This window comes from Thamnophis sirtalis, unplaced genomic scaffold (genome assembly GCF_051295495.1).
Source record: "Thamnophis sirtalis isolate CommonGarterSnake01/CBP01778 unplaced genomic scaffold, rThaSir2_p1.2 scaffold_15, whole genome shotgun sequence".
NCBI lineage: Eukaryota > Metazoa > Chordata > Lepidosauria > Squamata > Natricidae > Thamnophis > Thamnophis sirtalis.
The window spans coordinates 3,732,881-3,877,059 of record NW_028261395.1 but is presented as its reverse complement, the minus strand read 5'-3'; the positions used below and the strand labels follow the sequence as shown (position 1 = coordinate 3,877,059).

General features: G+C 42.8%; 1 protein-coding gene across 1 annotated transcript; it reads right to left on the bottom strand.

Annotated features, from left to right (window-relative positions):
* Positions 1 to 52,240: 52,240 nt before the first annotated feature.
* HTR7 (5-hydroxytryptamine receptor 7) lies at positions 52,241 to 125,874 on the bottom strand. The gene is given in 4 exon segments (XM_087702617.1): positions 52,241 to 52,452; positions 59,046 to 59,795; positions 124,340 to 124,769; positions 124,772 to 125,874. Coding segments are annotated over 4 exon segments (1,374 nt in total). The 5' UTR covers positions 124,923 to 125,874; the 3' UTR covers positions 52,241 to 52,409.
* Positions 125,875 to 144,179: the final 18,305 nt, after the last annotated feature.

The window sequence follows — 144,179 nt, the reverse complement described above, 5'->3', positions numbered from 1 at the left end:
ACACCCTAAAACATCAATTAGATCACCAGGGGTGGAGATGTAAAGCTAAGGCTCCTTCACATAGTGACGGTAATAGAGGCAAAGGCTGTATAAGGAGATCATTGGGCATGAACAGATCCCAAGGAGATATTGTGGCCATTAGAATGAATTTTTTGAAATCACTATCGATCTTCTTTCTCTAAACACTGAATACATAATATATAAAATATAAGCCATCAGCTCTATCAATAGCAATAGCAATAGCAGTTAGACTTATATACCGCTTCATAGGGCTTTCAGCCCTCTCTAAGCGGTTTACAGAGTCAGCATATTGCCCCCAACAACAATCCGGGTCCTCATTTCACCCACCTCGGAAGGATGGAAGGCTGAGTCAACCCTGAGCCGGTGAGATTTGAACCGCTGAACTGCAGATAGCAGTCAGCTGAAGTGGCCTGCAGTACAGCACTCTACTCTCTCTCTGATTACTGAAATGCACTCTATATGGGCCTACTTCTGAGATGAGCTTAGAAGAGTTATCTATTTCAAGCAGTTGGACTGCAGCTGCCACACGGAAAAAACCTCTAAGAATGCCTGTTCAATACTGAGTTTCCTAAGACATGAAAAATGTGAATATTTTGAATAATAGCTCCCTTCCCTCCTTCCCCAGGGCATTGGGTTCGGTTACACAGTTCCCAGTGTGAAACATTTTTATAAATGTAACAAGGAACTATTCCAATACTGGAAGAAGGAAGACTTGCCTACAACTCAAGAATGGACATTGAAAGTTACAAATTTAGCCCAGATGGCTAAAATATCGACATATCTTAAAGATCACTCAAGTGAGAGATATAAACGAGACTGGAAAAAAATGGATTGACTATATACAAAATAAATACGGGACCAAGAAATTCCAGTTAGCCTATGCTTAAGATCAGGAATGATTTAAATTGTTTAAAGTTAGCGTAGCAAGAAGAAGCTAAGATCAATGTAGAGATGTTATTAACCCTTTTTTTTAATTTCTTTTTTCTCAATATATTTTAGACTGTGTTTGTTAAAAATCTATACCGTGTACGGGCTCTGGGAAGTTGGGGGGGAGGGAGGGGGGGTGTTGGGGGGGAGGGTGAGGGGAGGGAGGGATATATACTAGGTTAGATACAATGTGTTAGATTTCAATGTAATGCGACTTCACATGTATACGGAAATTGTGAATGTTGTGGTTTTGTTTTTAAAGTGTTGTCTTTGTCTAGTCTTCCCCCTTCCCTTGTCTATTGTGAGCCGCCCGGAGTCCTTCGGGAGTGGGCGACAAATAAATACAAATACAAATACAAATACTGCTTTTCTTTAATTTCTCTGTAAAAATAGGACAAGTTGAGTACATTGACATATAGTGGAAATACACCGAGGGGAGGAGTAGAGGGATAGAAGAAAGAGGGGTAGAGAGGGCGGGAGAGAGGATGGGAGGGAGGGTGAGAAAGAAGGGAGGGAGTGGATCAGGAGAGAGGAGTGGTAGAGGGGTAGGGGAAGTAGGGTAGAGGGGGATGATGGAGGGAAGATAGAAAGTTGGAGGGGGGTGGAAGAAAGAGGTGTATGGAGAGTGGAAGAGGTATATTGGGTTTCTATTTTTTGGAGTATTGTTGACAAGAGGAATTGCTGAGATTATTGTTTAATGTTGTATGGCTCTGGCTATGCACAGTATATATGTGAGTGTATGAAAACGAAAAAATGGAAAATAAAAAACCTTTTTCATGAGGAACTATTCCTTCACACACACAAAATAAAATGTTATGAAAGAAGAACATCTTCCTGCCAGCTTTTAATGCGAAGACATTATTTCAGAATTACAATATAGTTATTACTCATAACGCTGAAAAGCATAATCAAAGCCATGAACTCTCAAATCTCATAGTTGGAAATTATCCAGTTGAATCTGGTGCATTTCTGTTGTTAATTGTGTGTTGTTGTTGTTGTTTTTAAACAACACTGTCACCAAAATACTTTTAGCTGAAGTAATGAATGTGCAAGAGTTGCGTTTAATAGATGCGGGATGGAATAGATTTGGAGAGCTGAAGACTTGTCAATCTGTCAATCATTTAGGTAGGCTGTAATAAATAACTCGAGATGGATTGTGCTTAAGCAGATCACAATTTGTGCTGTCAAATGGTTCCTCTCCTGTCATTGCTATCAATTCTAGTCAGCAATTAAGTATAACTTTTGCAACAACTATCAAAAATATTCAAAAGGAATGTGCTTACCTTTGAAAACCTTTAGAAAGAGGTGATGTGTTTATTTCTTCCTGGGGCAAAGGAAACATTTGCACTGATGCTATTGCAAAAATTCCTGCGAAAGATTTCCAGTTAATTTGGAGCCAGAACATAGCAAAGCAACTGCATTGGGGAGGGAATGGAGATTTTGCAGTATGTTTCAATGGAGATTTTGCAGTATCCTTCCCCTGGAGTGGGGAGGGAATGGAGATTTTACAGTATCCTTCCCCTGGAGTCGGGAGGGAATGGAGATTTTACAGTATCCTTCCCCTGGAGTGGGGAGGGAATGGAGATTTTGCAGTATGCTTCAATGGAGATTTTGCAGTATCCTTCCCCTGGAGTGGGGAGGGAATGGAGATTTTGCAGTATCCTTCCCCTGGAGTGGGGAAGAAATGGGGATTTTGCAGTATCCTTCCCCTGGAGTGGGGAGGGAATGGGGATTTTGCAGTATGCTTCAATGGAGATTTTGCAGTATCCTTCCCCTGGAGTGGGGAGGGAATGGAGATTTTGCAGTATCCTTCCCCTGGAGTGGGGAAGAAATGGGGATTTTGCAGTATCCTTCCCCTGGAGTGGGGAGGGAATGGGGATTTTGCAGTATGCTTCAATGGAGATTTTGCAGTATCCTTCCCCTGGAGTGGGGAGGGAATGGAGATTTTGCAGTATCCTTCCCCTGGAGTGGGGAAGAAATGGGGATTTTGCAGTATCCTTCCCCTGGAGTGGGGAGGAAATGGGGATTTTGCAGTATGCTTCAATGGAGATTTTGCAGTATCCTTCCCCTGGAGTGGGGAAGAAATGGGGATTTTGCAGTATCCTTCCCCTGGAGTCGGGAGGGAATGGGGATTTTGCAGTATGCTTCAATGGAGATTTTGCAGTATCCTTCCCCTGGAGTGGGGAGGGAATGGAGATTTTGCAGTATCCTTCCCCTGGAGTGGGGAAGAAATGGGGATTTTGCAGTATCCTTCCCCTGGAGTGGGGAGGAAATGGGGATTTTGCAGTATGCTTCAATGGAGATTTTGCAGTATCCTTCCCCTGGAGTGGGGAAGAAATGGGGATTTTGCAGTATCCTTCCCCTGGAGTCGGGAGGGAATGGGGATTTTGCAGTATGCTTCAATGGAGATTTTGCAGTATCCTTCCCCTGGAGTGGGGAGGGAATGGAGATTTTGCAGTATCCTTCCCCTGGAGTGGGGAAGAAATGGGGATTTTGCAGTATCCTTCCCCTGGAGTGGGGAGGAAATGGGGATTTTGCAGTATGCTTCAATGGAGATTTTGCAGTATCCTTCCCCTGGAGTGGGGAAGAAATGGGGATTTTGCAGTATCCTTCCCCTGGAGTCGGGAGGGAATGGGGATTTTGCAGTATGCTTCAATGGAGATTTTGCAGTATCCTTCCCCTGGAGTGGGGAGGGAATGGAGATTTTGCAGTATGCTTCAATGGAGATTTTGCTGTATCCTTCCCCTGCCACGCCTACCAAGCCACATCCACAGAACTGGTACTAAAAAAAAATGAATTTCACCACTGGTACACACCACCCAGTAGAGCTAGCAATATATATATTTAAACATGAAGCATGCAAAATAAGAGCATGAGAGAGACAAAAGAAGCATACAAGACATAAAATGTGCAGATAATTTGATATCAATCTACATTATTTATTTCTATATATCAAAAGACACCAATCTTTACAGAGTCACTGAAAACAACAACGTGGGTTTTTGGCATCTGGTAATCCTGCTCAGTTCTTCTGACTCAGGAAGGAAACTATATAATGGATAGGGATGTTGAATCTAAAAGGTACAGGCAGGTCTGGATTTACAATAATTCATTTGGTGACCATTCAAAGTTACAACGGGACTGAAAAAAGTGACTTATGACCAGGGATGGGTTGATGCCGGAGTTACTGCAGGTTCGGTGTGCGCAAAGATTTTGCTCCGTGTGCGTGCGTATTTGGTCTGTGCATGCACAAAATGTTAAAAAATGGGAAAAAAATTGTACAATGAAAATTGCATGCGCGGAACCAAAAATCAAGATGGCAGCAGCATAGGAGAACCAGTTCAGGGGTGTGGCAGGTCTGGATCGCTGCCAGTTCCAGCAACCCAGGCCACCAAACCACTACCGATTTGGCTGAACCAGTCCGAACCGGTAGGAATCCACCTGTCAGGTGTGCTTCCATCAATAACCAAGAAAGAAAACTTGCAACTCCATTTCTTGTGGAATTAAAGATACTTCTACTGGTTGTGAAAGCCCCAACACTGGAAGTCTTTAAGAAGATGTCAGATAGCCATCTGTCTGAAATGGTATAGGGTTTCCTCCTAGGCAGGATGGTTGGACTAGAAGACCCCCAAGTTACCTTCCAACTCTGGTATTGTATTGTATTGTATTGTGTTGTGTTGTGTTGTGTTGTGTTGTGTTGTATTGTATTGTATTGTATTGTATTGTATTTCTTCTTCCTCCTTCCTCCTCCTCCTGCTTTCTTCTTCCTCCTTTCTATACAATCCGTGCCGGCTGGGTTGGATCTTCGGGCCCCGTCCGGTGGCTGGGTTGGCTGAGAGTCCCTTCGTGGTCGCCAATTGTTAAACGGAAAAAGGTTTCCTCCGCGGGTTCAGATTTCCCAGCTGGGAGAGAGTCACCGGCTGAGTGAATGAATTTAGGATCGAAGCAAGCTGCGTTTGAAAGCAAGTTGTCTTTATTATTTCAGGAAAGCCAGACCGACAGGGATGTAGATCAGCGTTCCTGGGTGAGCTGACCCCGACATACAGTAAGTATACATTTTTATACCATTTTCCTCTTTGAAGTCCTTTTGTTTTCTTTGTACTATTGTTTTACCACCTTTTGTGTGTGCCTTTGCTAATGGTTCTAATCCTGTCTCGTGTTTTGTTATTCCTCTGCCCTGAAGTACTTCCCATGGAGCTGGGATGAGCCCAAGTGTCTTCTACTGTATTTCCTATTTTTACATTTTTGCCCTGAGCTAATCAGTCTCATCATTGTTGTGCTCTATTTCTGTAGAGGTGTAGTTATTTCTTATATAGAGTGCAACTCCACCTCCTCCTTCCTTTTTCTTCCTCCTGTTCCCTCCCTTCTTCCTTCTCCTCTTTCTTCCTCCCTCATGCAAACTAAATGTGGGGTGAATCATGCCATTGTTCAGTTGTCTATCAATCATTGTTTACTCCCTCCACCCTAATAATAGTATTGATTGGAGTAAGAAAATAGGATAAGAATTGCATTGAAAAGCAGGAACCAACAATGATGAATAATAGATGAAAACGCATGCATTGCTCTCATTATCCCTCCATATTATTAACAAAAGGGAAGATTGAGCAACATTTATGAGCGGTGGTAAAATTAGCATTAACTAAAACTGGATAAAATTGGCAATGACTACATACCATGAAAAACTTTCTTTTTCAGGAAGACTTTCAGAGATGACGATGTGTCCACTTCTCCTATCCAACTTCTCATCTTCTCCCCTCGCTAGCCAAACATTGATTTTTGCAATTTGATAAACCTGGCTCATTGTCAGTTGCACGCTAAGTAGTATTTAATGTGTCTTTTTACTACTTGGTGGCAAAAAGCAGCAATTTGATATAGTGCTGTAATGAGCGGAGGGATGAATTTTGGGTGGTAGAAAAGGATAGCGATACAGACTTTATTCTGTGGACCTTGTGGCGGCGGGGGGGGGGGGATAATTTGATGCTGTAAATCAACCTTCTCCAATCTGGAATTTTCTGGAAATGTCGGGGGATGCAGTCCCTAGAATTCCTAGCTGAAGAATTCCAGATGTGCAGTTCAGCAGACCTGATAGTGGCTTGTAGTTTGGAAACGGTTGTGTTATACAATTGTTCGTTTAGGGATTTTTATATTAAGGACATGTTAGCAATAGCAACAGCAGTTAGACTTATATACCGCTTCATAGGGCTTTCAGCCCTCTCTAAGCGGTTTACAGAGAGTCAGCATATTGCCCCCAATAACAATCCGGGTCCTCATTTCACCCACCTCGGAAGGATGGAAGGCTGAGTCAACCCTGAGCCGGTGAGATTTGAACAGCCGAACTGCAGAACTGCAGTCAGCTGAAGTAGCCTGCAGTGCTGCATTTAACCACTGCGCCGCCTCGGCTCCCATTTTACCATTATTTGAAAAGATGGAGATGTTTGATCATCATTGGAGATGCGACCTCAGTTTCCATGTGTTCGAACTGGAAAAGGCAGTGGTGCAATTATTACAGCAGGGGTCATCAAGGTAAGTTTAATTACATGGTTAAGTTCAACAGTATAGGGGACACGGTGGCTCAGTGGCTAAGACACTGATCTTATCAATCAGAAAGATCAGCAGTTTGGCAGTTCGAATCCCTAGCACCGCGTAACGGAGTGAGCTCCTGTTACTTGTCCCAGCTTCTGCCAACCTAGCAGTTAGAAAGCATGTAAAAAATGCAAGTAGAACAACAGGGACCACTTTGGTGGGAAGGTAACAGCATTCCGTGCGCCTTTGGCATTTAGTCATGCCGGCCACATGACCACGGAGATGTCTTCGGACAGCGCTGGCTCTTCGGCTTTGATCGGAGATGAGCACCACCCCCTAGAATGACTAGCAGATATGTGCAAGGGGAATCTTTACCATTACGTTAAGTTCAGCAGTACCTCAAAGAGAAGCCTTCCCAATGTAGGGTGTTGATCACATCCCCCACAATTTCTTGCCTGAGCCAGCTGGGAATTATAGGAATTGTTCCCCAGCATGTCTGCTTTAAGAAAGTAATATTTTCCATCCTCATCATCTGGATTGTTATCATGGAATCAGATGCGGCGTTGTAGAACATCAATTCCAATTTCTATTCTCTGGAAGAAATCCAGAGAGAGAATCTTCCCATTAGATGTTCGTCTTCCGTCTGAAGAATCCATCAGAGGAGAGCCCACAAGGCAATAGCAATAGCAGTTAGACTTATATACCGCTTCATAGGGCTTTCAGCCCTCTCTAAGCGGTTTACAGAGTCAGCATATCGCCCCCAACAACAATCCGGGTCCTCATTTTACCCACCTCGGAAGGATGGAAGGCTGAGTCAACCTTGAGCCGGTGAGATTTGAACAGCCGAACTGCAGAACTGCAGTCAGTTGAAGTAGCCTGCAGTGCTGCACTCTAACCACTGCGCCACCTCGGCTCCTAGGCGGTAGTAAATATAACTTTGACTGATCCACATGACAACTCATCAAGGATTGGTGTGATAAAAGTAGCTGAGGAGTCTTCTGCAAACAGTAAATATACTGTTCCTTCCATTTTTTTAAAATCTTTGAATATCTGTTTCCCATCCCGATCATTTCTACTGCCCCTCTTCAATTTGTTTTAGATTATTTGTGTCACTCAGTGAATATAGTGCCAGATATGGAGCACCAGGTGTTCTAGATCAGGGATGGCAAACTTTGCAACGTCACATTTTCGTCACGTGATGCATTGCGGCTTGTTCCCCCTTTCACTAATCGGGGTGGGCGTGGCCAGCTCATGACGCATCTGACCCGCGGACCGTGAGTATGACTATTAAAGGAAGAGCATAACAATAAAAATAATGCCGATGTACCGCATATAAGCAACTCCTGGAGAAACAAGGAAAATAATATTATTATTTTTTTAAATCAATTGCAGCCTAATTGTATGAATTAAGACAATAAAATAATAACTTGCTTTACAGAGTGATGATCTATTTAATAATAATTTCGGTAGCGACCAGAAACAAATTCAATAGTATAAGTCCATAGAATTTTCCGAGTGCCACCAAAAAGGGGACACTTTGTGGACCCCACTCTGCATATAGTTAACCTGTGGTATACAAATCAGTGAATCTCTGAGTCGAGGTGGTGCAGTGGTTAGGGTGCAGTACTGCAGGCCACTTCAGCTGACTGTTATCTGCAGTTCAGCGGTTCTAATCTCACCGGCTCAAGGTTGACTCAGCCTTCCATCCTTCCGAGGTGGGTGAAATGAGGACCCAGACTGTGGGGGCGATATGCTGACTCTGTAAACCGCTTAGAGAGGGCTGAAAGCCCTATGAAGCGGTACATAAGTCTAACTGCTATTGCTATTGCTATTGCTATTAATGGAATAAATATTGTCCATCCCTTGCTTTTTAGAAGTCCTTGGCTCAAAAATCTTCTAAATCATTTGTATTGTTGTCCTGTTTTTGTCTTACTTTTCTGTATTTGTTCCCCTTCCCTTGGTTTTTGTTCAGCCGGCCTGAGTCCCTTTGGGTATTAAATCCAGATATTTTTTTTCTTATATTGTCAATTGATACCAATTACTAATTAACAAAGCTGCTATTTTGATCAAACATTTGCCTGAGTGCTTCATGAAATAAGTCCCTTCCATTCTACTAATGGAAACAATTTCAGTGCTGGCAAGTTCCTTCTCTTCCCTTCCCTTTTAAAATATGATAATGAAGATGATTGATTGATTTAAATTTGTTATGGCAGCCCCACTACAATAGAATCCCAGTAGCTTTTATAGAAACAGTAAAAGCAACCATACATTCAGCAAGTACAAATATTCTCAGTGGGCCCAAGAGTGTATTGAACAACCTGCCATATAAGTGTTAATGGTCAGGTGTGTGTGTGTGTCTGTGTGTGTGTGTGTGTGTGTGTGTGTAGAAAGAGCAACTTTAATGCATTACCACATTCAGATATATTTGTTGGCATATATAAATGGCACTTGAGTTGAATCAGTGCTTTGAATGGCAGGTAGAGGATTAGGATACACATTCTGAGTCTTTGTGATCTTCAAGTGTCTCCTAAAATATGACGAATTGATTTTTAAAATGACATCCATTGTTCAGAATTATTTTTGGAGCTTTTGAGTGCACTCAAGGGAGCCTGGAGCTCTTACTGAATGTGTGGCTAGGAAGCTGTGATGTGGAAAGAATGAAAACTCTCCAGCTACATGACACATTCATTCAACATGCTCCTGGGCCATATACATATGTATATGTCAGAGAAAGAAAGAAAGAAAGAAAGAAAGGAAAGAAAGAAAGAAAGAAAGAAAGAAAGAAGGGAAGGAAAGGAAAGGAAAGGAAAGGAAAGGAAAGAAAGAAAGAAAGAAAGAAAGAAAGAAAGAAAGAAAGAAAGAAAGAAAGAAAGAAAGAAAGAAAGAAAGAAAAGCAATTTAGGGCTAGACGCCTACTCAGAAGTCATCTAGTCCAACTCCCTGCTGCAGCAGGAAACCTTACATTGTCTGAATTATTTCGGTGCCTCTAACAGAGAGGAAAATTGCCAGAAAGGAGAAGGAGTTTACTAGGACAAGGCTGCCATGCAGAGGAAGGCAGAGATAGTCCTTGATTTATGACTACAATTGAGCCCAAAATTTTGGTTGCTAAGCAAGAGCATTGTTAAGTGAGCTTCACCACATTTTACCCAATCCATGACATCTCCTGGTGAGTGACATCAAGTTAGCCGCACCCACCCAGTCATATGACCACCAAGCCACCCCCACAAAATAGGTCGCGCCCACAGAATAGGTAGTAAAAAGTTTTGAAACCCACCCCTGGTACATGTATATGTATACATATATGTTTGCCCTGCTCTTTGTGCTCACACACACCTTCTGTCCATGCGTCTGGCCTTCTATGTATGCACTTTGCTTGTGCATACACCTCCCATGCATGCACCCAGCCTCAAAATGTGACTAAATGGGGAGGGCAGGCGGGCTCACCCACAATTTCCACTACCGGTTTGCTTGAACTGGTCCAAACCGGCTGAATACCACCGACTGGCGACTACCCGGAGGAGAGCCTTCTCTGTGGCTACTCCGACCCTCTGGAACGAGCTCCCCGTGGAGATTCGAACCCTCACCACCCTCCAGGCCTTCCGCAAAGCCCTTAAAACCTGGCTGTTCCGACAGGCCTGGGGCTAAAGAGCTTTTGCCCCCCTCCTCGAATGGTATGGTTGTTGTGTGTTTTTTAAATTGTGTATTTATGTTCGTCTTTTTATCCCCTGTCTGTACCCCTTTCCCTGACCAAATTGTGAGCCGCCCTGAGTCCCCTTCGGGGAAAAGGGCGGCATATAAGTGAAATAAATCCTAATCCTGTAGCAGTGTCCCGGCATCATGTGCCAATTTTGAGTTCAATTGTGGTTGTAAATCGAGGACTACCTGCATGTCATCTTAAAACGCTTTCATTTCCATCACAGTACAGTTATAACAATAGTCATCGTTCCTTAATGGCTTGTGGCCAAAACGATCAGATGTAACTAAGCTGAGGAATGCATTCCTTCAATCTATGGATGCATCAGCTACGACCGCACCGGAAACGAATGAAATTATATTTCAGATCAAAGGATGAGACAATAATGGCCCATGAATATCAGATAATTTTTATTATCTTCATCTCCGTATTCTTGCCTTTTATGTTTTAAAGGAATTGTTTTTTCAGCAAGCACACAAAGCATTCATTAGCAATGTAGACACGTTTATGTTTATGCGAAAAAGAGCAGAAACTTTCCCGGTTCTATTTTGCATCCAGTGCAGGAGTCAAATTACACATTATGCTTCTCCTTGTAATACCTGTTAATGAGAAGAATAATCCACACCACATCCGCGCCTGTCCTCCGCGAGCTGCACTGGCTGCCTGTTGATCTCCGGGTGCGCTTCAAGGTGCTGGTTGTCACCTACAAAGCCCTTCATGGTATTGGATCTGGGTACTTGAGAGACCGCCTGCTGCCAATTACCTCCACTAGACCAATAAGATCGCATAGATTAGGCCTCCTCCGAATTCCATCAGCCAGCCAATGTCGACTGGCAACTACCTGGAGGAGAGCCTTCTCGGTGGCTGCTCCGACCCTCTGGAACGAACTCCCCGTGGAGATCCGGACCCTCACCACCCTCCAGACCTTCCGCGCTGCCCTTAAAATCTGGCTGTCCCAGCAGGCCTGGGGCTAATGACTTTTACCCCACCCGAATGGTATGACTGTTGTGCTTTTTTCTTAACAATGTACTGTCTTCTTGTTGTAATTGTTTGTCTTCCCCTCCCCCTGAAATGTAAGCCGCCCTGAGTCCCCTCAGGGAAAAGGGCGGCATACAAATGAAGTATAAAGTATACTAAAGTAAAGTATACCAGAAGGCCAAGAATGTGACATTTACCTTTGGCATGTATCTTTTCATAATAATTCCTATCATCCTGGCTGGTTGATAGAAATGATGTGTTCAGTACTCAGAAATGGTCAGATGCTGCTTCGCCGAGAAAGAAACCACTCGACTCCATTTTTGCAGAATTAAGGGTACTTTTACTGATTATAAGTGATGAGAAGCTAAGCAAAGCTGGATCTGAGCAAAAGTGCTCGAAAGCATTAGATATCACTACATGATTCATTCCCCTCCTCTTGGTAACCCCAGGCCATAGTCCAATCCCATATCTCCACAACTGTCAGGTGGGAGACATCTTCAAAAATCATCATCAGGTTGGTATGCCGGACAGTTGGCCTTGGCGGGAAACTCCTCTCCTGTCCACATGCGCAGAAGATGGTGAGAACAACTCCCAATTAACAGTCCTCCTGTACAGAATATTTCCCTCACCCAAATACCATGCCCTCCCTCCCCGCTTCAATGGCAGCCGAAAAGCAAGCAGCAAAACAGAGGCTGGCATAAATATGCAAGAGTTTTAAGGGTAACCATCGAAGGAGAATCTTTCCTAGCCCACGAGGATTACACAACTGGATCTTCACACTTATTTGAGTAAGATGCTCAACTGGATGATGGCTTAGCAACTCCCAGTTCCGAGGTGGCGCAGTGGTTAGGGTGCAGTACTGCAGGCCACTTCAGCTGACTGTTATCTGCAGTTCGGCGGTTCTAATCTCACTGGCTCAAGGTTGACTCAGCCTTCCATCCTTCCGAGGTGGGTGAAATGAGGACCCAGACTGTGGGGGGCGATATGCTGACTCTGTAAACCGCTTAGAGGGGGCTGAAAGCCCTATGAAGCGGTATATAAGTCAAATAAATAGATAGATAGATAGATAGATAGATAGATAGATAGATAGATAGATAGATAGATAGATAGATAGATAGATAGATAGATAGATAGATAGATAGATGATAAATAATTCAAGAAAGTGACGTTGGACAATTGCTGGACCTTGAGATTTTTATTGTAAGCATCCATAATGTTTCCCAAACTGCAATGAAATTATCAGCTCTTCATCCTTTTCCGTTCTGTTTCAGTTCCTATTTCTCAATTGCTTGCTTGTTTCAAAATTCTAGGTGACATAAGAGAAAATATATTAAATAAAATATACAACTCACTCTCTATTCTGTACTCTATATTGTGTTCCTTTCCACAGTCCCAGAAATGTTGGACCTGGTGGAAAATCTTCCGTACAATAAAAAGAACGAGGACTCATATAGTGACCAGTTAGTTGCACACAACACCTGTAACGCAGGTATTAATCATTACAAATTGGAAGATTTTGAGGGTGTCTCTATGGTGACCATAATGTGTGCTTTGAGTCACTGTTGGAGCAATACTTTTTGTCAGAATGACAAGTGAGGAAAGATTGCAGGGATCTCTCTGCTTCCCACTGTCTTTTCTGCACAATAACCAACCTTTAAAAGTCATATTTAACAATAATGGATCTCTGAGGCAGGTCAAATAATTTGACCTCTTCTTGGTAATTATATATTATTGTTATGGCAATGGGCCATTGTAATTATATATTATTGTTATGGCAATGGGCCATCGGGTCTATTATCCTGAGAAAAAATACTGTAATCATCCACCTAACTTAAACCTTTATCTGTAGAGCACAAAGTTTGCACTTCAGTAATCATGCAGAGTCCCAAAATCTTAGCAATAGCAATAGCAATAGCAGTAGATTTATATACCGCTTCATAGGGCTTTCAGCCCTCTCTAAGCGGTTTACAGAGAGTCAGCATATTGCCCCCAACAATCTGGGTCCTCATTTTACCCACCTCGGAAGGATGGAAGGCTGAGTCAACCCTGAGCCGGTGAGATTTGAACCGCTGAACTGCTGATCTAGCAGTAGCCTGCAGTGCTGCATTTAACCACTGCGCCACCTTGGCTCTTAGATTCAGTCCCAAGGTCCTTCCAATAATCCTCTGGATTATTATTAATGTAACACACAGGGAAAATTTTGAAATACAGTGATCAGTGGTATACTATTCATATATTTAAGAGATAAAAGTCCTGATTCAGTTTAATTTACGTACAATTTCAGTGTTCTGGTAGAGCCGAGGTGGCGCAGTGGGTAGAGTGCAGTACTGCAGGCCACTTCAGCTGACTGCTAGTTCAGCAGTTCAGCGGTTCAAATCTCACCGGCTCAGGGTTGACTCAGCCTTCCATCCTTCCGAGGTGGGTAAAAATGAGGACCCGGATTGTTGTTGGGGGCAATATGCTGACTCTGTAAACCGCTTAGAGAGGGCTGAAAGCCCTATGAAGCGGTATATAAGTCTAACTATTGCTATTGCTAGATAGATGACAGGTAGAAAAAGAGAGAGAGAGAGAGAGAGAGAGATGTAGGTAGGTAGGTAGAGATACATAGATAGATCATAGATTGATAGATCGATAGATTGATCAATAGATAGGTGATAGATAGATAGATTATAGATAGATTATAGATAGATAGATAGATGATAGATAGATAGATAGATAGATGATAGATAGATAGATAGATGATAAATAGATTATAAATAGATGATAGATAGGTAGATAGATAGATTAGTAGATAGATTGATAGATTGATAGATAGATAGAGAGCTGAGGCGGTGCAGTGGTTAAGGTGCAGCACTGCAGGCCACTTCAGCTGACTGTTATCTGCAGTTCAGCGGTTCAAATCTCACCGGCTCAAGGTTGACTCAGCCTTCCATCCTTCCGAGGTGGGTAAAATGAGGACCCGGATTGTTGTTGGGGGCAATATGCTGACTCTGTAAACCGCTTAGAGAGGGCTGAAAGCCCTATGAAGCGGTATCTAAGTCGAACTGCTATTGCTATTGCTATTTTCCCTTTTTATTCAGTCCTGTCCATTTTTTTTAGAAAATAGTCAATATGTTACTAAAGCACTCAGCTGAAGAAGAAGAAAGATGCTGTATATACACTGAGTTTTAGAAAGGAAAAAAAGAAGAGAGAAAAAATCCTTCGGTCTCCAACATCTCAGATTTTCATTAGTATTACATTTGGTCAAGATAGACCTTAAATTCATGCCCACAAAAGATCAATTTACTCTTTCATTCCTTTCTTATAAATAGAACCGCTTTGTATCAACAGCATCTAATAAAGCAAAATTCTATTTCGTTTTGTGTTCTAAGGATTTCTCTCTACTCCGAAATACGTCTATCCAGATAGGCCCAGCATTGCTAGGAAAGTTATTATCAGTCTGAAGCCCATAAAATATGATTTCCAAGTCGGAATGGAAACTAATTCCAGCCCTTTTCAGTTCTCATCTCAAGGGTACAAAAGAGGCATAACAATAAATCCAGAGAGGTGCTGTCACATTCTCTAACAATGCTAGGGCACTATCAGTCAAGTGCCTAATCTGATTCTGATCTTTGCCTTTCCCTTACATATTTCAAACAGAAAACCTTTTCACATAGATTGGCAAACAACGACATCGTGAATTGCGGGAAATCAGAGAAAATTCTAAAAAACAGATAAGATTTTTTTTTTAAACCCAACTGTTGCAGGAAATGACTTCTCGGGATACAGGAAAAGTTTATTTGGGCAGCCAGGTTCAGAAAGCTAACCCATGGCTTAGCATTGCAAGTTCTGAACAGCCGTCATTATCGAAGCACGCATTCGTATACATTCTCAAAAGCATTGCAACACGGAAATACTTAACACATTTCTTAGTGGTTACCTTGAGGAGAGAAGCCTTATAAGGAGATGGGGGTCTTACTTCTCCTTTAGTTTCAGGTATGGCTTACGTGTCATTAATGAACTTTAATTGAACCTAGGACTTTTAACATAGATTTTGACATCTTGTGGTTAGGCACAGGCTTCCCGTTTCTATTGGAAGTTCAAACTCTGTCTATGTGGCTTTTAATATAGAAGTAGAGGGGTTCTAAGAGGCTGTCCAGCCTGACCCAGTAGGTTTCACACTTAATGTCCAAATCTCACTTTACGTCCGCTTTACAACCTTCCTGCTTGAGAAAAGCAGGACAGTTTGGACTGGAATTGAAGCCACACCAGTTCTTTAGGATCAGCAATCACGTGGATCAGATTGAGGAGTGGAAGAAACCACAGGGATATTAGGAGACAGAATGACAATGCTTCCTTGGTTAAAGGTTTTAGTATTCTGGAGAAACAGATCAAAAACGTGTGGGGAAATGAAAGAGATTAGGATGCCAAGCCAGCTGGAGAAAATATAGCCAGTGGAGGAGACAGAACAAAGAGAAAAAGAAAAGGAAGGAAGGAGTATATGAAAATGAGGTTCCACCACAAAACCGCGGAGGACAAAATCGCGCTCGACGAAAGCACGCATTTGACGTCATCACAGCGCGACGAAAACATCGCGCTGTGATCGAAAAATGTAAAAATAAAGCAAAAACCTTACCCTAACCCCCCCAAACCTAACCCTAAACCTAACCCTAAACCTAACCCTTAACCTAACCCTAAATCTAACCCTAAACCTAACCGTTAACGTAACGCTAAACCTAACGCTAACCCTTAACCTAACGCTAAACGTAACCCTAACGCTCTAAACCTAACCCTAACCCTTAACCTAACCCTTACCTTTATGTGAATCGGCTTGCTTTAATTTTAATTTTATTTCAATTTTTAATTTTTTTCGTCGCGCTGTGATGACGTCACATGCGCGCTTTCGTCGAGCGCGATTTTGTCCTCCGCGGTTTTGACGGGTCACGGAAAATGAATCATTTATTTGCTGAATAAATGAATTATTTGCTTCTGCTTATATTATTGTATACTGTAAGAAATTAGTTTTTTTTCTAGCCTAGCAAATTGTAACCTTAATACTGGACTGCAAATATTATCTCACTGTTGTGTTTCGCTTCTATTCTTGGCTTCAAAGCTTGGCACATTCTTGAAAGCTGGTAGAAGAAATTGTTACATGGGAATATCAAACTGTACAGATAAAGGAACCAAACTAGGGAGTTTTCCTGGCTCATAAATCCTTAAAGCGTTCTGCCGAAAAAACAACTTGTCAAAGGGGGGGCTGCCACCCCCTACACAAGGCTTTAGGAATACTCCACAGATAAAGTAGACAGAGAGATGAGCTTGGACAAAAGAACGCTTTAAAGATGACATTGTTAACGAATCTTTGTCTCTGATTGGATAAACCTTGTTTCCATCTGCCTAAAATGTATATAATACTCCGAGCCACTCCTGCGGGGTGTGGCTATTCCTTACATGCATTTGTCTGTATGTTTTGTCACCCAGCTTTTGCTATGGCCATAAATGATGCTTTTTGCAAGCTTTAAGTCTCGAGTCTCATTCTCTTTGGCATTTCAGTGGCTCGGGGAAACTTACAAAAGAATGGGCACCTTTTAAGGATGTAGATGGATTGGGAAGAAGGACTTCAGAGGAACAATGTAGCATGTCAAGTCCTTGAACCTCCCTCCTACTCCAAAACACATTAAAATGGTAATGTTGACTAAATAAGACAATCAAATGTTGGCTCTGGAGGCCGCACAAAAGCAATTTGGAGCGGCATGCTGGTCTATTATATCTCTGCCGAGTGGGCAGGAGCAAAATTTGTGGCTGTGTAGAGCAGCTAGACAATGGTAGATATTTAGTAAATGATAAATAAAGTCAGACTTTATATATAAAGTCAAATAAATAAATAATAAGTAAGCATCCTAGATCACAAACATCAAATTATGCAGCCACCAAGCTCTAGCTGCAGTTTCCCGTTTCCGTCCGAGTTGTCCTAGTATTTAAAGATTAATATCAGCCAAACAATATAACAATATTTGTATTTCATGGATTAATCCAACTGTGATTAAATTAAAAACGTAACATTTACATTTTGCCCTAGTGCCACTCATTTTTAACAGGGAAGGCCCCACTCAAACCAGACCTGAAAATGTTGCATAGCCCTCTTCCAAGTAAATCATGGTTGCAAACAAACACAAGACGTGAGATTCAGTTGTGAGAGTGGATGTTTGGAAGCTGCAGGACCCAGAGTGATTTTGACCAGATAAAAAGAAAACCAGTATAATTGGCAATGAATATATAGCAATAGCAATAGCAATAGCAGTTAGACTTATATATACCGCTTCATAGGGCTTTCAGCCCTCTCTAAGCGGTTTACAGAGTCAGCATATATTGCCCCCACAGTCTGGGTCCTCATTTCACCCACCTCGGAAGGATGGAAGGCTGAGTCAACCTTGAGCCGGTGAGATTTGAACAGCCGAACTGCAGATAACAGCCAGCTGAAGTGGCCTGCAGTACTGCACCCTAACCACTGCGCCACCTCGGCTCTAGATCTATATCATAGATCAGTATGGCTAACCTTTTTCCCATTGCGTGCCAAAAGCAGGGGGACGCAGGGGGTGTCGTGCATGGGCATGCCCCAGGGGTGGGTTTCAACCGGTTTGCGGAGGTCCCTGCAAACCGGTTGTTCGGCGAACCCGTGCAGCGGACACGTTTTTCACCCTCCCCAGGCTCCAGAGGTTTTCTAGCAATAGCAATAGCAATAGCAATAGCAGTAGACTTATATACCGCTTCATAGGCCTTTCAGGCCTCTCTAAGCGGTTTACAGAGAGTCAGCATATCGCCCCCAACAATCTGGGTCCTCATTTTACCCACCTCGGAAGGATGGAAGGCTGAGTCAACCCTGAGCCGGTGAGATTTGAACCGCTGACCTGCTGATCTAGCAGTAGCCTGCAGTGCTGCATTTAACCACTGCGCCACCTTGGCTCTTCACCTTGGCTCTTCTAAGAGCCTGGGGAGGGCAAAAAAGCCCCCCGACCCCCGGAGGCCCTCTGGAGGCTTCAGGAGGCCATAGGTTCTCCATCAGAAGAAGAGCCGAGGTGGCGCAGTGGTTAAATGCAGCACTGCAGGCTACTTCAGCTGACTGCAGTTCTGCAGTTCGGCGGTTCAAATCTCACCAGCTCAGGGTTGACTCAGCCTTCCATCCTTCCGAGGTGGGTAAAATGAGGACCCGGATTGTTGTTGGGGGCGATATGCTGACTCTGTAAACCGCTTAGAGAGGGCTGAAAGCCCTATGAAGCGGTATATAAGTCTAACTGCTATTGCTATTGCTATTGCTATCACAGTCATAGATGGTGAGGGAAAGGTTAAAAATATTGCATTTCCTCAGAGGAGGCCTGAGGATAAAGTCAACACAGTTTTGAGAAACAGGAATTGATTGTGACTCCGACTAGATTTGTAGTGGAAGTGCAGAAAATAACTCTTTCAATTCGCCAAGGTTGGCATTATAAAACCTTCAGTGCTTTCACAGATTTTGATTGTCACTTAATCGCGTAAAAGCAAGGTGGTTTTTAAAAGAGCTGATGCAATGCCTATCACGTTAATTCGACTGAAAGAAGACCTGATTGAGACTCACATGGTTTTGCATCTTGTATAAAAAATTACTGTCTTCAGGGTTTAATTGCTAGACGCTTTTGATTGCATTAATACACAGCTCATTTATTTAATAAATATGGATATTTAATCAGGAAGCCTTGTGATGAATCAGTATTTAAGCACACAAATGAATCTACCAGGTCCTTTCGGTAATATAAATCTAAAGGCACATTCTTGTTTTTACAGGTAATCTTTCAGATTAGGAACCAGACAAAATAGCCTTTAAAATGTCTACAATTGAATGATCTCAGCAACAATTCCAAATAGATTGTTCTTAGCAACAACCTAAACAGCACAACAGCAATCAATACCAATTTAGTTTGAACAGGATTTTCATTCGTTGTTTAATACACATGCACACACAAATATACGCTGTGTGCTTTTCTGTATTGTTCTGCTCCCATTTTCAAGCAACTAAGGACAGGCTTTTTAATTGGTAGGTTCTATCTTAGAATAGATCTTAACCCCATAAAACAGCCATGAATTGGGTCTTTCCAGTCACAAAAATCGGAAAGGCAGAATCAAACCATTTCTATTGTTCAGTTGTCAATGTCCATGTAATAGGCATATAGTTAAAAAGAATATGGGTATTGTGTAGTGGGTTAAGGAGCCGAGGTGGTGCAGTGGGTAGAGTGCAGCACTGCAGGCCACTTCAGCTGACTGTTATCTGCAGTTCAGCGGTTCAAATCTCACCGGCTGAAGGTTGACTCAGCCCTCCATCCTTCCGAGGTGGGTGAAATGAGGACCCAGACTGTGGGGGCAATATGCTGACTCTGTCAACCGCTTAGAGAGGGCTGAAAGCCCTATGAAGCGGTATATAAGTCTAACTGCTATTGCTATTGCTATCCCCCCTTTTTTAAATGTTGTGCGTATGCGCAGGCCATTTTAAGTGCAAATGCACATGTGCAAGAAGCAAAGTTTTTTGGGCGCTGAACTGGTAGCAATGGCAGCAGGAACCAACCTCTGCATGTAAACACATATACACACACATACACATACACACACACACAGAATGCACTTTTCCCCCCTTGTTTTATTCTTTGCAGAACTCGGATGAACTCATCTAACACAAAAGCTGAAAGAAATCAGTAAGTATCCAACTGTGGAGACTTTTATCTTCTAGTTACCTACTTGACAAGAAAGACTGATGCTGACATTTCCTGAGTGATGAGGCAGGGCAAAATTCTGGCCAGCAGAATTCATGAAGTACTTTGAAATGTAGCAGCGTGTCATGTACAATAAATTGCGATAAGCTATCAACACACAGAGCCTACCTCAAATGTACTTGTCATTTACCAAAATATATTCCGGCATTACGTCACCAAACTGAAGAAGCTCCTTTTTTTTTGTTTATGTTCAGAATTCTTTTGAAAAATGAACAAAACCACCTTATTTAATCTTTGTACCAATGTATATTGTATACCATCTTTCTGGTGAATTGAAAATATATCCCTGTTAGCTTCTACCAGCTTAATAGAAATTTAACCACCATAGGATATCCAAAGATTTGTGTGATATGGTGAGTTAGATGTGGATTCTCATTCTTCGCTAACGGTTTCCCATCGGTGACAAGTCCTGCAAAATGTAAATTAAACGATTGCATAAAAGGAGATCCCAGTGGTGCTTTTTTTCAAGAGGTAACTGGATTTTCTTGTGGGTTTTTTTATCTTCTTCTGAAAGACATTTCACTTCTCATCCAAGAAACTTCTTCAGCTCTGACAGGATCGTGGGGAACGGAAGGATTTATATTTCTTGCATTGTGATAAAAAAAAATTTTTTAAATAAAAAATATATTAAAATGGGCTGTCCCGAACTCCTGACAGAGATATTCATTCTAGTACCAAAAGTGCTGGGCATGTATACTACTAGCTATCTTTTTAGGGGGGGTTAAAGAAGATCATTGTGAAAAACTTCCTCTGAAGACATAACATCTTCAATGTCTCTCCTATTAGGGAAGAAGATTTGATGATGATTGTTGCCAGATTTTTCCTTTTTTTTAATGTTTCAGCTGGTTCAGTTTTATAGATTTTAAAGTGATTTTTATAGGACTTTTAATTTTTATTATTATTATTTTATTATTGAAAATATTGTATGATAGAATCTTCTTTCATATTGAGAACAGAATGTTCATTTAGGGAAAAAAAATCCAGATGAAACAAGGTGATAGGTTTACATCAATGGCAATATATGTAATTGCAGCTTTAAAGCAAAAATGAACCTGGTGTCAGGGTTCCAAATAGCAATAGCAATAGCAATAGCAGTTATATACCGCTTCATAGGGCTTTCAGCCCTCTCTAAGCGGTTTACAGAGTCAGCATATCGCCCCCCACAGTCTGGGTCCTCATTTCACCCACCTCGGAAGGATGGAAGGCTGAGTCAACCTTGAGCCGGTGAGATTTGAACAGCCGAACTGCAGAACTGCAGTCAGCTGAAGTAGCCTGCAGTGCTGCATTTAACCACTGCGCCACCTCCTCTAGCATCCAAAATTAAATCAGAGTCCAAGGCAAAATATTCCTCAAAGTTCCAATTTATTAAGAGAGCCATGTTGGCACATCTGGGAAAACCCGAATCTGAAAGCTTCCCCGGTTTCCCCCACCCAGTTGAAAGTTCAAGATCTTGCCCCCCACACCCACAAGTCCATTACATGGTCCAATCTCCCACCCAGTTCCAGTCAGGTGCAGAGGTGCAGAGACAAAGGATGACCTTGATTTTCTAGAAAGAATTTTGTTATGGCTTCGTAGCATCTAACTCCGTACCATCCCGCCTTCCATTTTCCCACCATAGAAACGGTAAAGTAGAATAATAGAATAATGGAACGTGTGGCAGGCCAAAAATCCAAAAGGGATATGGCAAAATGAAAGTTTCCCCCACCCCTCCCAAAAAATATTTTATACAATGCCATTCTCTCCAAATATATGTTTCTTTTTGCAACTTTCAAATATTTATGTTTAATACAAAGCAAATTGTTATTATATCAAACTATCAGGACTAGCCATAAGATCCGAACATAAATCTTTGCATTTGATGCTTGTCCTTGTTTGACCCATGTATGTGATATCATCTTAGAAATACAAAACCGATCATGACAACTGAGCTGGAGAGAAATAGAAGCCATTTCCATTATGAATCACATGCTGAATTCTTAGTTATCCCCTTACTTGAGTTGTTCTGAGATGGATGGAGACTGTTGTTCTTTTGTACAGATGTTATTGTTGGTTCTTCAGTTGTACCACACCTCTGGAGGCCTTAATTTCTCTTCCTACTTATTTCTTTAATCCCCAGGCCATCTTTTTTTCTAGAGAAATTGAATTCTTAGCATCCCTCAGAGCTATTTAGAATCAAACAAGAAGATAGGCAGATACAGCCTTTGGTAGCAATTGGAAATGAATGCACAATATAACCCTAAAAGAGGCCACTCTGAGTCGCTACAAAAACGGAAAACACACAGGCAGAAACCCATTAGTTTTAGACACAAGGAAGCAAAGCCAACAACACCCTAGATATTGGCTATTGGTAGAAATTCACACGAGCTAGAAATTGCCTATGTCCCAGCTTTATTTAAAAATTTAGAAAGCTGCACTATCTTTAGAGAGTAAATTTACCTGTAGCAAAATCCATGCCATTTTTTTTTAAAGACGTTAATATCAACAGAATTTTTAATTTAGTACAAGGATTGTACCTTGGGTGATTTTAATATTTATTATTTATGTAATATGTTTGTAAAAGCCTTTCAACAAAAGAATTCTTTAAAAAGAATAGAATACATTATTATCTAATTTGGAAGCATTTGCTCTAAGATGCCTTATTTTTGTGTTTGTTTTCCTTTTAAATAGCAAAGTGGCATAGGAAACTGTTGTGACTCAGCAGAAGCTTGCTGTGAGTTGCGTCGGGAGGCAGGACTAATGAGCAGCTGTTGCTCGTTAGGGTCGTCTTCTGCAGATAAAGGACGGATGGTGGCAGAAGTCAATGTTCGTTCGTCGTTCGTCGTTCGTCGTGCGTGGTTCATCGTTTCGAGATTCAAAGAGGCACTTGGATAAGTGATTTGCTTTCTGTAAACCTGATTCAAAGAGGCACTTGGATAAGTGATTTTGCTTTCTGTAAACCTGGTTTGCTGTAAGAGCTTTTTGTTTTTGCTTTTGCTGTGTAACGCTTTGCCAGAGACTTTATCTATGTTTATTTTTGGGCTCACAGCCAGCTTGAGCCAAGACTGATGAAGATATTTCCTTTGAAGTTCTGTCTGGCTGTCATTTGTGAACGAGCGAAGAGGGGGGGGTCAGAACAGGGAACACATCCATACTTCCATAAATTACAAAGGACCGAACATTAAAACTATTAGGACTAATGTAAGTAGAATACAAATCCAAGCACAAAGCATTACTTTCTGAGAATATTTCAAATAAAGTTGTGCAGGGGTAAATTCATTTCAGAAGTTTTAAGATAAAAGGCAATTGAGCCATCATATTTTATTACACGAAAGGCATATTCTGTTCTAGGGTTAAGACCATCTCCAATTTCCACTTTATCTGCAAAAGTAGCTGATGTACAAAATAGCCCGTATCCTTTTTCCGGATGTGATTTTATTCTCTCAACATCATATCTAAAAAGAGACAGATATGCTCTTGCTTTCTGCTGTCCTTATTGTTCACCAGAGATCTACGATAGTTGCCTTTTGTAAGCAACTAAAGAAAATTGTGGCTCCACTGAAGTCTGTAGTGTGGTAATTACCAGTATGTGTCAGTGGTGGGTTCCAGGCAGTTCGGCCTGGTACAGCTGTACCGGAAGAAGCAGTCACCGTACCGGTACAGTGGCTTGTTTGGCCCACCCGCCTGCCCGCATTCTATGGCCGTTTAATACCATAACCGGCCCATTCCGTACGTGTGCACAGCATGCAGTGCCTGCACGACCTTCGCTGGGCAGCTGGATATCGCAGGGTGGTGGCGTGGGCATATGCATGCCTGTCTAGGATGTCCGGATCCATGTGCAGAGTACCAGCTGAATGGGGGGTCCAGAACCCACCACTGGTATGTGTGCTAGGAAATATGGTGAAAAGTCTAAAAGAGATATTTGTGTGACCGGATGGGAGTGGCTTGCCACCCATGTGACCGGATATGAAGATGCCGACGACACTTGTCAGAACCACCTTAAATGTCCTCACACACAGCACTGGCCTGCATAAGAATAGGATGTAAACTTGTTTTTTAAAGGGCATCTTTGGTTTGCGTTAAAACAACTTCAACACACGCAATGTTCTGATTGCACCACAAATGCAGTCGTCATCCTTACCTTTCACAGAGGCACTGAGTTTTATAAATAGGAGCATGATAGTGTAGAATAATCATCTCCAAGGACCAGTGGTGGGTTTCAAAAAATTTCGGAGCCTCTTCTGTAGGTGTGGCCTGCTTTCCGGGTCCACTGGTGGAACCTCTTCTAACCGGTTTGGTAGATTTGACGAACCGGTTCTACCAAATAGGCGCGAACTGGTAGGAACCCACCTCTGAACCTGGGTAATCAAAATCTGTGGTTTTGCTACTTTAAATTTTGATATCACAGTCCAGAGAGGTCTGAAAACAGGGCTTGGAATTTGCCAATGATTGAAGCAGCTCCTTTGACTGTTCCTTCTTTCTGAGTCCCGATTGTGAGGATCTTGAATGGGAAAAAATCATGGAGATAAAAGTAGTAGAATTCATATCATGGATACTTTGAAGCCAAGTATGCCTGATTTGCCTATTCATGAGAGCATTAAACATCACTTGTGAATGGCAGTATACATTCTGATTAAACCACAACAATGGAAAGGAAAAAAATAGGCTTCCCACACTAATTGAAGTGCCAAAACAAGGGGAAATAACAGAATTACTTGGGCTTCCACATTTGCACATCACATGGAGAAAAACTAGCAAACTGCAATTCTGGTACAATCCTATTATGAGAGAATTGACTTTTAGAGCATTCTTGATAATCAAATTAAGAGGGGAAAAAAACCCCAATAAACTTTCATTTTTGAGTGTAATTGAAATTGCAGAGTCTTAAGTGATAAAGCAGTTATCTGAAATTCCCAGAAGAAGAAGAATGGAATGAAATTCTGTTCTGATCCTTAACTTAATTATCCTTGTTTTTTATGGGCTTTTCTCATAAAGTTAGCTCAGTTGTTCCATGATAGCAGGCTTCATAAACAACAACTTCAGTCAGCTGAAGTAGCCTGCAGTGCTGCACTCTAACCACTGCGCCACCTCGGCTCATAATACCAACATATAAAATTTTATTTCTACTGATTGGGTGTGTTCAAATTCTATATTTATCTATGAAGCATACAAGGGATGAGATCAAATAAAAGAGCCATTTTTTCCCCCTGAAATATTGCTGGCAACTGCCTAATGTGGTTTGCTGGACGTTTGCCAATGGATCTCCAGAATTCTGCATAAAAAAATGACAAATTCGTCATGGAATGATTAATAGAGCAAGGAGCCAATTGCAAATTAATTAGTGGTTTTTAAGTCCTTCTTACTTAAAAACCAAATATTGATTGTGCTTTAAAAAAAAATCCTCTCTTCTTCTTTCTTACACACCACAGAGAGAGAGAGAGAGAGAGAGAGAGAGAGAGAGAGAGAGAGACAGACAGACAGACAGACAGACAGACAGAGACACAGAGAGAGACAGAGAGAGATAGAGAGACACAGAGAGAGGGAGAGATACGGTACATCGGTAGGTAGATGTTTCCAGGTGTATTTATCCATGTGCTAGAGAAGGAAATCGCTGATAATCTGCAGCACCTAAGACTTTGTTTCTGTTGACACAGCACTTGAGCAATCTAATTCTCATCAATCAGTTAAAGAGCTTTCCAAAAGGAAAGAAAAAAGTTTTTGCACTCTGGAAACCTCCCCCAAACCTCCCCAAAACAGCCTGTTTTTCACGAGAGAGAGGGGGGGAGAGAGAGAGGGAGAGAGAGAGGGGAGAGAGAGAGGGAGAGAGAGAGAGAGAGAGGGAGAGAGAGAATAACAACAGAATAACAAAGTTGGAAGAACCTTGACGGTCTTCTAATCCAATCCCCTGCTCTGGCGCGAAGCCCTATACCATTTCAGACAAATGGTTGTCAAATCTCTTCTTAAAAACTTCCAGTGTTGGCGAAAGAAAATATTTCTGTTAATTTCATTCCCAAGTAAAGTCTTGCAGAACTTTAAACATTTGGAATAAAAGATCACAAGTACAAGCAGTCCTCAGTTTATGACTGCAATTGACCTAAAATGCCTGCTGTTAAGCAAGACAGTTGTTGAAATAATACTTTGAAATGTGCAATACTGATTTGCAGGATTTATACTGGTCTGCATCAATTGAGTTGATTTTCATATTATCAATGGAATCAAGGCATCTAAAATCTGGACTGTAAATAATTGGACTGTAGATGGGTTACTCTTTTATCTGAACTGGGGCAAGAGAAAGGAAGTTTTGTCTGATGAAATACGTAAGGCACATTATCGCAACTGTACTATTGAGTTGCTAGGAAGATCCATTGGTTCATTAAATATTTTCCTCCCCTCCTCCTAGGATACAGAGGAATTAAACTGATTCCATTTCATTAACTCTTAAGCAATACTTGAGTGGAGTAGGAAGGGAAGGGATTAACAATTATGCTACCCACAAGCATTCAAAAATTGTGAGCCGAGCACTCCAAAATTATAGGATTTTAAAAATTAATACCATTTTATTAGGTTTTAAAGCCTTTAGGTTGATTCTTTTCCTCTCCCAGGCTTATGTAGATTTGGAATTCAGGTTTTGAAAAGAGACTACTCTGAAATGGCCTTCTCAATTTAGGGACTTGCATCCCGAGCAAGTTATTATGCTGGCTTTGTGAGTGAAATGGGTAAAATGTTATTTTTTAATATTGTATTTAATTCGAAACGTGTCTTTCTATAACTTGGCCTTCAGAACTATTTGCCATATAAATTAAAATAGGGAGATGGATCCAGATTTAGTCACAATCCTTGGTCTTTGGTTACAACTTCAGCTGTTGAGCTACCAACCAGCCCCAAAGGCTGTGAATCTCACCAAAGATGATGATGATGATGATGATGATGATGATGATAATTTAACCAAGTATAAGTCAATATGTATCAAATTCAAACCTACTCTGTGGGTGTGGCCTCCTTTGTGGGAGTGGCTTGCCACCCATGTGACCGGATGGGAGTGGCCACCTCAGAAGGATGGAAGGCTGAGTCAACCCTGAGCCGATGAGATTTGAACAGCCGAACTGCAGAAGTGCAGTCAGCTGAAATAGCCTGCAGTGCTGCATTTAACCACTGCGCCACCTTGGCTCTATACCAGGGCGTATCCCCTTAAACCCACCCCTGCTAAGACTCCTTTTGTTGTTGTTTTTATTTCTCAGCATCTAAGAGTAGTTCAATATGGAACAATATTTAGGCAAGTCACCCTATGAAGCCACATCAACCAAATATTTCCAGCTCTTAAGACTTCTTTGAATTTTGGCAAGTGTTTTAAGACAGACCTAATCCCAGAAATTTATTAGAAAATAGTAACATTGATATTTTTTATTTATTTAAAATTATACCAGTGTCTATTTCTTACCTGATAACAACACTTGTATATTTGATTTACTAGAATGCAAATACTTATTAGAGTCATTTTACTTTCAAAATATTTGTGGCATACTTGACTTTTATATATTCATTTTCTTTATATTTATTTGTTAGCTGGAGGTTGCTTGCATTTCAATATAGCCCATGGCCAATATGAAAATACATATTTAGTTGTGTAGCCATCCATATTGCCATAAAAAAGGACATTTTCAATGACATTGGTTGCTTTGAAAGCCCAGTCAATTAAATTAATGTTCTTTATTTTGGACTCTGGTTATGTAGCAATTTAAACAAATAAGCAAACTTTGTCCAGTTCAGAATGACTTGTAGATTTTTCTCATCTGTCTAAATTAAAAATCACCTAAGCCAAAGTCTTTACCTTTCCAAATCCAATGTCAGCTAAAAGAAGTATTAAATGATGGGGCTGCATTTTTAACTCTCAAAAGTAATTTTACCGTCAGCCAATTTTACAAGTTAATGGTCTCCCCATAAATTGAAGTTTGGGGTCAAAAAAAACCCCACAATTTAGGAGCCAAACAATATAGGATTTTTATACCCACTATTGTGGGTAGCCAACTTGCTTTCACAACTTTGTATCCTTTTCGGCACATTTCCTTGTCAGACTGATTAGATTTTCACAACCTTTGATTCCAGATGTTAATAGGAACACATTTTTTTTTAGCCAGGGAAGAGCAGAGATCTCTTTCATGAAAAAGATGTATCTTACAAAGAGTAGGTTAAAAAGTTACAAAAAATATTCTTATGATTAATGTTTAGTTTGAATTTGTACACCTGTCGAATATTTTGTAACTAGTATTTATTTTCTCTGAACATTTTCAGTAATTATGTGTTTTGAAAAATGAACAGGGTGTCACATATTTTTGCCTTACTCTACTCTCAGTGTTGTGTCATCTGCTAAGTATGCCATTTATTCTCAAATATGCTTAACTCCCATCTTATGTAAAAGGTAAAGGTTTCTTGGCCAAGGGAGCCAGCATTGGTCAAAGTCCATTTCCGTAGTCATATGGCCAGCATGGCTGCACACCAAAGGAGCATGGAATGTTGTTAACTTCTCGCCGAAGTGGTACCTATTCATCTACTTGCATTTTTATGCTTTCAGATGGCTAGGTGGGCAGAAGGTGAGGCAGGTAATTGCTGCTCCCAGATCAGGAGGCAGAGAACCATGTGCCTCCTTTGCATAAGGAATTTTTTCGCCTTTTAACCCTTGCTTAACTCTGAGCAAGGGTTAAAAGGCAAAAAATTCCTTATGCAAAGGAGGCCCATAGTTCTCTCGCCTCCCCCTGCAGTTAGCACTAAGCAGACTCAGAGTCATCCACTGAGACTCTGGAGTCTGGCAGCAACTACCTTAGTCTTTTTCCTTTTAATTATCCTTTTTTTTCCTCATGACACTGGTGCGGCCCCTCCTCCCCTGACTGCACGTCCCTGCTCTGTCGTCCCCTTCTTCTTTTGCCCTCCATCGTTCCCAGCATGAGGCTCTTCTCCAGTGAGTCCTTCCTTCTCATTAGGTGTCCAAAGTATTTGAGTTTCACCTTCAGGATCTGGCCTTCTAAAGAGCAGTCAGGGTTGATCTCCTCTAGGACTGACTGGTTGGATTGCCTTGCATCCCGTGGGGTTGATCCAGCCCGCAGGCCTTGAATTTGACACCCTTGCTCTAGAGATTCCCATGCTAGTGTTCTGAATCCTACCAAATGGGAAGGACATTCTGTTTGCTGACAAACACTTGAGATGCTTTCAGCCATTTTCCATGGTTAAAAACAAATCCCAAGGAGACCTGAGGTGGCGCAGTGATTAAATGCAGCACTGCAGTTCTGCAGTTCGGCTGTTCAAATCTCACCGGCTCAAGGTTGACTCAGCCTTCCATCCTTCCGAGGTGGGTGAAATGAGGACCCAGACTGTGGGGGCGATATGCTGACTCTGTAAACCGCTTAGAGAGGGCTGAAAGCCCTATGAAGCGGTATATAAGTCTAACTGCTATTGCTAGAATGAAATTGGTAGTCTTTACAAAGCTATATTGTGTTTATGCCACAACAATTGAACAAATCTACTTTTCTAGAAACTATTTCAAATGAAGAGGCAAGTAGCGAGCATAACTCATTTCCTTGTGTTGCATGCTCTCATGAGTACTCTACTTTTCTCATAGACAAAGCTAATATTTTGCTTTATTTCGGCACAGCAGGATGAATGCCACTTTTGAAGGTATATGAAATCCTAAATTAATTTCTTTCTTTTATTCTCTACTTCCTTTTGTTTTATTTATGTATTGCTTTTAGTCTGTTACTTTAAGTCCCAGAGATTTTCTTGTATTTGATTGGCATCAATAGCAATAGCAATAGCAGTTAGACTTATATATACCGCTTCATAGGGCTTTCAGCCCTCTCTAAGCGGTTTACAGAGTCAGCATATCGCCCCCACAGTCTGGGTCCTCGTTTCACCCACCTCGGAAGGATGGAAGGCTGAGTCAACCCTGAGCCGGTGAGATTAGAACGGCTGAACTGCAGATAACAGTCAGCTGAAGTGGCCTGCAGTACTGCACCCTAACCACTGCGCCACCTCTTTGCAAATCACTTTGTGCTTTATTTGTAAAGACAACTTTGAAATTATCTCTGTCTGTATTTTTCTTCTGTTCTATACAAAAGAAAATGACAATGGCCACATCCACAACGCAAACATCATTGTGTGTTTGGGACTAAGAGTACACTATGCCATAAAGCTTAGACAAGCTCCCAATTTTCGTTCACGATCCCTAAATATTAGACAGACGCCCATTAATGCATCACTTATATTGTAGCTTGAGGCTTGTGAGACGTGATACAGAGAAATAAACTGTTCTTTTTGGAAACGAAAGAGGGAATTATAGAAAAAGGAAGCAAAGGAACAATAAAATAATCTACTTGACTAACCTGATGTGTGAATTGGCCCAATTATGAAAATAGGCTGGCAACAATTCTGCAATCAGCAACATTTGCTCACTGCCATTGTCAAACTGGAATCGTTGCCAGCTTTATCCAGAATTAGATTGTTTGCACAATATAGAAGCATTACCAAGAATGTGAGACTGGTGACTAACAAATGTAATTTTGGCCTCCTTGAGTTATGACCCCAATTGAGGCCAAAATAATGTTACTAAGACATTTGTTAAGGGAATTCGGCCCCATCTTATGACTTTTCTTGCCACAGTTGTTAAGTGAATAATTGCAGTTGTTAAGTTAGTCACACGTTGTTAAGGGAATCTGGCTTCCCCGTTGATTTTGCTTGTCAGAAGGTCGCAAAAGCTGATCACGTGACCTCAGGACACTGCAACCCAGGGGTGAAATTCAACAGGTTCTGACAGGTTCTGGAGAACCGGTAGCGGAAATTTTGAGTGGTTCGGAGAACCGGCAAATGCCACCTCTGGCTGGACCCAGAGCAGTGTGGGAATGGAGATTTTGCAGTATCCTTCCCCTGCCACGCCCACTAAGCCACGCCCACCGAACCGGTAGCAAAAAAATTGAAATTCACCACTGCTGCAACCATCATAAATATGAGCCAGTTGCCAAGCATATGAATGTTGATATTGACCATGGGTATAGTGCAAAAAGTGTGGAAAAGGCATAAGTCACTTTTTAGTGCTGTTGTAACTTTGAACAGTCACTACATGAGCTAATGTTGTAAACTGAGGATTATCTGTAATAATCTAAATCTGCTGAAAGTGAAATGACCTTAGAAGACAGTGAATCCCTTCGGTGTATTTCTACTATCTATTAATATATTCAGCTTGTCCTATTTTTACAGTGAAATTAAAGAGCAACAGTATACGAGTGCAGTCGCGTTACTTTAAAATCTAACACATACTATATATACACCGAAGGGAGGAGTAGAGGGATAGAAGAAAGAGGGATAGAGAGGGTGGGAGAGAGGACTGGAGGGAGGGTGAGAAGGAAGGGAGGGAGTGTATCGAGAGAGAGGAGTGGTAGAAGGGGAGGGGAAGTAGGGTAGAGGGGAATGATGGAGGGAAGATGGAAAGTTGGAGGGGGGCGAAAGAAAGGGTGTATGGAGGGTCAAAGAGGTACATTGGGTCTTTATTTTGGGGGGTTTTGTTGACAAGAGGAATGGCTGTGTTTATTGTTTAATGTTATATGGCCCCAGTTATGCACAGTATATATGTGACTGTGCGAAATGAAAATGGAAAATAAAAACACATTTACAACAAGAAAAAAAAAAGAAGACAGTGAATCAATCTTCTTAAGGCTCTCCTCTAATATGTGTCATCATTTCCTAAGGTCACAATACTGTATCATGTGTTTTCACTGGAGAACAAACAAAGGCAGATAAAAATATTTTTCTTTTTTAAAAAATCCACATTTTTTTTTTAATGTCAGGTGGATTTCCAAAATTTAAAACAGATCATAAAATTTTAATTTGGATTTTTAACATTTAGGTCCGATTTTAAACTTTTTGTTTTTGAAGTTGTGTCATTAAATATATAATATCTGGAGGATATTACATTTATATTATATTTAATCTCTTTTAATTTCACTGTATTCTACTTCCTAAAGTGGAGCGGAGACATCATTTAACAGAGTGGCATATGATTTATCCCAAAAACTGCAAGAAGGCCAAGAAATAAAGAATTTGGGCAAGGAAGACGAACGGGAAAGAAAAAAATGAAATTAAGTAGGACACATCAGTTGATGTTCCAAAATTCCCGCTGAGTAAGCATCATCTTGACATTTTGGGGACAATTTAACACTTGTCTATTCAAAGTTGAAGATCACAGTTTATTAATATTCCATGTTGCAAAGAAGAGAGCCATGATATATTATTCATATTTAAAGAAGAGAGTGGCAAAAACATTGACCCCGGGCATCCATGCGTATTGAAACTCGAGCCAAAAGAAATAATAATTATAACAAATAAATAAAATCAACAAGAGTTACCTTTTTTTTTGAGGACAACATTTTGGAACAACAGCAAAACTTTTCTTTTTCACGGATAACATTTCTATCAGGTGTAGATGAAGCACTTTAAGTGAATGAACAAAAGCCTACTTACCCCAATTTATTTTATTCTCAGTTATCTGTGGCAATTGGTGCCCTTGGATGCTTTGATATTTGATCAACAATCAGGAGGAACAGATACAGAATCACAGAATTACAGAGTTGGATGGGCCCTTGGAAGTCTTCTAAGCCAATCCCTTGTCCAAGCAGGAAACTCTATACAATTTCAGACAAATGGTTGTCCGTTCTCTTCTTAAAAACCTGCAATGTTGGAGCATTCACAACTTCTGAAGGCAAGTCATTCTGTTGATTAATTGTTCTAACTGTCAGGAAATTTCTCCTCAGTTCTAGGTTGCTTCTCTCCTTGATTAGTGTATTGAAACTTGGCTCGATGCTCATGTATTAATTAGGGCATTTTTAGGAAACCTGACATAAGGACTTTGTCTGCTGTGACTCCAGTCCTTTGGAACATCACGCCTTCCAAAGTGAGATCTGACCCACCCTTTTGGCCTTCTGAAGGGGCCTGAGGACCTGACTGACTCTACCAATTGGCCGGGGGCCCCAACAGGTCATTCTGGAGGTTGTCAATAGATTAAGATAAAATCCCACCTCCTCCCCATCTTGCTACTTTCTTTCCAATCTTGTTAATTTAAATCAATTTAGTGTTATCTATTGTATTAAAATGCTAAGGCTTTAGTTTGTTTACATTTTTGTAAGCCATCTAGAATCACCTCTAGGTGAGATGGTCAGCATATAAGTTTAATACATATATACATACTACATATATATATATATATATATATATATATATATATATATATATATAGTGTGTGTGTGTGTGTGTGTGTGTGTGTGTGTGTGTGTGTGTGTGTGTGTGTGTGTGTGTGTGTTCTGAGGTTTTCGCGGGTGTTAGTATGTAGGTCTCTAGTTGTTCGGGTTTTCTCCCGCGTAGAATTGGAGATGTCTTGGCGACGTTTCGACGACGTCACATTCGTCATCTTCAGGCTGCTTCAGACTACTTCAGGCTTGGTGTTTCCAGGAGTAGTGTGAGATCTCGGCTGTTTGTCCCTTTTAACTGCCAGTAGGGGATTAAATTTAAATGTGTGGGAGGAAGTGTGACCTTCCTCCCACACTTGGGCATACCAGGGGTTGTGACTTTAAGTATATACCTCCCACCCTGGCTGGCTGATAAAAGGAGTCGTTCTCTGTAGCTCAAATGGTTAACTCCCTGCCTGGGAGGCAATAGAGCACAGGTTCGAATCCCAGTAAGGATATGGCTAGCTGATGAGAGCTAAATAGCTTGAAATAGATCTAGTCTTCCTTTATTTATTTATCAGCACAAATAAAAACATATATATATATATATATATATATATATATATATATATATATATATATATATATATATATATATATATATATACACACACACACACACACACACACACACACACACACACACACACACAACCCCTGGTATGCCCAAATATGGGAGGAAGTTCACTGCTTCCATTCTCTGTCCATCGGCTCGTCACAAGAGACCATCCAGACAGAAACCCAATATTTTTACTGTTGCCTTTGTTACATTTGTGTTGTATTTGTGCTGATATAAATAAAGGGAGACTAGTATAGATCTATTTCAAGCTATTTAGCTCTCATCAGCTAGCCATGCCCTTACTGGGATTTGAACCTGGGCTGTATTGCATCTTAGGCAGATGTGTTAACCATTAAGCCACAGAGTTCTTCTCCTTATCAGCTGAGCCAGGGAGAAAGGTATATATTTAAAGTCACAACCCCTGGTATGCCCAAATATGGGAGGAAGTTCACTGCTTCCATTCTCTGTCCATCAGCTCGTCACAAGAGACCATCCAGACAGAAACCCAATATTTTTACTGTTGCCTTTGTTACATTTGTGTTGTATTTGTGCTGATAAATAAATAAAGGGAGACTAGTATAGATCTATTTCAAGCTATTTAGCTCTCATCAGCTAGCCATACCCTTACTGGGATTCGAACCTGGGCTGTATTACATATTAGGCAGATGTGTTAACCACTAACCTTTATTTATTTATCAGCACAAATACAATACATACATACATACATACATACATACATACATACATACATACATGTATACTACACACACACACACACAAACACACACACACACACACACAGAGTATTTCTCAGACTTGACAACTTTGAGTCATGTGGACTTCAATTACCAGAATTCTCCTGCATGCTGGTTGGGGAATTCTTAGCATTGAAGCCTACATGTGCTAAAGTTGCCAAGTTTACAAAACACCGCTATAATAAATTGCTAAAGTAATTCCAAATGTCTAACATGCAATTTTGCAACCAAGATGAGAACGCATCTAAAAATCATTATTTCAGTCGTACGCCAGCATAGGATGGCATATAACAGTGGAAATAGCACTCTTCAACCATCTCCACGGCAATCGAAACTTGGTATTACCGACATAACACGGCTCACATTTTACATCTGTAAGTTGCAGTGCTAATGCCAAGCAAAGAAATAAAATAGCAGTAAGGTACAATATAAAAAAATAATGAACGGTACGTTTATTTCAGTATTAATTTGGCTCAAAGTTATAAAATGTAAAAATGTTCATCTAATGTTATCTTGGAATTTGCAAAAATTGCCGACTCTTGTTCTCGGCTAATTCCTGGTGAGCTTTATGAGCTGCAACAGAAAACGAAACAGCTTTCCACATAGTTTATGATTATAATCCATCAGTGGCATTTGCAAAATAGCTCAAGAGGTTTTGAAAAGATTGAAGGAAGCTGCTCCATAATCTCATTGTTGTCCAGTCACAGAGCCTCCAGGGACACAGAGACATATATGAGGGATCTTCTTACAGTTGTTCTCTGGGAATGCAGAAGAGAAAGCATTCAAATCAGGGATGGGTTTCAAAATTTTTTTTACTACCGGTTCAGTGGACGTGGCTAGATGGGGCATATGACTGAGTGGGTGTGGCCAACGTGATGTCACTCACGCACTCAGTCACATCACCCCCTAACCAAAGAGAGAGCCGAGGTGGCGCAGTGGTTAGGGTGCAGTACTGCAGGCCACTTCAGCTGACTGCTATCTGCAGTTCAGTTCAATTGCTACAAAGTGAGAGTAGGGAGATAGCAAAACAAAATTGAAGTGCTCCAGAAACAAAATGAATGCTGTCACTTTATGCCTCTCACTTTATGCCTCTCACTTTGTAGCAATTATTCAAAAGAAAACACTACGTCTGTTAACACACACACACACACACACACACACCGTTTAAAAAAAATTATCTTTGGACTATTTGCAAAGTGCAATGAACAGCTGGCTTATTCTGGTGGCAATCTGTGAATCAAATTCGGAAGAAAACAATGGAAAAATCAACACCAAACTCCTCAATATGCAGTTGAAGAAAACAAAGAAGGTTTGGTACTCGGTTCCACCACAAAACCGCGTGCGACAAAACCGCGTAGCTGACGTCATCACAGGGCGACAACAGCGCGGAGACAGAAGCACGCTGTAAATGCCAAACCTAAAATTAACCCCTAAACCTAAACCTAACCCCCCTAAATCTAATCCTAAACCTAACTCTAAACCTAACCCTTAACCTAACCCTAAACCTAACCTAAACCTAACCCTTAACCTAACCCTAACCCTAACCTAAACCTAAACCTAACCCTTAACCTAACCCTAAACCTAATCCTAATCCTTAACCTAACCCTAACCCTAACCCTTAACCTAACCCTAAATCTAACCCTAAACCTAACCCTTACCTTAACTTGAATTGGCTTGCTTTCAAAGCGCTATTTAAAGCACCCTTCTTTCTCCGCGCTTGCTGTTGTCGCCCTGTTGATGACGTCAGCGACACGGTTTAATCGGGCGCGCTTTAGTCGAACGCGGTTTTGTTGTGCCACGTTGGTACTCACCATAAATCTTATTTCTGTGGCTTTGAACAGAGTGCAGAATAACAATTTTTATTTCTGATGTGGCTGGTTTGAAAGGAACTAGGTGTAACTACAATATAAGTACTGTGGCCAACTCATTTGCTTGCTAATACTCTCAGGATAAGAATCAACTGCCGAAGGTGTACATTATGCTATATCATCATCATGAAATGATTCTCTCTTCATAATGCCAGCTATAATAAAATTCAGGACAAAGCATAATTGAATTGAGAAATATATATTCGGGAATGAAGTATAGGAGTGTTTGTTGGAATCACTTAGTCACTTATTTGTGTTTGCAGATTACTGAAGCTGTAATCCAACTTTTAACAGAAGTAACTTTTATGTTGGTAAAGAAACAGTATTACTTTCTTTGGAATAATTCATTCAAAATTGAGGTACAAGGCAACGTCGTTCCTTCGTGCGTGCCTTGGTTTGTACAACATTGCTTGCTGATTAATCGCGATTTATGCTTGTTACACTTGGATAAGTGCTTTGGTGTTTCATGTAAACCTGATCCGTGCAGAAGGTGGAAGAACTGCAGCGTTTGTAAGAGCTTTTGTTTTGAATTCTTATCGGAGATTTGTATTCATGTTATTTCTGGGCTCGAAGCCAGTTTGAACTGTGAACTGATAAAGAAAAGTTCCTTTTAAGTTGCCTGCCTGCGTTTGTTAACGAGCCGTGAAGGGGGGACAGAACAGATATCTATGATTTCACGCCTCAGATCTTGCTTTTCTTAGCTGCTATCTTTTCATAACCAGTAAAAGTACTCTTAATACTGCGAAATGGAGTTAAGTGGTTTCTTTCTTGATTGCTGAGGGAGGCTGGCTTGACATATATCCAGTAACATTACACCTTTATAACACATTCAAAGTAAGGATTAATTAACAAAATTTCTAAGCCTTTTTTTCCAAGTCACTGTTTGCAATTTATATCCAAATTCCTTAGGTTAAACCAGTACATATGTATATCATTAACTATATCTCTTATCATTTCATTACTATTGTTATCATTAATATTTGTTAACAAAATCATTTACTATTTATATCCAACTTCCTCATATCCAGCCAACACAGAAATGTACCTTGTTGCCATTATCGATTATTTATTTAACATAGCAATCTAAAAATTACTAAATTACTATTTACTAATCACCAGACTTAGCTACTTTTTTATTATCAACTTTCATATATCAACCTGTATCCTTCCAATAGGCATATAGTCTTATTTATTTTGCCATTTGTGGAATTAATCTTCTGTTTATTTCCTTGGTAAAGTTTTTATGGACATCTCTCCACACCTTCTTACTTGTTGCATCTCTCGGGTAATCTCGGCACCCTCCATTTGCTACTTTAATTAATTTATCTTTGGTTGTCAATCGTGCTTCTGGTAAGGTTTCTCTCCTTAAAAGCATCATTTTCCCCCTTTTTCCTTCTTCTGTGCCTTGAAATTTGGGGTAGAGCTCCAGCCCATCAAATTCCCTTTTCCACACTCCCATTTTTTCACTTTCAACCACATTCACTTCACAAATCAAATCATCAGTTTTCTTATCTTTGTATTCATTTTTCTCTTCATTTTTTGGTGCTCCATCTCCATCATTTTTTTCTAGTAAAAACTCTATCTTCTTTTCAATTCTCCCAGTTACCTCCAGTAAATTTTGAATTCCATCCCAAATATTTTGCAAAATTAAAGTTTCCTCTTCTGAAAATTGATCCATATTTGCAAATTGTAAATTGTTGCCACTCTAGCTTTCCAGACTTTTTTTATATTTAACCCCCTCTCCCAGTGCCGATAAAGCTCTCAAATGACATCTGTGTAAACACTTCGTGCCCTTGGCTCTTATCTCTTTTAATTACAGAATTTTGAAGTACAGAAACAGTAAGATCAAAGGAGAAACAGGAGAAAGTGCATAGTTTCAGAAACTCTAGCCTCTAGCCTCGGAACAGCAGTATTACTTCCTTTCACTCTCTAATGTTGTCTCAGGCTTAAGGGAAACAAAGTTCTTAAATGGAATTTAATAGCAAATAGTAGAAACTTTTGTTAAAATAGAGAAGGAGATTTTAATCCTTAAGTTAAAAAGTAAATTAACAAAAAAATAGAAGAAAAAACGGTCCGTTCACTTTAAAAAGAGGAGAGAGAAAAAAGTTGTGAGCACTTCAATCCGCAAAGTATAATTACCAAAAAGAAAAAATATATACTATCCAAAACAATCCAACGCAGGTTAATTTTGCCGCTTACTTCTTTCTGCTTAAGGATTTAATTTAGCCTAAAAAGATAAATTTTTTGGGCAGTCTTTTTCAAAACAGAAAAGATTCCTCACCAGATGGACACACTTTCTCTTTCCGCTTTCCTTCCGTTCCGGAGCCATCCCAACTTCATCAGCCTAGGCTGCCTTTTGTCGCCAGCTTGAAAATCTTCTCTTGGATCGATCAGGGACTTTGCGGGGTCCCTGAGATCAGCAAGATGTAGTCTTCTTGTTCACCATCTCTTCAGGATGGTTTAGGTCCGATTGGACCACCCAGTGGCAAACCGTTCCGTCGCGACGTTGGTTCCTCCTTCCTGGGTTTCAACTTCTAATCCCTCTGCCTAATGTCTTCTTCTTGACTAGCTCCACTCTTGTCTTACTATAAATGCCAAATAATAACTTATATTTCTTGACAGCTTCTCCACCTATTGGTACTCCACCTGATCCAGAAAGCAATACTTGATATACATACTTGCATTACACAGAGCTTTGCTGAATGTACAGTATAGTTATGTGACATCAGGTATAAAACCAGGAATGCAGGGCTAATATCCCTGCTGTACACGAATTCTACAAATTTTATCAGTTTCCACCCATTGCTTCTTGAGGGTAGAACAAGAAGCAATGGGTGGAAGCTGATCAAGGAGAGTAGCAACTTAGAACTGAGGAGAAATTTCCTGACAATTAGGACACACCTCCCAACGTCCGATAAGAACTCACAGGTTAGGCCTCCTCCGGGTGCCGTCAGTCGGACAATGCTGACTGGAGACTACTCGCGGGAGAGCCTTTTCTGTAGCTGCTCCGGCTCTGTGGAATGAGTTACCAGCAGAGATCCGGACCCTTCCCACCCTCGCGGCCTTCCAAAAAGCCACCAAAACCTGGCTGTTCCAGCAGGCCTGGGGTGGCTGATTCAAATCAGGTTCAACCCCCAATTAAACCGGATGTATGTTGGGTTTTTAAACTGTTGGTTAATGCTTGTATTCTCCCCCTGTATGTTATTTTTTATTTCATTCATATTTGTAAGCCGCCCTGAGTCCCCCTGGGATTGGGCGGCATATAAACCCATTAAATTACGAATTATTACAAATTACAATTAACCAATGGAACAGCTTGCCTCCAGAAGTTGTGAATGCCCCAACACTGGAAGTCTTTAAGATGATGTTGAATAGCCATTTGTCTGAAACAGTATAGGGTTTCCTGCCTAGGCAGGGGGTTGGACTAGAAGACTTCCAAGGTCCCTTCAACTCTGCTATTGTATTGTATTGTATATAATATCTACAAAGTCTAATTAATGTGGCATTCTTCTTTTTCCCAAAGAAATCTTTGTGCTAGTGGAGAATTAGACCTAAAGACTAGTCTATGTGAGAAGAGAAAGAATATACAATTTGATGAGCAATGGAGCATTCAGGATCTAATATTGTCAGTTCAAAGCAAAACTTTATAGGACAATATCCACAGTATCAATTATTTTGACCAAGGTGGTAACTTACATTGGCTAAGATGGGGACTTAGCCGCGCAAGCGATCGTGGGTGCGCCTTGGTTCACCCACGTAATACCTATCCTCTGCGAGCTGCACTGGCTGCCTGTTGATCTCCGGGTACGCTTCAAGGTGCTAGTTGTCACCTACAAAGCCCTTCATGGTATTGGATCTGGGTACTTGAGAGACCGCCTACTGCCAATTACCTCCACTAGACCAATTAGATCCCACAGACTAGGCCTCCTCCGAATTCCATCAGCCGGCCAGTGTCGACTGGCGACTACCCGGAGGAGGGCCTTCTCTGGAGATTCGAACCCTCACCACCCTCCAGGCCTTCCGCACAGCCCTTAAAATCTGGCTGTTCCGACAGGCCTGGGGCTAAAGACTCGCTGCCCCACTTCGAATGGTATGATTGTTGTGCTTTTAATTATGTATGGTTTTTTATGTCTTGTGTAATTCTGTTTGTATTTCCCCTCCCTTTTTGAGTTGTGAGCCGCCCTGAGTCCCCTTAGGGAAAAGGGCGGCATACAAATAAATGAAAATGAAAATGAAATGACTGGGGGAAATCTCATTGTCAGGAAACATTAACCGCTACGTAATGCGTTGGATTTGATGTGAAATGTTGTTTGTGAAAATGCTTCCTCTTAAATAACTTTTCAACGCAGCTCTTGCGCCAGCATTAGAAGCGAAAGATGTAGAAAGCGACTGCCAGCTTTCTAGCTTTCGCTGACATTTTTGATTCTCTGTCGCTTGCCTTTCTTCATCACCCCTTGACTTTGTGGATGGAATTACTCATAGAGCTATAGTGTACGGTGATTTATGTCCAAGCACAGTTTGCCTTAAACAACTTGGCTCATGAAATGAAAAAAAAAAATATCCCCATCTGCCATCTCAAATCAAAAGCGCCACTCCAGATAATTGAAGGACAGAAACCTGAACAAACTATCCTGGATATTGAAAATGGGACTATAGCTTTTTCCCCCAAGTTCCGCTGGATTAGTTGGAACTATAGTTAACACCTGACAAATTGCTATCCAGTAAAAACAAAAAAAAAATGCTTGGAATACATAATAAAACTTGAGTTTGTTTCTAAACAGATGGACAGCAAATTCAAAAGCTTGGAAAGTAGCTTATCTCGAGTCCATGAAAACATTAAGGTTATTAAAGTTTAAGCTCTCAGGTTTGAAATATGGAAGCACTGGAAAAAAATGTATTAATTATTTCTCACAAAACTATGAATTATGAGCTTAGGGGGCTCATGATGAACTCACGATAAACTCATGGCAAATTAACAAACGGAACTTTTAAAGCAGGGGTCTCCAACCTCGGCAACTTTAAGATGTGTGGATTTCAACTCCCACAGTCCCTCAGCCAGCCTTAAAGTTGCCAAGGTTGGAGACCCCTGATTTAAAGTACTGCATCAAGTCCTCAGAAGTAATTTAAAAATTAATTGTGGTGCAATGTAGCAATAGCAATAGCAGTTAGACTTATATACCGCTTCATAGGGCTTTCAGCCCTCTCTAAGCGGTTTACAGAGTCAGCATATTGCCCCCAACAACAATCCGGGTCCTCATTTTACCCACCTCGGAAGGATGGAAGGCTGAGTCAACCTTGAGCCGGTGAGATTTGAACCGCCGAACTGCAGATAGCAGTCAGCTGAAGTGGCCTGCAGTGCTGCACTCTACCCACTGTGCCACCTCGAGCAGAGTCAGCTCGTTCCCAAGAGCAAAGAGACCACATAGCTTGGAAACTTTGATATGAAGAAAATGGACAAAGACCGACTCCTCTAGCACATCTCATATACAGTAGTGATGCTTTAGTCTGGCAAGATTTCTGCCTATAGCAGTGGTGAGTTGCAGGCGGTACACCTCGGTATGAGTGTACCGGAGCCTGCCCGGAGCACCGGGTAGCAGTTAGACTTATATACCGCTTCATAGGGCTTTCAGCCCTCTCTAAGCGGTTTACAGAGTCAGCATATTGCCCCCAACAACAATCCGGGTCCTCATTTCACCCACCTCGGAAGGATGGAAGGCTGAGTCAACCCTGAGCCAGTGAGATTTGAACAGCCGAACTGCAGAACTGCAGTCAGCTGAAATAGCCTGCAGTGCTGCATTTAACCACTGTACCATTCTGGTACGGTGCTCTGGAGGGCCCAACCACCCACCCTCGCTCCTTACCTGTCTTTAAAGTCTTCGGTGCTTCCGCGCATGTACATGGCCCATACAGTGCCTGCGCGAAGCTCCGCTGAGCAGCTGGAGTGCCGTGGAGGCTTGGGGAGGCGTTGCTGAACATTAAGACGCATGCGTGCATTGTGTACATCCATGTGGACAACGCTGGGCCCGTTCCAACCGTACCGGTTGGAACACTGGTCTATAGGTAAGCAGCAGTAAGGAAACTATTTTGAATAGACTATTCTTCATGCCATTCTTGGATCCTTGGGCCTGACATGAATTTACCTTTGGATGCTGAATAGCTGAAGCCTTTGTTAATTTACATGGAATCAGGAAATCTCATTTATTTATTTATTTATTTATTAGACTTATATACCGCTCCATAGGGCTTTCAGCCCTCTCTAAGCGGTTTACAATTTTTTTAGCAAATTGAGTCAGCAACTTGGCCCCCACAGTCCGGGTCCTCATTTCACCCACCTCGGAAGGATGGAAGGCTGAGTCGACCTTGAGCCGGTGAGATTTGAACCGCTGAACTGCAGATCACAGTCAGCTAAAGTGGCCTGCAGTACTGCACTCTAACCACTGCGCCACCTCGGCTCCTTCATTGCCGTTTGTTTTTAAAATTGAGACAATGGATGTCTATAGATTATGACCAAGAGGATTACTCTTGAAACCCCATGTTTATGGAGATTCTCAGTCATGGTGGCCTCTTTTCAAAAGGCAACTTAGTTGTTCCTTGAAGATATCTCCCTTCCCTGAGTTTATCTTACGAAGAGCCGAGGTGGCGCAGTGGTTAGAGTGCAGTACTGCAGGCCACTTCAGCTGACTGTTAGTTGCAGTTCGGTGGTTCAAATCTCACCGGCTCAGGGTTGACTCAGCCTTCCATCCTTCTGAGGTGGGTGAAATGAGGACCCGGATTGTTGTTGGGGGCAATATGCTGACTCTGTAAACCGCTTAGAGAGGGCTGAAAGCCCTATGAAGCGGTATATAAGTCTAACTGCTATTGCTATTCTCATCAAGAAGCTTCTTCAGCTCTTCTCTCAGAACTGAAGAAGCTTCTTGGATGAGAATTGAAATGTCTTCAAGGAAAAACTAAGCAAGTCCAGTGAAAAAGCAGCTTTGGGACTCGGAGCCCCATGTTTCTCAATCTATCAAGTCCTTTGCTCCAAATCTTTTAATCTTCTGACTGGTTCTTGAAATTTGGCTACCTTTATTCCAAGCAGTCTCGGATGATTAAGGATATGGTGGCACTTGATACCGAATATAAATTGCCCTTCCACACTGAACAATGTTACGGAAATTCAATACCATGTCATTAACCAGAGCAATTTCGTTGTACAGCAATTTGGTTTATACCCTGATTATACAATTAGTTGGAATAAATCTAATTTGCTGCTTTATAGGCTGCTGCATGAAATTAAGGCTTTGCGATTTGTACAAACTCTATAAATTATTTCGGCTTATGGATTTCTTGAAATATGCCTGTAGTACAGTATGTTGGATTTAAAAGGTCTAAATCTATAGATGCGATTTAAGTAGATATTAACCCTATAGTTAAAACTTCCTGTAAGTTTCTGGGGTAAGATTAATGTTCTTATAATGAATGTTAATTCAAAACTGATGCCTATTACAGGATGAATTCCGATGTTCATCCCCCATTGGATATTCTACTGAGAACAGTACGTGTATAAGAAAAATTAACCTGGCTAGTTAAACTCTTTGAATATCTTTGATCAGTCTGAGTTTATCTTACGATGAAGCCGCTTTATCCTTCCAGGATCCTTCCAGGATTTTAACTATATCATTGGGCTTCTATTTTAATATTGATATTCTTTTGGAATGATGAATATTCCCTTCTCAAGGCCTACTTGGAGAATAAGCCGAGGTGGCGCAGCGGTTAGGGTGCAGTACTGCAGGCCACTTCAGCTGAACTGTGATCTGCAGTTCGGCGGTTCAAATCTCACCGGCTCAAGGTCGACTCAGCCTTCCATCCTTCCGAGGTGGGTGAAATGAGGACCCAGACTGTGGGGGCAAGTTGCTGACTCAATTTGCTAAAAAAAATTGTAAACCGCTTAGAGAGGGCTGAAAGCCCTATGAAGCGGTATATAAGTCTGATTGATAAATAAATAAATAAATAAATAAATAAATAAATAAATAAATAAATAAATAAATAAATAAATAAGTTTATAGCATTTCTGATGAGTCATTCTAAGTATGTACACTGAACCTTTGCTTCAACTTTGGAAAGCTGCCAGGTAAATTTAGGTGATAATAGGTACATGGCTGTGTTTTGTTCCATATCACATGAAAACATTGGTACTATTGCAACAACCCTACTTTGATAAATAGAGGAAACATTTCCTTGGAAAGTTTGGGACAAGCAAAGGATTAACCTTAAATCAGTTGATTTCTAATAGTTCCTTCAAAGGTTTCCAGAGATTGTGTTTTGAATGATTTACTTAAACATTCTCTTGGCAGCATTTTCAGCTGTACTAATTAAATATGGTCCAGTTACTTTAATGGCTTTTGAAGCAACGGCAATTTTAAGAACCTTAAAAGAGGCAAATCCTGGAGAAGAAACTATCTGTGTGGTTACTAGCAGTTGGCACCAACTTTATAACACATAACAAAAATAAAAAGATCTGCAATGCTAGAACGAAACTAATTAAATTTTATAAGAAACTAGTTGATAAGCTGGCATTGCCCAGGTATTTATTTATAGGGGGGAAATGTCCAGACCAAACGTAATTTCTAATGCTGGATTTTTCCCCTTACCAGAGGGAGCCCTTTGTGGATTACTGTGAAGCCGTTACCATGGCAACTCCACTGCGCTATACACAAGCCATTTTACGGCAGTACAGTAGGAGCCATTTTAAGGCAGTACAGTAGAAGCCATTTTAAGGCACAACATGTATCTTAACAGAACACACACACACACGAGGGGTGTTAGGGGTGTCTTATCCCCACAGTATTTTTTTTCCAGAGAGTAAGTCATCTGTGTACCAAGTTTGGTTGAAATTGTTCCAGGCATGAAGAACTGGATTATCCGATTTTGGAGATAATATCCTTACAATTTAATAATGAAATGAATTCTTTAGAAAATGCTATTTTGTATTTATTGGACTTCTCAAATGATGCTTGAAAAAGACGCACATCTTAACTCGTGTGATCTGTTTTGGGTCCAGCGATGGCTTCATTTTGCTTTCTGATCATTACACGTGTTAATACAATTCTGGAAAAAATATTATAAACCTCCGTGTGATGTCAGATGATTCATCTAAAATGTGGAAACTGTCACCTCATGAACAGCTGTGGTTCTACCAGATTACATTTTTTTAAATCACATTTTTATTAACTTTTATCAAAATATAAGACACAAAGGAAAATAAAAAGAAATGGAAAACTAGGGGAAGGAAAAAAGAGAAAATGTGGAGTAGGAACGAAAAAGAAAAAAAAGGCGTTGATTTCCAACACTCTATGGCACAGAATATAACAATACAACCTCATTTTTTTGTACTTTTATACAATAGTATATACTAGCCATTTCTATAACAAACCTATCTAATCAACAAAATTAATCAACATAAATTAAATGGAAATGGAAAGACATTTATCCGAGTAGGAACTTGTCACCAGTTTTTGAATAATCCTTGTGCTCCAAAAATTAAAAAGGGATTGGACCTGTTTCTAAATGATTTGGATGTAATGACAGGCTTAAAATTCAACCTATAATGTTAATTAATAATTTTGCATCATCACCAATAGATATTATACGGGTCATTTTCATTAGCCTGCCCCCCCCTTCTTTGTTAGCATATCAGAATTTCTTTCATTTAATCATTATTGTGTTTCTTATTATTTTATTGTTCTTTGGGGTAGTACTTTTGTTTTATTTAATTTTTTTAAAAAAACAATTCCCAGTTATAGTTAATGTGTAGAGGGACTGACACAGAGGTGGGTTCCTACCAGTTCGCACCTATTCGGTAGAACCGGTTCGTCAAATCTACCGAACCGGTTAGAAGAGGTTCCACCAGTGGACCTGGAAAGCAGGCCACACCTACAGAAGAAGTTCCAAAATTTTTTGAAACCCACCACTGCTAAAGGGTTAGGGGTGCAACGATCTTGTAACTTGACAGCTTTAAGACTTGCATGCTTCAATGCCAGAGTTTCTGAGCCAACGTCACTGGAGGAAGAATTCTGGGAGTTGAAGTCCACAAGTCTTAAAGCTGTCAGGTTTGAAGACCCCTAGTTTTTTTTTTCTAAAGGGTTAGGGGTGCAAGGATCTTGTAACTTGACAGCTTTAAGACTTGCATGCTTCAATGCCAGAGTTTCTGAATAGCTACTTGGACCGACCTAAGTACTAATTCATAATTTCATATCCGGTCACATGGGCGGCAAGCCACTCCCATCCGGTCACATGGGTGGCAAGCCACACCCACAAAGGAGGCCACACCCACAGAGTAGGTTCGAACAATTTTTGAAACCCACCACTGGACTGACATAATGAGACTCTTGAGAAGCCATGGCACAACGGACCGACGGATGAACCATATGGCAATATTACAAGTCTTAGAATTGTCTCCAAACCAAATAGCAGCCATAAAGGATATAAACTTAAAATGAGCCGAGGTGGCGCAGTGGGTAGGGTGCAGTACTGCAGGCCACTTCAGCTGACTGTTATCTGCAGTTTGGCGGTTCTAATCTCACCGGCTCAAGGTTGGCTCAGCCTTCCATCCTTCCGAGGTGGGTGAAATGAGGACCCAGACTGTGGGGGCGATATGCTGACTCTGTAAACCGCTTAGAGAGGTCTAAGTCTAACTGCTATTGCTAACTGCTATAAACTTGATAGACAGTAAGTTTCTCTAAAAATATATGAAGCATTGGAAATCCAAATAACTAATCACTCAACTGTGTTTTAAAAATGTACATGTTACCCCTCTTCCTAATGTTTAAATGTCTTTTTTGCTTCGTATCTATTTTTCTAACTCTCAAACATGGACTATAAACAGGTGTAACTTGGACTGATTTAAGATAATTTCCGAAATGATAAACAAAACATACCAGTATTGTAAATATGCAGAAAACCCTTCTCCCCATCCAGAGATGGTTTTTTATGGTTTTATTATTTATAGGCCGCCCTTTTCCCTGAGGGGACTCAGGGCGGCTTACAATATATAGGGAAGGGAGTACAAGACAGTAAGTTCCTACCTATTCAGTCTGGTTCGGTCAAATAGGTAGTAACTCTGGCGTAACTGTACCAGTTCTATCCTTGGTGGCGCCATCTTGATTTTCTGTTCTGCACATGCGCAGAACAATCTTCATTGAAAAAAATGTAATTTTGGGGGGAAGAGCCGAGGTGGTGCAGTGGGTAGAGTGCAGTAATGCAGGCCACTTCAGCTGACTGCTAGTTCAGCAGTTCAGCAGTTCAAATCTCACCGGCTCAGGGTTGACTCAGCCTTCCATCCTTTCGAGGTGGGTAAAATGAGGACCCAGACTGTGGGGGCAATATGCTGACTCTGTAAACCGCTTAGAGAAGGCTGAAAGCCCTACGAAGCGGTATATAAGTCTAACTGCTATTTCTATTGCTATTGCTATTTTTATTCCTTTTTTAATGTTGTGCACATGCGCGGATTGTTTTAAGTGCCGACGTGCACGCCCGCAGAGCGCAAAATTTTTCAGGCGCCGAACCGGTAGTAAAGATTCATTATGTCAGCCAAAATCCATTAAAGCCTCTCCTTCAAATAATGCATTTTCATTTCTCTAGACATTTACAAATACAGTAAGCTTTTGTGTTGGAACACTGAACTTTATTTAAAATGGTCAACATCAAGACATTCTGTAACAACAGTTACAGGAGAGACAAGTTGGTTCAGAGGGACCCGTGACTGGATAATAATTGCATCGACTGGCCTTTAAGGCAGATTTGTCTTAAAGGGCCATGGTTTATTTCATATAAACTATTTTATATGTTTTATTTCATATAAACTAAATTAATTTTCTTAGCTTCCCACAAAACATCCTGAGCGTATGACCAGGTGGGTAATCTGAAGAATTAAGCGGTCTCAAACTCTCGTGTGCATCTTTTCCTAGGATTTAAATAAACAATGATGGTTAAACCATGTACAGGCAAGTCCTCAACTTGCAACATTCATTTAGCGACCGTTCGAAGTTACAACGGCACTGAAAAAAAAGTGACGTGTGGCCATTTTTCACGCTTATGACCATTGCAGCATCCCCATGGTCACGCGATTTACATTCAGATGCTTGGCAATTGTTCCCATTTATGACCGTTGCAGGGTCCCGGGGTCCTGTAACCATCATTTTGCGACTCCTGGCAAGGAAAGTCAACTGGGGAAGCCAGAGTCACTAAACAAGCATGTTACTAATTTAACAACTGCAGTGATTCACTTAATAAATGTAGGAAGAAAAGTCGTAAAATGGGACGAAAGCACGCACTTAACCGATTTCTCACTTTGCAACGTAAGTCCTAGGCTCGATTGTGATTTGTAAGTCGAGGACTGCTTGTAAAACCAGGAGCAGAAATATACATACCTTTGGGTAGATGACTCTGAGGAATCGAAAGTAGGCGTAGCACATGTCATGGAATCAAAATATGCAGATTGGGCCTGTGACACATTTGATCCAAGTACTTGGACAAAATCCACCATGAATATTTTAGGAACAGATGATACGCTTCCAGATATTATTTTCCAATGCCCTGTACTTTCAACCCATAAACAGGGCATTTATTGAGCCCGTGCTAATTAGTAGTCTTCATTTGCTGATTGGTCAGATATTTTTAAAAAAAACAACAACAACAGTCGTATTTTAAATATTCCTAATTACTGTCTGAAGGTGTTTTTTTAGCTCTCGGCTTAATCTTGAGTGACTTCTCTCAAGAGAAAACTTTTGGAGTATCTGCATATGTGGGGGGGTCAAAGAAGCCAAAAATGGGCTTCTTTTTGCAACTTGTAGCTTGTGGCTACATGGTTTAGAACCTGGCTACCTGAGAGACCGCCTCCTGCCATTTACCTCCCAAAGACCGATAAGATCACACAGATTTATTTATTTGTCTATTTATTTATTTGTCTTGTATGCCGCCCACTCCCGGAGGACTCCGGGCAGCTCACAAAAGACAAGGGAAAGGGGGGAACAAGATAAAGACAACATATTAAAAACAAAACCAACATTCACAATTTCTATGGAGGTAGATGCTTCTCAGCTCCCCACAGCCTGCTGGAACAGCCAGGACTTAGTGGCTTTGCGGAAGGCCGGGAGGGTAGTAAGGATCCGGATCTCAACAGGGAGCTCGTTCCAGAGGGCTGGAGCTGCAACAGAGAAGGCCCTCCCCCGGGGAGTCGCCAGCCGACATTGGCTGGCAGATGGAATCCGGAGGAGACCCAACCTGTGCGATCTAATTGGTCTGAGAGAGGTAATCGGCAGGAGGCGGTCTCTCAGGTACCCAGGTCCGATGCCATGTAGGGCTTTATAGGTAGCGACCAGCACCTTGAAGTGGATTCGGAGACTAATAGGTAGCCAGTGCATCTTGCGGAGGATAGGTGTAACGTGGGTGTACCTTGGTGCACCCACAATCGCTCGCGCGGCTGCATTCTGGACTAATTGGAGTCTTCGAACACAGATTGGGCCTCCTCCAGGTACCATCGGCTGGTCAATGTCGGCTGGCGACCCCCCCGGGGCAGGGCCTTCTCTGTTGCTGCCCCGGCCCTATGGAATGATCTCCCCGTTGAGATCCGGGCCCTCACTACCCTTCCGGCCTTCCGTAAAGCCATTAAGACCTGGCTGTTCCGGCAGGCCTGGGGCTGTTGATTAGTATCCAGCCCCATTTTAAGTAGTGTGTATGTTGTGTAATTTTAAACAATTGTATTTCTATTTTTAATTTTTATATATTCCCTTGTTTGTCTGTAAGCCGCCCAGAGTCCCTAGGGAGCGGGCGGCATATAAATGTCAAAAAACTTCCAAACTTCCAAACTTCTTATTCCAAACTTCTTGAAGCCCTGCCTTTTTTCTTTTAAGCTTACAAGACATCCTCAAAAGGAGGGGTTTAGGAATATGGCTTTAATCTTGATTTTTTTTTTTTACTCCCTTCCCATGAAAAATCCCCGAAACACTTAACAAAACTGGAATAACTAACTGCATTCAAATGCACGTATTAACATGCTGAATATATCTTCTTTTTTTTTTGCGAATTAACCATAGCCTTCCAATTTTTTTATAATGCTTGTGTCACCTGGTCCCTTTTGGTACTTACAGATAAACGGCTAAATGTTTATCTCCCTTTTACATTTGGAAACATGTTCCTTGAAAATGTATGCAATATAAATCTAACGTGTGACTACAATTCTCATTCAGCCCCTTAACCAAAGAAAGAAATTTAGAAAGTCAACAATAGAAGGGAGGGAGGTGGAAATCGTGACCCGTCAAAAGCGCGTTCCACAAAAGCGCGGTCGACGAAATCGCGTATGTGATGTCATCACAACGCGACGAAAAAGATCGAAAAATTGAAATAAAAATTAAATTACAGCAAGCCGATTCACATAAAGGTAAGGGTTAGGTTAAGGGTTAGGGTTAGGGTTAGGGTTAGGTTAAGGGTTAGGGTTAGGGTTAGAGCGTTAGCGTTACGTTTAACGTTAGGTTAAGGGTTAGCGTTAGGTTTTTCGTTACGTTAAGGGTTAGGTTTAGGGTTAGGGTTAGGGTTAGGTTAAGGGTTAGGTTTAGGGTTAGGTTTAGGGTTAGGTTTGGGGGGGTTAGGGGAAGGTTTTAGCTTTATTTTTACATTTTTCTATCTTTTTCGTCGCGCTGTGATGACGTCACATACGCGCTTTCGTCGACCGCGATTTTGTCGTCCGCGGTTTTGTGGTAGAACCGGTGGAAATAAGTGGACCAAAACTATGAAACTAAACTACTGTATCATTCTTTGCTCATCTGGATTCCTTGAAAGAAACAAATGTGGATGGGTTATACCGATGACAATTTATTCCATTTACTTGGCATATAATTCAATGATCTCTTCCCATAAAGGAAATCTTGACAGTGTTAGAAGTTACTTTGCTATCACTCACTGAAATATTATACTGGTGATTTCCATGAGCTCCTCTGGGGTTTTCATTTGATGTCGCTTTGACACACGTAGAAAAGCATCACACTGGGATGATACCTTTGTCAAAACTGACCCTTCGCCAGAGGTGGGTTGCTAGGGGTTCGCAGGGGTTCGGGAGAACCTCTAGCTAAGATTCTGTGCAGTTCGGAGAACCCCCCCAAATCCCATTCCTGGCTGGCCTCGCCCACCCTGGAGTCCCACACGTTTTGGAAGCAGGTAAGTACATACAGAGGCTCATAAGTACATACATGGCCCTACCAGAAGTTTGGGCATTTTCGCCCTCCCGGAGGCTCGAATAGCAATAGCAATAGCAATAGTTAGACTTATATACCGCTTCATAGGGCTTTCTAAGCCCTCTCTAAGCGGTTTACAGAGTCAGCATATCGCCCCCAACAACAATCCGGGTCCTCATTTTACCCACCTTGGAAGGATGGAAGGCTGAGTCAACCTTGAGCCGGTGAGATTTGAACAGCCGAACTGTTGAACTGCAGTCAGCTGAAGCAGCCTGCAGTGCTGCACTCTAACCACTGCGCCACCTCGGCTCTAAGCCTCTGGAGTTTGGGGAGGGCAAAAACACCCCCACCCCCACCATGGCCATGGCCACCTTGCAAATGGGCACAGAACCCCTTGTTAATTTTTTTGAAGCCCACCCCTGTGCCTTCGCCTCGCCTTCCCAGTACACACTGCTAGATCGGAGGACAATTTACACGAGGACCTTTGTTAAAGTCAAAAGACTGATGGAACAATGTTGGATGTTCCTCAAAAGAGCTGATTGTCTGCCATTCCCCTTATGGGCCAAACTACTTATTGCTAATGTTATTTGCTTTACGGAACAAATAAAAAGGGGCTTATTTATGAACGGCTAGCATGTGTTCCGCTAAGAGAAACAAAATAGGGAAAAGGAAAAAAGAAAAATGTCACTGGATTGACAGGATTACATTTAATACTGCTAAACCAATGTTCATAAACTTCCTTTACAACATTCCCTCGCAAAAGTCGATTTTATTCACCCTACAGGTTTTCTTCAAGGCCTGGATTTGCAGCAATTTCAAACGGATTCTCAGTCCCTTGTCCATATATGACCATCAGCATTCAATCATAAGTCGTGGCTCTTCCGTCTTGAGTAATCAGAGTTCCTCCTGTTTTGTTAAAAAAAAAATATCACAAACATTCAGACTCTATATAGATTTTAACTGTTCGACTATCCCCTAAAATGTCAGATTCACTCGCTTCAAGGTGCTAGTTGTTACTTATAAAGCCCTACATGGCATCGGACCTGGGTACCTGAGAGACCGCCAAGGTGGCGCAGTGGTGAAATGCAGCACTGCAGGCTACTGCTAGATCAGCAGGTCAGCGGTTCAAATCTCACCGGCTCAGGGTTGACTCAGCCTTCCATCCTTCCGAGGTGGGTAAAATGAGGACCCAGATTGTTGGGGGCAATATGCTGACTCTCTGTAAACCGCTTAGAGAGGCCTGAAAGGCCTATGAAGCGGTATATAAGTCTACTGCTATTGCTATTGCCTCCTGCCAATTACCTCCCAAAGACCGATTCGATAGCACAGGCTCGGCCTTCTCCGGGTTCCATCCGCCAGCCAATGCCGGCTGGCGACCCGCCCAGGGGAGAGGGGTTGAGGCTGAGTCAACCCTGAGCCGGTGAGATTTGAACAGCCGAACTGCAGAACTGCAGTCAGCTGAAGTAGCCTGCAGTGCTGCATTTAACCACTGCGCCACCTCGGATAGTTTTTTTCCATTTGTCCAAAGACTTTTTTGGAATCTCAAACCACAAAGCTAATCTTATCACTTCGCCAGCCCTTCCGTGATTCCCAATTAAAGAGTTACCTTGACACATTTACTCTTTATGTATTTTATTCTTCTTTTTGTTTAATATATTGGTGCTAAGGCATAATGTGCTTTGGGCTCCAGTGTAATACTTGAATCTAACCTCTGTGGATTGTAAACTATAATTTATAAGTGAAGTTATGTTCAAGAATTATGGTTTTGTGTGTTGTAGGAATGCCATCTTAATTTGCTACCTGAGAAACTGGCATGGTTCCAGTGGTGGGTTTCAAAAATTGTTTGAACCTACTCTGTGGGTGTGGCCTCCTTTGTGGGAGTGGCTTGCCACCCATGTGACCGGATGGGAGTGGCTTGCCACCCGTGTGACCGGATATGAAGATGTCGACAACACTTGTCAGAACCACCTTAATTTTTGGAACCTCTTCTGTAGGTGTGGCCTGCTTTCCAGGTCAACTGGTGGAACCTCTTCTAACCGGTTCGGTAGATTTGACGAACCGGTTCTACCGAATAGGTGCAAACTGGTAGGAACCCACCTCTGCATGGTTCCTACTAAATCCAAAGTTATGTCTGTAGCCCTGGGAATTCCTAAAAAAGCTGTTAATTCTAGCCCAAACCTTTGAGAAGAGTTCCAAGTAAACAATGGAGGGGCTTTGGAGGAAAGATGGAATTTGCAAAATACTGTTTTCGTCTGGAAGTGCTTCTGTTTTTTGAATATAGGTCAGGCTTGACTTCTGCAGGTTAATATAGTCCTAGAAAATGAATTAAAGTTGGGGGGGAGCAGGGGGGGGTTTCAGGCGGTTCGTGGCGGTCTCCGCAAACCGGTTGGTCAGCAAACCCGGAAGTAATTAACTTCCGGGAACGCCGAAGGGTCCACCCGCCCGCCCGCGTTTCTTACCCAGTTTTGATGAGTTCTGCGCTTCCACGCATGGACAGGACACATACAGCACCTGCGCGATCCTCCAGAAGCAGCTGGAGCATCGCACAGACGCTAGTACACATGCGTGCACTGCGCGCGTGCACCAGGACGCCGCCGGCCCCGTTCCAACCGAACCGGTTGGAACGGGGCGAGAAACCCACCCCTGGGGGGGGGGGACCACTTATTTTAATAGATCATTCACTATCTATCATCTGGCTGTCTGAAAACCGGGAAACATAGGAAATCAGTAAAAAAATAATAATTAACCACGACATACAGTTGAAACAATGCTTTGCATTGCGTAACTCGGTTACTGTTTATTTATTTTACTCAAGCTTTCTCACAAATGTTTTTTTGAAAGGGTTTTCGGAACAGGAAGCTGATTAAAAGACATTATTAAACAGATAGCATCAATCCAACTCAGCAGCCCACCAGACTCTATTTTGAATAAATGAAGTTTCCGGCAGGTCAGCAGAAAGAGAGTACAAGGAATGGAAGTTATCAACATGAAGGGCCGGTTCTCCATTCATACAAGACCTTCTCTAGCGGTGGCAGAATTAAAAGAGGGCCCCTTCCCTTAAACTCTCCCGTCTTCCAAGCCGAAAGGGTTTTTTATATGGTGCAATGAATTGTATCTGGAAAAAGCACACAAGTCAATGAAACTATTTTAATCAGAAAGTCTTATGCTTTATATGAAGACCCTACAATGCTCTGGATCTGAAGGGGAAAAGGTTCTCCAGAACATTTGCAAGGGCTCCCATACCATATCAATGGCAACTCTCTGGTTCAGTTCCTGGATGTTGCAGCAGCTATAGATGGCAAATCCACGATCCTCTGACAAACCACAATTGATTTTAGGAGGAGCTATGTGAGTGCCCAATCCTCTCTAAAGCAGGGGTGTCAAACACAATTTCACTGAGGGCCACATCAGGGTTGTGTTTGAGTTTGGGGGGCAGGAGGGAGGCTTGGCCAGTTGGGCATGGCCAGCTTGACATCATGCATGTCATGGGCACCTGTGGTAGCCCGGGTGGATCTGGAAGGGTCCACTTTTGCTAGTAGTTTTTGCTACTAGCTGTGCGTAGCCCTCCCAAGCTCCATTTTCCCTGGCAGAGGGCTGCAGGAGGGTTCCACCACAAAACCGCGGTCGACTAAAGCGCGCTCGACGAAACCGCGTACCTGACGTCATCACAGCGCGACGAGGAAAGCACGCTGTGAGCGGTAAAGCTAAAATTAACGCGTAAACCTAAACCTAACCCCCCGAAACCTAACCCTAAACCTAACCCTAAACCTAACCCTAAACTTAACCCTTAACCTAACCCTAAACCTAACGCTAACCCTTAACCTAACCCTAACGCTTAACCTAACCCTAAACCTAACCCTAACCCTAACCCTTAACCTAACCCTAACCCTAACCCTTACCTTAACGTGAATCGGCTTGCTTTAAAAGCGCTTTTTAAAGCGCCCCTTTTTCTCCGCGGTCGTATTTGTCGCGCTGCTGATGACGTCAGGTACGCGCTTTAATCGGGCGCGCTTTAGTGGACCGCGGTTTTGTCGTGCCACGCTGCAGGAGGCCGTCACAGCCAAAAACGGAACTCAGGAGAGCCATGCGTGGCCCTCCCGAGCTCTGTTTTTGCTGGCTGAGGCACTGTGGGCCGGTCCTTCATTGTTTCCTCAAGCACCAGATCTAAGCACACCCCGCCCCTGCTCTTAAGCATCTTTTCTCCTTCAAATCCCAAAAGTGACGCAGCCCTAGTCATTATGATTACTCCCAATCAGCAATTTGCCTGGAACATTCATAAGACACATGATGTATATGATAAACAGAACGAGGGAGAAGTTTAAACCCTAAGAACACCACAGGTCAACAATTTCCCAGCATCACTGGAACAATGATTGCTCCAAAGGGATGTAAAAGTTACCAAAATAGTCATCATACGTGAGAACACAAGAGAACAAGGATTTCCAGGGCTTGAAACATGCCAAAGTAGGAATATTGGAAACTAGATAGAAATTATGAAAAATCAGAAGGGATTTCTTCGAAAGAGAATTCTTTCCTTCTCATAAAATCTTGGCACTATCTCTTTGAATCTGAAGGAAATCACACACAATGTTACCCAGAAGTATATACTAATATCTGTTCCTTCTGTGGAGCCACTTTTACAAGCCAGGAAGAGCAAGAATGAAGCTTCTACTGTCTCATGTAAACTTTAGACTCCAGTTTTGCCTGAATCCAAGCAATATGATCTACTAAATGTTGTACGAATTGTCTACAATAGGCTGCTGAGTAGTTTATATCAGGCTCCGGGTGTCCAGAATTTAATCAGCTTTTGAACGTTGTTGGGCAACTTAGTGCAGATGACATAGTGCCTAGAAAAAATGATGCATTTACTACAATCAGTGCAACAGCTTGGACCTTAAAATAGGTTCTAGACCCGTGATGGTAAACCTATGGCACATGTGCCACAGGTGGTACACAGCGCCCTCTCTGTGGGCACGTGAGCCATCGCCCCAGTTCAGCTCCGCCGTGCATGGGGCGGGCCTCCCGCCAGTCAGCTGGTTGTCTGGTCTCTGCCCTACATGTCCCCCATACTGCATCACCCCCTGTCCATGTGCGGCAGAGAGACCCGATGACCATCTGACTGGTGGGAGGCACACATGCGCATGGTGCATGCAGGGGGTTGCACGTGCATGCGCGGGAGACAGGACACGTGCAAGGGGTGCTCACACACATTGCATTTTGTGGGTTTGGGCACTTTGTGCACTCAGTCTGGGAAAGGTTAGCCATCACAGTTCACCGACAAAAGGGCGAATGACAAAAGCGCGCCCGACTAAAACGCGGTGACAAAACGAGTTCTAAAGCGCTCCGACGAATGAGCGCTGAATCGCGCCGACAACAGCGCAGCGACCAACGGAAGCCCGCTGTAAACCTCAACCTAACCCTAAACCTAACCCTAAATGTAACGCTAACCCTAACCCTAAACATAACGCTAACCCTAAACCTAACCCTAAACCTAATCCTTACCCTAACCCTAACCCTAACCCTAAACCTAACCCTAAACCTAACCCTTACCTTAACTTAAATCGACACGCTGTTGTAAATCGCCCTTCTGTCGCCGCGCTGTTGTCGCCGCATTGATGACATCACGGTTTTAGCGACGCGGTTTTGTCGGCGCGCTTTTGTCGGGTCACGAGCCATCACTGTTCTAGACCATGTTCAGTCTGGTTCTATTTTTCACTAATGTTGCTCCTGTCATTATCCCACTGCTTTCTTGTTGGTTCTACTGACAGAACGAGCTCCTGTCCAACAATATCATTATCTGATTCCAGAATTCAGCCAGTACATCTCTGTTTTTCTGTCCTTCAGGTTTTGCTTGGTGCTACAAGTGTTCAAAGGTGAACAGGTCTACTTCCAGCCCTGCAATCTCTTTCAATCAGCTTTATAAAATAAAAGCCATATCAATAATTTTGAAATCTAAATATCTAATTGCTGATGCATTAGTGTTCCACAACAGTATCCCCTCAGGACCAGCCACGATATTATAGACGGGAAATTAACTCCGTATTAAGGTTAGAATGAAGCTGTCAACTCGCAAAGCATCCCTGGCCTGCTCTCAAGTTGCCATAGGCAAAGGGCATGGGGAACTGACGACGCAGCACAGCAGCCACAAACGGAAGCACATTCCACGCATATCTTTCTCAAGGCTGTTTCCCAGGTTACCTGCAGCAGCCGGAGGGCCGTGATCTCTACAGCCCGCGAAAGTGCTCCATTGGAGAATGTGATTTATGACATACCCTGGGGGGGGGAACGGGGGTTATAATTGGGTCATAAATTACGTGAGGTCAGAGTTGGCTTCACTTGGGTACCTGCCGACATGTTGCTCCTAATAAATAACTGATTTATTTGGAAGCTTGGCTCGAGACTCATGGTTTAATTAGGGCATCCGTCGGAACCCTGACAGAAGCTTTATTGCAAACTTTAATCTTGCAAGTCTGATTTTTTTTTGGTCCCCTCATTCTGATATCCTAGTGAGTCAAGGAGGGGCCAGACTCACTCTTTTTCAAACACTGTTTCCTCTCCCAGGACTCAAGCAATGCTTCTATCCTTTTTCTTTTTGTAATGACTTCTATTTCTCTCATGGTCATCTCCGTGGCTCTCTACATTGAGGCCACCTGGGCTATCTGAACTGGGATACTGTCTGGGAGCATTCAACAGTCTGTTGTGCTGTGTTTCACACCCTAATTTGTCTCTTCTGATAGTATTCCCAAGTAGACAAAGTAATCTGGCTCTTACAGATATGCAGTATCCTATTAACCTAGGTACACCCACGTTACACCTATCCTCCGCGAGCTGCCCTGGCTGCCCATTGGTCTCCGGACTCGCTTCAAGGTGCTAGTTGTTACTTAAAAAGCCCTACATGGCATCGGACCTGGGTACCTGAGAGACCGCCTCCTGCCAATTACCTCCCAAAGACCAATTCGATCGCACAGGCTTGGCCTTCTCAATGCCGGCTGGTGACACCCCGGGGGAGAGCCTTCTCTGTTGCTGCTCCGGCCCTCTGGAATGAGCTCCCCGTGGAGATCCAGACCCTTACTACCCTCCCGGCCTTCCGTAAAGCTACTAAGTCCTGGCTGTTCCGGCAGGCTGGGGGCTGTTAAAGCACCCAGCCCCGTCTTAATTGTGGCTGTTGTGGATTTTAAAATTGTTTCCATTGTCTTATTTATTCCCTCCCCTGTTTATTGTGAGCTGCCCGGAGTCCTTCGGGAGTGGGCGGCATACAAAACCAATAAACCTAACCTAACCTAGATTTTTACTTTCTTACTTTGTTTCAACAATTGGGATGTCCTTCACTTTTTGTCAACTTTCCCCGTAATTTCTTATAAGACCCTTTTTGGTCCCATAAATCAAGAAATGTCTAGCAATCTATTTTTAGACCGTTTTTTCTATTCTTGGTTTTATTTGGGATAGAAAGTCTATACGGGAGCCTAAAAGCAAGTGTAATAGAAGGGAAATGACCTTACAGAACAAACTCTGGTTTTTCGGCAAGCTTCAGGGCCTCATGCATGCCTGCAGCCGAGAGTTTACGGTTGATGTTCCTATATCTACATTGCAGCAGATTGCGGTAGGTGGTCCTCAGGTCCCGATTGAAGAAGGCGTATATAAATGGGTTAATCAAAGAGTTGGCATAACCCAACCAGAGAAATGTCCTCTCAATCCACAAAGAGATACAACTGCACGAGGTCCCACAGATGAAGGGTCTAGCAGTAGAAAGGATGAAAAATGGCAACCAGCATACGGTAAAGGCCCCTACAATTATTCCAAGGGTGGTGGCTGCTTTTTGCTCCCTTTTGAAGATAGAAATGTTCTTCCGTTCATGCTTAAGCAGACGTGAAAAATTGGTGCACTCTTCGGATTCCTTGTGCAGTTTCACGACGCCGTTGGCGGAAACCATCCCTTGGCGTTCGTTGGGTCTCGGGAAACCGGCAAATTTGTGTTTGGCTGCACTTTTCTTGGCAGCTTTGAAGATCTGATAGTACATGAACAGCATCACCGACATGGGGATGTAAAATGCAACAGCAGTGGAATAAATTGTGTAGCCAAAATCCTGGCTGATTAAACAGACTTTGTTGTCATTAATATTCTGAGCCCATCCAAACAGCGGGGGCAAAGTGATGGAAGCAGACAGCAGCCACACGCAAAGGATCATTTTAGCCATACACTTTCCATTTTGTCTTACGGGATAGGTGAGAGGTCTAGTTATGCCAAGATACCTAGAAAGATAAAAAAACAAACACCAAGAGTTAGTTAGTTAGTTCATTGTCAGTTTGTGGACTATTTATAATTTGTAATTTAATGAGTTTATATGCCGCCCAATCCTGGAGGACTCCGGGCGGCTTACAAATACGAGATAAAATAAAAATAACCAATAGGGGAGAGAAAACGAAAACAGTTTAAAAAACACAACATACATTCGGCTTAGCTGGGGGTTGGACCTGAATTATAGATCAACAACCCCGGGCCTGCTGGAACAGCCAGGTTTTGGTGGCTTTTTGGAAGGCCGCGAGAGTGGGAAGGGTCCGGAGTGTGTGGGTGTGTGAGGTCTCTTAACAATGCTTTGCGCACTAAGCACATAGCGCTTATAAGCAGTATCCTGAACGACAGGAAGTGAGCTTTCTATAATCTTCTAGACCAATGATGGCAAACCATTTTGGCACTGAATCAACTGGAAGGTGTGCACATACATGAGCCTTGGAAACTCTAAGGCCAGCTGACTGGTGCGTATGTGTGACCGGGCCATCTGATCTTCTGGTTTCTGGCGCACATATGCAAGCTGGTCTTAGTGTTTCCAGGGCTCCGGCGCATGTGCGATCACTAGTCTAGTATCTTCTTAATTATCTCTTCATCTTGCAGTGTTTCTTCATCTTTCCAATATTGTGCGAATATAATCCAGAAGATCAGCTGGTGATGGTGGACATGCCCAGAGAGGGCTCTGCGTGCCCTCACCATCACGGTTCTAGACTGTCCTTCCCACTCTCTGAATGGAGACTCTCTGAGGCACTGCAGCCACCAAACTGAACAGTGATATGTAGTTTGTTAAAAAAACCGCTCACAATCATGCCTCTGTAAAAAGTGGCTAGGACAGAAGGAGAAAGATGTGCTCTCCGACACAGGAAATGCAGGTGCTGGTTTGCCCGCTTCCCTAAGGATGGCATGGGGAGAGACCAGTTTAGATTGTTAATCTGCACCCTCAGATACTTAATTCAGTTGACCACATTTACAGTTGCATAATACTATGAAATAGCAATAGCAGTTAGACTTATATACCGCTTCATAGGGCTTTCAGCCCTCTCTAAGCGGTTTACAGTCAGCATATCGCCCCCACAGTCTGGGTCCTCATTTCACCCACCTCGGAAGGATGGAAGGCTGAGTCAACCTTGAGCCGGTGAGATTAGAACCGCTGAACTGCCGATAGCAGTCAGCTGAAGTGGCCTGCAGTACTGCACCCTAACCACTGCGCCCCCTCGGCTCTGAGTAACAATACTATATTTGTAATAAGGTAACAGTAACAGATTCATGCAAGTCTGAATGAGTTTTCCTCTTCTTTCCATTTATCTTTGTGAGAACTAGGAAAGGTTTTTTTTTTCTGAGATATTTTCTCATATTACATTTCTGCCCCAGACTCAGATTTCTTTTACGTGGTTGTCTTGGATCTTTCTCCTGTCCCTCAAGGTCATTCCTTCTTCCCATTACAACAGGTTATCATCAGATAGCACTCAGTGCTCTGTGACTTCATTGCCAATCATGAATTCTGGTCATTCTTTCTGGCTACCTACGGATTTCTTTTAACTGTTTTCCATTTTGCTATCTATCTCAATATGAAAGCACTTAGACTTACTATATATGGCACTTAGACTTATATAGCGTTTCATAGTGCTTTACAACCCCTCTGAGCAATTTACAGAGTCAGCATATTTTACTGACCACAGATGATGGAAGGCTGAATCAACATTGAACCGGTCAGGGTCGAACTGCTGGCAGTCGGCAGAGTTAGCCTGCAATGTTGCCTTGTAACTACTGCGCCACCATGGTTCATCCAACTCTGGTGCAAAGAGGAGCCCAAGACAGCAGAGATTTGAACCAAAGATTTCAGTAATTCAAGCTTAATGCCTCATCATAAAACTAGTACTAATCTAGATTCAACCCACATCCAACTTTCTGCCCTGGACCTTAGAAATTAAACTTGGTTTTATTGGTCTTGGTCAGTCATAGATTTAACCTGTTTTTTGAATTCTTTCCTCCCTCTCCAAAATAAACATACGTTCAGATTAGAGCGTTTTCCCAAAACCAAAGCAGGGGAGAAGACCTCATGTATTTTATTCTGAATAATCCAAATAATTATCTGATCAGTATACTATTAATGCTCTTTAGATGATAAAGGTTCAGCACATTGAATGCCATGGGTTCACCGAGAAAAGGGCGAACGACAAAAGCATGCCCGGCTAAACCGCGGTGACAAAACCGCGAGTTCTAAAGCGTGCCGACGAATGAACGCTGAAGCACGCCGACAGAAGCGCGCTGTAAACCTAAACCTAACCCTAAACCTAACCCTAAACCTAACCCTAAACCTAACCCTAACCCTAAACCTAACCCTAAACCTAACCCTAAACCTAACCCTAAACCTAACCCTAAACCTAACCCTAAACCTAACCCTAAACCTAACCCTAAACCTAACCCTAAACCTAACCCTAACCCTAACCCTAACCCTAACCCTAACCCTAACCCTAACCCTAACCCTTACCTTAACTTAAATCACGCTTCTGTTGGCCCACTGTTGTCACCGCGTTGATGACATCGCATTGATGACATCGCGGTTTTAGCGCCATGGTTTTGTCGGCGCGCTCTTGTCGTGCGCGCATTTGTCGGGTCACAAATGCCATGTACTATGATGCTCTAGCTACATGGAAATACAAATTTAAAACAGGAAATATTACCTAATACTTGAAAATAGCAGTGCACAAGAACCATCCGAAACTTGCTGCTATGTGTACATTATTTATTTCCGATTGTAATTCTTGAGAATGCAGAGTCAACAGCCACTTAATTCTGACTCAATAGCAATAGCAATAGCAATAGCAATAGCAATAGCAATAGCAGTAGACTTATATACCGCTTCATAGGGCTTTCAGCCCTCTCTAAGCGGTTTACAGAGAGTCAGCATATTGCCCCCAACAATCCGGGTCCTCATTTTACCCACCTCGGAAGGATGGAAGGCTGAGTCAACCCTGAGCCGGTGAGATTTGAACCGCTGACCTGCTGATCTAGCAGTAGCCTGCAGTGCTGCATTTAACCACTGCGCCACCTTGACTCAGTAGTTAGAATTATCACTGTTAGTTGAAAGTCTCAGGAAATAACTCCTTTGTATTGATTTGTGAATCTCTCAGCTTTTTCTTCAAAATGTTTCATCCATTGCTTTCAAATGAGAATAGGAAAGCTGAGATCCTCCAGATTTTATAGGAAATTCCAAATTTCCAGTGTCCAAAACATTTTTGATGCCATTCCTTTCAGCACTGTGCATTTCCTTACTGAAATAAATAATGATTTCACATCTCACAATTCTGTTTATTGCAACTGTCAAATGGGCTTATCTAAACTGGCTTAACTAAATAGATTAATCTTTGAAAATATTCACTTTTGATATTTAAAATATCAATCTGAAATGCAGTTAAACATTTTCATTTTGTTTAAATGAATATAATGTTGTTGTTTTTTGGCATTTTCAAGCCGCATGTCTTTCATGGCTTGGTTAGTTCCCTTATCCCCCTCCCCTCACCCCAAAAAGGACAGGCAGTAGTCACGTGGTTTTTATTTGTTAGATAAAATGCACCATGAATACTTAAAATCATCACGCTCCTCCCAAAAGAAAAACACACACCAGTATTAGTTCTGATATTAAATCTGCCATCTGTCAAAAATGGTGTAGGGTCTATTTGGATGGGGGGGGGGTTGGACTAGATGACCTACATGGTAGAGCCGAGGTGGCGCAGTGGTTAGGGTGCAGTACTGCAGGCCACTTCAGCTGACTGTTATCTGCAGTTCAGCGGTTCTAATCTCACCGGCTCAAGGTTGACTCAGCCTCCCATCCTTCCGAGGTGGGTGAAATGAGGACCCGGATTGTTGTTAGGGGCGATATGCTGACTCTGTAAACCGCTTAGAGAGGGCTGAAAGCCCTACGAAGCGGTATATAAGTCTAACTGCTATTGCTAAGGTCCCTTCCAACTCTGTTAATCTGTATCGGTAAATCAGGAGGAATAGCCTAGAATTTCGCCAGGATCAAAGGATAAGAGGGGGGGGGAACAGAACTGTGTGTTTGGTTTCTAAATTGATAGGAAATCATTGGTAGGATCCAAATGTCATTTATTATGCTCCTTAGGAACGAGTAACTTTTATAACAGTCTGAAAATAAAATTAATATCAAGAAAATTACATGGAAGCAGTCACCAGAAGTCAAAGTCAACTCAAGGGCATCTTTATTTATTTTTTTATTGCATCGGAAGGAAAGCCAGTCTTTTGTGGAAATTCAGTACTACCATTCAAAAGCATTTCAATAATTAAACAGTTACACATATGAATAAGGTTTCCGCAGAAGTAGCTTTGTTTCTTTTTCTCTGCTGCCACAAAGCATCCAACCTTAAACTCCCAACAATGTTTTGTTCTGCTGCCTCAATCTCGCACAATAACATCCTCCAATTGCTACAACTCTCACAATTCCCTCAGGCCTCTTTTTTTGATTGCTTTAGCAGAACTCCAACCCAACAAGACTTTCCCTTTGTAATCATGTTTTCTCACTTTCACTGTTGGTTAAGAGATGAAAAATGATAAACGCCAACAGGTACAAAGCATGAGACAAGCCCTTCTCTTGTCTTCTTTGATGTCTCTGTAGATATTATTGTAATATTGCTATTTGTCTCTTGTAACAGCTGCAGAGGTGGGATCCTACCAGTTCGCACCTATTCGGTAGAACCGGTTCGTCAAATCTACCGAACCGGTTAGAAGAGGTTCCACCAGTGGACCCGGAAAGCAGGCCACACCTACAGAAGAGCTTCCAAAATGTTTTGAAACCCACCACTGGTGGGTGTGTAATGTCCCAGAGTTAGCTACACATTAATAATGATCTAGTAATATTTCCTTATACATTTTAGGGACCTTTCCTTATATATTTGGTGTTTTCTTTCATATTTTGGGGTTTCTAATTTCTGTTTCCGTTAGTTGGCAATTGCTAAAACCAATCCCACGTGAAAAAAGTATTCAAAGCCTTCTTGATTTTAATTGTCAATTTATTTATTCCTGCACATTGTAATATTTATTCATTTACATATCTCTGTTTTTCCACCGTTGTGCAAACACAATTCCAGCAGCTGCTAACATGTGTAAAATTAAATATGTATATTATACTCCCTTTCAAATAGCCAACAAAATATTTCTGGTTTTAATTTCATATCTTACTTTACGATTGCTTCTAACCACTAACTTCTGAATAGCTATGTGGACCGACATAAGTATTCATTTCATTTCATTTTTCATTTTAATTTATTTGTATGCCGCCCTTTTCCCTGAAAGGGACTCAGGGCGGCTCACAACGCAAAAAGGGAGGGGAAAAACAAACAGAGTTACAAAAAACATAACATAAAAACCATACATAATTAAAAGCACAACAATCATACCATTCGAAGTGGGGCAGCGAGTCTTTAGCCCCAGGCCTGTCGGAACAGCCAGGTTTTAAGGGCTGTGCGGAAGGCCTGGAGGGTGGTGAGGGTACGAATCTCCACGGGGAGTTCGTTCCAGAGGGTCGGAGCAGCCACAGAGAAGGCCCTCCTCCGGGTAGTCGCCAGTCGACACTGGCCGGCTGATGGAATTCGGAGGAGGCCTAGTCTGTGGGATCTAATTGGTCTAGTGGAGGTAATTGGCAGTAGGCGGTCTCTCAAGTATCCAGATCCAATACCATGAAGGGCTTTGTAGGTGACGACTAGCACCTTGAAGCGTACCCAGAGATCAACAGGCAGCCAGTGCAGCTCGCGGAGGATAGGTGTTACGTGGGTGAACCGAGGCGCACCCACGATCGCTCGTGTGGCTGCATTCTGGACAAGCTGAAGTCGCCAAATACTCTTCAAGGGCAGCCCCATGTAGAGCACGTTGCAGTAATCCAGTCTAGAGGTCACAAGGGCGCGAGTGACTGTTGTGAGAGCCTCCCGGTTCAGGTAGGGACGCAACTGGTGCACCAGGCGAACCTGGGCAAATGCCCCCCTGGTCACAGCTGACAAATGGTGTTCAAAAGTCAGCTGTGGGTCCAGGAGGACTCCCAAGTTGCGGACCCTGTCTGAGGGGCGTACTGTTTGACCCCCCAGCCTGAGAGGTGGAACACTTAGCCAATTAGTAGGAGGGAAGCACAGCAGCCACTCGGTCTTATCTGGATTGAGTACAAGCTTGTTAACCCCCATCCAGTCCCTAACAGCCTCGAGGCCCTGGCACATCACGTCCATCGCTTCATTGAGTTGGCACGGGGCGGACAGATACAGCTGTGTATCGTCCGCATACTGGTGGTATTTTATCCCGTGCCGTCGAATGATCTCACCCGGCGGTTTCATGTAGATATTAAAGAGGAGGGGGGACAGGACCGAACCCTGCGGCACCCCATACGTTAGGGGCCTAGGGGTCAATCTCTGCCCTCTGACCAACACCGACTGCGACCTGTCCGAGAGGTAAGAGGAGAACCACCGTAAGACAGTGCCTCCCACCCCCACCTCCCGCAGTCGTCGCAGAAGGATACCATGGTCGATGGTATCGAAAGCCGCAGAGAGGTCAAGGAGTACTAGGATGGAGGCATGACCTCCATCCCTGGCTCTCCAGAGATCATCGATCAATGCGACCAAAGCGGTTTCCGTGCTGTAGCCAGGCCTGAAACCCGACTGGAAGGGATCTAGATGACTAATTCATAATTTCATATCCGGTCACATGGGCAGCAAGCCACTCCCATCTGGTCACATGGGTGGCAAGCCACTCCCACAAAGGAGGCCACACCCACAGAGTAGGTTCCAACTATTTTTGAAACGCACCACTGAACAGCTGTTTGATTTTTTGCTGTTGCTTCTTTGTTTTTCTTATCCTTTTGTCTCCCATTATTTGTTCTGACATCCAATTTGCTTTCTTCTGTTCCTTGGCCTCTTTTCATATTCATCCTTAATAACTCACTTCATTTCATTCTACAGTTCCTCGGGTTCCTATCAATGAAGTTCAGAACTTCAAAGTGATGCTCTATGTTTGCTTTGATATTGTTGGGGCCCGTCGGCTGCCAGCAAAGCTAGAAGATGAGGGGGAGAGGGAGGCTGGGTCAGCTTCGGAGGCTCTGATGAGGAAGCAGAATCAGAGGCAGATGTAGAGCTGGGGCCTTCTGTCCACCCCCAGATGGAGAGGAAGCTGTCTTCGGGGCCTGAACTGAGTGAGAGGGAGGCCCATCCCAGATACGTGCAGAAGTGGGTTCCTACCAGTTCGCACCTATTCGGTAGAACCGGTTCGTCAAATCTACTGAACTGGTTAGAAGAGGTTCCACCAGTGGACCCGGAAAGCAGGCCACACCTACAGAAGAGCTTCCAAACTTTTTTGAAACCCACCACTGGTCCTTGGATAAGGGGGTCCTTGGAACCCCCTTAAATTACCCCACACACAGCACTGGCATGCATAAGAATAGGATGTAAACTTGTTTTTTAAAAGGCACCTTTGGTTTGAGTTAAAACAACTTTAACACACGCAATGTTCTGATTGCACCACAAACGCAGTAGTCATCCTTACCTTCCACAGAGGCACTGAGTTTTATAAATAGGAGCATGATAGTGTAGAATAATCGTATCCAAGGACCAGTGGTGGGTTTCAAAAATTTTGGAACCTCTTCTGTAGGTGTGGCCTGCTTTCCGGGTCCACTGGTGGAACCTCTTCTAACCGGTTCGGTAGATTTGACGAACTGGTTCTACCGAATAGGTGCGAACTGGTAGGAACCCACCTCTGCATCCATCCATCCATCCATCCATCCAGAGATTCGGACCCTCACCTCTCTCCAGGCCTTCCGAAAAGCCGTTAAAACCTGGCTGTGTCGGCAGGCCTGGGGTCGATGAGTTCCCTTCCCCTCTCAAATTGTGTGGCTGTTGGTTGTTTTTAAATACCCTGTACTTTTGTAGTTTTTGTGTTTTTCCCTTCCCCTCCTTGGGTTTGTGCGCCGCCCTGAGTCCCGCTGGGAATAGGGCGGCATATAAATAAAATGAAACTCAAACTCAAACTCATCCATCCAACTAATTTAGAAACTGCTCGTCTCTCTTATACTCAGCTGACCTGCTGTACCCAGAGGATAGTCTAAGATTAACGCGGTATGGAATTAATTCTGGAGGTACAAAGACTACCGTATTTGTAGAGGTGTCCCGAGATAACTACCTTGCTGTTATGTAACAATAGCAAATTTTTACTTAATTTAATCATGACACATTTTGACTGCAAGGGGGAGATAGAATAAGTATCTCATGTCTCACATGACAAATTCCTTAGTTGGCTCTAAATACATGACACATGAGTTCAGGGTGGAATTGTTATGCACTCTACTGCAAAATGTTTTGAGTTGTTTACATTGTTCCTCTGCTCCCGGAGACTCTATCTTGTCAACCGGGACATTCTGCATTGCAGAACAACAGATGCAAAAACGCAAACAAAACCATGAGGGATTTACCTTCAAAGTAAACACTAGTTTCAGAAGAAGGATTTGCGTCAATACTTGTCAAACTTGCAAGACAGACACGGAAACATGGCCACAGTGCATTTAGAAAGTATTCAGACCAGTAGTGAAATCTAATCTAAAAAGAGCCGAGGTGGCGCAGTGGTTAGGGTGCAGTACTGCAGGCCACTTCAGCTGACTGCTATCTGCAGTTCGGCGGTTCTAATCTCACCGGCTCAAGGTTGACTCAGCCTTCCATCCTTCCGAGGTGGGTGAAATGAGGACCCAGATTGTTGTTGGGGGCGATATGCTGACTCTGTAAACCGCTTAGAGAGGGCTGAAAGCCCTATGAAGCGGTATATAAGTCTAACTGCTAATGCTATAACATTTAGAATTGAGGCCAAACAGTTTAATCTTGGTTTCATCAGATTAGAGAATCTTGTTTCTCACAGTCTGAGAGTCCTTCAGTTGCCTTTTTTTTTTTGCAAACTCCAAGCGGGATTTCATGTGTTTTGCACTGCGGAGAGGCTTCCATCTCGCCACAGATTGGTGGTGTGCTGCAGTGATGGCTGAATATTTTCTGAATGCATTGTAAATAAGCTAATTCTAGTTTATGGTAGGGTTACATTAGCACAGACTTGCAAATCTGGAAGTGTAACTGTCCCCATGTCCCAGAGGTGGGTTCCTACCAGTTCGCACCTATTCGGTAGAACCGGTTCGTCAAATCTACCGAACCGATTAGAAGAGGTTCCACCAGTGGACCCGGAAAGCAGGCCACACCTACAGAAGAGGTTCCAAAATCTTTTGAAACCCACCACTGGTCCTTGGATATGATTATTCTACACCATCATGCTCCTATTTATAAACCTCAGTGCCTCTGTGAAAGGTAAGGACGACTACTGCGTTTGTGGTGCAATCAGAACATTGCGTGTGTTGAAGTTGTTTTAACGCAAACCAAAGATGCCTTTTAAAAAACAAGTTTACATCCTATTCTTATGCATGCCAGTGCTGTGTGTGAGGTCATTTAAGGTGGTTCTGACAAGTGTCGTCAGCATCTTCGTATCCGGTCACATGGGCGGCAAGCCACTCCCATCCGGTCACATGGGCGGCAAGCCACTCCCACAAAGGGGGCCACGCCCACAGAGTAGGTTCGAACAATTTTTGAAACCCACCACTGCCATGTCCCCTTTGCAGCTGAAGAAACAGGCGAAGGTGTCTTTTGAAACTCTTGCCCCATCCAGATTCAAGTTTTAGACTAAGCTGACTTTTATCTGACCTTTCCCTTGGCTGCCAGCCTCTCTTCGCCTTGCCTCTCAAGTCATTCCCACCTACTATTACAATACACCAGCAGGAGAGGTAGTTCAGTTACTCCTCCAGCATCTGTTCTGCGCCATTCATTACCAGCGTCTTTCCTAACCAATGCAATTTGCATTTCTTTTTTTAAAAAAAACCAGTTACATGCAAAGAGGCATTTAGCATCATAAGAAACCTGGCCAAAATGCTTCTGAAAGGCCTCTTTGCAACAATAATGGCTTGACTGATTGACTGACTGACTGATTGATTTCATTTTCTGCTTCATTATGTCAGTGGGATAGCAATAGCAATAGCAGTAGACTTATATACCGCTTCATAGGGCTTTCAGCCCTCTCTAAGCGGTTTACAGAGAGTCAGCATATTGCCCCCAACAACAATCTGGGTCCTCATTTTACCCACCTCGGAAGGATGGAAGGCTGAGTCAACCCTGAGCCGGTGGGATTTGAACCGCTGAACTGCTGATCTAGCAGTAGCCTGCAGTGCTGCATTTAACCACTGCGCCACCTTGGCTCTAATAGGGTATAGGGAACATATATAGCAAAAAAAAAAAACAACAATATATCAAATAAAGAGCATGACATATGCATGCCCAATTGGTCAATGCCTCAGCTTTCAAGCTGCCAAGATTTTGGGGATGCTATATCCAGAAATGAGGTTCCAGAGAACCCTTGGCTGGTGAGGAAGATCCCAAGCTCCCAGCTGAAGGGAAGACTTGAACACAAATGCCCTGTTGCCTTTCTCTTGTTGCAAATGCTACAGTATTTAATTTCCTGAAATGCACAAATTACAGACTGATGAACTCTGTGAATCTTTGCCATCTTGGTTGGCTGAGGACATGTTAAATTGTATATGTCTGCCGGGTCCACCACAATACCGCGAAGCCCTTATCCGCGGAGACATAAGCGCGAGGGCTAATCCGTGCCGTCCGAATCGCTAAAGCAAATGTGACCTTACCACGCTGACATAAGCGTGAGGGCAAATCTGCGCCTTCCGAAGCACTCAGCCTAACCTAACCCTAAACCTAACCCTAAACCTAACCCTAAACCTAATCCTAATCCTAATCCTAATCCTAACCCTTACCTTAATTTAAATCGGCTTTCTGCCGCCGTGCTGTTTTAAAGCACCCTTCTGTCACCGCGCTGTCGTCACCACAGTGATGACGCGCGGTCATGACGTCGCGGCTTTAGCGACGCGGTTTTATCACCGCTATTTTGACGAGCGCGGTTTTGTCGTGCCACGATGTCTGCCTACATGCAAGACCGATTGCCTGGCTCATGCCATCCAAGGCCGACGGCTCCATGCCACCCAGATGTGGCCCCAAAGAATAGATTTAAGGCACGACAGGTTTTCCATCTCCATCCTCACTGCAACCGAGTGATGCGCCTTTATTTTGAACGGTTCACCGACAAAAGGGCGAATGACAAAACCGCGCCTGACTAAACCTCGGTGACAAAACCGCGTGTTCTAAAGCGCTCCGACGAATGAGCGCTGAATCGCGCCGACAACAGCGCGGCGACAGAAGCGCGCTGTAAAACTAAACCTAACCCTAAATCTAAACCTAGCCCTAAACGTAACGTTAACTCTAACCCTAAACGTAACGCTAACCCTAACCCTAAACGTAACGCTAAACCTAACCCTAAACCTAACCCTTACCTTAACTTAAATCACCCTTCTGCCGACGCGCTGTTGTAAATCGCCCTTCTGTCGACGCGCTGTTGTAGACACACTGTTATCGGCGCGTTGATGACGTCGCGGTTTTAGCGACACGGTTTAGTCAGGCCTGGTTTTGTTGTTCGCCCTTTTGTCGGGTCACGATTTTGAACAGCACATTTACTTAATGGACCCATAAAGATCCAAGTGGGATCAAACTCTCTGAAATACACACTAGAAATGGAAATCTTACTAGTATCTTTCTTTGCTCCTTTTTCAGAAGATGGCCGGTAAAAGATGGAATCGAACCCCTCCATATTCCTAAATTATAAAGCCCTATAATGCTGCTATAAATATTACATACGGGCGGGCAGTTTTCTCAAAATTTCACTTTTAGTATCGCTTCAGTACTTAAAATCTCCTCCCCTTAATTACTGCCATCTACATTATTGCCTTTGTATGGAATTTCCTGGATCCTTCTCCTTAATTATTTCTATAATTGTTTAGAATTCATTTCAATGCTATGGATAATGGATTTTTAAAAGCGTTCTTGGCATTTATGTATTTCCTCCATTAAAGAAATGGGGCGGGTTTTTTTTTTATTCCTTCCTCTCTCATTTATATTTTTCTCCTTTTTTTTTGTCATGCTCACAGATTCCTTCCTTCCCTCCCTCCATTTAGCATACGAGCATATTATACATGGACTTGCAATATATATTAACACTTCCCCAAGATTAAAAAGAACAATAAAATATTTAAAAGATCTATATTCAGATATCAATTCCTAGGCCAGATATATCAAACAGGTGACCCATGGGCCAAATCCGGTTCACGCTAGGCCCAGAATAATCTCGCAGGGCCGTCCTGGAGATGGTGGGGGACTAGCTGATGCCACCCTGGGGCCCAGCACACCCCGGCCATGCCCACCCAGTAGATTGTGATGACCGGGCCACACCCACCCCGGTCCTGTAAGGGCAAACAAAATTCTGATACGGCCCGCAATGGGATCAAATCTCAGGGTTCCAAATAGCATCCAAAATTAAATCATAGTCCAAGGCAAAGTATTGCTCAAAGTTCCAATTTATTAAGAGAGTCATGTTGGTACGTCTGGAAAGACCCAAATCTGAAAGCTTCTTGGTTTTCCACACCCAGTTGAAAGTTCAAGTTCTTCAAGTTCTAGAGCCGAGGTGGCACAGTGGTTAAATGCAGCACTGCAGGCTACTTCAGCTGACGGCAGTTCTGCAGTTCGGCGGTTCAAATCTCACCGGCTCAAGGTTGACTCAGCCTTCCATCCTTCCGAGGTGGGTGAAATGAGGACCCGGATTGTTGTTGGGGGCGATATGCTGACTCTGTAAACCGCTTAGAGAGGGCTGAAAGCCCTAGGAAGCGGTATATAAGTCTAACTGCTATTGCTATTGCTATTCATGCTCCCACCCACACAAGTCCATCATATGGCCCAATCTTCCACTGCCATGCTGGCAGTTCCACCCATCCATTTCCGGTCAGGTGCAGAGGTGCAGAGACAAAGGATGACCTTGGCAATCTAAAAGGAATTTTATTTTGGTTACATCACATCTTACTCCTTACTATCCCCTTCCCATTTCCCCACCATAGAAACAGCATAGTAGATCCAAAAGGAAATTGGCTGCAGGAAAAACGTTTCCTGAACCCTTGGTGTAGGCCGTCTAACCATTGAGCCGAGGTGGCGCAGTGGTTAGGGTGCAGTACTGCAGGCCACTTCATCTGACTGTTAGCTGAAGTTCGGCGGTTCAAATCTCACCGGCTCAAGGTCGACTCAGCCTTCCATCCTTCCGAGGTGGGTGAAATGAGGACCCGGATTGTTGGGGGCGATATGCTGACTCTGTAAACCGCTTAGAGAGGGCTGAAAGCCCTATGAAGCGGTATATAAGTCTAACTGCTATTGCTATTGAAGTGCAACATCATTTACATGAAAAATAAATCAGATAATGGATCGGTATATGCTCTTAACTCACAATCAGTCATATGATCTACAATTTGACGTGGGACACCACAGTCACACTGAGGGAAGGATACTGTGCCCCATTTAAACAGCGAGTCCCAGCAGATACATGTGAGATACAAATACTATTCAGGATTGTCCATTGCTGGCGTGGTAATTCAAAGCCTGGCACTCTTTTCATGGAGTCCCTGGTATGTCGTCTTAAGACATATCTCTCCTTTCATCTCTGCGTGACTCTTCTTTTTTGTCATTTCATCCCTTTCAAGGACCTTCTTCTTTTAGCTCTCATTTCAAAGTTTGTTATAATTTCCATCAGACGACAGAATTGTTCAGGCAATAGCATTGCCTTTTTGCCCTTTTTTCTCTCTGGGGAGTGAGGCTGAAATGATGTTTAGTTTTAACTCTCAAGAGTAGTGCGCTGTCCTTCCACATTTTCATCTCTGCTCCCCCCCTCCCTCCAGTTGCGACGCTCCCGTTGGCTTCTTCCTCTGCGATTGCCAAAAATTATAAGTGCGTGTATCTCCGCACACATCTGCCTGCATTTTTACTCCTCACTGCCGATTACACAGAACACTTCCCTTTTGATAACACAAGAGGGGACACGGAATTGCTGATTTTGCCATGTGACAATCAGCGGGCGCACAGGATGGATGGCAGCCCAAGTGAGATAACATGCTCTTGCCAAGAAAAACATCCAACATTACAAAACACATTCTTTGAACACTTGGCTATTTGAACAGCTGCTTTCATTAAGAGATTGTGTCAGTGCAGTACTATTGTGAAACAGACGCGTATCCTTTCTCGCGCAGCAGCTAACCAGGATTACGGCAGTGCTGTATATTTTGCCAAAAAGTTAATGAAGAGGCTGTCAGCCAGCCCAGACCCCCGTCATCTGCCAGCACGGCTGCAGTTTGAAAGCAACGTAAGGGGATGAATTTTCCCGAAAATTTTCCCGAGTAAGAAGGAAAGTTTACAATGAGATTTGCCCAATGTTAACAACCTCTTTGGGAACCTGCTCTGGCATTTGGGCTGCAATGCCCCCCAAAACAGCATTCAGTCTTCAAATATGTTCACATTGATTCGTTTGTTCCAGCTAATAGGATCAGACGCTTCTTGAATGGTGATCCTCACTTAGGAAGTTTCAAGCTGGGGTGCAAATGGTTTGAAGTACAACAGACTGCTAAATAAGAACACGAAATCCAGTGAAATCTTCTCCACCTCCCTTCTTGACTGCTTGGATGATAAAACAAAAATTATTTTGTTTTCGGAAAACTGTACAGGTAGTCAGTGAAAAGAGCAAGGTTCTACATTTAGGCAAGAAAAACAAAATGCCCAGGTACAGTATAGGTGGTACCTTGCTCCATAGTAGTAACTGTGTGTGAGAGGGATCTTGGAGTCCTAGTGGACAACCATTTAAATAGGAGCCAGCCGTGTGCAGCAGCTGCCAAAAAAACCAACACAGTTCTAAGCTGCATAAACAGAGGGATAGAATCAAGATCACGTGAAGTGTTAATACCACTTTATAATGCCTTGGCAAGGCCACACTTGGAATCCTGCATTCAGTTTTGGTCGCCACGATGTAGAAAAGATGTGGAGACTCTAGAAAGAGTTCAGAGAAGAGCAACAAAGAGGATTAGGGGACTGGAGACTAAAACATATGAAGAATGGTTGCAGGAACTGGGTATGTCTAGTTTAATGAAAAGAAGGACCAGGGGAGACACGATAGCAGTCTTCCAATATCTCAGGGGTTGCCACAAAGAAGAAAAAATCAAATTATTCTCCAAGGCACCTGAGGGTAGAACAATAAGCAATGGGTGGAAACTAATCAAAGTGAGAAGCAACTTAGAACTGATGAGAAATTTCCTGACAGAACAATTAATCAGTGGAACAGAAATTGCCTCCAGAAGTTGTGAATGCCCCAACACTGGAGGTTTTTAAGAAGATGTTGGATAGCCATTTGTCTGAAACGGTATAGGGTTTCCTACCTAGGCAGGGGGTTGGACTAGAAGACCTCCAAGGTCCCTTCCAACTCTGCTATTCTATTCTATTCTATTCTATTCTAGTCCTTAACATTCAGCAGTTCATTTAGTGATCTTTCAAAGTTACAACAGCACTGAAAAAAAGGCCTTTTGACCATCTTTCACACTTACGACCGTTGCAGCATAGTCAAGTGATTAAAATTCGGACACTTGACAATTGGTTCACCTTTACAACGGTTGCAGTGTCCCCTTTTGCGACCTTCTGACAAGCCAAGTCAATGGGGAAGCCAGATTCACTTAACAACTATGTTACTAACTTAACCACTCCAGTGATTCACTTAACAACTGTGGCAGGACAGGTCATAAAACAGGGCAAAGCTCACTTCACAAATGTCTCACTTAGCAACGTAAATTTTAGGCTCAATGGTGGTCATAAGTCGAGGACCACCTGTAATTTAATAGTGACACGGTCATTGCCTTTCCCTTCTTCGGAAGGCACAAAGTCTCATTTGAATCAAGTGTGATGGGTTCATGCAATTATTCTAGCAACGGAGGTCAGTTGACGTTGTCTTCTTCTGGATTATTATTTTTTTAAAATCTAGCTTACAGCCCTAGAATGTCCTTGTGATCTTCCATCCAGTGGCTAATCAGATCCAATCTTATTTAGTTTATGTGTTGGCTAAGTGGGCAAGAACATTAAATTATAAAATCCTGGCTCATGCCGGCAATTTAATAATAAAGCAGGCCAGTAAAATAAAAATGGTTTTAGAAGATTCTGCAGGAGCCTGATCTCCAATAAATAACCATTAAGCCCTAAAAGGCTACAAGTAGCATAGAGGCTGTGGAAATTTGGCCATATCAAAATTTCTTAATATTACGCCCCTTTTTGAAAATGTTCAACTCTTTTTTTTATATATATAATACTTTTTTATTTTCCATTTTCATAACATACAATCACACGTATACTATTACATAGCTAGTATCCTATTGTATTAAGTAGTAATTACATCAGTTCCTCTTGTCATCAACGCCCAGAAAGATAAAAACCCATTATTAGCTCTTCTGCTCTCCATACACCTCTTTCTTCTGCCTCTCTCCTACCTCCTTTCTTCCCTCCATCATCCTTTTCTACTCTACTTCCCTTTCCTTTCTCCTTCTCCTCTCTCTTCATTCCACTCCTCCTTATCCTCCTCATCTTCCCCCCTTACCCTCCCTCCTATCCCTCTCTTCCTATCTTTCTTCTCTCCTCTGCTTCCCACTCTTCTACATCCTGTCCCCCCTCCATCCTTTTCTACTCTACTTCCCCTTCCTTTCTCCTTCTCCTCTCTCCTCATTCCACTCCTCCTTATCCTCCTCATCTTCCCCCTTCCCCCTCTCTCCTATCCCTCTCTTTCTATCTTTCTTCTCTCCTCTGTTTCCCACTCTTCCTCTTATTGGTGTATTTCAGCTTCTGAGCAAACTCCATTCTATGTTGATGGTATTTATGCTTCCATATCAATATACTTAACATATCTTAGTTTTAAAGAAAAAATAAGAGAAGACAGTATACGTGTGCAATCATATTACTTTAAAATCTAACACCCCTCGTCAAGCCTAATATACATCCCTCCCACCCTCCCACCCAACCCCCCCCAGCCTTCCCTCCCCCAACTTTGCAGAACCCAAACACGGTATAAATCTTTAACAAAAACAGTGTAATATATATTTGAAAAAAGAACAGAAAATTGATAACATCTTTACATTGAACTTAGCTCCTGCTTGCTAGGCTAACTTTAAACAATTTATATCATTCCTGATCTTAATCATAAGCTATCTGGATTTTCTTAGTCCCATATTTATTTTGTATATAATCAATCCATTTTTTTCCAGTCTCGTTTATATCTCTCGTTTGAGTGGTCCTTAAGATACGCAAATGTTCAACTCTTGCAAACCATTTCAGGGTATTCTTTAACAAAGTTGGCTTGTTAAGCAGCCATTTCAGCCAGGACGCCCACATAACCATTTTCTTTCGAATATAAAAAGGACATTTCATATTTAGCAAGGATATCGAAACAGCCTCTATGCTATATAGATAAAAAAAATAAAGCCTGACTGTGAATGCAATTTCCACTTGCAGCCATTCCCACTAAAATCGGTTCATATAATTTTACAGCGAATCCATCTTCTGCCACTAAGTGCTGGTTTAAAGAGATGGAAAAATCTACATTCCAATCCACTGTCATCTTTGCAACTGGAATCGAAGGCTTCCACCCTAATTATAGCTATATACAAAACATGATGGCACCAATTATTTTTAAAGCAGATCTGAGTGGAGAGGAACATTCCTTAGCTGTTTTTTTTCCCTTTCTGACAACCTTAGCAAGAGGCATTCTGAGGCATCAGCTTCATAAGCCATTATCACTCCAACAGCACTGATATCGACAGAAGAAGAATGTACCAATTGCCAGATATATATATTAAACTATATAAGTCAATGCTACATTACACCCAGACCATATAATTAATTTCAAATTGTCGTATTTCAACTACAATCTAATTGTACAGATTATTGATTGTGAAAAGATAGAAATTTATGTTGTATGCCAATATCAAAACAATTGTGTTCTCTCTCTCTCTCTCTCTCTCTCTCTCTCTCTCTCTCTCTCTCTCTCTCTCTCTCTCTCTCTCTCTCTCTCTCTCTGTATCATTCATATATATTTCTTGAATTTTTTTAATGAGCAAAATAGAAACATCTGCAATGTCTCGACTTGTAGAAAAACTTCCTTGAGGTAACAAGATTCCTGATCAATTGCCACATGGGTTGAACTTGCAAGAGCCTTTTACATTCAACAAACACCTTTCCTGTAGAAGTAACATCACAATTTTGTTGAGCACAGAATCTTCTCCACACACTTTTGAAGTAATAATACACCTGTCTTGAAATAATAATACCAACATGCATATACCTTTCTTGAAGTAATGATGCTACCAGCATATCATTGAATGCCCCATCTTCTCCAAATGTACGCATTAGAAAATCATATTATTTAAAAGTTGAAAAACTGACCAGAAATAATAGCAATAGCAATAGCAGTTAGACTTATATACCGCTTCATAGGGCTTTCAGCCCTCTCTAAGCGGTTTACAGAGTCAGCATATCGCCCCCCCACAGTCTGGGTCCTCATTTCACCCACCTTGGAAGGATGGAAGGCTGAGTCAACCTTGAGCCGGTGAGATTTGAACCGCCGAACTGCAGATAGCAGTCAGCTGAAGTGGCCTGCAGTACTGCACTCTAACCACTGCACCACCTTGTCTCTCTAAAATAAACTTTACCCAAGCAACTTAGATTACCTTCATGAAAATAGTAAGCAAGAATCATGCTTACTAAAATGTCCTCTCATGTTCAGTGGAATTTGTTTCTAGATAAATGTCTTTCCGGATTGCAGTTACAACTATTTGAAGTCCCAAAATGGAGAATGTAAAAAACTGGGGAGTTCACAGTTTGCCCTGCAGCCAGTACTGAAATGATCCCTATGGCATTCAATTTCAGCCAATTTGGCAATTGATCAGGAATCATCAATCAAGTTTCGTTTTCTCTTTGCTCTTGCTCCATATCGTACACAGGAAGGACTTAGGGGTCCAATTACAGAACAACACATCTAGGTCTAGGGGCTGCCACTGAAGAGTGTCCGGAGACTACAATTGGTCCAAAATGCAGCCGCGTGAGCGATATTGGGTGTACCTAGGTACACCCATGTTACACCTATCCTCCGCGAGCTGCACTGGCTCCCTATTGGTCTCCGAATGCGCTTCAAGGTGCTGGTTATCACCTTTAAAGCCCTACATGGCCTAGGACCTGGATATCTCCTGCCACATACCTCCCAGCGCCCAATAAGATCGCACAGGGTGGGCCTTCTCTGAGTACCGTCGACTACGCAGTGTCATCTGGTGGCTCCTCGGGGGAGAGCCTTGTCTGTAGCTGCCCCGGCACCTCTGGAACGATCTACCCCCTGAGATCCGGACCCTCCCCACTCTCTCGGCCTTCCGTAAGTCTGTTAAGACCTGGCTGTTCCGGCAGGCCTGGGGCTGTTGATCTGGATTGATCTTCAGCCCCATTAAGATCGAGTGCCTGTTGTGTCCTTCTTTTAACTCGTTTCTGTCCTGTATTTTAAACTTTTTAAAATGCTTTTAAACTGTTTTTATGTAAGCCGCCCGGAGTCCTTCGGGATTGGGCGGCATACAAATCTATTAAAATTGGAAAATTGGAAATTAGGTAACAACAACATTGGAATGGACCCCCAGCTCAGGCCGAAAACCCTATACCATTTCAGACAAATGGTTGTCCAATGTCTTCTTAAAAGCATCCCATGTTGGAGGCAAGTTGCTCCACTGATCAATTGGTTCTGTCAGGAAATTTCTCCTTAGTTCTAGGTTGCTTCTCTCCTTGATTGATTTCCACCCATTGCTTTTTGTCCTACCCTCAGGTGCTTTGGAGAATAGGCTGACTATGGTCCAATTCGTGACCCGACAAAAGGGCGAATGTCAAAACCGCGCCTGACTAAACCGCGTCGCTAAAACCGCGATGTCATCAGCGCGGCGACAACAGCGAGGAGACAGAAGGGCGCTTTACAATAGCGCGTCGACAGAAAGCCAATTTAACTTAAGGTAAGGGTTAGGGTTAGGGTTAGGGTTAGGGTTAGGGTTAGGTTAAGGGTTAGGTTTAGGGTTAGGGTTAGGGTTAGGTTTAGCATTAGGTTTAGCGTTACGTTTAGGGTTAGGGGTTAGGTTTAGGGTTAGGTTTAGGGTTAGGTTTAGTTTTACAGCACGCTTCTATCGCCGCGCTGTTGTCGGCGCGATTCAGCGCTCATTCGTCGGAGCGCTTTAGAACACGCGATTTTTATCACCGCGGTTTAGTCGGGCGCGGTTTTGTTGTTCGCCCTTTTTGTCGGTGAACCGTCCAATTAATTAAAAGCAGTTGCCTCAGTTCTTCTGAAACTATGTAAGAGGTAGGGTGGATAGATTATTTCTTGTTCACAATGCAATTCGGAGTTGACTTAAGGCCCAGATTTATTAGCTCATTTCCTGTGTGCCGTATTACATTTTGCAGGATTTTTTTTTTCATTGAAAGGGAAAGCACATTCTTAACCTAAAGTGGTTCAGCAGCAGCAACAACAACAAGCATTAATAAATTAAAAGCTAAAATTAACTGAAAAGGCACTTGTTCACTAATTAGGAATATACAGCAGCCAGAATTACCATTTGAGATGAAACTTATGCAAAAGGAATCATTTATAAAAGAGAGAGAGAGAGAAAGAGAGAGAAAAGGAGGAGACGAATGGTATTTTTGGAAGTGATGCTTTCTGTTGCTATATCTGCAGTTTTAAAGCCTAATATTTTTCAAGTGCCAATTATTGCCATACGTTCTCGTTAAAAAGCAATGACACACTAGCACCATCATAATTAAACAATATAGGAACGGTTATAGGGGAGGATGGTGTGTGTGTGTGAGAGAGAGAGAGAGGGTGGTGGTGGTGGAGATAATGTTTTTCTGGGATATATTCAGTAGAGAGGGAGAAGGGGAGAAGTACGTGGGACTCCTTCAATTCCAAATAATTGAGTGAAACCCAAAAAACACAAAACCTACTTTGTATCTCATGCTGAGGCTAACCTCAGAAGCTGCGTGGAAACCATGTGAAACCGTGCACAGAAGCCAGGACTAGAAAATGCAAGGGAGCTGAACGTTTTCTCAGCCAGCAGGAAAGCATCAATCTTCCAATGTTTCTTTAGAAGGATGCTATCATTTTTAAGAAGTAAAGGAAGGCTGACTATCAGAAGGCGCATGAACTAAATAGGCTCCTGGAGAGAAGGAAGGGGGGAAGGAAGGGGGAAAGGAAGGGGGGAAGGAAGGAGAGAAGGAGAGAAGAAAGGAGGGAAGGAAGGAGGGAAGGAAGGAGAGAAGAAAGGAGGGAAGGAAGGAGGGAATGTAGGAGAGAAGGAAGGGGGGAAGGAAGGAGAGAAGGAGAAAAGAAAGGAGGGAAGGAAGGAAGGAGGGAAGGAAGGAAGGAGGGAAGGAGAGAAGGAGGGAAGGGGAAGGAGGGAGGGAAGGAAGGGGAGTAGGAGAGAAGAAACGAGGGAAGGAAAGAGGGAGGGAGGGAAGAAGAAGTAGGACCGTTGTAAGATAAGATGGATCTATGGGATGGTAAGAAAGCAATCTTCAAGTATATTGTCAACTGTAGGGAAAAATTGTTACAAATACATATTATTAATAACAGTTATGAGATCATATAATTGTGAATGTATATATGAAATTGATAAAATAAATTTTTTTTTAAAAAAAATAGGCTCCTGAGCCTTCTTTCATTCTTGTCCCCCTGGGGGTTTTCGTGAATATAGTTGAATTACAAGGAAATTTAAATGTATTTATATACCCTGTGAGGATATATACACTGTACAGTTCATTAAACGGGTTTGTTCACTAAACTATCATTTACAAACGATCCTGGGTACACAGAGCATCAATCAAGGCAACATCAATCAAAACCACATGGGAGCACAACACAATGTGTGACTATTTTTACTCCCTCCATTTCCCCCTAGGTTTAACCTTTTTTTTCATAATTGTAAGTGAAATGGAATTTGGATAAGCATGTTTGCAGAGAAACATATGGCACCCAAATCCACTTGAGTTAAATGGATTAATTGTTAATCATAACCACTAATTCCTTAATCATCATCTCAAGGAGAAACTTGGTCCTCGGGCATTACCTGTATTCACATCTAGCATGAAACTCTCCATCAGGTTCCCCCAAATCAGGGTTCAGCAGTCAATCTCCTAACCCTTCATGGCTTAATCCTCTTGGTTACGCTTGGCAGTATATTCACAGAATGTACAATATAAGGAAAATAGCCTTGACAGATAGTCCAGATCTGTTCTCAAAAGTGTTAAGGGGAAAAAACAAGAAGTCCAAAACAAAAAAATAAGGTATATACAAGGGATTCAGGCAGACACATCTCTAATTTGCAATTATTGGGGTGGGGAATAAAACAGTCAAGCTTGCCAGATTCTGTTACTGTATAAAGTGGTTTTAGCATTTTTGGGAGGGGATTTTTTTTAAAATTTGGTTTGCATAGTGGGGCTGAGAGAGGCACAGCTTCACAAGATTAGAATTTTTACAGTACCCAAGAACGAAGCCGCAGCAGTGGTGGGTTTCAAAAATTGTTCGAACCTACTCAGAAAGAAAGCAAATCACTTCTCCAAGTGTCTCTTTGAATCAGGGTTACAGAAAGCAAACCACTTATCCAAGTGCCTCTCACAAACGAACCACGACCGATGAACCACGAACCACGAACGAATGAATGAACGTTGACTTCTGCAACCAGGGCGTGGCACCATCAGTCCTTTTATCTCCAGAAGATGACACTAAAGAGCCCCAGCTGCATTGTTATTCCCGCATCCCGACTCAACTCACAGCAAACTTCTGCTGAGTCACAACACATTTCGATATTTATCTTGAGCAATTCTGTATGGCTGGACTCGAGACCAATTAATTTTTCCCCATTTGCCTCCTTTTTATCCCCGGGCTTCGCATTTTTGCATAATGTTCAGAATTTATGGACTTTCCTGCTGAATTGCACTCCTAGCCCCTCCAGTCCAGCGGCCTCTTCTCACAGCGTCCAACCAACTGCCAAATTTCTTCGGTACCTTGTTTTCTAAATTATTGTTTTCTTTTTCAATTTTTATTTTCACAACACCCACATCTCAGTCTTTTATTATTCTTTAAAAACCACAGTTTCTCAACTGAGCTATTAGTTTTATAACTCTGTCTCCCCTCTCGTTTCACGGGTCCCTGCTGCAAACTGGTAATTAGCTGTTTCTTTTCCATCAGTTAGTAAAATAATGGTACACAATACAATTGTGTGTGTGTGCGTGTGTGTGTGTGTGTGTGTGTGTATTTATCTCTGCCTTTTGCCATTGTCAGCCAAATAACGGGGGAAAGAAGAAAGAAGCATACAAATTGAGTAGGACGGCAATTTTATTTTTTTTCTTTAGGATGCTTTAGATTCTGTTTTTTTCCAGTGTGAGTGTTAAGACAGGCCATCCCATAAATATGTAACAGCTACTCAGCCATAAATATAATAATAATTCTCCAAATCATTTATTGGAGAAGTCGTAATCTCTCAGTTTACATATCCTTATTTGTTTTCCTAAGGGTAAAGGGAAAAGAATAGTAGACGGTTATGCATTCCAATGAAACTCCCACTCAGATTTGCAATGAAAAGAGAGTCGATGCACACACAATGGTATATTAACAGAGTTGGAAGGGACCTTGGAGGTCTTCTAATCCAATCCCCTGCCTAGGCAGGAAACCTTATACCATTTCAGACAAATGGTTATCCAACATATAATGCTTATTCCCTTATCAAAAGTAGTCCATTTTGATTCATTCTCCATTCAAGACTGTGATATGAGAAAGGTGTGTGTGTGTGTGTGAGTGAGAGAGAGAGAGAGAGAGGGAGGGAGGGAGGGAGAGAGGGAGGGAGGGAGGGAGGGAGGGAGGGAGGGAGGGAGAGAGAGAGAGAGAGAGAGAGATGAAAGACATGTCCTTCTAGGTTCAGCTCCAAGTGGGGAAAAAGACACTGGAGACATGGAGGCTGCTTGGAAAGATGGTTTTAATGGTGGACAGGGCCACGTGGCTTGAGCCCTGAACAGAAAAGGGGATCACATGCTTCAATGTTGGTGGAGAAGAAGAGAAGGGCTGAGGGAGGGGCTGGCTAGGCTTTTTATACCCTGTTTAGTCCCACCTCTCTGTTTCGTGTTCCTGTGTAAGAAATGTATTCTGATTGGTTGTCAGACTCCCACGGGGGCCATGCAGGGGGCTACTCTCTAGGCTGTGTTTTGAATCCAGGTATGGATGAGTTCTCAGATGCCACGTGGTCAGTTGAGTAAAGGCCCAATATTATCATGCTTTCCTGTAGCTGAAGTGGTGAAGTCTTTATTATGTAAAGTGGACTAGCTTGGCCGTCTTAATGGCCCATTAACAGTGGGGATGGGCAGGAAGCTACAGGCAACCAGCCACTGGTCGGATCGCCTGTCAGGCGTTGCGATCGAATCCCCCGCTTGGCGTAGCCAGATAGAGAGGTGAAGTGAGGCTGGCATCACACTTTAAAACTGAGGTTTGAATGGCTGCAAATGGTTCTGCCTATCTTTTTTTGAGCATGACTTTAAAGAAGCGAAAGGAACATGAACATTTTGCACTCGGTTGATTTCAGGGAAATTTCCGCATAGGTTGCTGTTATTGTTTTTTGGCAGAAGTACATGATCTGGTTAACCATCACTTTCTTTCAGGATGTTTCCCCACAAATCAGAAATAACAAACAAAGGGTTATTAAGCAATGCAAACATTATTTAAAAGAATTATGATCTGGGAAAAAGAAATAATTATTGTCGTGGAGATATATGTATATATTTTCAGAAGACAAATATATATATATATACTTGTATATATACTTGTACAGAGAAGCAAAATTGGGAAAGATTTATTATCAGACTATCCAAAAGAGATTAGATATATTATATAAATAGATAAGGAATCTAGCGTACACTAACTGTCAAGAAAAATTGGCAAAGTTCCTCCTATTTGTAATTATTTATCACATTTTTGAACTGCTCATCTCTCTCACAGAGGATTTCCAGTTAGAATGATTAAAACGTATCCAAATATAACCATGTACGTTAAAGATGTGGGAAAAAAAAGATGTATTCACAAACTTTTTAAAAGCAATTGTTCAAATATTGTACTCTAAAGACAGAACATTTGTGTATCGAATTCCACTAAACCTCTGAACCGTATTTTGGGGAGCAACAAATGATTAATTAGAAATGTGATTTTGCGATGAGATCACATGTTGGTAGCATGTATTTATTTCCTGCAAAATAATTTAATTCAACCCAATTTAATTTAATGGATTTTGAGGCTGCCAAACTCTAAAAAGACTGTGGGTTGCTTGAAATATTTAAAATATACGTATAATTAAGGGGTGGGGGGACATGATCGCTGAAACAAAATTCTGTCAATAACATTCCCAAAAGATTTGGCAGGATCTCCGTAAGCACCAGGGGCTCCACAAGAAAACCAGATCTTGAGGAACTTCAAGAAGATTTAAGAGAGTGACAGCCACATCTGTCTCTAATTCCAGAGGGCAGAAACCACAACAAATAATCCATCTACAGGGAATTAGGTGAATGAAAATTATAAACCTATGTTTGATGAGAAATTAGCCAGCAAAGCCATCTCAATAAAAGCCTTGGGGATCTGTGGCCATGGTATGTGGCCAGAGAAGTTCGTGGTGAAAAAAAGGTTGAGAAACATTGTTCTACTGTATCTTGGATCCTTTTCTGATTGCAGCTTCAAATTTTAGGAAGGGGAGCAGAGTGGTGGGTTTCAAAAATTGTTCGAACCTACTCTGCGGGTGTGGCCTCCTTTGTGGGAGTGGCTTGCTGCCCATGTGACCGGATGGGAGTGGCTTGCCGCCCATGTGACCGGATATGAAGATGCTGACGACACTTGTCAGAACCACCTTAAATGACCTCCCACACAGCACTGGCATGCATGAGAATAGGATGTAAACTTGTTTTTAAAAGGCATCTTTGGTTTGCGTTAAAACAATTTCAACACACGCAATGTTCTGATTGCACCACAAACGCAGTAGTCATCCTTACCTCTCACAGAGGCACTGAGTTTTATAAATAGGAGCATGATAGTGTAGAATAATCATATCCAAGGACCAGTGGTGGGTTTCAAACAAATTTCGGAACCTCTTCTGTAGGTGTGGCCTGCTTTCCGGGTCCACTGGTGGAACCTCTTCTAACCGGTTTGGTAGATTTGATGAACCGGTTCTACCGAATAGGTGCGAACTGGTAGGAACCCACCTCTGGCTTAAGATTACCCCAATAGCTACGCTTTTTCTGGGACCAGCCAGTGCAATCTTCTGAGGCCAGTATTTTGTCTAACACTGTTTCCAAGTCCATTTCCAAGTACTAGTTTTAATTTTTAAAGCCCCAAAGAGCTTGAGACTGTCTTGCCTATAGGAATATTCAACTAAGTGGAGCCTAAGGTTATTATTGCCCAAGCCTCCATCAATTACGAAAAAAGGTAAGGGTTATGTCAGAAAGCTTTCCGTGATAGTATCCAATTCATCAACTATCAACTCAGGAGTAGCTTGGAGTTATTTTATCAAGGCAAACTTTTCATTCTCTTAACAAGTGTAAAAAACAAAATTATTTTAAATCTCGACCTCGTTTTATTTTTCCTCGCGAGTTTACTTCTGATTTTTATTATATGTTGCCTGCATTCTAGTGCCCGTTGTTATTTTATAACTTGTGTTGTTTCTTTATACATACTTTATAAACTTTATACAAAGTTACAAGGCCACCAAATAACAATTATTCTGGACGAGTTAAAAACAGAACCATCCACAAAACATATGGTTTTGATTCTTTCTGAGATACTTTCATTTATATCCTGGAGTTTCTTACACTTACAACTCCAAATACATCTCAATCATTGGTAAGGCATCCGAGGTAGAAGGAAGCTGGAGATAATGATTTTACCCCTCTGATCTACATAATCCACAATATACAATATTAATTTTATCTATTTTTCTAAAATAGATCATGTTTTCCATTCATCACAGAGTTGAGCATGTTATTATTGTTTTCAGGAAACTTAAACACGCTTAACTGCGCTGAATTATGGCTCCTATTTGTCCAGATATAAGGAACGCAATAAAAGGTCATCCTTGTAAGGAGTGAATGAGGACAGAAGAAAGTGTTATATAAATATGCCTAAGCCACCCAAGATCACCAAGCAGAAGCCGTAAATATCTGCTAACTTGTAAAGTAGAACAAAAAATCTTAAAAGAGTATAAACTTCAGATAATAGATTGATGAAGATATTGAATTTATTTTTTGTTTGCCATAAAGTTTCCACTCCAGCCAAGCCATGTCTCAGAGTCTTCTACAGAGTTCATCTATTCCCAAATAAGCATTTGTGTAAGCATCAGAAGAACTGAGATTTACAGCTAAATCCTGGAACAAAATTATATTCTGTAAAGAATATTCTGTAAAGGATGCAGCCATGTAATCAGTGAAACCAAAACTTGACCATGATAAATATTTTCCTTTGAGGATCTTCTCCAGCCATTGGGAATTGAAAGACATTTTTTTAATTTATTTAACTTGCATTGATTCTATAGCCCATTCCACCCCATTCTACAATTTCAATCACCGGGATAGCTTCATAGCAAAGGTTACCACAAAGGACGAAGATTGAAAAATATCACGACCTTTCAGAAAGATAAGTGAAACCATGAAGGAACATTTTTTATCATGTTTGATAGACACGTGAAAAAAAACTAAAAAAAAAAATTGACTCCAATGCATACTTTGATACAAAGGATTTTAAAGGTCAATATTCAATTGAAGTTGGGAATTTTCCTTTCAGGATTAATGAATCCTAAAAAAAAAGCCATGGAAGATTATTTTGCGACAAGATTATTATATGCACCGAGGTGGAAAGATTCAACACTACCCACTACGTGGGAGTGGTTGGTGAAGCTGGCAGATTTGGTTGAAATAGATAAATTGACATATTTGATCAGAGAGAATAAATTATCGATATTTATTGGTGACTGGAAGCCTCTTATGGATTTTTTGTGTAAAAATGGGAGGGAAAATGAACTTGTGATCTATGGCTTTGATGAATAGACAGGGGAGATTATAGAAAGGAGAATAATATGACGTCAGTTTGGAGAGAGATGTAAAATATATTTGTACTTATAATTATAGCAATAGCAGTTAGACTTATATACCGCTTCATAGGGCTTTCAGCCCTCTCTAAGCGGTTTACAGAGTCAGCATATCGCCCCCAACAACAATCCGGGTCCTCATTTCACCCACCTCGGAAGGATGGAAGGCTGAGTCAACCCTGAGCCGGTGAGATTTGAACAGCCGAACTGCAGAACTGCAGTCAGCTGAAGTAGCCTGCAGTGCTGCATTTAACCACTGCGCCACCTTGTATAAATTATAATTTGTACTTATATTTGTACATATTATAAAATATATTTGTTAATATATGATATAATATGTGACCCGACAAAATGCGCACCCGAAAAATGCACCCGACGAAACCGCGCCCACAAAAAGCGTGCCATCCACAAACAACATAATGGGACGCGAAAACAACGTTTTAGGTTAGGGTTAGGAACGTAGTTTTCGCGTCCCACTATGTTGTTTGTGGATGGCGCACTTTTTGTGGGCGCGGTTTCATCAGCGCGGTTTTGTCGGGCGCGCATTTGTCGGTGAACCGATATAATATATATATAATATAATATAAATTATATTTAATACTTATAAAAGGAGAGGGAGTACCCGTTGATTTGACACTATAAAGCAGGGGTGTCAAACTGCCGGCCCATGGGCCGGGTGCATCATATGCGGGCCACACCCACCCCAGCTCCGCCAAGAGGAAATACATCGTAAAACATCACGTCATGGTAACGTGATGCGGCATGTTTGACACCCATGCTATAAAGGATGACATTGGGATGACCATGGTGGATCTGAAGGAGGTTGCACTCAGAGATGGGTTCCTACCAGTTTGTACCTATTTGGTAGAACCGGTTCGTCAAATCTACCGAACCGGTTTAGAAGAGTTCCACCAGTGGACCCGGAAAGCAGGCCACACCTACAGAAGAGGTTCCAATTTTTTTTGAAACCCACCACTGGTCCTTGGATATGATTATTCTGCACTATCATGCTCCTATTTATAAAACTCAGTGCCTCTGTGAAAGGTAAGGATGACTACTGCGTTTGTGGTGCAATCGGAACATTGCGGGTGTTGAAGTGGTTTTAACGCAAACCAAAGATGCCTTTTAAAAAACAAGTTTACATCCTATTCTTATGCATGCCAGTGCTGTGTGTGGGGTAATTTAAGGTGGTTCTGACAAGTGTCGTCGGCATCTTCATATCCGGTCACATGGGCGGCAAGCCACTCCCATCCGGTCACATGGGCAGCAAGCCACTCCCACAAAGGAAGCCACGCCCACAGAGTAGGTTCGAACAATTTTTGAAACCCACCACTGCTCTGCAATATATGCTATTTTAATAAAAAAGTTACAATATTACATGTGGTCCTTCCACAGCTATTCTCATTTCCACCCTGTGGATGCTTATTTTGGGAATAGCCAGTAAAAAGTATGCAGATAATTTGCAATTCCACTGAAAGTTGCTTGCTGAGAAATGTCTTGTAGATCAGGGAATGCACTTAATAAAAGATCCTTTGTATCTATTTATGGTGTGGGGGGGGGAAGGAAAGTAGGCACAGCCAATCCTTTACATACGGTAGTTATATAAACTACCAGAATCCACATTTGTATATTTTAAAAAATGACTATTCCAAATCCCATACGTCACCAGGGGGGAACAACATAAAGAGATGTTATTTAAATCTGGATGGTGACAAGTGCGACTTGCTGTCACATTCCCCTTGGGATTTAGGGTAATGTCATGTCTTCTCCAAGTCTACCTGTTCGTGATAAAAGGTAAAACGTTAAGCTTTTCTCAAGGTTGCTTTGCCCAAGAAGTTGCAGCTTATTCAACCTAGAAGATTTTTAGTGGCAGACCTACTTGAAAGGGTAGGTTTAAGACGGTTTGAATAGAGGAGAGTAATCCCAAAGAAAAAGATTTATGTAAAGCAGAATCAGACAGCTACATAATGCCTGAGTCCCATTTTGAATATTTGGGGGGGGGACACGACACCCACTATATAAACTGATGTTTTCTGCATTAAAGTTTCCCATCAGGCCTGGATTTTGTTCCTCTATGCCCAGCAATAACTTAAAATCTACATCTTTATGGAACAACATGAATAATTGTATGAATTCAGCGAACAGGTGTGTTCTTTTATTAAATAAATAGCAGCAGTGGGAAGGCCTGAACACTTACGCGGGCCTTCTCCGAGTACCGTCGACAATGCAGTGTCGTCTGGCGGCTCCTCAGGGGAGAGCCTTCTCTGTAGCTGCCCCGGCCCTTTGGAATGATCTACCCCATGAGATCCGGACCCTCCCCACTCTCTCGGCCTTCCGTAAGTCTGTTAAGACCTGGCTGTTTCGGCAGGCCTGGGGCTGTTGATCTGGATTGAACTTCAGCCCCGTTAAGATCGAGTGTATGTTGTGCTCTTCTTTTAACTTGTTTCTGTTTTGTACTTTAAACTTTTTAAAATACTTTTAAACTGTTTTTTATGTAAGCCGCCGGGAGTCCTTCGGGATTGGGAGGCGTACAAATCTATTAAAATTGAAATTGAATTGAATTACAGACTCAGGGTGTTGAAAGGAAGGGGTTTTAATTCTTTCCCACTCAAAGATCCCCAAAGCAAAATTGCTTTTCTAAATCTATTTGCATTTTAACCGAAGACTGATAGGGAAATAATTACATTTCTCCTCCTCGCCTCCTCTTATCCCCTCTCCACCTGCTCTTCAACAAAAGAATTTAAAAATTAGCTATACATTAATTGTAATCATGTAATTAACACTAAGTTTAATTCAACCTTGTTTTGAAGTCTTTAAAATCATATGAGACACAAGGTGACTTCTTGCATTCTCAAGATTATAAAGCAATTCAAGAGTTAAGAATGAAACCAGAGATCTTTATTGTTGTTTGTTTATTATTTGTATGCCGCCCTTTTCCCTGGGGGGACTCAGGGCGGCTCACAATCAAAAGGGAGGGGGGGACAGACTTTTACATATAAGACAGTACATGATTAAAACGCAACATTCATACCATTCGGGCGGGTTACAATCTTTAGCCCCAGGCCTGACGGGATAGCCAGATTCTAAGGGCTGTGTGGAAGGTCTGGAGAGTGGTGAGGGTACGAAGCTCCATGGGGAGATCGTTCCATCTTGGTCTTCTGAGTGCTGATGAATAAGATATCCAGAGGAATTCAAGAAACTGATAGTTGTAGAAGTATGAAAAAGTTGCAAGATCCCAATCTGGGTCGGTCCATCAGGACAAGAGGTTTATTCTTCCAAGCTTTCAGACTCATGCTGAAGCCCATCCTCAAGGAAATTCTCCCTACCACACATCATCCTTAGTGAAGCATACGGACCAGCATCTGCATTTCCAACGTCAGATGGGGAGTCTTTAACTTAAACTCCATAAAGGAAGTTGTTGGACTAGTTGTTTGTGATACGAGCTGGCATTCATTTTGTTCCCCCGCCACCAGATCGGAGAAGTCTAGTAAATGCTGATTTGCCATATCTTTTTGTTGGTCCTGTTCTAATCTCTCCAGATTGTTGGAGATGGGGGGGGGGGTTAGTTTTACTTACAGATCTCTTGCCAACAAAGAGCTCCTCAATTCTTGGTTGTTTTGCTGTCTTCACTGGAGGGAGAGATCCTCGGCTGGTGCCATGGTGTTTCTTTCTTTTTCCTTATTTAATTCTTCGGCAGCAACCAAACGTTTTTGTTTGTATTATGTTCTGCGCTGTTATCTCCACCCAAAAATGTTAATTAAATAAAAAAGAATCGAGTAGGAGTACTAAAAATTGATAAAATAAAATAAAACCGGGAGGGGGAGAGCACATCTTTCTTCTTCTGTTCTGGCCACTTTCTACAGAGGCACAGTTGAGAGAGTTTTAATAAATTGCATCACTGTTTGGTTTGGTGACAGCAGTGCTCAGATAGAAAGTCCATACAGAGAGTGGTAAGGACAACTGAGAAGATTATAGGAAGCTCGCTTCCCGTTATTCAGGATACTGCTTATAAGCTCTATGTGCTTAGAGTTCAACTCATTTTTCTGTCTGTTTCTATCGCTCCCCCCGTTCTGGGAGGAGGCTTCGAAGTATTTCTAGCAGACTACCAGATTCTGTAACAGCTTTCTTTCCATCTGGTAAACTCGCAAGATTCGTTTTTATCTCCATGTACATGTATATATCCGAACTGGGTTCTGTTGTTTTCTCTGTGTCATATAATATATGTGGATATATGCATATTTATTTATTTATTGTTTTTGTTTGTTTGTTTGTTTGTCACACTTATGTAGTGTACATTGGAGGTGATGATCGATTGAGAGCTGTATGCAACGAAATTTCATTTTAATGCATGCCAATTAGTGTACATTCAAAGTGACAATCCAAGAATGGACATTGAAAGTCACAAACTTAGCCGAGATGGCTAAAATATCGGCATATCTTAAAGATCACTCAAATGAAAGATATAAACGAGACTGGAAAAAATGGATTGAATGGATACAAAATAAATACGGGACCAAGAAATTCCAGTTAGCCTATGCTTAAGATCAGAAATGATTTAAATTGTTTAAAGTTGGTTCAGTAAGAAGAAGCTAAGGTCAATGTAGAATGTCATTAATTTCTTTATTTCTTTTTTCTCAATAGATTTTAGACTGTGTTAGTTAAAAATCCATACCGCGTACGGGTTCTGGGAAGCCGGGGGGGGAAGGAGGAGGGGGATTGGGGGGTGGAGGGAGGGAGGGGCATACAAAAAAAATTGTACTTCAATGTTTTAATGATTGACGAATGATGAAATATTTGTGTTTTTTAAAAGAAATAAAACCTTATCTAAACAAGTGACAATAAAGTTATTCTACTTCTCCCAGAATGTGTGTTTTGGTCTACTCTATGCATCGAATTTACGTGATCCTTTCCCATTTGGTTGATCGGTGTGTTGATGTGTGTTATTTTTTAAAAAAATATTTTTAAGATAGTATTATGTTTATTGTTAAAATTGTTAAAAGGGGGACAGAACAGTGAGTTAAATCATGCATTCTGCTAAGCCAAATTATACAAGCCACACAAGCCACTAATCCAAAACCAAAGCAATCCAGTGTTGGGACTACAAGCAGGGAGTTCCTACGTTCGAGTCCATCCTCAGCTGAGGAAGCTCACTAGGTGACTTTGAACCAACTAATTTGTCTCAGCCTAACTCACGTCACAGGGTTGGTATTGTGGGGAGAAGCACCATCTTACATTCCTGGATGTAACTTGATACTTACGTCAGGATACAACTTTAAGAAATCTAAATAAAGAAATAAATGAGCAGCCGTTGTTTTGTAAGCGTCGGGCATGCAAATCTATCCAGGTCATCTTATCACAGTTACTGCAAGATAATGGAAGAAATAAGACTTTAAAAAAGCTATGAAATTTTGGTAATTAAAAAGACTCCAAATCAAGAAAAAAGCTGCATTTTCTCCTCAATGCAAGTCAGACTAAGACTAAAAGAAGATGACGATTTCTCGGAGCCCCGAAAACAGGCTTGGTGAAGTTCCCAGATACTTCAAATAAAACAATTGGCAATTTAAATGTTCTGACTAGCTGACAGTCCCTGAATGACAAAATTTTGATTCAGAAGTCACATTTCCTTCCAATTTGAATCTTGTACTCTTCCCCCCCCCCGCCCCCAGCATTTCCCTCGCTGTGAACAAATTTCCTGCCTCCCATTTCTCGTGCTTGGTGGTTAGTGACAGAAAAGCTGCATATTTACACAATGCACTTTTTTGCCCTGAAGATCTCTTGCCACAAAAGGAAACCTGACACGAATTTTTTCAATTCGTACACAAAGAAAATAAAATGTTAACCTTGGATTTCATTCCCAAACTGATAAACCGTGTAACATTGTCAGTGCTGGGTGGGGGGTAGATTTAATTGCTCAGGCAAAGGACATTCTTGTTTATTTTATAGCTACTAGCAAGGTTGTGAGATAGAAACTTAGCAATAGCAGTTAGACTTATATACCGCTTCATGGGGCTTTCAGCCCTCTCTAAGCGGTTTAGAGAGTCAGCATATCGCCCCCACAGTCTGGGTCCTCATTTCACCCACCTCGGAAGGATGGAAGGCTGAGTCAACCCTGAGCCGGTGAGATTTGAACAGCCGAATTGCAGAACTGCAGTCAGCTGAAGTAGCCTGCAGTGCTGCATTTAACCACTGCGCCACCTCGGCTCTCTCTCTTTTGAACTTGGTTCAAAAATCATGGCATTGCTGCCTTCCAAAGGCCAAATGGACTTGAAAACACAGGATTCTGGATCATGCGGCATACAAAGTGCGCAGTGATACAAGGAAAGCTTCTCTCTTGCAGATGTTGGTGCTCAATGCTGAACATCTGCAGGAACTGCCTGCCTCATTTGAGCAATGATCCCAGGGCTTATCTGAGGTGGTGACATGGAGAAGGCTCCAGTTTTGAAAAGCCTGAAAGGGGTTATGAAGAAAAGCCAAGACTATAGGGGAGCTAATCCCAAATTACAAGTGCCAAGTAAGGACTATGCCCAGGGCCGGATTTTCCTATAGGCTAACTAGGCTTCAGCCTAGGGCCTCAAGATCAAGAGGGGCCTACATTCAAATTGTTAGCAAAATTAAAATTGCACTATTCTAAAAACAGTGAACACTAAAACACTGAACCGAAAATAAGGAGAAATTCTACGCATATGACTAATAAACAAACATAAAAATGTATTGGTTAAGATCGTTCCAGCGCCGCGGCAGTTGGAGAGCCCGCCCACGTTCCCGGCACCGGCGGTCGGGCGAGAGGCGCGGCCGCTCCCAGTAGCCGCCCCGTCGACGCGGAGCCCACCAGCGGCCAGGCAGGTGAGGGCGAGGGGGCCGAGCCGGGCAGCTGAGCGCAGCAGGGGAGGCGGCTGGCCTCGCTGCCTTTGCCGCAGAGCAGAGCCGCCCTCCGTCGGGAGGCCAGCTATATATATTGATATATATTGATATATCACAGTAATGATGTATTTTATTGTCTCTCGTGTAATTTACAAACTTAAAAATGGGAGGTGAAAGGGCCTCATAAGTGGAATAGCCTAGGGCCTCTTTTCATCTAAATCCGGCCCTGACTATGCCCATAATGGTGAACCCATAGGTGGTACGTGGAGCCATCTCTACAGGCACGTGAGGCATTGCCCTATGTCATCTCCATTTCCAGAATCTCTGAAGAAAACAGCTATGACACGTCCATCCTCATTGAGGGACTGAGTCGAAAGCGGGGTCTGACTAGCGACAGGGGCATGGCTTAACAGTCTTGTCAGACTCAGTCCAATCAATGAGTGGATGAGGTTAACCTAGTCTAGATGTTACTTTTCCCACTGTGGAGAATATCAAGCTCAGCTTGGGGGCGAGCAGCGCACCAGCAGTGTGGCACGCATAGGAGGAGCGTGGGGGGGGGTTGTGTTGGCATGCGCATGTGGGGCTGCGCTTTGCATTATAGGTGCCAGCACACACGCACGATATTGCATGTGTTTGCTAGCATTTTTGGCACCTGTTGTGACTTGGCAGAGGTTTGCTGTGAGTTGAGTCGGGATGCAGGAATAACAATGCAGCTGGGGCTCGTGAGTGTGGTCTTCTGGAGATAAAAGGACGGATGGTGCCAGGCCCTGGTTGCAGAAGTCAACGTTCGTCATTCGTTCGTGGTTCATTGTTCATCGGTCGTGGTTTGTTTGTGAGAGACACTTGGATAAGTGATTTGCTTTCTGTAACCCTGATTCAAAGAGACACTTGGAGAAGTGATTTGCTTTCTTTCTGTACACCTGGTTTGGCCGTAAGAGATCTTTGTTTTTGCATTCTGTTATCTTCTTGCCAGAGACTTTATTTATGTTTATTTTTGGGCTCGCAGCCAGTCTGAGCCGAGGACTGATAAAGTTATTTCCTTTTAAGTCCGTCTGCCTGTCGTCTTTGAACGAGCGAAGAAGGGGGGGGGGTCAGAACAGGCACCCAACAACAAAAAGGTTAACCACTACTGGACTATGCAAGCCCCCAGTTGGCCACAGAAAGGCTTGGAAAAACAACAGACACGCTAATGTCCCTTTTAATACATTAGGCATTAAGGCCATGACGCCATGCCTTTTATAGAAATTCTAGACTGCGTTTCATCTTTTGTCTTGATTAAGGAAACACAATGTTCTGGACAGAAGCAAACATCTGTATGCCAAACAAGCAGTCTGCATCCAGCTGAATGGGTAGAAACCAAACCACCCAACTAGCATAATTTAAGGGTTTACATAATTTGATTTAGTTGTCATCCTTTCAGCTTCAAAACAAAATGATTTGACTACACACTGGGCTGGGTTCTAACAGGGGCCAACTCTCATTTCGAGAGAAGATCAGCCAGTCCGGTCAATTATAGAACAAGGACAATTATTTGTCCCTTTCTGTCGAAATGCTGAATTTTTTTTTTTGTCTGGGAATAAGAGCAGCAGAAAGACCCAATGTTGAATCCGTCAATATTATTGGGAATCGGACGTGGCCACTATTAGCATAACTAACAGATATCTGCAAGTAGGAGCAAGAGGATAGACTTATGCAGGCCTCAATAATGACGCTGAATATATTTGGACTGAGAGATAATTCCAGCATCTGAACCAACTTGCATCTGGATGGCTGAGTGCCTTATTAGAAGCAGCTGCAACAGATAACAGATCTAAACAGGGGAGGTGCTGCAATTTGTTAAAGGGTGACTGATGATCTCTTGCTTACGGTAGCTTATAAAATATGTTGCACTAAACAAGAATCTCTGCTCCACACAGCTGAGACACTATGGCAATTAAAGACTCCTTTCTTGATACAGGAGCATCTACTGGGGAGCTTCAGTTCTTCCATGCTTTGACTAGAGTAGTGGGATTCAGGGGTGGGGGCAACTCAGAGGTGGGTTCCTACCAGTTCGCAGCTATTCGGTAGAACCGGTTCGTCAAATCTACCGAACCGGTTTAGAAGAGGTTCCACCAGTGGACCCGGAAAGCAGGCCACACCTACAGAAGAGGTTCCAAAATGTTTTGAAACCCACCACTGGTCTTTGCATATGATTATTCTACACCATCATGCTCATATTTATAAAACCCAGTGCCTCTGTGAAAGGTAAGGATGACTACTGCGTTTGTGGGGCAATCAGAACATTGCGTGTGTTGAAGTTGTTTTAACGCAAACCAAAGATGCCTTTTAAAAAACAAGTTTACACCATATTCTTATGCATGCCAGGGCTGTGTGTGGGGTAATTTAAGGTGGTTCTGACAAGTGTCGTCAGCATCTTCATATCCGGTCACATGGGCGGCAAGCCACTCCCATCCAGTCACATGGGCAGCAAGCCACTCCCACAAAGGAGGCCACACCCACAGAGTAGGTTCGAACAATTTTTGAAACCCACCACTGGTCCTTGGATATGATTATTCTACACTATCATGCTCATATTTATAAAACTCAGTGCCTCTGTGGAAGGTAAGGATGACTACTGCGTTTGTGGTGCAATCAGAACATTGCGGGTGTTGAAGTCGTTTTAACGCAAACCAAAGATGCCTTTTGAAAAACAAGTTTACATCCTATTCTTATGCATGCCAGTGCTGTGTGTGAGGTCATTTAAGGTGGTTCTGACAAGTGTCGTCAGCATCTTCATATCCGGTCACATGGGCGGCAAGCCACTCCCATCTGGTCACATGGGCGGCAAGCCACTCCCACAAAGGAGGCCACACCCACAGAGTAGGTTCAAACAGTTTTTGAAACCCACCACTAGGGCAACTTCTAAGGTTTTGCAAGCTGCAATAAAGTCCTTTTAACTATCACCTAAAGACTGGAAAGGGTGCTCATGTTGTTGAGCTCAGTCCTTTATCCCATGTTGTTGGGGTAATGGATGGGTTGAAGTACGAGACCGGGAGTTTGAGGTTTCTGGAGCTCATGGGAACCAATTATATGGGGATTTGTGGGGATTTGGGAAGGTGAGGATGGGGATGGAAGCGCATTGGTTCCTAGGAGCCTCTCATTCTTATTTGCACTCTGCTGCCAAAGTGTCAGGGTTCCAAATAACATCCCAAATTAAATCAGAGTCCAAGGCAAAGTGTTGCTCAAAGTTCCAATCTATTAAGAGAGCCATGTTGGCACATCTGGGAAAACCCAAATCTCAAAGCTTCTTGGTTTCCCCACACCCGGTTCAAAGTTCAAGATCTTGCCCCCCTCAGCCACAAGTCCATCCCATGGTCCAATCTTCCACTGCCATGCTGGCAGCTTCACTCATCCAGTTCCGGTCAGGTGCAGAGGCACCAAGACAAAGGATGACCTTGACAATCTAAAAGCCGAGGTGGCGCAGTGGTTAAATGCAGCACTGCAGGCTACTTCAGCTGACTGCAGTTCTGCAGTTCAGCTGTTCAAATCTCACCGGCTCAGGGTTGACTCAGCCTTCCATCCTTCCGAGGTGGATAAAATGAGGACCCAGATTGTTGTTGGGGGCGATATGCTGACTCTGTAAACCGCTTAGAGAGGGCTGAAAGCCCTATGAAGCGATATATAAGTCTAACTGCTATTGCTATTGCTAAAAGGAATTTTATTTTGGTTACATCACATCCTACTCCTTACTATCCCCCTTCCATTTCTCCACTATAGAAACAGCATAGCGGATAGAAGTGTGGCAGGCCAAAGATCCATAAGGAACCTGACTCAGGCCTGACACAAAGCTTATTTATTTATTTATTTGTTTGTTTGTTTGTTTGTTTGTTTGTTTATTATTTATTTATTTATTTATTATTTGTCTTGTATGCCGCCCACTCCCGGAGGACTCCGGGCGGCTCACAAAAGACAAGGGAAAGGGGGGAAACGAGACAAAGACAACATATTAAACATCATCTATTTTAGTGACTGGAAATTATGCTTTGGGTGGACCGGAAAGAATGTAATATTTCTTTGCTCTGAATTATTCGCTGAAAATATGAGGCTTCAGCGCCTAACCAAAGCATTTAATGTATGAATTCCTTTTTTAATAGAACTTAATATGCATAATTATAGCTTATGGATGAAAAACTCTCTCTAATTTTAATGTGGCCCCTCGTATCTATTTGGTTCACCGGTGCACAGAAATGTATTCTATCAACCCAAGTTTAAAGTGGCAAGAGAGTGCCGGGTTGCAGTTGATGCCTCTGAACACGTCAAGCTTTAGAACTGTTCTAATTATCTAACCGTCTATTTTCATATCGTCAATGTTAAAAAGATGGGGGGAGGGAGAAGTTAAATAAAGAAACAAAAACATCTCGGCAAGGACCAAAAGTTTCGACACCCACACACAAGTCTAACACCCATCTATTTCTTTGTAGGTCTTCACAAAACATCCTTGGCTGTCCCTGACACCACTAGATGAATAGCAATAGCAATAGCAGTTAGACTTATATACCGCTTCATAGGGCTTTCAGCCCTCTCTAAACGGTTTACAGAGTCAGCATATCTCCCCCTACAGTCTGGGTCCTCATTTCACCCACCTCGGAAGGATGGAAGGCTGAGTCAACCTTGAGCCGGTGAGATTTGAACCACTGAACTGCAGATAACAGCTTAGAGAGGGCTGAAAGCCCTATGAAGCAGTATATAAGTCTAACTGCTATTGCTATTCCTATAAATTGTTTCAACTTCTACCCTCCAAACGAAGCTATAGGGCACTGCACACCAGAACAACAAGACACAAGGAGAATTTTTCCCCGAATGCCATCACTCTGCTGAACAACTAATTCCCACAAAATTGTCAAATTATTTACTAAAATACTGTGTTACTAGTATTCTTCTCATCCTTCCTAGTACCTATCTCTTCCCACTTATGATTATAACAGTGGTGGGATTCAAAACTTTTTACTACCGATTCTGTGGGCGTGGCATGGCTTGGTGGGTGTGGCCTGGTGGGCGTGGCAAGGGAAGGATACTGTAAAATCTCCATTCCCTCTCCACTTCAGGGGAAGGTTACTGCAAAATCCCCATTTCCTCCTGATCAGCTGGAACTCGGAAGGCAGAGAAGAGATGGGGGCATGGCCAGTCAGAGGTGGTATTTACGATTTCTCTGAATTACTCAAAATTTCCGCTACCAGTTTTTCAGAACTGGTTAGAACCTGCTGAATACCACCTCTGGACTATAACCATGTCGCTTGTATCTTTACAATTTATAGTTCTATTTGTTTCCTAGTATGTTTTGATTGCTTGAATTGAATTTAATGAATTGAATTCAATTGAATTGAACGAATTTATAGGCCGCCCAATCCCGAAGGACTCCGGGCGGCTTACAACAATACATTTTAAAAAGTTAAAAAGACCGCCTACTGCCAATTACCTCCACTAGATCAATAAGATCCCACAGACTAGGCCTCCTCCGAATTCCATCAGCCGGCCAGTGTCGACTGGCGACTACCCGGAGGAGAGCCTTCTCGGTGGCTGCTCCGACCCTCTGGAACGAACTCCCCGTGGAGATTCCTACCCTCACCACCCTCCAGGCCTTCCGCAAAGCCCTTAAAACCTGGCTGTTCCGACAGGCCTGGGGCTAAAGATTTGCAGCCCCCACTTCGTATAGTATGATTGTTGTGCTTTTAATTGTGTATGGTCTTCATGGTTTGTAACTTTGTTTGTTTTTCCCCTCCCTTGAGTTGTGAGCCGCCCTGAGTCCCTTTTAGGGAAAAGGGCGGCATACAAATAAAGTAAATCTAAATCTAAATCTAAAAAATGAGGAAACAGAGATTAAAAAAACCACATCATGCACCCAGTCTAATCGGGGCTGGACCTCGGTCATGAGGTCAACAGCCCCAGGCCTGCCGGAATAGCCAGGTTTTGATAGCCTTTCGGAAGGCCATGAGAGTGGGAAGGGTCCGGATCTCTGGAGGTAGTTCATTCCATAGGGTCGGAGCGGCTACAGAGAAGGCCCTCCCGCGGGTAGTTGCCAGCCGACATTGTCTGGCTGACGGCACCCGGAGAAGGCCCTCCCTGTGCGATCTTATCGGTCGTTGGGAGGTATGCGGCAGAAGATGGTCTCGCTTAATTAGTAATCTATGACTATCACTAAGTGTTGTATCTTATGATTCGTGATGCGTGTATTCTATTTTATTTTTCTTTATGTACATTGAGAGCATATGCACCAAAGACAAATCCCTTGTATGTCCAATCCCACTTGTTCCAATAAAGAATTCTATTCTTTATTGAATATATTGAATGTATTCTACTGAATATATTCTATTCTATTCTATTCTAAAATAAAATCAGACAAGAACTAACACTGCAAAGACCTGATCTAGATGTATAGAGCCGAGGTGGCGCAGTGGTTAGGGTGCAGCACTGCAGGCCACTTCAGCTGACTGTTATCTGCAGTTCAGCGGTTCTAATCTCACCAGCTCAAGGTTGACTCAGCCTTCCATCCTTCCGAGGTGGGTGAAATGAGGACCCAGACTGTGGGGGCGATATGCTGACTCTGTAAACCGCTTAGAGAGGGCTGAGAGCCCTATGAAGCGGTATATAAGTCTAACTGCTATTGCTATTGCTATTTCCCCACCCGAATTGTGTGACTGTTGTGTGCTCTTTTTAATATGTTGTATTGTCTTTATGTTGGAAAATTGTTTGTCCTCCCCCCCCCTTTTTGAACTGTGAGCCGCCCTGAGTCCCCCCAGGGAAAAGGGCGGCATACAAATAAAGGGAAACTAAACTAAACTAAACTAAACTATTGCTATTTCCATTTGGGGGGGCAGAAACACAACTCTTTTATTTAAACAGAGTTATTATTTAAGCATTTAGCAAGCCTCCATGAAGAGAAGCATGGAGCATGGGCTCCATTTTATTTCCTTTGTCCTGGGCTGATGGAGAAAGTCTGCATAAAAACTGTAAGCCTTTCGGGGTTTATAGATTCCATGCAGACGCTCCCCATTAATATAGGTGGCTTCGTGGCGGAGCCAAGGTGGCGCAGTGGCGCAGTGGTTAAATGCAGTACTGCAGGCCACTTCCGCTGACTGCTAGTTCTGCAGTTCGGCGGTTCAAATCTCACCGGCTCAGGGTTGACTCAGCCTTCCATCCTTCCGAGGTGGGTGAAATGAGGACCTGGATTGTTGTTGGGGGCGATATGCTGACTCTGTCAACCGCTTAGAGAGGGCTGAAAGTCCTATGAAGCGGTATATAAGTCTAACTGCTATTGCTATTGCTGTTCGTGTTTTTTAAAAAAAATCACATTTGCCAAACATTTAAATAGGGCTTTCAATCGCAATTCCAAATGGACTAGGCACTTAAAACAAACAGCCAAATGACATATAAAAATGCATATAAAAGCACTGGGTCCCTTTTCAATTTCACACATGAGTGCTGGGGTAATCCCATTAATCATATTTAACGTAGCTGTATTAAACTAAATGCGCCCTGGAATTCAGCCACAGATTTCATCTATGTACTGGCACATATGAATACAAAGCTAGGCACACAGTAACTTCGGCTGCTGCGCATATTCAGAGACGCACGTTTTAAACTTATAGCTCTGTATAAATTCTTTACGAGCTCCGAATAGGCATCTTTTTCACCCTTCTTTTTTAAAATAATAATAATAATAATTTCCTAAGGCGACTTACAGTAAACGATGAACAGATGTATATACGAACCCCCCACCCTCAATATAAATAATCCCTATGTTTTATTAATGCACCGACATTAAAAATCCTTTCCTTTTTTTTTTATTAATTTTTTTTTGTTTTGTTACTTAAACAACACATGCCCACACCAGTGGGAAAAGAAAAAATCAAAAAGTCAAAAACACAGAGAAGACAAAAAGAACAAAAAAACAAGGCAGGGAGGGGAAAAAAAGGAAAAACAAAAGAAGAAAAAAGAAAAAAAACACAGGTATATATTATAAAAAAGTATATCAGCTGGTTACAACATGTTTTGGTGCATCTCTTCATATTAATTCAAATATCTTAACTCAAATGTTTACCATATTGATATCATTATACCTCCACTTTTTAGTTGACTACAGTTATTTAAACATCCTTCATCCTTAACTACGCCAAAGATTTAATCCATAACCACATGCTAGCATTTCATTTACTTGTTTGTAAAATCCTCTATTAACATTAAATCCTCATATCCTGTTTTAGCTGAACGTCCATAATATTTAATACCAAAAATTCCATCTTCCATGCATATAGTTTATTATCATTCTCCCTTCTTTATGTAATTATATCCTTTCCAAAGCTTTAGACAGCAGTCCTGTGCATATTTGCACAGAATTAAGTCAAATGAAGATTAGCTAGAATTATTCCCAGGTAACTGAGCACAGGCCATGACGAGTAATTTGCATAATCCAGGGTCTGTTAGTTTCTTCCTTTTAAAGGTACTGGTTTATGCAGGCACCAAAGCGCACAGATTACCTCCTGCTATTTCTCTCCTTTCTCTGAGAAAGCAGGAGCAAAAATACAAGTCCAGAATTCACCAAACTTTCTGTAGGTAAACAGTCAACAGCCCATCCAAGGTTCCCCAACGACAGCAATACGCCACTAGCAATCCATGGGGTGGGATAGCTACCTGTGGCCAGGGCCGGATTTAGATGAAACGGGGCCCTAGGCTATTCCACTTATGAGGCCCTTTCACCTCCCATTTTTAAGTTTGTAAATTACATGAGAGACAATAAAATACATCATTACTGTGATATATATCAATATATATCAATATATATCGCTGGCCTCCCGACGGAGGGCGGCTCTGCTCTGCGGCAAAGGCAGCGAGGCCAGCCGCCTCCCCTGCTGCGCTCAGCTGCCCGGCTCGGCCCCCTCGCCCTCACCTGCCTGGCCGCTGGTGGGCTCCACGTCGACGGGGTGGCTACTGGGAGCGGCCGCGCCTCTCGCCCGACCGCCAGTGCCGGGAACGTGGGCGGGCTCCCCAACTGCCGCGGCGCTGGAATGATCTTAACCAATACATTTTTATGTTTGTTTATTAGTCATCTGCGTAGAATTTCTCCTTATTTTCGGTTCAGCGTTTTAGTGTTCACTGTTTTTAGAATAGTGCAATTTTAATTTTGCTAACAACTTGGATGTAGGCCCCTCTTGATCTTGAGGCCCTAGGCTGAACCCTAGTTAGCCTATAGGAAAATCCGGCCCTGTGGGGAGGGATAGCTACCTGTGGCTGAAAAAGAAGTCTATCGCCTAGAACTATTTCCCCCTCCCGCAAAGGATACCGATTTGCATAAACTTTCCACACACTGATGGTCCATCTAGAAATAATTACAGTCATTTAGAAGGTAATGCAGGCCACGTAGCACATCTCAAGCTCAAGAAGGATATGATTAGGTAACCTGGCCGAACTGCTCAGTTGATAGTCCAAGTGCTGACTGCCGAATTGAAGGACAACTTCAAATAGGGTTTGTTTTAGAGAGAAAAAAACTTGGGCTAGAAACAATCCTTTAAAGATCAGACACGCCTCCACGTACCGGGATGGCTGAAAATTCAAGCGCTGGATTGTAGCAATAATGTGTTTGCTTATTTTCTACATTTTCGTTCTGCCTTTCTCCACCGCATGCATGATGAAACAATGTGCAGTCCCAAAAACAGCATATAAAAACAGTTTTTTTAAAAAAACAGATGGAATATGGAAGGGAATCATCTTGCCTTCCGTGAACAGAGAATTGATCATCTATGATGATGATGATGAGGAGGAGGAGGAGGAGGAGGAGGAGGAGGAGGAGGAGTAAGAAGAAGAAGAAGAAGAAGAAGAAGAAGAAGAAGAAGAAGAAGAAGAAGAAGAAGAAGAAGAAGAAGAAGAAGAAGAATAGCAATAGCAGTTAGACTTATATACCGCTTCATAGGGCTTTCAGCCCTCTCTAAGCGGTTTACAGAGTCAGCATATTGCCCCCACAGTCTGGGTCCTCATTTCACCCACCTCGGAAGGATGGAAGGCTGAGTCAACCTTGAGCCGGTGAGATTAGAACCGCCGAACCGCAGATAACAGTCAGCTGAAGTGGCCTGCAGTACTGCACCCTAACCACTGCGCCACCTCGGCTCTTTGCTTGTCAGAAGGCCATAAAAGGTGAATAGCATGACCCTGGGACACAGTAACCATCATAAATGTGTGTCAGTTGCCAAGTGTCTGAATTTTGAACATGTGACCACGGGGATGCTGCAAGGGTCATAAGTGTGGAAAAACAGTCATAAGTCTCTTTTTCCAGTGCTCTTGTAACTCCAAATGGTCACTAAATAAATAGTTGTAAGTTGAGGACTACCTCTGTTTCACTAAATGAGTAAGGACTGTAGAAAAAGGCTCCCGACCCACAAATCCAGGTGAGAACTTCTATCAAAGCAGAAGCTGAAGCTGCTGTGTTTCATGAACAATAGCCTCATTTGCACAAGTAGAAGAGAAGATTCCTGGGTTATTATTCAGCAGGACGAAGGAGATATCTACTCTATATATCATATTTCAGATATAAATAGGGCAAGGAGAGGGACAAAAAGTAACTGGATCAGCTCTTTTTGCGACTAAAGGTGTGAACTAAGTTGTAGAAATAATGCCCATTCCTTGTTTTAAAAGTCCAAAACATATTAGCATGGCTATTTTTGTGTAAATAGCAATAGCAATAGCAGTTAGACTTATATACCGCTTCATAGGGCTTTCAGCCCTCTCTAAGCGGTTTACAGAGTCGGCATATCGCCCCCAACAATCCGGGTCCTCATTTCACCCACCTCGGAAGGATGGAAGGCCGAGTCAACCTTGAGCCAGTGAGATTAGAACCGCTGAACTGCAGATAACAATCAGCTGAAGTGGCCTGCAGTACTGCACCCTAACCACTGCGCCACCTCGGCTCTTCATAGTAATATAATCACCATAATGAAATGAAGTTAGCTAACAAATTATATTAATCCTTAATTTTGCAGATCTTGCCTCTCTTCCATTAAATTTTTGTTACGGTTTTCCATACCAAAAGCCTTATTTTTTTACAAAGAAATCGGGTTGAGAAAAAGTGGGTGGCTTAGTCACTCGAGGAATTCCCATGACTAAGAATGGATCACCTTGGTTCCAGTCTGACATTTTAAATATTACCACTGGTCTTTAACTGATTATAAGTTATATTTAAAGTGTACTATGTATTATAAAGACAACCAGATTATATGAAGGCAACCAGAGGTGGTATTCAGCAGGTTCTGACCAGTTCTGGAGAACCGGTAGCGGAAATTTTGAGTAGTTCGGTGAACCGGTAAATACCACCCCTGACTGGCTTCGCTCCCATCTATTCTCTCCCTCCTGAGTCCCAGCTGATGGGGAGGAAATGGGGATTTTGCAGTAACCTTCACCTTGAGTTGGGTGGGAAAGGAGATTTTATAATATCTTTCCCCTGCCACACCTACCAAGTCATGCTCACCAAGTCATGCCATGCCCACCAAGCCACGCCCACATAACTGGTAGTAAAAAAAATTGAATCCTACCACTGAATCTAGCCAATATGTTTTTAGGGGGATACATCAACACTTAAAATTCTCTCCTACATCTGGACCGTGAATTTTTTGGGAGCCCTGGTAGAGCCGAGGTGGCGCAGTGGTTAGGGTGCAGTACTGCAGGCCACTTCAGCTGACTGCTATCTGCAGTTCAGCGGTTCAAATCTCACCGGCTCAGGGTTGACTCAGCCTTCCATCCTTCCGAGGTGGGTAAAATGAGGACCCGGATTGTTGTTGGGGGCAATATGCTGACTCTGTAAACGGCTTAGAGAGGGCTGAAAGCCCTATGAAGCGGTATATAAGTCTAACTGCTATTGCTATTGCTATTTCTTAGCATTCACCACTCTTAATGCCCAAAAAACCCACTGCCCTTCTCTTTCTTTCTTTTTTACTTGTAAAAGTTTCCTTTACTTCTGAAGAAACTTTAAAGAAAAGATGCCAAGCTGCAAAACAAAGTATCCGTATCTGCGGACGTGCTTTGAAAAATTTAACTGGGTCCTCTGGAAAGCACTGGAGATCTCCAACCAACAGCGCAAGCGTGCCAGGTACATTTCAGCTGTTTATAAATTAGCCTTTGAGAATATCACTGCTACCTATAAATAAATAATCTGAATAGTGGTATTATGATTAATGCTTCCACTCCAGCTACCTGGAGGGCGAACTGCACCAGGGTTAAAGCGGGCTCTGGAAAAATGAGCTATTTTTTGTAAGAATGGGCTTCTTTTCAAAAATGTTGGTAGCCACCAGACGATAAGAATTCAAAACACTGGAATGTTATATTCCTCATTTAAACCAAATGCACAAAGGTTCCACGGTGATCTCAGCAAGCACCCATAGATCTATTCAAAGGTCTTGAATTGAGATAATTAGATGAAGAAGACAAATTGTAAGCCTCTTGCAGTTGATACATGACTTGTATGCAGTGGTGGGTTCCTACCAGTTCGCACCTATTCGGTAGAACCGGTTCGGCAGATGTGACCGGAAGGGAGTGGCTTGCCGCCCATGTGACCGGATATGAAGATGCCGACGACACTTCTCAGAACCACCTTAAATTACCTCACACACAGCACTGGCATGCATAAGAATATGATGCAAACTTGTTTTTTAAAAGGCATCTTTGGTTTGCGTTAAAACAACTTCAACACACGCAATGTTCCGATTGCACCACAAACGCAGTAGTCATCCTTACCTTTCACAGAGGCCCTGAGTTTTATAAATAGGAGCATGATAGTGTAGAATAATCATATCCAAGGACCAGTGGTGGGTTTCAAAAAAGTTTTGGAAGCTCTTCTGTAGGTGTGGCCTGCTTTCCGGGTCCACTGGTGGAACCTCTTCTAACCGGTTCGGTAGATTTGACGAACCGGTTCTACCGAACAGGTGCGAACTGGTAGGAACCCACTTCTGCTATATGGTCACTAGAGTTGAAAACAGTTTGATGGATTGTAATCAGTCAGTTTTTATTACTGTCATAATAAGTTCTTCATCATCCTACATCGGCCTTACTGGAAGTTATATCTTGCTGTCTGGCAGATGAAGTGATCACACAAAGTTTAAATGATCTAAGCATATGATGGGGTGGCTCTTGTTGTCGTTTGTTCTAACAGTGCTGAAGTCTGGTTATTTACTTAAATGATACCCTTCAAAACTATTGTAAAGATGGCAGCAAAGAAATATAACAAATTCTTTGGTGCCCCCTAGCAGTTGAATCATCCTACTGATCCACAAGATAATGCATGTGGCAATCAAATTCAGCCTTACATCTAAAGATGGTACTGTGTTTCCCCAAAAATAAGACAGGGTCTTGTTTTCTTTTGACCCCTGAAATAAGCACTTGGCCTTATTTTCGGGGAGGTCTTATTATTTTTGAGGTGAAGGAGGCAGCAGCCTGGTCACCTCATGGCTGCTGCTGTGTTACAATATTTTGGGGGAGGGCTTATTTTGGGGGGAGGGCTTATTTTTGGGGGAGGGTTTATTTTAGCACATGCGCTCAAAAAGCCCAATTGGGCTTATTATCCAGGGAGGTTTTATTTTCGGGGAAACAGGGGAGACGAATAAATAATCATTTCTCCTGTCCAGATATGGTAGCCCACCTTCCTATTATTCAGCATAAAATAAGCAATAACATGTTTATTTTAAAACTGAACAGCTAAAATTTGAAAAGTAAAAGCCCATAACTATGTAATTTTATCTCTCTACGTTTGTATATATTATATACTAATTTTATCCATGTTTACCTAAAAGCAAGTTAGAACAAACTAAATGCTCCAGAGTACATTAAAGTCAATATTTAACATATTCAATGTATTAAATCTGTTTCTGGATATAATGGATATACCATGAGCCATAACAACGAACAAAAAAACCTATGCCTCTTTCTTATAATACTCCTGAGTAATGTAAATATCTTGTTCTCCGGAGCACAAGTAACTTACATTACATGGGAGGAGAGAACTGGATTTGTACAAAAAATGATCTGGTACCATGGAAAGGAGAAAAAAACATATTTATCTCTTCTCAGAAAAGAATCTTCAATGAACCACTGCTATAACTTTTACCCAAAATATTTTATTTTACCTACTGTATTTTTTCGGAGTATAAGACACATCTTTTTCCCTCAAAAAAAGAGGCTGAAAATCTGAGTGCGACTTATACACTGAATACAGCATTTTTGTTTCCCAAAACAATAGCAATTGGGTTTGCTTCAGGGCTGGGTTTCAACCGGTTTGCACCGGTCCCTGTGATCCGGTTGGTCGCCGAACCCGGAAGTAAGTAACTTCCGGGAACGGCGAAGCCCCCCCCGCGCCCGCGCGCACCCGCACACCCGCGCCCGCTCCTTACCCGTTTTTTTTGAATTTCGCGCTTTCCACGCATGCGCAGAATGCCTGCGCGATCCTCCAGGAGCAGCTGGAGCATCGCGCAGACGCTAATACGCATGCGCGCACTGCACGCGTGCACACGCGCGCCGCGTGCGCGTGCGAGGACGCCGCCTGCGTGCACGCGCGCGCCGCTGCGTGCGCGAGGACGCCGCCGGCCTCGTTCCAACCGATCCGGTTGGAACGGGGCGAGAAACCCACCCCTGGTTTGCTTCCATCCTTCCGAGGTGGGTAAAATGAGGACCCGGATTGTTGTTGGGGGCAATATGCTGACTCTGTAAACCGCTTAGAGAGGGCTGAAAGCCCTATGAAGCGGTATATAAGTCTAACTGCTATTGCTATCTATCTATCTATCTATCTATCTATCTATCTCTCTATCTCTCTATCTCTCTCTCTATCTATCTATCTATCATCTATCTATTATCTATCTATTATCTACCTACCTACCTACCTACCTACCTTCCATCCATCCATCCATCCATCCATCCATCTATCATCTATCTATCTATCATCTATCATCTATCATCTATCATCTATCATCTATCATCTATCATCTATCATCTATCATCTATCATCTATCATCTATCATCTATCATCTATCATCTATCATCTCTCTCTCTCTCTCTCTCTCTCTCTCTCTCTCTCTCTCTCTCTCTCTCTCTCTCTCTCTCTATCTATCTATCTATCTATCATCTATCTAGAGCCGAGGTGGTGCAGTGGTTAGGGTGCAGTACTGCAGGCCACTTCAGCTGACTGTTATCTGCAGTTCGGCGGTTCAAATCTCACCGGCTCAAGGTTGACTCAGCCTTCCATCCTTCCGAGGTGGGTGAAATGAGGACCCAGACTGTGGGGGGAGATATGCTGACTCTGTAAACCGCTTAGAGAGGGCTGAAAGCCCTATGAAGCGGTAGATAAGTCTAACTGCTATTGCTATTGCTATTTTGCCTAGACAGCCGGCTTCTGCACATCAAGGCCATCTTCCTTTCTCTCTACACACACCTATTCTGCTGGCAAAGAAAGCATGGGGAGATCGGCAGCCCATTAATTAAGCTTGGCCCTATGCCATGTGAGGCTTTATAGGTGATGACCAGCAAAAGGGTTTTTGGTTTCACGGCACACAAATCAATCTATAAAAGGCAATCTAGATGGTATTTTAAATTCATCTACTGTATTTAAATTGAATTGCTTATGGCCAAATCCTTGGAATAAATTCCACTGACCTCAGGGAAGTTGGCTTCTGTGTAGGCAAGGCAGAGAACTGCCTATTCAATCAGATTTATTGTTTTGAAATGTTTGATGAAGAACCGGGCATCAGATTTTAAAAAAAGACAAAACACTTTTTCGTAATTGTAGCTGTAAGAGTGCAAATAGCAAGCATTCCGCGTTCATCTAAAAAAAACAAAGAACGCGCATATTTTGTTTCTCCTGAGAAAATTTGTTTTAACGTTCCTTTTGTTTAACTGTAATTACATTGAACTTAGTGAGGCTTATTCCTCATCCTGCATTTACGACTCGAGATCAGAGATAAAAAAGGGTCAAATAAAATCAAGCAGTTAAAAAAAAAAACAACGGCAAGATTTTATTCGATGTTTTCTTTGTGGCCTCCGCGGCTGTCGCAATAAATTTGGCTACGGTATAGTTGGATTCATAATTTGAGCCGAAAGTAAAACAGGGTATAAAAATAGTCAGGGGCCTTTAATACAACGGGAGGATCTGATGCCTTTTTCGAAGATCCTTATAAAAGTTGCAACAGAAAAGAACTTGTTAGATGGATCTATTTTCCTGGAGTCACTGAGATAAAAGGAACCTTGGCTTACCTAACTTTTACTCAGAGAAAGCCCTATGAAGCGGTATATAAGTCGAACTGCTATTGCTATGGCTATTTAGATGCTGAACAAGAATTCTAGGCACCAACTGGTGACTTTGAAACAGTCTCTCTCTCTCAGTCCAAGTCATCTTAATAGGGTGATTGTTGTTGTTGTTGTATTTACAATGCTGTAAATTACAAGATTAAGGAAGTTTGGTCGTCTTCAAAATTACCCAGCTGTAGGCGTCTTTTAGCACTTGCAATCAGGATGGCAGCAGAGAATGTGAAGTTCATTATTCCAAGAATATATGAAGGAACATAAAATTAAGTGATTGAGAAGGCAAGAAAGGTTATGGTCTTTGTGGGGTACTGAGATGGAAGTGGTTAATTTGTGGCTAAGGGAACGCTCATAATTCCAGGGCAAATTTCTAAAAGAGCATTCAGCAAAATCAGCAGGATGATTTAAGAAAAATAATCTGAAATTTGCCATTTTATTGACTTGGCTATATGGCAGTATCGATGAAGCTGCTATTTAAATGATCTACTATATTTGGATGTACAGAACACTCTTCGAAGTTTAAAAATTTAGGGGTGGGGAAGATTCAGTGGTGGGTTTCAAAAATTGTTCGAACCTACTCTGTGGGTGTGGCCTCCTTTGGGGGAGTGGCTTGCCGCCCATGTGACCGGATAGGAGTGGCTTGCTGCCCATGTGGCCGGATATGAAGATGCCGACGACACTTGTCAGAACCACCTTAAGTTACCTCACACACAGCACTGGCATGCATAAGAATAGGATGCAAACTTGTTTTTTAAAAGGCATCTTTGGTTTGCGTTAAAACAACTTCAACACACGCAATGTTCTGATTGCCCCACAAACGCAGTAGTCCTCCTTACCTTTCACAGAGGCACTGAGTTTTATAAATATGAGCATGATAGTGTAGAATAATCATATCCAACGACCAGTGGTGGGTTTCAAAAATTGTTGGAACCTCTTCTGTAGGTGTGGCCTGCTTTCCGGGTCCACTGGTGGAACCTCTTCTAACCGGTTCGGTAGATTTGATGAACCGGTTCTACCAAATAGGTGCGAACTGGTAGGAACCCACCTCTGGGAAGATTCCTAGAAAGACACACTATATATAGTTCTAATCGGTACCCTGCAAAAGATATTCGAAAGTCCAAAAAGGCATAGGAGCAGGCAATTAAAATTATTTGGAGGCTAGAGCAACTTGCCTATACTTGAATATTAAACAGCATTTGAGATTATATGGTTTGGAAAGAAAAAAAAAACAATAGGCTGCATGATATCTTAGTGTGGAAAATGTGAAGGAAACGAGACATTTCCTCATCCTCTTGCTTACCCAGCATTAAGGACTTGAGATTCCTGATGAATCTCAATGCCCAGGAAGTTTAGGACCAATAAAAATATTTACCGGTATTTAGGTTTAGGTTTATTCGATTTATATGCCGCCCTTCTCCCAAGGACTCAGGGCGGAGTACAACATTAAAAGAAACACATAATACAAAAGTTTTAAAAAGAAATTTAAATAGAATATCCCAAACCCAATTAAAATAGAGAATGACATTTTTTTTAAAAAAAAAATTCAAATTAAGATTAACAGTGCTCAATAATTTATTTTGTTTTGTTCAGGCCAGGCTGGCTTGCTGGAAAAAGCCAACTTTTTAGGGTGTGTTGGAAGGACCGGAGGCCGGGGATTATGCGAAGCTCCGGGGGCAGCTCATTCCAGAGGGAAGGCGCTCCCACAGAGAAGGCTCTCCCCCTGTGGGTCGCTAGCCGACACTGTCTGGCCAACGGCACCCTGAGGAGGCCAACTCTGGACGGTGGGAGGCTACCGGTGGCAGTAGGTGGTCTCACAGGTACCCTGGGCCTAAGCCATGGAGCGCTTTAAAGGTCATAATTAGTACCTTGAATCGCACCCGGAAGACAACCGGAAACCAGTGCAGGCCGCCTAAAAGGGGTGTAACATGGGAGCACCTAGGTGACCCCATGATAACCCGCGCAGCCGCATTCTGGACCAGTTGAAGCTTCTGGGTGCTCTTCAAGGGCAGCCCCATGTAGAGAGCGTTACAGTAGATGCTTAATTATGGAACTGATTGCCAGCAGGTGCCAACAAAAGTCACTCATTCAGAAGGTTTGGAAAGTGAACCTCATCTTGAAAGAGAATTTATCTTAAATCCAACGCAGCAGCGGGATAACAGAAGAAAAGGGCTCTTTGCCTTGAAAACTTGAAAAGTTTCAGGATACATTGACTTAGTAACTCTGCCCCTAGAAGAGTGAGGCAGATGGGCCTTTAATATAATGCAACGTTATTTTAATGCTCTCAGCAGACGGAAGAGAAGCCATGTGAGTGGTTTGTGTAGGAGTCGGGAATTATAGAAATAACTGTTATGGGGAAATAGAGAAGTTTGAAATGGGGTTGCATCCCAACCACATTCCTTGGCTAGATTGGACTTTTGTGGGCCTGTGTTTTAATGCCTTTGTTGAAGTTTTATAGGTGCTGGTCGCTACCTATAAAGCCCTACATGGCATCGGACCTGGGTACCTGAGAGACCGCCTCCTGCCGATCACCTCCCATAGACCGATTCGATCTCACAGGTTAGGTCTCCTCCGGATTCCACCTGCCAGCCAATGTCGGCTGGCGACTCCCCGGGGGAGAGCCTTCTCTGTTGCAGCTCCGGTCCCTCTGGAACGAGCTCCCTGTTGAGATCCGGATCCTTACTACCCTCCCGGCCTTCCGCAAAGCCACCAAGTCCTGGCTGCTCCAGCAGGCTGGCGGGGGGGGGGGGGGCTGAGAAGCATCTACCTCCATAGAAATTGTGAATGTTGGTTTTGTTCTTAATATGTTGTCTTTGTCTCGTTTTCCCCCTTTCCCTTGTCTTTTGTGAGCCGCCCGGAGTCCTCCGGGAGTGGGCGGCATACAAGACAAATAAATAAAATAAATAAATAAATAAGTTGTTTCTTGTTAAGTAACCACAACCTGACTTATTATGGAACATCTGCAATGTGAGAAATTAACTTGCTTCTGCAGCAAGGTGCTTCCAAATCTCCTAGCTCACCTCTGCCTGACTCATCCCCTATTTATTCCTGTCGTCCTTCTTGCCCTCCAAAATTCTGCTGACGCGGATTCTAGAGTGCTAAGGTGTCCTCTTTTTGCATAGACACCCTGGGTCATCATTTTTCAAGGCCAGCAAACATGTCCAAGACTGGCTTCATGTCCCAGAACAGAATTTGCCCACAGCTGTGGAACTGAGACCCTACAGAGCTTTTTCTCCATCCATGGAGAAATTAGAAAACTGACTATCTATAAACCAAAAGTGACCTTTTAAAGCCAACTCCCCTTATCTTCTAAGAATGAAAGCTTGCTTAACCATTTCCTATTTACAGAAATGGGAGTAACTTCACGGTTAGGGAAAATGCCCATTTCAATATAAGCCTTTGATGGCATCTTAATTCTTTTCCATTTAATTATAAGATTTTCTGAAAAGTCGCCGCTGCAATCCAAAATGTACAAAATATACTTTTGCTCAGATGCTGAAACACACCAAGTGAATGAGAGGAAGAGTGGGAAGCAGAGGAGAGAAGAAAGATAGGAAGAGAGGGACAGGAGAGAGGGTGAGGGGGGGAAGATGAGGTGTATAAGGAGGAGTGGTAAGGGGAGAGAGGAGAAGGAGAAAGGAAGGGGAAGTAGAGTAGAAAATGATGGAAGGAAGACAGGATGTAGAAGAGTGGGAAGAAGAGGAGAGAAGAAAGATAGGAAGAGAGGGATAGGAGAGAGGTTGAAGAGGGAAGATGAGGTCTATAAGGAGGAGTGGTAAGGGGAGAGAGGAGAAGGAGAAAGGAAGGGGAAGTAGAGTAGAAAATGATGGAGGGAAGACAGGATGTAGAAGAGTGGGAAGCAGAGGAGAGAAGAAAGATAGGAAGAGAGGGATAGGAGAGAGGGTGAGGGGGGAAGATGAGGAGGATAAGGAGGAGTGGAATGAAGAGAGAGGAGAAGGAGAAAGGAAGGGGAAGTAGAGTAGAAAATGAGGGAGGGAAGACAGGATGTAGAAGAGTCAGAAGAAGAGGAGAGAAGAAAGATAGGAAGAGAGGGATAGGAGAGAGGGTGAAGGGGGAAGATGAGGAGGATAAGGAGGAGTGGAATGAAGAGAGAGGAGAAGGAGAAAGGAAGGGGAAGTAGAGTAGAAAAGGATGGAGGGAAGACATGATATAGAAGAGTGGGAAGCAGAGGAGAGAAGAAAGATAGGAAGAGAGGGATAGGAGAGAGGGTAAGGGGGAAGATGAGGTGTATAAGGAGGAGTGGTAAGGGGAGAGAGGAGAAGGAGAAAGGAAGGGTAAGTAGGGTAGAAAATGATGAAGACATGATGTAGAAGAGTGGGAAGCAGAGGAGAGAAGAAAGATAGGAAGAGAGGGATGGGAGAGAGGGTAAGGGGGGAAGATGAGGAGGATAAGGAGGAGTGGAATGAAGAGAGAGGAGAAGGAGAAAGGAAGGGGAAGTAGAGTAGAAAATGATGGAGGGAAGACAGGATGTAGAAGAGTCAGAAGTAGAGGAGAGAAGAAGACACCAATGAGAGGAAGAGTGGGAAGCAGAAGGGAGAAGAAAGGTGGGAAGAGGGGGATAGGAGAGAGGGTAAGGGGGGAAGATAGAAATGCAATCAATCAAATCAAATCAATCAAATCAAGATGAGGAGGATGAGCATAAGGAGGAGTGGAATGCAGAGAGAGGAGAAGGAGAAAGGAAGGGGAAGTAGAGTAGGAAAGGAAGATGGAGGGAAGATAGGAAGTAAGAGAGAGGTAGAAGAAAAAGATGTATGAGTAGAAGAGCTAATAATGGGTGTTAATCTTTTTGGGGCGTTGAGGACAAGAGGAACTGATGTAATCATGATTTAATACTATACGATACTGGCTATGTATAGTATACATGTGATTGTCTGTTATGAAAACGGAAATAAAAATATGTTTATAAAAAAAAATCATTAGCATTCTTCCTAGATCCACTAGTATAGTCTCTTTCAAGCTGAGCTTAACCCCTAATAGCAATAGCAGTTAGACTTATATACCGCTTCATAGGGCTTTCAGCCCTCTCTAAGCGGTTTACAGAGTCAGCATATCTCCCTCACAGTCTGGGTCCTCATTTCACCCACCTCGGAAGGATGGAAGGCTGAGTCAACCTATCTATCTATCTATCTATCTATCTATCTATCATCTATTTATCATCTATCTATCATCTATCTATCTATCTATCTATCTATCTATCTATCACCTATCTATTGATCAATCTATCGATCTATCAATCTATGATCTATGTATCTCTACCTACCTACCTACATCTCTCTCTCTCTCTTTTTCTACCTATCATCTATCTAGCAATAGCAATAGTTAGACTTATATACCGCTTCATGGGGCTTTCAGCCCTCTCTAAGCGGTTTACAGAGTCAGCATATCGTCCCCAACAATCTGGGTCCTCATTTCACCCACCTCGGAAGGATGGAAGGCTGAGTCAACCCTGAGCCGGTGAGATTTGAACCGCCAAACTGCAGATAGCAGTCAGCTGAAGTAGCCTGCAGTACTGCACTCTAACCACTGCGCCACCTCGGCTCAGTGATTTCATGAACCCATCCGTAGAGTTTTCTCAGCAACCGTACCAAAGTATTACTTGCCTTCTCTCAGAATGATTATTTCAGCTTCCCAAGTATTCATGCTATCTACTTGGGGTTCTTCTGGCAGCCTCTCCCATCTAATTTCTAATCAAGTCGGGCTCTGCTTCGCTTCCACCCGTGAAGCCTTTTGCTTTGAGCAATCCTTCTTAGATAATAAGGTTTCTGCTCCGTGGGGAATAATATTCTATACTTCCATGCATGATCACTGTGAGGGATTCTGAATTGCTGCATTCTGTCTGTAAAGGTCAGGCTATAAATTGTGCTAACTTGGTGAGCCTTATGCAACATTTCCGAGGGAGGTATCCAACCTTGGCAACTTTTTTTTTTAACTCCCTTCAACTCCCTGAATTCCCCAGCCAGCAAGGAGAATGAAGTCCACGGTTCCACCACAAATGCGCGAACGACAAAAGCGCGCCTGACTAAACCGCGGTGACAAAACCGCGGTGACAAAACCGTGCCGACGAATGAGCGCTGAAGCGCGCCGACAACAGCGCGCCGACAGAAGCGCGCTGTAACCCTAACCCTAAACCAAACCCTAAACCTAACCCTAACCCTAAACCTAACCCTAAACCTAACCCTAAACCTAACCCTAAACCTAAAGCTAAACCTAAACCAAACCCTAAACCTAACCCTAACCCTAAACCTAACCCTAAACCTAGCCCTAAACCTAACCCTAAACCAAACCCTAAACCTAACCCTAAACCTAACCCTAAACCTAGCCCTAAACCTAACCCTAAACCTAACCCTAACCCTAACCCTAAACCTAAACCTAACCCTAAACCTAACCCTAAACCTAACCCTAAACCTAACCCTAAACCTAACCCTAAACCTAACCCTAAACCAAACCCTAAACCTAACCCTAAACCTAACCCTAAACCTAGCCCTAAACCTAACCCTAAACCTAACCCTAAACCTAACCCTAAACCAAACCCTAAACCTAACCCTAAACCTAACCCTAAACCTAGCCCTAAACCTAACCCTAAACCTAACCCTAAACCTAACCCTAAACCTAACCCTAAACCTAACCCTAAACCTAACCCTAAACCTAACCCTAAACCAAACCCTAAACCTAACCCTAAACCTAACCCTAAACCTAGCCCTAAACCTAGCCCTAAACCTAACCCTAAACCTAACCCTAAACCTAACCCTAAACCTAGCCCTAAACCTAACTCTAAACCTAGCCCTAAACCTAGCCCTAAACCTAGCCCTAAACCTAACCCTAAACCTAACCCTAAACCTAGCCCTAAACCTAGCCCTAAACCTAACCCTAAACCTAACCCTAAACCTAACCCTAAACCTAACCCTAAGCCTAGCCCTAAACCTAACCCTAAGCCTAGCCCTAAACCTAGCCCTAAACCTAACCCTAAACCTAACCCTAAACCTAACCCTAAACCTTACCTTAACTTAAATCGCGCTTCTGTTGGCGCGCTTTTCTCGGCCCGCTGTTGTTGGCGCGCTTTTGACATCGCGGTTTTAGCGCCGCGGTTTTGTCGGCACGCTTTCGTCGTTCGCGCATTTGTCGGGTCACGGAAGTCCACAAGCCTTAAAGTTGACAAAGCTGGACATCGCTGGTTTATAACCTGCAACCTTCACGAACTATTGGAAGTCAAAAGTGGCCGTATGTCTCCCGTTTCCAGGATGCCCCATTAGATATGGCTCCGCCAACTAGCTGTGTGTTCAGTTTCAACGTCAAAGATAACTTTGCAAAGAGAGATGAATGTAGGGAATTCCTCCGCGAGAGTAGAAAAACTGAAAGAAGCTGAATGAAGAAGTCTTACCTCTAAAGGAATAGCAATAGCAATAGCAGTTAGACTTATATACCGCTTCATAGGGCTTTCAGCCCTCTCTAAGCGGTTTTACAGAGTCAGCATATCGCCCCCAACAACAATCCGGGTCCTCATTTCACCCACCTCGGAAGGATGGAAGGCTGAGTCAACCTTGAGCCGGTGAGATTTGAACCACCGAACTGCAGAACTGCAGTCAGCTGAAGTAGCCTGCAGTGCTGCATTTAACCACTGCGCCACCTCGGCTCTAAATACAAAAGGAACTTAAGTTTTTCCATCCTTAACAATGACAAATTAGCTGAAACTACTCCAGTTGAGAAGTTAAATATTGGAAAAAAGAAATGTGCAGACTCACGGCCATGGCTGACTTCTTTTTTTTTCAACGGTACCCTGGGAAAACCTTTGGGGCAGACACATGAAAGCATTTGTTCCTTTTTTTTTTTAAGGCATTATGAATCTTTTCAAAGCCCAGAACTCTCCTTTTTTTTTAATCTTTATTGTTTTCCTCATTGTCAAAACTTAAGACTGAAATTTAAAGAACCTCTTAAAAGAATTTGACTGAATTTGATTTCGATTTGGTCAGGAAACTATAAAGCATCCTTTGTTGAAAATAATAAAACATTTCTCCCCATCCCTATCCCAATCCTGCTGCGAGTTTTCCCTAGCCTGATACAATGGATACAGCTACCCTAATTCTCAGCCAACAATGATTTTCTCCGGTCCTGGAAAATAACAGGTTAAGGAAGACTGGTATAGCAATAGCAATAGCAGTTAGACTTATATACCGCTTCATAGGGCTTTCAGCCCTCTCTAAGCGGTTTACAGAGTCAGCATATTGCCCCCAACAATCAGATAGATAGATAGATAGATAGATAGATAGATAGATAGATAGATAGATAGATAGATAGATAGATAGATAGATAGATAGATAGATAGAGCAATAGCAATAGCAGTTAGACTTATATACCGCTTCATAGGGCTTTCAGCCCTCTCTAAGCGGTTTACAGAGTCAGCATATTGCCCCCAACAATCAGATAGATAGATAGATAGATAGATAGATAGATAGATAGATAGATAGATAGGTAGGTAGGTAGGTAGGTAGGTAGGTAGGTAGGTAGGTAGGTAGGTAGGTAGGTAGGTAGGTAGGTAGATAGATAGATAGATAGATAGATAGATAGATAGATAGATAGATAGATAGATAGATAGATAGATAGATAGATAGATAGATAGATAGATAGATAGATAGATAGATAGATAGAGCAATAGCAATAGCAGTTAGACTTATATACCGCTTCATAGGGCTTTCAGCCCTCTCTAAGCGGTTTACAGAGTCAGCATATTGCCCCCAACAATCAGATAGATAGATAGATAGATAGATAGATAGATAGATAGATAGATAGATAGATAGATAGATAGATCGAGCAATAGCAATAGCAGTTAGACTTATATACCGCTTCATAGGGCTTTCAGCCCTCTCTAAGCGGTTTACAGAGTCAGCATATCGCCCCCACAGTCTGGGTCCTCGAATCCTCGTATCTCAAATCACACGTTACAAATTGTAAATTACATTTAATAATATGTAATATGTTGTAATAATATGTAGTACACATGACATCCTATTTTACTACTATAATTAAAACACTAACTTTCCCTGCTCTCATTACAACGAAGTGCAGTGAGAAAACACAGCCATGGTCTCAGGAAGACCACAACCTAAAGGTTTAAATTATAATTTATAAGAACCCAAATATTGATTTACGTACATACACATACACACACACACACACACACACTTGAGCAGGGGCTGGACTAGAAGACCTCCAAGGTCCCTTCCACCTCTGTTATTTTGCTATGAAGGTAATCGTATTTAAGAGTGGTAACAGACTGCCCTTGAAGGAGATAGAAATATTTACATTACCCAAAAGGAGGGAAAAACCAGTTCTGTAATATTGCTAAGATAGATGTGTGGAATATCAGGAGCTGAATTCAACACTGAAAAGTATCTTTATGACTGGAGGAGGAGGAAATACTGGGCTTTTTAACATCGTGTCATCTGAAAATGAGCTTTATCAGAATCCTTCATATGTGGTTATTATCAAAACTCTCCGGATTTCTGCAAGAATTACAAGCCTATTTCACAATGTTGTGGGATGGTGAAACAATTCCTGTTCATGATCGTAAAAAAGCAAAAGGCATATTTCAATTCACATAATTCTCAGAACTACCGCATAACACCCTTCTCCCGATTGACATGAATCTCCAAGATATATTTTTTTTAAAAAAAAGATACTTCTGAACAAGCATGGATGCCAAAAACACTCAAAAGGTTTTAATGTTATTTTAATGGGGGTTTTATTTTTTGGCGCGGCATACACATAAGGAAGCATCAAAAGAAGAAGAAAGTTGTAATCTACGGTTCCACCACAAATCCGCGGTAGACTAAAGCGCGCTCGACGAAAGCGCGTACGTGACGTCATCACAGCGCGACGAAAACGGCACGCTGTGAGCGGTAAACTTAAAATTAACACGTAAATCTAAACCTAACCTCCCCAAACCTAACCCTAAACCTAACCCTAAGCCTAACCCTTAACCTAACCCTAAACCTAACCCTAAACCTAACCCTTAACCTAACCCTAAACCTAACCCTAATGCTTAACGTAACCCTAAACCTAACCCTAACCCTTAACCTAACCCTAAACCTAAACCTAAACCTAAACCTAACCCTTACCTTTATGTGAATCGGCTTGCATTAATTTTATTTTAATTTTAATTTAATTTATTTTTAATTTTATTTGTCGCGCTGCTGATGACGTCACGTACGTGCTTTGATCGGGCGCGCTTTAGTGGACCGCGGTTTCGACGGGTCACGCTAATCTACTGGATAATAAGGCAGAATAAAACCTGTTGATCACTTGGAGGTGTCCATTTCTGTGCAGAACCAAGCTAATGGATCAATCTACTCAAGAAGAGGCATTGTGTTTACAATATTGCATATCTCTGGGCAGATATCCTAGCCACCTCCTGCACCTCAAAAATAATAAGACCTCCCCGAAAATAAGGCCAAGTGCTTATTTCAGGGGTCAACACAAAATAAGTCTGTCTTATTTTCCGGAAAATACGGTAAGAAGTTGAACTAGCAGAGCTATTCTCGGCATCCTCTTCTCTTCACATCAAATATCCATTCTTTTGCCCGACTTTTTACAGTTTACTGTAGCTGTTCTATTCTTTTTAAGGCTATAGCAACTCAAAAGAGACCCCTGCTGGATTGCTTACAAAATCGATTTCTCAACTCAAGTCAAACCATTTCACACTTCCAGGGCAAACTTTTCACACCTTTGGCAGATAAAACTCTCCAACCTCATCAATAGTTCATGTTTCCCAAGATAGAGCAGATAAAGAAATAAAATTGATATTCCAGTGGTAAAAACAAAAACAAAAACCCACACTCAAAATCCAGAAGTTTTGAGGGACGGACAAGACCCCTATTTGATGGCAGGAAAAACTTTTATTAAATATACCTCTAGTTTTCTGGGAATGGCAATACCAGAAGGGTTCCTTTAGGGTGGAACCTCTAGAAAGGTTATTATTATTATTTATTTGTCTGTCTGTCTAATCTATCTATCTATCTATCTATCTATCTATCTATCTATCTATCTATCTATCTATCTATCTATCATCTATCTATCTATCTATCTATCATCTATCTATCTATCTATCTATCTATCTATCTATCTATCTATCATCTATCTATCTATCATCTATCTACCTATCTATCTATCTACCTATCTATCTATCTATCTATCTATCTATCTATCTATCTATCTATCTATCTATCTATCTATCTATCTATCTATCATCTATCTATCTATCATCTATCTATCATCTATCTATCTATCTATCTATCTATCTATCTATCTATCTATCTATCTATCTATCTATCTATCTATCTATCTATCTATCTATCTATCTATCTATCTATCTATCTATTAGATTTATAGGCCGCCCAATCCCGGAGGTTAGAAGCTCATCAGATAGATTAGCCTTCCACAGTGTTTCTATCAACTCAGACATTTTCTGAACAAACTTGTTCTGCCTGACAGGTGTTCAAAACCAGGGGTATCATGGTGAGTTCAGAACAATTATTCTCTTTTCACTGGCTCCTTAGGATAAACCCCTAAAGACTTCACACAGCCTGAAAGAGGTTCCCAACCTATTTTACAGCTGGTTTTGATTAAAGGGGGGTGGGGGGCTGGCTGTAATTTATCCTTAATACAATTCTAGATAATTTCTCTATATGTAAAATGACTCTTGGGATTAATTAACACACCATAATTATAGAAAGTTGCAAATTGGGATGATTAATAGGCAATCCCAGCGAAGGAATCCTAAATGGGTAATCCTTTGCATTGAATTCAGCCTAACCAAGAGTTGGGACCCAACTTCTTCGAGCTTCGCGTGATCTTTTCCATCTTTCCCCACGGAGAAACCCAAACCTTCAAGCAGCTTATACTAGATAGAACAGTGTTTCTCAACCTTGTCAACTTGAAGATGTCTGGACTTCAACTCCCAGAATTCCCCAGCCAGCATTTGGAAGATGTCTGGACTTCAACTCCCAGAATTCCCCAGCCAGCATTTGGAAGATGTCTGGACTTCAACTCCCAGAATTCCCCAGCCAGCATTTTGAAGATGTCTGGACTTCAACTCCCAGAATTCCCCAGCCAGCATTTGGAAGATGTCTGGACTTCAACTCCCAGAATTCCCCAGCCAGCATTTGGAAGGTGTCTGGACTTCAACTCCCAGAATTCCTCAGCCAGCATTTCCCTTCTTTCCCCACGGAGAAACAAACCTTCAAGCAGATAATACTAGATAGAACAGGGTTTCTCAACCTTGGCAACTTGAAGTTGTCTGGACTTCAACTCCCAGAATTCCCCAGCCAGCATTGGCAACTTGAAGATGCCTGGACTTCAACTCCCAGAATTCCCCAGCCAGCATTGGCAACTTGAAGATGCCTGGACTTCAACTCCCAGAATTCCCCAGCCAGCATTGGCAACTTGAAGATGTCTGGACTTCAACTCCCAGAATTCCCCAGCCAACCTTGTCAACTTGAAGATGTCTGGACTTCAACTCCCAGAATTCCCCAGCCAGCATTGGCAACTTGAAGATGCCTGGACTTCAACTCCCAGAATTCCCCAGCCAGCATTGGCAACTTGAAGATGCCTGGACTTCAACTCCCAGAATTCCCCAGCCAGCATTGGCAACTTGAAGATGTCTGGAGTTCAACTCCCAGAATTCCCCAGCCAACCTTGTCAACTTGAAGATGTCTGGACTTCAACTCCCAGAATTCCCCAGCCAGCATTGGCAACTTGAAGATGCCTGGACTTCAACTCCCAGAATTCCCCAGCCAGCATTGGCAACTTGAAGATGCCTGGACTTCAACTCCCAGAATTCCCCAGCCAGCATTGGCAACTTGAAGATGTCTGGAGTTCAACTCCCAGAATTCCCCAGCCAGCATTGGCAACTTGAAGATGTCTGGACTTCAACTCCCAGAATTCCCCAGCCAGCATTCGCTGGCTGGGGGATTCTGGGAGTTGAAGTCCAGACATCTTCAAGTTGCCAAGGTTGAGAAACACTCTACTAGAACAAGGGAAAGAGCGCCGTCCGGGAACCCGGAGCTGTTTCGGGCTCAACCTAGACAGCCGGCTAAGACGGCGCTGCCTTCCCTCAAGCCAGGCTTCCACGTGGCCCCGGGGCTTTTTTAGCCAGCCGTCGGGGCTGGTTTGCCTGCTCACCTGTCGATGCTGATCACGCAGAGGGTCATGATGGAGGCGGTGCAGCACATCACGTCCATGGCGATGAAGATGTTGCAGAAGGCCCGGCCGAAGATCCACTCGCCGCCGATGAGGTCGGTGACGCTGACGAAGGGCATGACGGCCACGGCCACCGACAGGTCGGCCAAAGCCAGCGAGACGATGAGATAGTTGGACGGCTGGCGGAGCTTCTTGACGAAGCAGACCGAGATGACCACCAGGCAGTTGCCCGCGATGGTCAGCAGGGTGATGAGAGTCAAGGCGGCCCCGATCACCACTTTCTCCACGTTGCCGTAGCTCAGGATCTGCTCGCCGCAGTGCGTGGCGTTGCCCGGGCTGGGACCGGGGCTGCTCCCACCGACGCCCCCTCCGACGACGCCGCTGGGATGGGCGGTGACCCCTTGCAGGAGTTTCCTCCGATCCCTAAACGGGGCGGATTCAAGGACCCCGAAATCATCCTAGCCCCGCCGGTGCCACCCCCCAACGGCCGCTCCGGTGCCCAGGAGTCCGACGTGCCGCTAGCCAAGACGGGGCAGCTGATGGCACCGTGGCAAACCAGCCCCATGTTGAGGAGGGCTACCCACGGTGCCCACTGCCGCCAGCCCGCATGCCCGCTGCTCCACGCGACGGCGGCGGTGGGTCCCAGCGCTCCGGTTGCTGCTTACGCCCCCCGGCCGCCGAAGCTGCTCCTCTCTCGGCTCGCTTCACCTGGAGCCGGAGAGGGAGGCCAAGCGCCGCTTCCCCGCCGCTGGCATCGTCTGCGGGGCTCCCTCCGGCGGGCGGCGGCGGCGGCGCGGGCGCAGAGCCAGGAGATCCGCCTCCGCAGGGGGCAGTGCCAGCTCGACGCCGACCCAGCTTCTTCTAAGCCGGCACCTCGCTCTTCGACGGCAATGGCCGGGCTCCCAAGTCGGGCTAGAAAGCGGGAACTTGGCGGAGCGCTTCCGTCGGTGGGGGAAGAAACCCTCCCGGGGGTTGGAGGCTACTCCAAGCCGTCTCTCCCTAGCACGGAGCCCGAATCGTCGGGGAAGCTTCTGTGTCCTTTTGAGCGCACCGAGCGAGCGTTTCCAAAAGTCCGTCGACTGGGTGGCTTGCAAAAGAGACCCCGGAGAGGCTCCCTTCCTTCGCTCTTCTCCGCTAGCCGGCTGGGGTTTCTGCAGCCTCCGATGGGGCGGGTTTTCCTGGGCTTGCCACCGGCTTGGCTTTCCCTTCGTCGAACCGGTTGCGGGCATTGAAGCGCGCCCCGCGCAAGCTGGGCTTTCAGTGGCGTCAGAGGCAGCGAAGAAGCGGGGCGGTCTCGCAGGTTGAACGCGGCGATTTGTGTCTTTTTTTCCCCCCTCTCGCTTCGCTTCTCTTCCCACCCAGCCGCAGGTGGGGAAAACGACCCCCGTGGTCTCGTTTAACGTCAGGCAGGGCGGGGTTTGCCCGTCTTTGGCCGCTTTCTCCCAGCCACCATCCTGTTCCCCCCTCCGATGTGGTTCACTGGGAGACGATGTCTTTAAATAGCGACGTCTCTGCAGGGGATTTCCAGTCCTTCCCCCTCCGGCTCTTCCCTTCTTCCTGGAGCTGCCACCGCAGTGCAGAGATGCTGGCTTCTTTCTTTCTGTTTCTTTTAAAGAAAGTTTACAACGAAAGAAGAAGGGATTGACACACCTGTCTGGGAAAAAGAGCAGTCTGCTTGAATTTTTTTTTTTTTTTAAAGGTTGATCGTTTTTAGGAAATCAACAGACGGGCGTTAAAATAATAATTAAAAGACTCTTGCATTGATGCTTAGCAATAGCAGTTAGACTTATATACCGCTTCATAGGGCTTTCAGCCCTCTCTAAGCGGTTTACAGAGTCAGCATATCGCCCCCACAGTCTGGGTCCTCATTTCACCCACCTTGGAAGGATGGAAGGCTGAGTCAACCTATCTATCTATCTATCTATCTATCTATCTATCTATCTATCTATCTATCTATCTATCTATCTATCTATCTATCTATCATCTATTTATCATCTATCTATCATCTATCTATCTATCTATCTATCTATCTATCACCTATCTATTGATCAATCTATCGATCTATCAGTCTATGATCTATGTATCTCTACCTACCTACCTACATCTCTCTCTCTCTCTTTTTCTACCTATCATCTATCTAGCAATAGCAATAGTTAGACTTATATACCGCTTCATAGGGCTTTCAGCCCTCTCTAAGCGGTTTACAGAGTCAGCATATATCGCCCCCACAGTCTGGGTCCTCATTTTACCCACCTCGGAAGGATGGAAGGCTGAGTCAACCTATCTATCTATCTATCTATCTATCTATCTATCTATCTATCTATCTATCTATCATCTATCTATCTATCTATCTATCTATCATCTATCATCTATTTATCATCTATCTATCATCTATCTATCTATCTATCTATCACCTATCTATTGATCAATCTATCGATCTATCAATCTATGATCTATGTATCTCTACCTACCTACCTACATCTCTCTCTCTCTTTTTCTACCTATCATCTATCTAGCAATAGCAATAGTTAGACTTATATACCGCTTCATAGGGCTTTCAGCCCTCTCTAAGCGGTTGACAGAGTCAGCATATTGCCCCCAACAACAATCCGGGTCCTCATTTTACCCACCTCGGAAGGATGGAAGGCTGAGTCAACCCTGAGCCGGTGAGATTTGAACCGCCGAACTGCAGAACTGCAGTCAGCTGAAGTAGCCTTCAGTGCTGCACTCTAACCACTGCGCCACCTCGCCCCTGCTTCAGGAGATAGCTAGACCCACATTTTTTTTAAAAACAGGATAGTGCGAAAAAAATTCACCTTCGACTTCATTCGTGAAAAATGCACAGTCCAGATGGAATTATATTGCAAATTTCCTTCTTTACCTGGTTCGTTTTCAGCCACCTCCCCTTCCTATGCTCCACTAACCAGATATAATTGGGGTGATGGGAGGGATTGCCATGGGAGAGGGAGAGTATTAAAAATTAAAAAAAAATAGGAAAAATGAAGCTATGCAATTTTAGCTACACAATTTGGGATGAACATCCTTGGAGTGGGGTGGAAGTGGGAATGGATTTCCAGAGAAAAAAATACTGCAGACTACAGGAACTAGGATCGCTACTCAAGTGATCCTGAGGACACAGATAAACCTCCAAGGTTTAGTTTAGTTTAGTTTAGTTTAATTTTATTTATAGGCCGCCCAATCCCGGAGGACTCGCTTACAGCAAGAGAAAGAAAAATAATAAAAGAAAATAAGAATAAAAAATAGACAAGTTAAAAAACAACACAGATACATTCGTTTTGGTTGGGGCTGGACCTCAACAATGAGGTCAACAGCCCCAGGCCTGCCGGAATAGCCAGGTTTTAACAGCTTTCCTGAAGGCCATGAGAGTGGGTGAGGTCCGGATTTCTGGGGGTAGCTCGTTCCAAAGGGTTGGAGCAGCCACAGAGAAGGCTCTCCTCCGGGGAGCTGCCAGCCGACACTGTCTGGCTGATAGCATCTGAAGGAGGCCCACCCTGTGGGATCTCACCGGCCGTTGGGAGGAGTGTGGCAGTAGGCGGTTTCGCAGGTATGGCTTTAAAGGGCTTTAATGACCCTCTAAAACAGTGTTTCTCAACCTTGGCAACTTGAAGATGTCCGGTCTTCAACTCCCAGAATTCCTCAGCCAGCATTCGCTGGCTGGGGAATTCTGGGAATTGAAGTCCAGACATCTTCAAGTTGCCAAGGTTGAGAAACACTGCTCTAAAAGGATGCAAATGACCAGCTGTCTGCAAGGAATATAAATCCTTCCATTCCTCACCATCCGATCAGAGCTGAAGAAGCTTCTTGGATGAGAAATGAAACATCTTCAAAAGAAAAAAACAAGTTCAGTTGCCTCCTGAAAAAACACCTTTGGGAGAACCTTGACCTGGATGACTGAGAATCTCTACAGACTTTTAGGAAGAATGAAATATCCTGGTTGACAGGCCCACTCTATTCATGGTAGGTATCTGTCAAAATGGATGTATGCCTAGAGATCGGGCATGGAAAGGATGAAGCCACAGCACCCCAAAGCTGCCAAAGGGAGCTTGGTCAGTGACAATATAATATCTTAGAGGCAAGATGGCTGCGCACATGGATGCTGCAGCTGGGCCCTCCTTTTTTTCAGTGTTTAGTGTTGATTGGATTTCTTTCCCCATGATTGAACCCTGTGGGTCAAGGGGCACCTATAGTCGGCAAGCCTTTATTTAGCCTTTGGTGAAAAACTGACCACAACAACATCACTCTTCAACATCTCTAGAAGGAGAACACCACTATTCGGTAGAACCGGTTCGTCAAATCTACCGGACCGGTTAGAAGAGGTTCCACCAGTGGACCCGGAAAGCAGGCCACACCTACAGAAGAGGTTCCCACAATTTTTTGAAACCCACCACTGGTCCTTGGATAGGATTATTCTACACTATCATGCTCCTATTTTATAAAGCTCAGTGCCTCTGTGAAAGGTAAGGATGACGACTGCGTTTGTGGGGCAATCAGAACATTGCGTGTGTTGAAGTTGTTTTAACGCAAACCAAAGATGCCTTTTAAAAACCAAGTTTACATCCTATTCTTATCCATGCCAGTGCTGTATGTGAGATGTAATTTAAGGTGGTTCTGACAAGTGTCGTCGGCATCTTCATATCCGGTCACATGGGTGGCAAGCCACTCCCATCCGGTCACATGGGCGGCAAGCCACTCCCACAAAGGAGGCCACACCCACAGAGTAGGTTCGAACAATTTTTGAAACCCACCACTGCTGCAGACTCATTTTGCTTGGCCATTGATCAGGTCTTCGCCTGCGTTAATTGAATGTAGTGACAAACTCAATATAATCAGGAAAGCGAAGGGATGGAGCATTAAGTCAAATGCCCAAATAAAAAGAGGAATATATACATTCTGGCTAAAGTGTTTTTTTCCTCATTTTGGCTCCTTTCTGGCGCTTTACGAATGCATGACTAATTCTGGAAGTTACTGTTCCAGTCTGTGTTTCCTAATTTAGTATAAATCTTCTCCCATTAAACATCAAAGTATCCACTTCCCAAAGCTGGTCAAGTTAATATTCGAAATCCAGAATTTTATATAACAAGTAGCAGCAATGATCTCACTTCTTTGGACTGGTGCTTTGATTCGGATCCTGATTCCAGGAATCAAAATGGAACAATAATACAATAAATAACTAATCTGTTTTTGGCCATCCTCCACTTGACTCCTTGTAACGTAAGGCTGAGCCAATTTTCTAAAAGTCATGCTTTTCTGTTTCTATAGAACTATATAGGTTGCACAGATGAGTAAGGAAGGAAGATGGAGGCAGGCATCCTTTGCTACAAAAGAGCATTCATTAGTCACTAACTCCAAACTCAGAAAATCTTAAGCTGGAGGCTTTCTGTATGTTTTCTAGCCAGACCAAAAACTTCGTCTCTCTCTTTGAAAATGCTTACGCTACACCTTTATTCCCCCACCAAAGCTGGCATTCAGAGACCATGAGCCGAGGTGGCGCAGTGGTTAGGGTGCAGTACTGCAGGCTACTTCAGCTGACTGTTATCTGCAGTTCAGCGGTTCTAATCTCACCGGCGCAAGGTTGACTCAGCCTTCCATCCTTCCGAGGTGGGTGAAATGAGGACCCAGACTGTGGGGGGCAAGTTGCTGACTCTGTAAACCGCTTAGAGAGGGCTGAAAGCCCTAGGAAGCGGTATATAAGTCTAACTGCTATTGCTATTGCTATTCTTAGCTACCGATAGTCCTTTTTGCACAAAGGAAAACTTAATAACCTTCCATAAACCAGACAGTTATGGATGCCGAGTTGAAATATATCAGCCTGTGGCTTGTTGGTATTGGATATATTTTAAGAACCCACCCGCTGTGATTTGCAAGGCATAATTAATGCTTTGACACACTTTTCAAGATGAGTCCAATGCACAGTTTTCTATCCTGTGGGCATCGTTACCATTATCACCACTATCAAATAAATAGCTGAAATCTTACGGGAGTTTGGTATTCATGAGATTTGGGTCATTGAAAAAAATAATCTAGGAGTTCTTTGGATCTACCTAAGGATTTACTCAGTGTTTTTGGGGTACTGTCATATCCACAGATTACAACATTGCTGATCCCTGGTTTAGTATGTTGTATGAACCCAACAATTATGCCTCATTAAATTAACATGATTAAGCACGTGACCTGAAGCACGCCGACAAAATCGTGTCGCTAAAACTGTGACGTCATCAGCGCGGCGACAACAGCGCGGCAACAGACGGGCGCTTTACAACAGCGCGTCGACAGAAAGCCGATTTAAGTTAAGGTAAGGGTTAGGGTTAGGATTAGGATTAGGGTTAGGTTTAGGGTTAGGTTTAAGTTTAGGGTTAGGGTTAGGGTTAGGTTTAGGGTTAGCGTTACTTTTAGGGTTAGGGTTAGCGTTATGTTTAGGGTTAGGGTTAGGTTTAGTTTTACAGCGCGCTTCTGTCGCCGCGCTGTTGTTGGCGCGATTCAGCGCTCATTCGTCGGAGTGCTTTAGAACTCACGGTTTTGTCACCACGGTTTAGTCGGATGCTGTTTTGTCATTCGCCCTTTTGTTAGTGACCCGATTAACCATACATAGTTACCATACTACGTGTCCCAGGCATAAAGGAGACAGAGCCTCATGGGCCACCTAACCCAACTTCCTGATTGATGCAAGATATCCAGAACTTGAGAGCCTCCCTAGGTAGTGATTTGCTGGCATTGTCTTGAAGATGTCATGTAAAAGTTAAAGATTAAATGCCCACAATTTTTTTTTAAAAAAATCCCCTTCATTACCTTCTTAATAACAATTAATTCCCTTTCCCGCCATGTTTCCAAAATTTGTAACCCTTCCATGGCAAGCTTCAAGCTTTGCACAGCTTTAAAAACAAAAATTTGTTTCCAAAATTTGTAACCCTTCCATAGCAAGCTTCAAGCTTTGCACAGCTTTAAAAACAAAAAATTGTTAATTAATATTACAAGCTTATTAAATGCTTCTCAAATGATGGGCTCTTAGCATATAAACTCAACTAACTGCACTTTACAATGCTGGAGAAGAGAATATCCTTCACAGTCAGGGGGAAAATGTCCATTTTTTCACCTAATCTATTTCTCGTTGCCAAATGTAGCTCCCAGGAGTGAAAATATTTACCATCTCCTGTTCTTTCCCACATTCTTTCTACAAAGCATAATCACTATAGACAGACTGGAATTAAGTGCTGGGAGCAAGCTTGGATTTACTATATCTTTCTTTATCTTCACCCAGGCAGTTATCATAAAGCAGCAGAAATTATGTCGAGAAGCAACTGAAAGTGGGAGAGAAAATGGAAAGAGACGTGTCCTCTATCTGGATGATGTCTCTTTGGAAATGAAAGGGATAATGAATAATTAAGTTCAAGAGCCAAGGTGGCGCAGTGGTTAAATGCAGCACTGCAGGCTACTGCTAGATCAGCAGTTCAGCGGTTCAAATCTCACCAGGCTCAGGGTTGACTCAGCCTTCCATCCTTCCGAGGTGGGTAAAATGAGGACCCAGATTGTTGGGGGCAATATGCTGACTCTGTAAACCGCTTAGAGAGGGCTGAAAGCCCTATGAAGCGGTATATAAGTCTACTGCTATATATTAAGTCCAAGACTAAAACAATACCCAAATCTTTGAATTTTTCAATTCTACCAATCTAAGGTTAAATTTATTTAACTTCAAAGTATCTTCAGATGAACCCTTGGCAGATTAGAATTGAGATGGTAGGATACAGGGTTCCACCACAAATCCGCGGTAGACTAAAGCGCGCTCGACGAAAGCGCGTACGTGACGTCATCACAGCGCGACGAAAACGGCACGCTGTGAGCGGTAAATTTAAAATTAACGCGAAAACCTTACCCTAACCCCCCCAAACTTAACCCTAAACCTAAGCCTAAGCCTAACCCTTAACCTAACCCTAAACCTAACCCTAAACCTAACCCTTAACCTAACGCTAAACCTAACGCTAACCCTTAACCTAACCCTAAACCTAACCCTAACGCTTAACGTAACCCTAAACCTAACCCTAACCCTAACCCTAACCCTTAACCTAACCCTAAACCTAAACCTAAACCTAACCCTTACCTTTATGTGAATCGGCTTGCTTTAATTTTATTTTAATTTAATTTATTTTTAATTTTATTTGTCGCGCTGCTGATGACGTCACGTACGCGCTTTGATCGGGCGTGCTTTAGTGGACCGCGGTTTTGATGGGTCACGGGATACAGAGGTGGTATTCAGCAGGTTTTGAGCAGTTCTGGAGAACCGGTAACAGAAATTTTGAGTCGTTCAGAGAAATGGTAAATACCACTTGTGACTGGCCCTGCCCACATCTATTCTCTGCTAATACAGCCGAGTTGGCGCAGTGGTTAGAGTGCAGCACTGCAGGCTACTTCAGCCCCATGGGCCAGATCTAAGCACTCCATGGGTCAGTCCAGCCCTCGGGGCTTTGAGTTTGACACCCCTATTTTAGAGGGTATAAAACTGGTATTTCAGTCTATGGTTTTCAGTAAAACTATGAACAAATCTAACTTTTTCCTCCCTTTATGTTGCTTTTGGCCTTAAGTACAAAACCAACTTCCATCTATTAATCTGAACTAATTTTTTTTCCTCAATTCCCAGTTCGACGTTATTTGTTCTAGGTTTTTTTTTTTTTTAAAAAAAAATTCAGCAGAACACAGTTTTGCTTTGATAGTTTTGTAAATTCCACACAAAGCAGAAAACTTGGCCAGACTACAAAACGGACTGGCGGGGGAATACTGAGAATGAGATACAATGGTTCCCCCATTTCCAATTACAAAGTTGATTATAGAGACTACTGCCACGCAGAAAAACTATCCTGCCGGTGTGTGTGTGTGTGTTTTTCCCCTTTCAGTTCTCATTCAACTTAACGAATAATAATTTGTTTTCAAAATTAGCATCAAAGGAGAGGGGGAAAAGTTTGATGAAATTCTCAAGGATGGGGTGTGGAGTTCCTGCAATAACATGGTTATAAGGTGGCCAGTGGATGAATGAATGTTGCATCTTTCATGGTTTAATGAGGAGCCGAGGTGGCGCAGTGGTTAAATGCAGCACTGCAGGCTACTTCAGCTGACTGTTATCTGCAGTTCGGCTGTTCAAATCTCACCAGCTCAGGGTTGACTCAGCCTTCCGTCCTTCTGAGGTGGGTAAAATGAGGGCCCGGATTGTTGTTGGGGGCGATATGCTGACTCTGTAAACCGCTTAGAGAGGGCTGAAAGCCCTATGAAGCGGTATATAAGTCTAACTGCTATTGCTATTGCTATTAATCATCTCTTCCTCAATCCGTAGCTTCCTTGACTTCCATTAAATCTCAAGAGAAACTTAATGGGAAAGAAACCCTTTCTCTGGATTCTTTTATATAGTGAAATATAAGCAGCCAGGCAATATGTTTCAAAATGATGGAAAGATGTTGTAGCAGAAGATATAATGTTCAACCACAGGTCCTCCTCCCTATTCCAACTATCAAGTTGAAGTTACTTGAAGTTACCCACAAAACTCTACCAAGAGAAGTTCAGAATCAATTCTCAAGCACTATGAAAGTGAGTTTTTTGTTTAGTTTTCCTTTCTTTCTTTTTACAGAATCGGGAAGATCTCTAAATGACCTGATCTCCCCAAAACAAAGAATAGATTTCTTCAGAGCCAGATTTAACATTCTTCCTTCAGCACTCCTCCAGGGCAGGTATAAGAGAACACCTATAGCACAACGGGTTTGTATATGTGGTAAAGGAGAAGTGGAAGATAATTCACATGTACTATTACACTGCGAGCAATACAGAGCTTGTAGGTCTGCACATATTCTCCCCTTATTCGAGAGATTGCCAGGGAGGGCAGACAATTTTTATCTAGGCTTTTCTCCCCCAGGACACTAACCCGGTTCCCACGTCTGCAGTGGCAAAGTTCTGTGCTGCTGCAATGTCCATAAGAAAAAAATTGGCTACAGAAGTATAGTTGTCATCTTGTTCCAATTATCTGGACATTCCTTTAACAATCTTTGGACCACAATGTTATTATCCACTTTTAATGTCAATACTTTCTAATTATATTTTAATGTTAGTATTTTTTTAATATAGTGTAAAGACAAATGTATATTGCTGGTCTTTGACCGTAATAAAGATCTTACTTACTTTACAGAAGAAAACCTCTGAAAAAATTACAAGACAGATTTTATTTATGTGCATTTCTCCTGGTTGATTATCCCCATGCTGGAATTCACACTATGGGGACTTTAAATGATTCAGGTTTATACTTCATATACCCCACCACCACCACATTATTACTACCCAATAAACAGATCAGTAATATCACAGTCTAATAGATAATTTGCAATTTCTAAAAGTCTAAAATAAACTTTTGATTTGCCTACCAATGTTCCTTTTCTGCTGTAGTCGTGGTAATCAGAATATATATTCTGTGAAGCACTCCAGTGCATGAGGGACAGCAATGAAGCTCAAAACGGCTAATTCAGTATATTTAACATGTGTTAAATCAGCAATTGTCCAGATGGCCCTTACCAGTGGCCAAATAATTGAGAATATGAGGCATTGCAGTTCAGCAACATCTGAAGGAAGGTCTATAGATTCTATATGCAATAGGTTACCCATCCCTAATGTAAGCATTCTACAGCAATAGCAATAGCAGTTAGACTTATATACCACTTCCTAGGGCTTTCAGCCCTCTCTAAGCGGTTTACAGAGTCAGCATATCGCCCCCACAGTCTGGGTCCTCATTTCGCCCACCTGGGAAGGATGGAAGGCTGAGTCAACCCTGAGCCGGTGAGATTAGAACCGCTGAACTGCAGATAACAGTCAGCTGAAGTGGCCTGCAGTACTGCACCCTAACCACTGCGCCACCTCAGCTCTTTAACACCCTTGGTCTATAGCAGTGGCTCTCAACCTGTAGTCTGCGGACGCCTGGGGGGGGGGGTGCTGTAAAATCATTACGGGGTCCCCAAAGGCTTGAAGAAATGTTAATGATTTAAATCTTGAGTTAAGTCTTGGTGGTCTGTGGCAGAGGTGGGTTCCTACCGGTTCGGACCACTGGCGCAGTGGTTAAATGCAGCACTGCAGGCTACTTCAGCTGACTGCAGTTCTGCAGTTCGGCTGTTCAAATCTCACCGGCTCACGGTTGACTCAGCCTTCCATCCTTCCGAGGTGGGTAAAATGAGGACCCGGATTGTTGTTGGGGGGCGATATGCTGACTCTGTAAACCGCTTAGAGAGGGCTGAAAGCCCTATGAAGCGGTATATAAGTCTTAACTGCTATTGCTATTGCTATCCAGACATCCGGAGTCCTTCACGATTGGGCGGCATATAAATTTTATAAATAAATAAATTTTATAAATAAATCCAGCTTTATCATTTTATATTTTTTTCTCTGTGTTCATTAAGGGTGACCTATTAGTTCCCATTTTTCCTTTTTCCTTTTTAACAGTGTTCTCCCCACACACACACACACTCACACACAACATTTCATTTTTTTAAGGATAAACAGTCTCTGATTTTTATAGTACCTTTTGAAATTATGTAAGAGCAGGAAGCACTCCAAACAATCAAAACCTCACAGGTCTGTACTTATTGGTGAGCACAATGGTGACTAAATGTTTACCGCTGTTGTTGTTGGAATCAATTCTGAAGTTATGTCACCTTTAATACGATATTGATTCTCAACACAGAGAATTGTAGTAAAGCAGTTACAATGGCCTCCTTCTCTGAATTTGGTGCAAATAAATCTTGATGTTGGCCTTGTAACCGAAGGAGGAGGATAAAACCCATTTATCCGGTTTTGTCAAAATAAATTGTAACAACTTGACAAATAGATGAGAAATAAAGCTTTTGCTGATATAAACACATTGTGACACAATATATGTGACGTCAAACTCTCCTTCTGGATCCCTCCCTCCCTTTTTTTTGCGGAAAAGTGGTGCTAATCGTGGATAGAAGTGTTTGTAGGCAAGGAAATCAACCGTACCATAGCCAATATCCATGGTGAGACAGACACTTGCCATATTTTTGCCACCAGATGCTGAAAATTTTGTTCCTCAAAAGAAATTAACTGAACTTCTTCTCCATTGAAGCATTCCAGTTTAGCACACACAGGAACCAAAAAAACCCCACCACCCTTTAATATTTTGCCAGGGGAAACTTAATTTTTTTCATGATTGGCTGTTAAGAAAGAATAGCCACTTAAACCGTTTCAGCGCACAATTCAACAAAGAAAAAGGCACAATAGCCAAAGGTTTCTGTGGACATATGCATAATAAAAAGGCAAGCTAAATTATTAACACAGGCTCAGCAAGGAGCGGAAAGAGAATGAAGCCTCAGGGTTACATTAAAATCTACAGGCATTCAAGCTTTACATAACAGCTTATTCCAGATAGAAAAAGTCAGCTTGATGAAGATCAGCAAAGCGAGATTCTGATGAGACAGGACAGAAAAGAGTTGCAAAGACACCAGTTCTGTTTAGTCACACACTTACTCAGGCAAGATGGCTTATTTTAAGGCCAGGTTGATGGCAGCCATCCACAGGCTGCCATCCTCTGTATGTCAGTCACACGAATCCCATTTTGGGGAACTGAAAATTCTCAGAAGTCATGAACTCCAGTCCTTGGACTTTCCAACATGTGGCAGTTAGCAATAGCAATAGCAGTTAGACTTATATACCACTTCATAGGGCTTTCAGCCCTCTCTAAGCGGTTTACAGAGTCAGCAAATCGCCCCCAACAATCCGGGTCCTGTTGATGCAGAAGAAGATTGTCCTGGAGGTTGGTAAGTCCCATGTTTAGATTCTTCCCGCTACTCTCCTCCAGCAGAGCCCCATCCTTCCATCCTCAGAGATATTTGCGGTTGCAAAATCTGACAAGAGCTCCTTTAGCAGGTCATTCAAAAATAACAGCAATGGCAGTTAGACTTATATACCGCTTCATAGGGCTTTCAGCCCTCTCTAAGTGGTTTACAGAGTCAGCATATCACCCCCCACAGTCTGGGTCCTCATTTCACCCACCTCGGAAGGATGGAAGGCTGAGTCAACCCTGAGCCGGTGAGATTTGAACCGCCGAACTGCAGATAACAGTCAGCTGAAGTGGCCTCCAGTACTGCACCCTAACCACTGCGCCACCTCGGCTCATATGAAGTTGACGATAACGTGGATCATAGATTGGCTTTAGGATGTCAATTTAGGCTGAAAATTCAAATGGGCTGGTAAAAAAAATAAGGTGCTGGCTTAACCCTTTTGACAATTTTCAAATTATGTCTTTGCAGGGATAAAGGGGAACCGAGCTCTCATTTGCTTGAATGTACAGTAAGTTGTCCAGGTGCTCCACTTCAAATCTCCAGAGAATGGCTGGAGATCAAGAAGAATACGCTAGAAGCAGTGCTGGATACTTGACTTTGTTATCTATTTCTGCATCTTCACACATCTATCTGGACCAGTGGTGGGTTTCAAAAATTGTTGGAACCTACTCTGTGGGTGTGGCCTCTTTTGTGGGAGTGGCTTGCCACCCATGTGACCGAATGGGAGTGGCTTGCCGCCCATGTGACCGGATATGAAATTATGAATTAGTACTTAGGTCGGTCCAAGTAGCTATTCAGAAACTCTGGCATTGAAGCATGCAAGTCTTAAAGCTGTCAAGTTACAAGATCCTTGCACCCCCTAACCCTTTAGAGAAAAAAACAAACCCCAGGGGTGTTCAAACTTGACAGCTTTAAGACTTGTGGACTTCAACTCCCAGAATTCCTCCTCCAGTCACGTTGTCTCAGAAACTCTGGCATTTGAAGCACGCAAGTCTTAAAGCTGTCAAGTTACAAGATCCTTGCACCCCTAACCCTTTAGCAGTGGTGGGTTTCAAAAAATTTTGGAACCTCTTCTGTAGGTGTGGCCTGCTTTCCGGGTCCACTGGTGGAACCTCTTCTAACTGGTTCGGTAGATTTGACGAACCGGTTCTACCGAATAGGTGCGAACTGGTAGGAACCCACCTCTGATCTGGACATTTAGTTGAAGTCCCAGGTGGCTTCAAGATCTTGGAGTACTTTATTGTTACAGGTATGTAAATAGATATATTGGCACAGTTATCCATCAGTGGTGGGATTCAATTTTTTTTTACTACCGGTTCTGTTGGCTTGGCGTGGGTTGGTGAGGGTGGGTTGATGGGCGTGGCAGGGGAAGGATACTGTAAAATCTTCATTCCCTCCCCACTCCGGGGGAAGGTTACTGCAAAATCCCCATTTCCTCCCGATCAGCTGGGACTCAGGAGGCAGAGAATATATGTCAGAATTGGTATTTACTGGTTCTCCGAACTACTCAAAATTTCCGCACCCTAACCACTGCGCCACCTCGGCTCTTAGACCTCGGGTAACAGCTCACGTGCCCGGAGAGATGGCTTAATTCTTGATAGTCTTTATGTGACTCAGATTATAATCTCTTTGTATGAGTCTTATCTCTCTTCTTCTATTGATTGTCCTATCTCAATAAAAGGGGCTCTCAGACCCCCCAATCTGGGTCGTCGCTCCATCCCGAGAAAGATTGTGTCTTGTCTTTTCTTAACATTGGCCTCATGGACAAACCACGGCTTACAACATCCGGCATGCATACCATAGGTTTACCATCACAGGTAAACCTATTCCGTATCCTAGAAATAATATGTTAAATATTAAACTAATTCTGTATTAATTTTATATGGATTGTTTTGAATTAAGTTTCAAAACCAAAGCCTCAATGCCTGGCTCTTAATCCAGACTTTAGGATATTTGAAGCCCCTTCTGGGCAGTGTGCAAGTTGCTTCTTATTTTTGTTATCTTTTCTTCCTTGGAGTGGTTTTTTTCCCCCTTGTTTTTTCCTGTAACCATCCAGAGTCACTGGGAATCAGGCAGCGTACAAATGCGTGGCACGACAAAACCGCGGTCCACTAAAGCGCGCCCGATTAAAGCGCGTACCTGACTTCATCAGCAGCGCGACAAATACAACCGCGGAGAAAAAGGGGCGCTTTAAAAAGCGCTTTTAAAGCAAGCCGATTCACATAAAGGTAAGGGTTAGGGTTAGGGTTAGGGTTAGGGTTAGGGTTAGGGTTAGGGTTAGGGTTAGGGTTAGGGTTAGGGTTAGGGTTAGGGTTAGGGTTAGGGTTAGGGTTAGGGTTAGGGTTAGGGTTAGGGTTAGGGTTAGGGTTAGGGTTAGGGTTAGGTTAAGGGTTAGAATTAGGTTAAGGGTTAGGGTTAGGGTTAGGGTTAGGGTTAGGGTTAGGTTAAGGGTTAGGGTTAGGTTTAGGGTTACGTTAAGCGTTAGGGTTAGGTTTAGGGTTAGGTTAAGGGTTAGCGTTAGGTTTAGCGTTAGGTTAAGGGTTAGGTATAGGGTTAGGTTTAGGGTTAGGTTTGGGGAGGTTAGGTTTAGATTTACGCGTTAATTTTAAGTTTACCGCTCACAGCGTGCTGTTTTCGTCACGCTGTGATGACGTCACGTACGCGCTTTCGTCGAGGGCGCTTTAGTCTACCGCGGTTTTGTGGTGGAACCTACAAATGTAATGAATGAATAAATAAATAAAGGCTCCTCATCATTGTGTGCATTTTTAAACCGTCGTTCTATCGTTGTTGTATTATAATTACTTGGTTTATTATATATCTTGCCCAAAGTATAATTCTAAGGCATAAATAAATACGAAATCCTTGATGAATGAAAAAACCCATGACACATCACGATGTCAGCGTAGCGCTGAAGAATTTGCAACAACAATGTGTGTGCTCCGTTTCTGGGTTTCACGGGGAAAGGCCATTTCGTGCACTGAAAAAATCACTCTCAATCATGATCACGAACCTGTTCTAGGGAAACAACTTGTCCACTCTCCCCAAAGGCCACAACACCATCTGTGGAAGGGAATACTTTGTGTGGGTTTCGCGTGGATGCCAAACTGCTGGTGCATCTTTCCATTGGCCACACAGGGCAGAAATGTGTGAAGTTAATTTCAAAAGCTTAACCACACCATCATCATATCAGTTATTGGAACAAAGGAGGCAGCATTACTGGCGGTTCAACCCGCAAATTCTTTTTGCCCGCGCACTCCCACTTCGCTCATGTGCGTGCCAAATGCACACTCCACGTGGGCATTTGCACCTAAAAAGGTCCACGCATGGACATAACGTTAAAAAAGGGGTGGGATTAATTTTTTTTCAATGAAGATTGTTCTGCTCATGCGCAGGACCAAAAATCAAGATGGTGGCACTGACGATAGAACCAGTTCAGAGCCGTGGCAGGCCGAGTTACTACCTAGCTGTAAGAGCCGAGGTGGTGCAGTGGTTAGGGTGCAGTACTGCAGGCCACTTCAGCTGACTGTTATCTGCAGTTCAGCGGTTCAAATCTCACCGGCTCAAGGTTGACTCAGCCTTCCATCCTTCCGAGGTGGGTGAAATGAGGACCCGGATTGTTAGGGGCGATATGCTGACTCTGTAAACCGCTTAGAGAGGGCTGAAAGCCCTATGAAGTGGTATATAAGTCTAACTGCTATTGCTATAAAGCAAACCCATTCTTCTGAATGGGCACTTTTGCAGAAACCAGCAAAAACACTGGAAACCGACAAAAAGTTACAAAGCATGATCGTGTGACCCCAGGACCCTAAAGACAAGCCAACTCCCAAACACTTGAAATATAGCCATGTGACTGAAGGGTGGGGGACATTTCATGATGCTCGGAAGTGCTTTACAGGTCATCAAAAACCTTCATTCCAAGGCTGTCATAACTCCCAACCCTAAGAACAACTGGTTATAAGTCAAGAACTACCTGTATATATTTTTCCATATGTATCATATTCTGTGTTTTCAAGGGACAGGATACAACACAATAGCAGAGTTGGAAGGGACCTTGGAGGTCTTCTAGTCCAACCCCCTGCCTAGGCAGGAAGCCCTATACCGTTTCAGACAAATGGCTATCCAACATCTTCTTAAAGACTTCCAGTGTTGGGGCATTCACAACTTCTGGAGGCAACTTATTGTTCCACTGATTAATTGCTCTAATTGTCAGGAAATTTCTCCTTAGTTCTAAGTTGCTTCTCTCCTTGATTAGTTTCCACCCATTGCTTCTTGTCCTACCCTCCCTGGAGAATAGCTTGACTCCCTCTTCTTTGTGGCAGCCCCTGAGATATTGGAAGACTGCTATCATGTCTCCCCTAGTCCTTCTTTTCATTAAACTGGACATACCCAGTTCCTGCAACCGTTCCTCATATGTTTTAGTCTCCAGTCCCCTAATCATCTTTGTTGCGCGCTTGTTATCCCCACATATACCCTGCCCCCTGTGTCAAAAACCCCCAAACCAGCTGGCCAGTAAGAGGCACAAGCATGGCAGAGCTGAATTGGGGCGATGGCTCACGTGTCCACAGAGAGGGCCCTGCACGCCACCTCTGGCACACATGGCATAGGTTGGCCGTCGGTTCCACCACAAAACCGCGGAGTACAAAATCGCGCTCGACGAAAGCGCGCATTTGACGTCATCACAGCGCGACGAAAACATCGCGCTGTGATCGAAAAATGTAAAAATAAAGCGAAAACCTTACCCTAACCCCCCCAAACCTAACCCTAAACCTAACCCTTAACCTAACCCTTAACCTAACCCTAAACCTAACCCTAAACCTAACCCTTAACCTAACCCTTAGCCTAACCCTAAATCTAACCCTAAACCTAACCGTTAACCTAACCCTAAACCTAACCCTTAACCTAACCCTCAGCCTAACCCTAAATCTAACCCTAAACCTAACCCTTAACCTAACCCTTAGCCTAACCCTAAATCTAACCCTAAACCTAACCCTTAACCTAACCCTAAACCTAACCCTTAACCTAACCCTAAACCTAACCCTAAACCTAACCCTAAACCTAACCCTTAACCTAACCCTAAACCTAACCCTTAACCTAACCCTTAGCCTAACCCTAAATCTAACCCTAAACCTAACCGTTAACGTAACGCTAAACCTAACGCTAACCCTTAACCTAACGCTAAACGTAACCCTAACGCTCTAAACCTAACCCTAACCCTAACCCTAACCCTAACCGTAACCCTAACCCTTACCTTTATGTGAATCGGCTTGCTTTAATTTTAATTTTATTTCAATTTTTATTTTTTTTCGTCGCGCTGTGATGACGTCACATGTGCGCTTTCGTCGAGCGCGATTTTGTCCTCCGCGGTTTTGACGGGTCACGTGGCCATCGTGGTCATAGAGTTACTTACAAACTGGACTTCTCCATGGTTTCTACTTGCACTTTGGAAGATTCGCTCTCTTAAATTTACAGATCATTACTATTATTTCTCCTCCAGCTGTTGAGAAGCTGTGGTTTATATTTCCCTGGATCAGAAGTGGATGAACATGTTTTGAGGCAGGAAATAGACTCACTCTTTAACATCCCCCACTTTCCTTTAATGGCCCATTAAAATGCTCAAGCCAGTTCTACTCCACGTAATAAAGAGTTCTCCCCTTCAGCTCCACGGTGATGGGATTAAGGCATGATAAATATTAGCCTTCCACAGAAACTGATCTCAAAACTTGGCCTCATGGGAGTCGGATAACCAACCAGAATACATTTCTTACAGAGGAACAGGAAACAGAGAGGTGGCTGAATAGAGGATAATAAATCCGGGAACTTCCAGCCCTTCTCTCTCTTTTCTTCTTCACCCAACATCTGGAAGCATGTGGTCCCCCTTTTCTGTTCAGGAGCTCAAGCCACGTGGTCCTGTCCACCATTAAACCATCTTTCCAAGCAGCCTCCATGTCTCCAGTGTCTTTTTTCCCCACTTGGAGCTGAACCCAGAAGGACATTTCTACCCACAAAACAATTTTGACTCAGTTTTGTTTGCATATGACAAATCCCTATTTTTTCCTCTGTTGAAAGAAATGTCCTTCTGGGTTCAGCTCCAAATGGGGAAGAAGACATTGGAGACATGGAGGTCTTTATTATGTAAAGTGGGCTAGCCTGGCCTTCTCAATGGCCTATTGACAAAGTGTTAAGGACATTTCTACCAACAAAACAATTTTGACTCAGTTTTGTTTGCATATGACAAATCCCCATTTTTTCCTCTGTTGAAAGAAATGTCCTTCTGGGTTCAGGTCCAAATGGGGAAGAAGACATTGGAGACATGGAGGTCTTTATTATGTAAAGTGGGCTAGCCTGGCCTTCTCAATGGCCTATTGACAAAGTGTTAAGGACATTTCTACCAACAAAACAATTTTGACTCAGTTTTGTTTGCATATGACAAATCCCCATTTTTTCCTCTGTTGAAAGAAATGTCCTTCTGGGTTCAGGTCCAAGTGGGGAAAAAGACACTGGAGACATGGAGGCTGCTTGGAAAGAGCGTTTATTGTTGGACAGGGCCACATGGCTTGAGCCCTGAACAGAAAAGGTGATCACATGCTTCATTGTTGGTTGAGAAGAAGAGAAGGGCTGAGGGAGGGGCTTGCTAGGCTTTTTATACCCTGTTTAGTCCCACCTCTCTGTTTCCTGTTCCTGTATGTATTCTGATTGGTTGTCAGACTCCCATGGTGCCATGCAGGGGGCTACTCTCTAGGGTGCGTTTTGAATCCAGGTATAGATGAGTTCTCAGATGCCATGTGGAGAGTTGAGTAATATCCCTTCCCCCTTGCAGCTGCAGTGGGGGAAGTCTTTATTATGTAAAGTGGGCTAGCCTGGCCTTCTCAATGGCCTATTGACAAAGTGTGGATGGGCAGGAAGCTACAGGCTACAACTATTCTGTCTTTTAAAGCATGTTTCTTTCTTTTCACATCCAGAGAAATATTCTGCCTTTTCAATATTTC